Source organism: Lates calcarifer, unplaced genomic scaffold, assembly GCF_001640805.2.
Source record: "Lates calcarifer isolate ASB-BC8 unplaced genomic scaffold, TLL_Latcal_v3 _unitig_5243_quiver_792, whole genome shotgun sequence".
Classification (NCBI taxonomy): domain Eukaryota; kingdom Metazoa; phylum Chordata; class Actinopteri; family Centropomidae; genus Lates; species Lates calcarifer.
Window position 1 is genome coordinate 1 of NW_026117390.1, and position 143,461 is coordinate 143,461.

The 143,461-nt window shown below is 41.5% G+C and overlaps 7 protein-coding genes and 1 long non-coding RNA gene across 70 annotated transcripts in view; 7 read left to right on the forward strand and 1 right to left on the reverse strand.

Moving 5' to 3' along the window:
• Window positions 1-741: 741 nt before the first annotated feature.
• On the reverse strand, window positions 742-1,474 carry LOC108874180 (39S ribosomal protein L21, mitochondrial-like). The gene is given in 2 exon segments (XM_018662638.2): window positions 742-1,049; window positions 1,052-1,474. Coding segments are annotated over 2 exon segments (591 nt in total). The 5' UTR covers window positions 1,437-1,474; the 3' UTR covers window positions 742-843.
• A 749-nt stretch (window positions 1,475-2,223) lies between these two features.
• Window positions 2,224-18,615, forward strand: LOC108874174 (WAS/WASL-interacting protein family member 2). Its single transcript, XM_018662626.2, has 9 exons — window positions 2,224-2,536; window positions 2,639-2,978; window positions 8,642-8,786; window positions 9,826-9,958; window positions 10,750-10,887; window positions 11,478-12,137; window positions 14,736-14,981; window positions 16,267-16,368; window positions 16,490-18,615. Exons 3-9 carry the CDS (start codon window positions 8,724-8,726, stop codon window positions 16,531-16,533), a joined length of 1,386 nt encoding a protein of 461 aa, XP_018518142.1. The 5' UTR covers window positions 2,224-2,536; window positions 2,639-2,978; window positions 8,642-8,723; the 3' UTR covers window positions 16,534-18,615.
• Window positions 18,616-19,353: 738 nt separating this feature from the next.
• On the forward strand, window positions 19,354-25,692 carry LOC108874176 (uncharacterized). Its single transcript, XM_018662627.2, has 7 exons — window positions 19,354-19,457; window positions 22,139-22,327; window positions 23,554-23,910; window positions 24,286-24,633; window positions 24,761-24,817; window positions 24,925-25,032; window positions 25,342-25,692. The coding sequence occupies exons 2-7, from the start codon at window positions 22,270-22,272 to the stop codon at window positions 25,401-25,403; spliced, it is 990 nt and encodes a 329-aa protein (XP_018518143.2). The 5' UTR covers window positions 19,354-19,457; window positions 22,139-22,269; the 3' UTR covers window positions 25,404-25,692.
• Window positions 25,693-26,713: 1,021 nt separating this feature from the next.
• On the forward strand, window positions 26,714-112,926 carry LOC108874171 (uncharacterized). 50 transcript variants are annotated; one of them, XM_051068688.1, is made up of 19 exons: window positions 26,714-26,856; window positions 35,229-35,588; window positions 44,004-44,351; window positions 44,479-44,535; window positions 44,627-44,737; window positions 44,843-44,911; window positions 45,063-45,410; window positions 51,664-51,732; window positions 51,819-51,941; window positions 59,873-60,006; window positions 62,749-62,980; window positions 63,711-63,758; window positions 67,066-67,359; window positions 67,487-67,543; window positions 81,993-82,097; window positions 97,096-97,229; window positions 111,571-111,598; window positions 112,233-112,353; window positions 112,574-112,926. In XM_051068688.1, the coding sequence occupies exons 1-17, from the start codon at window positions 26,796-26,798 to the stop codon at window positions 111,574-111,576; spliced, it is 2,556 nt and encodes an 851-aa protein (XP_050924645.1). In that variant the 5' UTR covers window positions 26,714-26,795; the 3' UTR covers window positions 111,577-111,598; window positions 112,233-112,353; window positions 112,574-112,926. The 50 variants fall into 50 exon arrangements, with proteins under 50 accessions (XP_050924645.1, XP_050924646.1, XP_050924644.1 ...); XM_051068689.1 differs by lacking the exon at window positions 67,487-67,543 and adding an exon at window positions 71,206-71,262; XM_051068687.1 differs by lacking the exon at window positions 67,487-67,543 and adding an exon at window positions 78,013-78,069.
• Window positions 38,924-42,604, forward strand: LOC127140858 (uncharacterized). Its single transcript, XM_051068746.1, has 5 exons — window positions 38,924-39,589; window positions 40,463-40,798; window positions 40,926-40,982; window positions 41,074-41,181; window positions 41,423-42,604. Exons 1-5 carry the CDS (start codon window positions 39,526-39,528, stop codon window positions 41,560-41,562), a joined length of 705 nt encoding a protein of 234 aa, XP_050924703.1. The 5' UTR covers window positions 38,924-39,525; the 3' UTR covers window positions 41,563-42,604.
• LOC127140859 (uncharacterized) lies at window positions 51,969-56,766 on the forward strand. Its single transcript, XR_007811346.1, has 2 exons — window positions 51,969-52,020; window positions 55,589-56,766. It is a non-coding gene; the product is annotated as an uncharacterized LOC127140859 (long non-coding RNA).
• Window positions 112,927-115,688: 2,762 nt separating the features above from the next.
• Window positions 115,689-143,461, forward strand: part of LOC108874178 (V-set and immunoglobulin domain-containing protein 1) — a 41,578-nt gene continuing 13,805 nt past the window's right edge. For 4 of the 14 annotated variants that reach the window (XM_051068732.1, XM_051068741.1, XM_051068743.1 and 1 more), the window contains exons 1-5: window positions 115,694-116,038; window positions 116,484-116,687; window positions 117,870-118,048; window positions 133,038-133,218; window positions 143,138-143,461. The exon at window positions 143,138-143,461 is cut by the window's right edge and continues 24 nt beyond it. In XM_051068732.1, the coding sequence (XP_050924689.1) occupies window positions 116,630-116,687; window positions 117,870-118,048; window positions 133,038-133,218; window positions 143,138-143,461 (742 nt within the window). In that variant the 5' untranslated portion in view covers window positions 115,694-116,038; window positions 116,484-116,629. Of the gene's footprint in view, window positions 116,039-116,483; window positions 116,688-117,869; window positions 118,049-124,250; window positions 124,363-133,037; window positions 133,219-143,137 lie in introns of all 14 variants that reach the window. The other 10 variants (XM_051068742.1, XM_051068738.1, XM_051068739.1 and 7 more) reach the window with 6 other exon arrangements.
• Window positions 135,593-142,436, forward strand: LOC108874179 (uncharacterized). Its single transcript, XM_018662637.2, has 5 exons — window positions 135,593-135,675; window positions 136,995-137,330; window positions 140,814-140,870; window positions 140,962-141,075; window positions 141,673-142,436. The coding sequence occupies exons 1-5, from the start codon at window positions 135,606-135,608 to the stop codon at window positions 141,822-141,824; spliced, it is 729 nt and encodes a 242-aa protein (XP_018518153.1). The 5' UTR covers window positions 135,593-135,605; the 3' UTR covers window positions 141,825-142,436.

Sequence of the window (143,461 nt, forward strand, 5' to 3'; positions counted from 1 at the left end):
CAAGTTTCAACCAGAAACTGTTTCAAACTTTGTGTTTTGTTCCTCTGATACTTGTCTTGATCTCAGCTGTAGAACATGTTGACAGAGATCGCCGCCATCTTTTTTTTACTCTGTTGATTTGCTAGACTGCACAAAAAAGTGTGAGCTAACGAGGACAACAGGTCTGAGTTTAGTTAAAGTATAAGATGCAGCGAAGATGAAATGTAACTAGTTTGTAGTTTTAAAATCTTCATTGTTTTTAGTTTAAATTGATTAAAAATATATTAATTAGCTTTTATTGTTTTATGTGTGTATCAAGAAAAATGTTAATTATTTCATCACTGCAAACAACAATTCTCTTCATTATCAATACACCTGACAGGTGTTTTCTTCACTAATCATTGATTATTCAGTGCAGAACATGACAAAAATAGTGAAATAAGTTCCTTAAAACCGAAGGGAACATATTCTAATGTCTTCACTTTGTCTCACCAACCGTCAAAACACTAACATGTTGAATTTACCATCAGAAGAAAATGGAAAACAGAGAATATTCACGTTTGTGAGGCTGGTCCAGTGAGTTTTAGGTGTTAATGTCAAAAACACCCAATCAATTGATCAGTATTGATTGGTTTCTGGAGGAATACATTAAGGATCAATAGCATCCACAAACTCATCAAATTAAAAGGCAAAGACGTATTGAAAACACAGACACTGGATATTTCATCATGTCTGTGCAGCGTGTTGTTTATTACAGAGTAAATCCGCCGCTCTCAGTCCGGACATGTTTGTTTACATATTGATAATCGATCAGAACAAATAAACCCGCAGTCTGTGTGAGAAATAATCCAGCCTTCATCTTCATCATGTCAGTCTGGGGGCCAGCTCGATGCTGTTGATCCTCAGCACCGTCTGTGGCTGGATGATGATCTTCTTGCGCTCGAACCGGTGTCTCCTCCAGAACCGCATGTGGACCTTGGGGGAGGACTCGGTCTTCTCCAGCACGGTGGCCTCGACCCGGACCAGCTCCTTCCCCAGCAGCGGCCTGCCGATCAAGGTGAAGTCCTCCGCCCGACCAGCAGCACCTTCTCCATGCGGATCCGCTCCCCGCACTCCGCCTCGATGTGGTTCTCGATCAGGATCAGGTCCTCGTCGGTGACCTTCCACTGACGCCCGGCGAAGTGCACCACGGCGAAGAGTCGCCCGAAGTCCTGCCGCTGGATCCGCTGGTTCACGGTGCTCACCACCGCGGCGTGTCGACCCCGCTCCTCCTCCTCCGAGACCGGGACCGGGCTCGTCTGCTGCGCCCACGGCGGCCTGGACAGCGACGTCTGGGGCACCAGGCCCCCGCTCACGGAGCTCTGTAGCCGGACAGCAGCGGCGGACAGGAGAGGGAGTCTGGGTGACAACATGCTGCATGTCCTCCACAGTCCCGTAAGCCCTCTGCTCACCGCCATCTTTACCGGAAGTGTTTGTCCCTGCGCATGCGTGACTTCTGTAACGACATGCGCGCGCACACGCACACATCATCCAGTCACCTGACTGTTTCTGCTTTTAAACACATTTTATTATCATTTATTCATCATATTAAATGTATTTATTCTCATATTATCCACAAAACTAAATTGGGGGATGAATAGAATCAATAAAATACTTTTCTCTTGATACAGAATCAATCAGTGAAGAAAAAGTAAAAGTTACACAACAGTGAAAAAATAAATACAAGTCCTGCAGCAAACTGACATTAAAATCAGCCTTTCTACAGATATCAGTGCACTTTTTGTTTCATTAGCGCCCCACTAAGTCTGTTTTTATTAACTGTCTTTCTAGTTTTGAACACAGTTGTCCTCAGTTTGTGTCTCATCGTTGTTTTGCATCTGTTTGTGTATCTTTTGCATCGCTTACAGTCATTTTGCACCTCTTTATGTTTTTTTGTGGTCATTTTGCATGTTGTTGTTGTTGTTGTTTTGCGTCTGTTTAATGTTTTTTTTCATCTCTTCTAATCATTTTTCACTCACCGTTGGCATTTGGCATGTTTTTGTGGTCATTTTATTATTCTTTGAGGTCGTTTTCTGTCTCTTTGTGCTCGTTCTGTGTCTGTTTGCAGTTGTTCTGCGGCAACATAGTCGCTTTGTGTCTTGTTGCAGACAAATTAAGTCTCTTTTTGGTCATTTTACATCTTGTTGTAGTAATGTTGTGTGTATTTATGCCTCTTTATGGTCATTTTGTGTCTCTTTGTGGTCATTTTGTGTCTCTTTATGGCCAGTTAGCGTCTCATTGTAGTTATTTGCTCCTCTTTGTGGTCATTTAGTGTCTCTTTTTATTCATTTTGCGTCTCAGTGTGTTTAATTGTTCCTCTTTTTGCAGTAAAGTTACTCACTTCACTCCATGCCTGACGCTGGTCATGAATTACGACCTTGTGGTTTGGAGGTACAATTTCCCGAAGCACCTAAACGCGGCGCTGATGTGCCTCCATTTTGTGTCGGTCGGCCGTTTCCGTGTTTCCGAGCAGGGACCGATTAAACGGTGTCAGCGGGGAGTATGGCTCTGCTCGCAGGTCAGGAGTGCGGGTAAACTTTTTCTCCATAGCTACACGAAACTATTAAAAGTGTCTCTTAGACGCATTTAACCGTTTGTTCTATGCGCTTTCGTATCGCAGAGACGTCTTGTAGGGAGAGCCGGACAGCGCTGCCACTGACAGCCGGGAAGTAAACAGCTAACTGCTAACAGGCTAACCGTTAACGACTAACTGCTAACGGCTAACAGCGGCTAGCGCTAGTGACGGCCACTAGCTGGTGAACCGTCGACAGTAGGCTAACGTTAGCCGGCTAACCTGCGAGTATCTTTGGTGGCGTTAAGTTACATCACCGCGACCTGCCAGCACCCTCCCATCCTAATTTTTTGACAAACTCCTCCGACCACGGATTGCCACAACGGCACTTTCCATTCATGTTGTTTTGGAGGACGAGACTATCAGACCTCCGCTTCATCGAGCCAGGGTAAGTTAAATGTCAGAAGCCGCCGAAGCTAACTTTTACTCCGCCTAAGTTGAAGCTAGCACCAGGTGTGTTTGTTGCAGTGGATATTTACCTGGGAGCGGCTGCACAACCTGCCCAGGCCTGATTAATCCTGTTTTACTGAGCTTCATGTCGGACGGTTTGTATGTTTTCTGCTCCCTGACTGCACCTAAAAAGTAATGTTCACTCCATTACGAGTAGAAGTACTGCGTTATAAACTTTATTTAAGTAAAATATGTAAGGAAAAAGAAAAGTACTCGAAGCAGAGAAGTGGTCTCTGTGAGTATACTTTTATATATTCTATCTGCACGTCTTGAACACTCTTAAAAAAGGTTTTATTTAAACGAAAAAAGGCTTTAGACGGTATGAAAAAGTATTTTAAAAAGTCATTTACAGAAGCTTTAAATAGGCTTTCTTGTCTTAGTCAGTAACATTAGTTATAAAAAGAGAGATTTGTGCAAAAATCCACAGTTCAATTGTTCCAGATCTCTTAGTCTTGATTAACTATCCACTTTGTAATTGATTCATCCGTCCATCCATTCATCCCTCCACTCATTTTCTGCTGCTTATCTATGTCCACGTTATGTTAAATGATGAATTAATTATAGTATTGGGGAGAATAATGGCAAAACTGTGAAATAAATGGACTTTTGTTTCTCATTACACTTAGTATATCACTGCAGGCCTTATATATCTTTAATCCTTTGGCAGCATGGCTCTGAAACAGGTATTAAGTTGTGTTATATGTGGTATTAAATAGTCTTAGATTAAACTTGGTGAACCCTGGAGAAGCCCTGTTTTCATTATCGATGAATCTGATGATTATTTCCTATTGAGAAACAGCTGGTATAAATTCCCACTGCACCACGTGACATTTTCAGATGTCTTGTCAAGCGTCCAAACCCCAAAATTATTCAGTTTACTGTAATCCAAAAGAAGGAAAAGCTGCAAAAAGTCACATGTAAGAAGCTGAAACCACGTAGAGCTGCAGCAGTTAAAGTGCTGAACTAATTACCAGGAATTTTTGCTGATCGATCAATTGATTCAGTCACTTTTCAACTAAAAGTGCAGAGCATTTGATGGTTCCAGCCTCTCAGATGTTGAGAATTTGCTGCTTTTCTTTACCTTACATCACAGTAAGTTAAATATTTGTACATTTTCGACTGCACCTCCTGCTGTAGGATGCTCTTTTCATGTGTTGTTTAGACCAAAGCATTGTCAGGATTAATCAGCAATGAAAATAATCATTAGTTGCAGCCCTAAAACCATGACATTTTTAGATGGTTTTTGCATGAAAGCTTTTAATAAGTTGTCTGAACAGTTGCTGGATAGTGTTTTGTGTTTCAAATCTTAACTAGCTGTCAGATCAGAGTATGTTTCCCTCCGAACTGATGTGGAATAGAAATATAAAGTGTCCTGAAAATGGGAATGCTTTTATCTTGGGTTATTTTCTCAGAAAAAGCCTAGAAACACACACACACACAGAGCCACAGGCCTCAGTGTATTTCCTTAACCACAAAAGCATCCAACTTCCTCATATGCTACCTCCCTCCCCCCCTCACCTCCCCCTCTCCCCCTCCCTGGCTGTATTCCTCTGTGCAGCGTCACACTGTTGATGTGGGGAAACTTTTTCCATTATATGGCTGTTTACCAACTGTTTGGGTGAGCAGCTAAATGGAGCCCAAACCTCAGCGATCATGACCTACTTAGGACCTCACTTTACTTTGATCTCGAAGGGAAAGGATTAGTCCGAATATGGGGGTCAAAGGTCAGGACCTGTTGGTTTTATCAGCATGCTGCTGCCAGTTTTTGTGAGAAGAGGTATTTGCTGCAGAGGAGAGGAAATATTCTTTAATCTTATTTTTAAAAGCAATCAGAACCTTGTATTAAAGAGACACTGATATGAGATTTACATACAACATGTATTCAGATTTTAAACATCCAGTATCTCCTATGTCCTCCTGTGTAGGGCTGCAGTATCAGCATCATTAGTCTGAGTATTCCCTCAGTTGATTTTTATGTCTATAAAATGTGAGAAAATGTTATAAAAAGGCCTGTTTAAAAACTCCCAAAGCCCAAGATCACTCATGGTGATATCTTTTTTAATTCGACTGTCAGTTTACTGTCATATATGACAAATAAAAGTGCAAAACTCTACACATTTGAGAAGCTGTAGACTTAAATGTTTGGTATTGTTGCTAGAAAAATGACTCAAATGATTAATCAGTTTAAAAAAAACAGTTGCAGATTCATTTTTTGTTGATTTATTAATCAAATAACTGATGCAGCTCTTCTCCACAATACTTGAATTGTGCTGTTAATAGTAGACCAGTATTACTGTGCCTTACTTTTCTGAGAATAAGACACTTTAACTTGAATAAGTCAGACTTTTAAAGAGTGTTTTTGAAGCTGAGGAACTTTTTCATAGTCCTAAGAACAGTTGGAGAACTGTGGACACAATGAAAAAGAATGGTCACAGTTCTTAGGACGCCATTTTTAGGGGGTTTTTTAGCTCCTATTTCAGATCAGGTACCCCCCAACATGAGAGTGATGTAAGCGTGCAGTGATTGGTCGAACAGCGATGCAGCATCAGCAGCTGCCATTTTTAATGTGTAAATGTTAGCCGCTCTGAACTTTTTAAAAAGTGGAACAACACGCAGACAAATGAACCAACAGTGAAGTCCAGGTTTTATTTAGACTGTAAATGACAAATCGCTGTTTTAACTTTATGCTCTTGACAGTTTTCTATTTTTAAAAGTCACAAACATATTCCAGACGTTATTTTTAAGAGTAATAAGTTTCGATACCGAGCCTTAAATCTGACCTCAATGAGTTTGAAATGAAGTTGGTCACTCTTCATTTTGCAGCTACTAACAGACAGAGAACAGACTTAACTCTGAGTCTTAACAGTCTTTATTTTGTTCTTCTAGATCCATTCAAGGCGCTCAGTAATTCTTACATCTGTTAATGTTTTGCAGAAATACTTGTGTCAGCAGAAGACCAGCTTTTTTTTCTTGGCATCAGCTGCAATTCAGAAAAGAAAACAATAGATATCCCAAAAATAGAAAATAAAGTCAGCTGCAACAAGCCTTTATTCTGAGTATCTACTAATCTCTGTGAGATGATGTGAGTCCAAACTCATGGTTGTTTAAGGTGTAAATCAAACTTTTAATCCAGTTTACATTCATAAGAATCAGAGTAAAGCTTAATAAATGACTAAAAAGATGAATTAATTATGAAAACTGTCTTTAATCTGATTTGAGTTGTTCGATTAGGAAGTCAATTAACAAAAGTTAAAGCTCTAATTTAGAAGCAGAGAGATTTAAAAACCATGATTAACACCTGAACAGGTCAGCTGTACATGTTATTTTTATCCTCTTCCTAAAAGTAATGCAAACTATTTACTGTACATATCATGAGTTTTGAATGACGTCATTGTTTAGGGTGTGTTACCTGTGGTCAGATGATTAGTCTAATTGTTAGTCTGATGATAAATAACAGGCTTAATGGAAACGCAGCCACTGAAACCAGTCTCTGTCAGCCGTCGTGGACTCAGCAGATTGGGAAATATTTCTTTAAACCCCCCCAAACACTCTCAGTCCGAGTCTGTGCTGCTGCCTTTCCATTTGATGAACCACGTCACTCGCTGACTGGTGAGCTTGCTCGGTGAGATTCCTTTGGTTTCCCTCGGTGAAAACCGGCCCCGACGCTCAGCCCCGGCAGCCTGAGGAATGGAGCGAGGGAGAGGGAAGAGGGTGAGGGTGAGGGCGGGGTGAGGAGCCAACGCTGCCTGCATGAGCCAACAATGGGCCCAGACAGCGAACTGGTTTGGGGAGATCCAGTGACCTGAGTCAGTCATTGTGTGCCGAGCTGACACAGTTAGAGCAGTTTCAGGTACAGGTAGGTTTTATATGGACGGGCAGGAAGTACAGGGTGCAGGAATAAGTTAGCATGTTAGCATTCCCTCGTCCTAAAGTCAATAGATTCTGTCTGCGGTTTTAATTTTCAGGTTTTATTCTCCGACATAAAATGGGTCAGTAAATCCCCCACTCCTGATGTTTGAAGCTTTTACGTGTCTTAAAAAAGGCGGTTGCTAACGAGTGTCTAAATGAGACTACAGAGGTTGTCGGGGACGTTAACATGAAAACCCATCTACTCACCAGTCCACCTTTACAGCCTCGTTGTGTTTCTACTCACGCTCTTTCAAACTCTCACTAACTTTCTAAGAAGAAAGGCTTTTGTAGAAGAGCTCAGAGCTATTTGGTTTGCTGTTTGGTTTGTAGCCTGACATTAGCTTTTTACTTCTGCAGCTTGGATTTAGGCTTCAGAAACTGGACTACAGAAATGATCCTGTAAGTTACAGGAGCGACTGCTGCTGCAAAGCACAAACTCTCAACAGGATTGGAACGAAGTGGTGCAGATATTTCACTGTGGATTTACAGACCCTGAGTCTTGCTGTTAGCATGGGTCTAAAGCTGAGATTTAAAGCCTCTCTCCGTCCGCGGATCCTTGTCGAATCTTCTCCAAACTGCTGCTGATGTTTCCCAGGAGCTGCTTCAGCAACAGCCTCCGTCCACCAAGAATGTCTTCTTTAGAGGAAGAGGGGGAACAGCCGTTTGTTTTCTGCTGTAAAGGAGCAGAACGAAGCTCGTCATCTCATTTTCTCTTTAATGTAATACACATATAAGCAGAAAAATGTCTGTTCATCTGCTGAATATTGAGGGAAAATTGCAAAATGATTCATTGAAACTGGGATCTCTTTTTTCAGTTATGTAAGAGACGATTTCTACAGTTATCTCTCTGGTGTTTTACTCTGATCTGAGTCATGGTTTATAGTAGTCCTAACCTCCCATGACTCAATATACTCACTGTTACAGTCATTTTAACAGACCCACAGGGAGACAGGCCCGTGTTGTGAGCTTCTGGCCAAAGGAGACAAAATAAAAGCTCTTTAATATTGTGCTCTTCACAATAAAACACTTTCACTCAGCAGCTGATGATCAATTCTGAATCAAAAATGTGAAACGCCCTCTGGTTCTGCTTTGTCACTGGTGAGGATTTACTGCTCCTTTACTGGATTTTTTATTATTTCTGCAAAATAAACTGTACTGTGTAAGAAAGTTTTAAAGTTTACATTTTAAAAATAAAATAAAAAAAAATATATAAATGCACAGTTCAGATGGCACGGATTCGACCCGATTGTGACAGTGTCGTTGTCGTGACTGATAAATTTCCCGCTGTGGGCTCGAATATGAACGTTGGGAACACGTCCTTGCCACAGTCTGTCTCTTCATGTGATCCCAGACTGACTCCATGATGATGTGGAGATCAGGTCTCTGAGAACCAGACCATCTTCTGCAGGACTCCTTGTTCTTCTTGTCTCTGAAGATGTCTGGCTGTCTGCAGAACGAGTCTGGGACCGATCAGACGCCTCCCTGATGTGATTGCAGATGAAAATTGAAATGTCTCAAGTGCCCTAAACTTTTAGAGTTCATTTTCCAGTGTGTACTCTGCAGATTTTTCCCATCAAAAGGACCAAAAGTAGATCAAGCAAGAAAGCACACATCCTTTGAAATAAAGAAACGTGTTGCAGCGGTGCCACAAAATTTAGACTTGCACTCAGGTCTTCATTGTTTTCTTTGCAGGAGTCAGTGTGTGTGGTCCCAGCTGAGACAGGGAAGTCGCCTGCTTTAACCCCACACAGAGAGGTGCCAACACAGGGACAGGATGCCTATTCCTCCCCCTCCCCCTCCTCCCCCTGGACCCCCGCCCCCACCCACCTTCAATGAGGTGAGTTATCAGATCTTACAGTGTCTCACATGATGGGACATAATTAATGAAGATACACTGACCTCCACTTTATTAGCTGCGCCTGTATACGCTAATGCAAAAGCCCAGCACAGTATCTTGCCTTTATAAGCTTAAAGCTATGTACGCTTTGCTATCGCTACATAGCTAACGTTAGCATTAGCAGCTGTCAGAGTTCAGCATCAATCTTCATTCCTTTACTCGCTAAGAGCTATTTCTATTTCTATCACTTCTTTCCTTCTACTGTTAGCATGCTAATCAGCTAGCTCCGGCCTGTCTCACCACTTTCCGATAGCGAGTCACTGTAGCGTCCAGACTGCCCTGAAGAGGTTATCTTTAACCTCCTGAGACCTGAGCGTTCAGTTTGTTTGGATTTTTAATTTTTCTAATTTTTTTAGATCAGCTGGACCTTTATTAGTTTAAAAACTAAACCGTGTCTTTAAACAGGAAGTAGTTTTTAACATATATGCAGACAGGGTTTATTTTAGTTTATTTTACTGTACAACAAAATAAAGTTATCAGTGTTTCTGCTGCCTTAACATGGCTGTGCAAGGGTATGAACTACTGCCTTTCATGAAAGATGCACATCATTTTTTAACTAATTTCTTGTTCATTTCTAAGAAATTTGGTCAGGCTACATTGGACTTCAGGGTAAATATTAAGACACTGTGAATAGTCGCTTACAGAAACATGTTTTATTCAGAAGATAAAGAGAAATACTGTAGAGATCTGTGTAAGAGAGTAAGAAAATAAAAAGCCTGGGCAGATGATTCTGTGTTCCTATCTGAACATGAACATTAGAGAAGGTTAATTACAGTAAAATATGCAGCTTCAAGGACCAGAAGTCAAAATCTGAGACATGTGACTTTTGTTTACAATCCCTGATTCTGTTTCGTGTGCAGCCTGAACTCAAACAAACAAAGTCCACAGACGTTCCACTATAACTCAGACCAGAGGAGATGTAGGTGTGATCACAGGCTTTTCATTTTTAGAGACTTCGTTTTGTTTCTTCTCCCCGCAGGCGAACACGAGTCCTCCCAAACTGAGCTCATCCGAGGCTAAAGGCAGAGGAGCGCTGCTGTCAGACATCTGCAAAGGCACCAGGCTGAAGAAGGTCACTGCGGTCAATGACCGGAGCGCTCCCATTCTGGAGAGTGAGTCACATTTCACATTCACACTGAGAAATCAAGATATCACTACCAGACTCCACTGACAAAAACAGGAATTTTACTGAGCAGAATAGGGGAATTGTTGGAGTATAGCTGTTAGCTTCTTTGTGTTCTTTTCTGTTACTTTTGCTTATGTAAAGGATCTGAACGCTTCCTCCACTGCTGAAAATCACACAGTAACACAGACACACTAACAGATGGAGGCAGTGGTATTCCAGCAGCTCCTGTGTTCTGCTCGGTAAAATTCCTGTTTTTCTCAATGGAGTCTGGTACTGATATATAGAAATGTTTCTGGTAAAACAGAAATGTGACTTTACATCTACAGACTCATCAGCTGTGGTAGTTGTTTATGTTGCTTTACTTATCTTTATTAAACAGGACAGTGAAGATTGAACATTATAACCTTCATGAAGGAGGATTTATTACAGGTGTGGTTTCTGCACAGGTAACTGAGCTGGGTCTGAGTTGTGGACTTGAATACACTGTGTGTCCCTGCTTCGTTTTTATAGTAATAAGAAAGAGGAAATGGAAATATTTGCATGGAAAGGAGGAACTAATTCAACACCACCTTTCTGTCGGTGTTTCAGCACGACTCTGACTCTGATCAAAATGTTGTTTGCTAAAGGTTTTTAGTTGAAGAAACATCACAGCTCTTCTCTTTCCTGAGCTCACCCCCCTGTGGTGTCAAAAAACTGTACTCCCCACGTATTTGAATATTTAGATGCTTTCCCCTGTTCTGCCTTCATATTTATCTGTATTGACGTTTTGTTCACCAGAATCAGGAGGCGGCGGCGGCGGTGGCGGTGGAGGTGGTGGAGGAGGAGGAGGTGGAGGTGGAGGTTTTGGAGGAGGAGGGCCAATGGGAATGGGGGGGCTTTTCCAAGGCGGTGTGCCAAAACTACGCCCAGTCGGAGGTAAACATTTATATTTGTGTGTTGGATTTATCCTCATCATTTGTGTAAATAAACACACCAGAGAGGAGAGCTGGAGTCAAAGTCCAGACCTGAAGGGACAGAGCGAACACATCACTGCTGTTACAGCAGGCATCGATCATCAGAAGTTTATTCAGGAATATTCTGCACACAGAAGAGAAACTGAGGAAAAAGGCACTTTCTGCATTTCTCCTGAGCTTCTACTTTTATTTCTCACAGAAATGATTCACAAGTTCACACGAAACAGCAGAGGAGATTTGGAATATAAATAATTCCCAGAAATCCACTGATTTCACTGATGGAGCACGTTTAAATTTATCTGTCTGCATCATAATATTACAATTTAGTATTTAAAATAAAGTTAAACTAAATATTATCAGGTGTACAGGTGTTCCTAATAAAGTGACCTCTGAGTGTGTTTTGCTGTTGATTAAACATTTTTCTCTCCTGTTAGTTTTTCTTTCTCTGGTATTTTATTGGCCAAATGATTTATTGATTAATCCAGAAAGATTGATAAAGAGAATAAATGTTACATGTGTTGTTTTTCCTTTTCCTCTCCGTCCTCCACCCAGATGGTTCAGCCGGTGGTTCGGTGGGCAGATCCGCGCTGAGGCCCCCGGGAGCCCGACCCTCGGCCCCTCGCCCCCCGACGGGCCGCTCCACCTCTCCCTCCCCGCCCAACAAGCCCTCTCCACCGGAGCACCAGCGCTCCCACCGCCCCTCGCTCCCCGACATCTCCCGCCCCTCCAGCGGCAGCTCGTCCACAGGCGGCGGGATGAAGCACAGCACCTCCGCCCCACCTCCTCCTCCGCCCTTCAACAGGGGCGGCCGTGGCAACGCCCCTCCCACCCCCAACCAGAAAGCTCCGCACTCCTCCTCCTCCTCCCACAGCAGAGAGAAGCCCCTCCCTCCGACGCCCAACCGAGGCCCCACCCCTCCCAGCTCTGCGAAGCCGTCTTCCAGCAGACCTCCAACAGGCGGCTCCTCCGCTCCTCCACCTCCCCCGCCCTACAGGCCGCACACATCAGTCTCCAACGGGCCGTCCCATGTAGACGGGGGCGGAGCTCCGGAGCTGCCGCAGAGGCACAACTCCCTGCACAAAAAACACCCGTCAGGAGGCGGCAGCCAGGGACGCAGCCACGCTCCTCCGCCCCCTCCTTCACCATCTCCATCCTCTCAGCAGTCCGCCAGACCTCCACCACCTGCCCGAGAGCCGCCAGGACGCAGAGCAGGTACAACCCACAGCACTGAAAACAGAACATGTTAATCAACTGTGTTCCTGCGTTAAACCCCTGACGCTCACTCAGTCAGTGAGTCACGTTCGCAGGTATAGGGTTTGTTTTCTGAATGAACCGCTGTCATCTCCTTCCATCTTCACTAGTCTTTGTTAATCGCTCCAACGTTTATTTTAACACAGACGGTTCTTTTGATCCTCTCACTTGTAAACTCTCTCCAGACTCTTTGACATGGTTCTTGGTAGAAGAGGTACGTGGTCGTTCGATTGGTCTCGTCTGGACCTGGTTCTCTCCATGCTGGTGTTCATGTTTCTGCCTGTGTTGTGTAAGATCGTGAACCGTCATCCAAACAGTGATAAAATATTGCTGCAAATAGTGTTTTACAACACCACGAAATAACGTGAGGTGTGTTCAGAGTTTTTTTTACCCTCCCTGATCTGCTCCTGATCCTGTTGTGTGGGGGAGGAAAGCTGAGCACGCTCTCTGTGGATTGTCACGATAGCCAATCAGGAAGCACAACAAACAAGACACATCATCATCTGCCATGTTGACTTTCTCTCACTGACTGAATTGATCAGTTAATCCGTTATAGATCAGTTTATTGTGGCCTTGGTGATCGAGGATTACGGCACTTATCATGAATCTCAGCCTCTGAGAGTTTGGGTCTGGTGATGAACCTTCACTCTCTGTTCCAAAAGCACTAATTCATCACTCAGTTATTTAACATTTGAACAGTCCCAGAGATGAAGACCACGCCGGTCTCCGTCCTCAGCTGGAGGAATGCTCATACGAGTTTGGACTCGTTATCTCTGAATGTTTAAAAGCAACGCCGTGTTGAAACGTTTCCTCCGTACGATCACACCCCACTGCAGGTCCTGATCTGAAAATAGAGCAGAGGGCAACGACATGATTTTCTTTGGCTCAGCGTAACGTACATCCAGGCCAGGTGTCTGCACAGGCACTTAGCGTACTGTAGCTTGATATTTCCCCTGATATCTACAGCTGCTTTTGTGTTTTGTCTGTTGGTTTGGGTGGACGCTTCATATAAGACGCCTCTGTATCTGCGTCTCTGTGTCGACGTAGAAATAAATACCGGATTTAAATTTAAGATGTCTACAGTCGATAAACTCATAAACTGTCAGCTGACGGCTGGGTCCTCCTCAGAGCGCTGGAAACACATTCATAATTTGAATTTAGAGTGAACACACGAAACAGGAAGGCACTTGTTAGCTGGGAGCTCCGTGTTGTGATTGGACGACGGAGCAATCCGCCACGAGGCCTCCTGGTTTCTCTGCATTCCTGAAGCCCTGTGGAATATTCCAGCATTCCTCTTCACTTTCACTGTCCCTGCCTTCCCTCCGACTTTTACATACACTCATATTTTATCCTCACTGCCTCTCATTACAGCCTGCTGCTCTTTTACTATCTGATATTTTAAAGTACATGCAAGAGAGGGAAGTGTCATTAGTGCTGCACAAAGTTAGAGTTGGAACTGACAACCTGCAGATTATTAGTTTTGATGAATCATTTTGTCTGTAAATTACCAGAAAACATCTTTAGATGTCTTGTTTTGTTTAACCAAGAGTCAAAAATCCACAGATATTCACTTTATTCATTCATTCATTCATGTGTGACAAAGAAAAGCATCAAATCCTCGTATTTTATTATCTATTGTTAAAAACAGACAATATTTGACATTTTTGCTTTAAAATGTGCTAAAACTATCATTTGATTATCCAAACAGTTGCTGAATGAATTGTTACAACTCTACAACAAACAATCAAACACACAGTTTGGCATTTTTATTGTTAGATCATTAGTTTACAGTATTTAAAGGAGCTACTTAAGTTTTTGCTGTCGCTACATAGCGAACATTAGCATTAACTGCTGTTTTATTACCAATCTAGAAGAAACATTGTTCAGCGTCAAACTTTACTCACCAAGAGCTGTCTCCAGCTGTGGAAAGCAACACCAGTGTTTGCTTCTATTTCTCCTGAAGGTTAGCATGCTAACAAGCTAGCTCCAGCTTCTCTCATCACTTTCCGATAGCAGCTCACTGTAACGTCCAGGCTGCCCTGTAGAAGTAGCTGTGCTCAGAGGGTGTAGTATAACCTCTTGTTTCGTAAACTCTTGGCAAGCGACCATCACGATTCATCGATTAATCTCAGTCGATCAGAGGCAATAAATTAATCTACAGATGCTAATCAATCGGTCATTTATAAAGCAAAAAAATCTCTGGTTCCAGCTCCTCGAGTCTGTTTCATGTCATTTTAAACTGAAAATCTTCGAGGTTTGTTCAGTTTGTCCAACAAAATAAGACGTGACGATGACACAGAGGGCAGGAAATTATGATGAACTCTTTATTTTCTTTTGTTTTAATAGAATAAACAATGAATCCATTGATTAATAATTGAAATAATAGTTATTTCCATAAACATGTGTTCTCTGTAGTTACTGATCATTTAACCAAAGTACAGGCAGCACTAAGTGTCATTAATGCAACAACAATCAACTCGAGTCTTTGTTGAAGTTTTGTTGTTCTCGGTTTTGTGTACCACTTCTTTATATGTGTGTGTGTGTGTGTTGTCCACGCAGCTCCCCAGGTGCCCCCCTCCGGGTCTCGTAACGGCGGTCGGGACGCCCCTCCTCCCCCACCCCCGTACCGCGTCAACAGCTCTGCGATCTCAGAGCCCCACGGCCGAGCGGGAAAACCTCCTCCTCCCTCCTCCTCCATCTCATCCTCCTCCATCTCCTCCAACTCCCGCACCCCGGCCGGACCTCCTCCACCTCCCCCGCCCATCAGGAACGGCCACTCCATCTCCTCCTCCAAGTCCATCATAGGTAAGTCAGGACGGGCGGCTGCAGCGTCCTCACCTTCCTCCTCTTCACCGCTCACTGACAGACAGAGGACAGTAGAAACTCCAGCTGCTGCTCTATTTGTCTTCTACTTCCTCTACATCTCAGAATATCTGCCCCTGCTCTGCTGCTAAAAAAAACAGCCAGGCTTCTTTTCCACTCTTCAGCACTTTCGCACGTGCCGCGACTGAAATCTTGGCAGAGCACGGATCTCAAATGTGAAGACACGTAGGGAAAATAAAACGACCCAGAGAGAGCGTTGGTGCTCGCTTCAAATTGAGGGTTAGGACTGGCTGCTGTTTTCTACATGAAATAAGATGCTGTGACTCCTGACGTTGTCATTCCTCGCACACCGCTCAGTTTTCTTTTTAAACGTACCAGTTACTCTACTCGGCTCTGTGTGTGTGTCTTTATGAGAAGGCGATGGTGATGAATGGCTGTAGATAGGCAAATATCCCACCGCAGCCATGCAAACAGATCTACTTTTTGTTTCCCGTTGCACTGGAACAAATCAGGAAGGAGGGAACGGTTCCTAGATTACTCTGTCAGGGGTTCCTGCACCTCATGCTCAGGCAGAAAACACACTGACAAAGAAACAGGACAATAATGAGAATTAAAGATGAAATATTACCGTCCCGGTGTGTGATTTTATACAGCATGGCGGCATCGTTGGATCAGAGGTGTGACGTGTAGCAGCTGCCTCAGCATCAATCAGAACCTGTCCTGTTTTAGAGTCAGACATCCTCCTCCGCTGCCACCTTCATACCTTTGATACAGGAAAGTGAGGTGGAATATCAGTGCAGTATTCCCGCCTTGCCGTTATTGAAAAAGGCGGAGTAACTGCGTTGTATCACGCAACAAAAGAAGAGTTGACTGACAGGACGGCAGAGGAGGACTTGGTGTCAAAGCAAAGAAGCAAAAGCATTTATTTGGCAGTATTTTATGGATTTAAACCCAGAGCCAAAAGGGAATCTGTTAACATTATTGAAACTTTGTCTGGAGGTAAAACACACCATAAAGTCTGTATATAAAGGAGGTCTGAGGTGGGTGTAAACATTGACTGTACTACAAAGGGAGAGAGTGGAGGAAAGAGGATGAAATGCTTTCTTTGATAATTCATTTCTGCCTTTTACACACATAAATCCAAAACAAAGCAAACCAACTGAACATCAGGAGCTTCAGAGACGGGGTTTATTTCAAACTCTTGTGATTGCTCAACTATAGCTATAAAAATCTTCTAACTGAGCTTCTTTCTTTTCTCTTTCCTCAGACGACTTTGAATCCAAGTTCAACTTCCACCCCATCGAGGACCTTCCACCTCCGGAGGAGTACAGGCATTTCAACAAGGTCTACCCCAGCAAAAACAACAAGGGTACGGGTGCAGTTAGACCTGCAGTTAGAATTTACAGCCTGTTTCTCAGAGTTAATCATTTCTGTTTGTGAAGTGTGAGATCTGTGACCTTTAGTAACCCCTGCCTCTGTGTGTTTTCCAGCCATGATGAGAGGAGCTCCTCCAGCGCCGCCGGTGGGCAGGTGAACAGGCCTCAGCTCAGGACTTGAACTCTCAGTCGGGTGGAGGAGCGTCGGGAGGGAGGAAGTGGTGAAGAAGCACCTGAATAACAAACACACTACAACACAAACACACACACACAGATATATACACTAACACTAAACCACCAGCTGGAAGCACAGTGGCCAAAAAAAAGGAAAGAAAAAAAAAGGTAAACACTACTCGGCGGTCACTTTCTGTTTTTGCACGAGAGAAAAAAAACAAAAAAAACCACTCGGAGGCGAGAAACAGACTCGACCTTTGTGACTGTGACCAGCTCGACCTCTGCAGCTTCTTCTGCTGACGGACGACATATCAGGACCAAACTCCGAACACTTCCACATCTTTTTTAATGCATACTCATGATTATTTTATTCTTTTTTTTGGTGTCAGCAGTAATTTGTGAGGAGTGGGAGAAAAATTCAACACTAGGAATTTTTATTTTCAGCACATGAATTCCCACAAAACTGATAATGCCATGAATGTGGGGGATATTGTTTTTGTTTTGTCTTAAATAGCCATTCCAGCAGTGCCAGGTGAGGGTGCGTTTGATTCATCTCTCTGTCTCAGTGTGCCAAAAGCGGGTGGAGTTAAATGAACTGCAGAGCGAGGGGCAGTTTCCACACTCATTCATATATATGAAACTTTAAACTCTCTTTTTGATCATGGGGCAAAAAGCAGGAAACACAGGGAAGCCTTTCCTGGTTGTTTGAGGTTTTTACATTCAGAGGATTGTTTCCTGCTTTCCTTTCCTTTTGGGGGTTTGTTTTTTTTTTTTTTGTTTCCATCTTCAGGCGATGTTGCACGGCAGGTTAAAACCGAAACACTGTGCACGACGCTCGTTTATGCACTTAAACACTACATCAGGATCGCATTCACATCGATGTAACACAAACATTCGTTCCTAACTTGTCCCTGATGTGTCTAACTAACTGTAGTTCACACAGCCAGCATCGCTCTCCAGACACACTGTGGTTTCTTGTGTGTGGCCACATTTATTACTATTATTTGTTTACTGGACCAAGTTCTGATGATCTTTGGCTGCAGAGTTTTTGGAGGAGTTTATAAGGGATCATTTAACTCTTTTCTCTTTTTTTGCAAAAATTCCTCTTCCAGGGAAGTTGGTCTAAACTCTCAACTCTGTTCTGAATCTATAATTTTACTGTTGCTGCTGGTGGCCCTTTAAAGAAGGACTGTACGACCGGAGGACGACGACATGTTGATAAATTGCTATGCAGTTTGTACAGATTGTAGCTGGTAGCAGCTAACCAAAAAGAAAAAGGAACACTTAAGTGCCAGAGAACTGTTGGTTTAAGAGGATGGAGGATCTTTACTTCACTTTTAAAACACTAAGTACATATTCAAACTAAGAAACCATGCAGGAAAATGAACATAAAGAAAAGCTTGTTCAGGTCAGACTCTTCATTCTCAGTGATGCAGCGCCTCCTGCTGGTCTTTGCCTTACATAAACCTGTTGTCACTCTCATCGGTACCAGTTTTTTGTTTGTTGGGGGGGAGATGATGACAACAAAGTAAATAAGAAACAAGTCTATTTGAAAATGCAATAAATATTGTATATTTACATTAAGGAATATGGTAATCATAGTTATTGATCTATTTTTATGTTGTAAAAAGCTTGTAATATAGGAAAGAGAAATGATTAAGAGTTATAACAATGGTCCAGCTGGTGAGCTTTGGTCTTTGATAGAGCGGACTCTGTAGCACTTCTCTGGATGTTTGGCCATAGGGGTGAATGAGCTGAATGGATGTGTGAGGTTTTGCCAACGAGCCAACGTTTCTACAAAATCCAGTCGGCAGGTAAATTAGTGAACATGGTGAGTGGTGGGTGATTAAAAAAAATACACAAAAAACAACAAATAGAGCTTCACTTCCTGTCCTGGATGTACACTCACCTTGACGCACAGGTGACCCCGTCACGTTTGTCTCCTCATGTTCTCACCTTGTCCACTCTAAAGAGCAAAAACCCTGTGGTCATTTCATGTTAATCAACCATGTTTTTATCATTTGAAATAATTTCAAATAAATGTATTCCTGTTGGGGAAAAGGGTACCTGATGGTGCTGTGTTTTTGTTTTAGTCTTTCTGCTTTGTTTCTGTGTTTTAATGAGTCTGTAGTGATCAGATCCTTTACTGAAGTAACAGTACAGATAACAAAATGTAGAAATACTAGAGGAAATTCTGAATTCAGAAATTTACCAAACTCTGAAGCTGTAACTTTGATAGGACCTGAGGATTTAGTGACATCTAGTGGTGAGAAGTCAAATTGCAACCAGCTGAGTATCCCTCCCCTTCCTCACCTTCTCCCTTAGTGTGTGGGGGAGAGTCTACAGTGGCCTTCAGGTCATTTAAAAACGAGGAAGTCCCTCTAGAGCCAGAGTTTGGTTTGTCTTCTCTAGGCTACCGTAGAAACATGGCATAAATATAAATGTTTTGTAAAAACTAGAGTTGCCCACAGGATGAGTCATTATTGTTAATAAATACATTAATAATCACTTAGATCAGTTTACAATTAAAACATAGTGTGTTGTAAACAATTGATTAAATGTTTATATTCAGTTTGTTCTTGGAAAATACGGGTTTTAAAGTCAACTGTTGCTGTTGTTTTCACTATTTGAACTTACTCCATTGTTTGTTTTGCTCAAAAGTTCCTGTAGTTGCTAACTATTTAAGGAAATGTGGCGAGATTGTCACTGTCCCTTTAAGAGCTGACGGAAATGTTTTTCCCGGCAAAAAGAACGCGATTGAAACTCCCGCGGTCGCCGTCAGCCAATGAGAGCTGCCGGGCTCCTGAACCGGCGGGAAAGTTTATGAATACGAGATCATGTGATTCCCTACTACTATAACTGCACGTGGAGGAGCTGATCTCTCTGTTCGTGGGCTGTTTCAGACCAGGTAAAAACTAACATTTATTTCATATAAACAAACTCTAATGAGGATTTTAACTCATGTGCAGCAGGGTTTGACTGGATGCTTGTTTTGGCAGCTTTAATCTTCTGAGAGTCTGGAGAAGCTTTTGCATTGATGGCTCACATTTTACAGTCAGCAGCTGCTTATTGAAGAACCTAAAACTCTCACAAAGTACCTGCCTGAGTTTCGAGTATTGTGCATTACAAATAGGCTTTTAAAAAGACAACATCAGAGGAAAAAGTGGCGCCTGCGCACAAACTACACACATTTTATTAAAAGAGATAGTGTAGTCAGATCCTAGTGAAGTCAAAGTACTGGTCCCGAGACCTAACAACTGAGCTGACTATGAGAAAAATCATTGGAGGCGAGCTTCCCTCCCTCCTATTGGTCTGTTCTATGTGACGTCGTTCGTTGTTATGATTGGTCAGAGAGCAAACGTGACAATATCGCGCCAAATCCGTCATCTTATAACTTTAAATGTTTTTAAAGCGAACAATTCGTAACATTACGACGACGCAGCGAGCCGGTGTCACCGAAATCCGATATAGAGTAGCATTTAGTCACGGTCCAACAATGAAAGTAACACTTTTATATTTGCTGAGTATGTTCTCGTTATCGAAAGGTAGGTTCTATATTTTGACATGCGCCATCACTGCCTCATTCGAGGCTTAACGCTGATTAAAAACTAATAGCGCTTATTATTTTTGATGTTTTATCTCTAATGTGTGTGTTGCTCTCAGTATTTGAACTTTTAAGGACTTTTCAATCATTGAAGTTGAGTTTTGACATGTCTACACTTCGACCAAAAAATAAAATGGCGAAGGCACCGTGATAGACACATAAGTATTGACTTTTTAAAGCTTGTTATATTCGATGTTAATACTTTATCACTATGAATATCAAGTCTCTGAGCATTTTGTAATGTTTGCTCAGGTCTCTGTGTCCTGTTTTACTGCGCTATGAGGGGCCATGATCATGTAGTGTAATAAGTCCAGTACAAAACCACAAACAACAAAAGACGACCAGAGCAGTACATTCATATTACGATGTGTTGCACCTCTGAACTGAACACAGTGACACTAATACTTCAGTATTAATCATGTAATGATGTTACATATAATAATGTGTCAGTCACAGAGACCAAACCACTACTTTAACTTCAGTATTTAAACTACATTTTTTACAACACTTGTGTACTTTTACTTTTTTATACTTTGTTTATTTTTTCATTCAAGACTTTTACCTGTAACAGATTATTTTCATATTGATGTATTGGAATTTCTAAGTGTCCTGTGACCTGTTTAACACTGCTGTTGTTTAACATTTGTTAGTCCTGTTTGAAAATTAGTTCAGTGAGTTAGTTTGTCCATGTTTCTGTCCTCCATTACTTTTCATTTGAATGTGTGCTGTGTTGTTGCACTAACATTTAACCACTGAGCTTATTGGTTGGTTGAAGCCATCACTGATCAATAGTACTATTATCAGTTATCCTCGTTATATTGTTGGATTTTTTTACTGTTAAGTTCTGTCTGCTTTAACCTGCAAGTTTACGACCAAACTAAATAACTGGATTGTGATGAAATGCTGTGTAAAGACTTTACTGCCTTTTTCATTCAGCACCATCATCAAACTTCAAACTGTGCCAGTCGTTCAGTTTGTGGTCAGATACAGTTTCTACCATCAACATCAGCTGTACAACTGTTTCACCAAAATAAGATCCTGGGAAACTTTGTACATGAAACACTGTGAATGGAGCTAATCACTAAGCAGGGCTGTATCATGTTAAAACAGGATTTTGCCTTAGTGACAAAGAATGGAAACTTCCGCTATTAGCACCACTATCAGCCGTCCACCACTGTCTGTGATCAGCCAAGTGTCTGTAGTCTGTAGAAATGATGACTCCAGTTTTCCAGTGATCTGATTGGTCAGTAGCTGTTGACAGGAGCAGGTTAGCCGTTCAGCATCAGTTACCATGGTGATTTACCTGATAACAGGTGAACTTTGGTTGTGACCCTGAAACCCCAGAGTTAAAGCTGAAGTTTCCTCACTAACCTCAAATCCTGCTTCAGAACCCAGACCAGGTCTCAGTCAGTTTGGACCTGATGTGTAGTTACTGCATTCAGCCTGTAGGTGGCAGTGATGAGACACAGAACAACAACAGAGACTGTGGGTTATTCACTGATCACAGGGTTGGTGGTTTGATCCCCAGCTGCTGAAGTGTCCTTGAACCCACAGTTTCCTCACTTGTGAGTCTCTCAGGATAAAATGGTTGAATGTAAATGTGTCTCTGTCAGATTAATGTGTCTCTTTGTTTTCCACTGATCTCAGGTTTTCTAACTTAAAAACAGCTGGAAGCTTTGTTTCCTCTGCTGTGTGGACGGTGGATTTTAAACTGTTTCCTTTTTGATGTATTTTGTCCTTCATGCTGCACTTTAACACTGTCCTTTAATCTCTAATGTTTAAATCATCATATGATGTTAAATGATGAAATGACTTCCAGCTTCAGTGTTTTTCAGTGTGTATCTGACTCAGAGATAAACTCAATGGTTCATTGGTCAGAACAAAGGAACATTTATTCAGTGAGGTGAAGTTAGAGGAATATCTGCCACAGTTCATCCTTGCTGACTGAAGCCTGTGGAAATGTGTGGTACGTTATGATCCTGCAGGCTGATGGTGTAAAGGAGAAGTGAATGCAACACTGAAGGATTACATGGAGAAGCCCGGCTCCTAACAGTGCTGTCGTTGGCGTGTGACGACATCACGTTCTGTTGTCGCTGCCGTCCGGAGAGAGAAGATCATGGAGGAAACTCTGTGTGTTTTCCTGCTTATTTCTCAGCTCTCTGTCGCTGTCAGTGGTGAGTTCACGATCATTTATTGTTCTATTTTGTTCACTCAGAGATTTTCTGACAGTAAGAGTCCCTGCTGGAGGTGTTACAGTTCCTCTGTTGCTGTATGGACACAATGTAACATGAAGCCTGTTTATTTATCATCAGTCAGATTAAAGATGTTCTCATTAGTTCTCATCTGTTAAATGAGCTGCTTTAAGGACCAGACTGGGTAGAAAGTTGGTGGCTGCAGTCAGAGGTGACGAGCGGAGAGAGAGACTCTCCATCCTACTTTCATCACTTCCCTCTCAGTGACCGTGGAGAGTTTGTCATTTGATTGTCGACTCACACAAGTTTTACAGACACAGAGCACAGAGAGAGACTCTGATCTTTCAGCTCCTTTCATTGTTTCAGTGTTAAACTACTGGGTCAGTCTGTTGGTTTTCTGAAGAGTTTGACGCAGTGAGATGTAAGGAGAGCTGCTGAGTTCACCTCACATGGAGAGAGACGGTCGCCATTTTACAGGCGGAACGAAACACAGTCAGTTCACTTTATAAACAGCAGTAAAGTGAAATGATGTTAATGTGGAGGTTAAAGCATAAACAGCGTCTTTATGATCAGCTCTGTGTAGAGTTTAACTCAGAGACTGAATCTGATATTTAGAAACCTCACGCTGCAACATTTTAATCTAAACTTTAAACTGAGATGTTGAACAACAGGAAGGAAGTGAGGCTGAGTTTACCGCCATGTCAGAAACAAGAAGATATATTAGAGTGTGAACAGAGGAAAGTGAACCAGGAGAACTCTTCTGTTTCTGTCTCTGTTAGAAAGTTCTCATATTGATTTAGTTTATTTTATATCATCAACAGCAGTGAGTTCACATCAGGACACACTGAGTCTGAAAGAGGAAGCTGATGCACCATCTTTTTCTCTCTTCCTGTTTGTGTGTAGACATCTTAAACACAGTAAAAAAAAAAAAAAACCACTGACACCATCAAAAACAGTGAGACTCAGACTGGACTAAATCATCAGCAGCTGATCATTGAAAACTCCTCATAAAGATATTATCATAGAGTCAGATTACAGTAGAGTGAGGTTAGAATGTTTGATGTCTGTGTTTTATTCTTCAGTTAGATTCCTGCTCTGCTGGTCTTTATTCTCAGTCACTGAAACCATCTGTTTCTGTCCTGACTCCTTCATCCTGCTCTCTGAGTGGTTTGACCTGCTCCTCCCTCTCCCTCTCTGTCTCTCTGCAGGAACACTTGTAGTGAATGTGGCACAGACCTTCTATCAGGCAGAGGAGAACCACCACATCACACTGGAATGGACCTTCACACCCAAAACTCTCAGCTCCTCCAACATTTATATCCTCTGTCAACAGATAACTGATCAGAGAGCCTCAAGACTGTTTCATCTCCATGAGGGTGTTGAGGTCTCAGAGTCTCAGGATGAACAGTTTTCAGGACGAGTCCAGTTTGACAAAGACGTCCTCAGAGAAGGACGACTCAGACTTGATGTGTCCAGACTCAGGACTGAGGACTCAGGTCTGTACCTGTGTGAGGTCAACACAGAGTCCGGTTCAAGCTCTGACAAGTGTCGACTCAGCGTCACTGGTGAGTTGATTCAGTAGAACTCAGTAGAAAACCCTTGTTATGGAGGGTTGTCAGTGTTGCTGATGTCCACTGTGATGGACGGTCCGACTGAACTTTGACACTCCTGAACATATGCTGCTCTGTTGGGTTCTGGGTTGGGACTGTCAGACACTGTCGGGAACTTTACATTTAAACATGTTTTGAATTTTAATGTCTATACAGCATTTGGAGATTGATGTATTTATTTGTTTTGAGAATAAATGTCGCTGCTGGAGGTGCATTTTGTTGCTCCTCTGAACTGAGAAAAATCAGCTCTGTGTGTTTTAGTGTTTGAATGAAATGATGGTTTGTCTTTTAGAGGAATTTAATCTGTATGTTTCATTTTTGTTTCTCCAGTGATTCATCAGCTCACCTGTCAGACTGAACCGAACCAGGCAGAAGAAGGTGGTGATGTTTCACTGCAGTGTCGTCTGGATCCATCAGTGGACTTGAGGAGAGAAACACTGGAGTTTACCAGAGCTGACCTCAACAGAGAAGATGATGTGGTCCACTTGTATCGACACGAAAAGGACCAAACTGATCCACAGATGGATCAGTACAGAGACAGGACGACTCTGATCCATGAAGATCTGATCAGAGGAATCATCAGTCTGAACATCTCCTCATTGACTCTGACAGACAGTGGACTGTACAGATGTTACGTCCCAGGACTAGCAGACAGTTGTACCATAACTCTTACTGTTGGTGAGTCTGCTGAATTTAATACTGAATTTCCATCAGAAGAATCAGAGACTGTGAAGAAGTTTGTTCCTAAATCAGACGGATGTGATTTGAAAAAGTGTTTAAAGTTTTTGTTTCTTATTTGAAACAGTGAAAAAAGACAAAGACAACAGGACAAACACAACGATCATCGAGTCAGAGAAACCTGGTAAATGTCTCTGATTCATTCTTGACTAAAAACTGTGTCTTTGATTCTTTACATCCTTCGTTCTGTCTGAGAACAAGATAATCTGACACTTTCTCATCTTCATTCAGGACCTAAAGAGGAGAAGGATGTTGATGTCATTGTTGTTGCTGTTCTTGCTGTTCTTCTTTTCATTCTTGGTCTGATTATCGGAGTCCTGGTGAAACATAGAAATCTCTGTAAGTAACAAACTTCTGCCCTGTAACATTTTCTCATCAGTACATTGACTCCAGTGTTGTACTTCAGTACAGTTTGTAGGTAAATGTACTTGAGTATTCAGGTTTTATACTACAGTTGTAGTAGTTGTTGTGTCTCTGAGTTATTACCAGTTTCACCAAAGAGACATTTCCTCTCTAAACTTCTCAGGCAGCTTCATTTAAATCACTTTTAGAGACCCAGAGATGTAAAGTTGTTTCAATGATCAAACATTACACAAAATGAAAACAGATCAGTGAATCAGAATCACAAACTGTTTTTCTGTCTCTCAGCCATTTGTCAGAGGAGGGAGGGAGGAGGAGACCAGGGACGAGAGCTGGCAGACGTGGACTGATGGTCGATGGACGGACGGCTGCTGGAGAGAGAAGACGTTTAGAACCTGAGTGTTTAACAGCTGCTCTGGTTTCAGCAATTCAGGCAGTTTCCAATCTGCCTTGAACTTGTATGTATTTTTGCCATGCAAACTGTAATATAATCATCATATGATACTAAATGAGTAAATGACTTTGACCAGCTTCAGTGTTGCTGTAGAAGTTGTTGGTTAAACGTTTCCTGCTGGACAGGAACCTTTGTTCACTTGTTGTTCACTGACTGAGTTTGTAAATAAAGTTGGTTTGAAAACAGCTGAGTGTGAGTCCAGTCTGATGAACCATCCACTGAACACACAACACACACAGTAAAATACACTCACAGACACCTGTTCACAATGCATTCTGGGTAGCACAAGTAGTTCTCTTCACCCCACTTTGACCTGAGCCCAGTTTGTTCCCTTTAATGAAACCTGAACCTCAGCTACAGTCTGAGACCATCAGAACCACCTCTCAGATATCACAGTGTATGAGCTGAGACACATTTTCAACTTTGTCCTCCATTTTGTGTCTCTCTTCCTTTTAATGGAGGAAAGTTCCTGCTGCACCTTGGAGGAGGGGGGGGGGTTCTTCTTCCAAACTGTTATTTATATTTAATCATCTTTAATAGTCTGTTTAACGGCAGCAGAAGATTCCTGTTGTGAACAAACAGCAGAAGACTAAACAACTACACGATGAACTGACAAAGTGTAAGAAGACAACAGAGAAATAAACTCCCAGACCCTGAAGCTGATCTGTGCACAGTGAATAATAATAATACAATGACTCTGTGCACTTTACTCAACCTGGAGAACTGATGGAAACTGATGGAATCAATGCTCAGTGTTGGATTAAAGTTCACTGACAGGTGAAGTGAATAACATCCATCATCTGGTTACAGCACAATGTTCTGCTGGGAAACATTAAAGACAAGAGTTGGGAAGAGAAAACACACAAACAGTGAAATATTAGTCCTGATTCTAAAAATACTAAATGTCTACGAAGAGGAGAAATTCAAAGTGAAAAGTTCACCATTATAATTTTTTTCCTTTATTTATTTGCTTTTTTACAACTTGTAACTGTGTAAACTGTGGTTACTGTCACGTGATGTCAAAACACGACCAGAGCTTTGACTCCGCCCAATGGAATGCTCATAGAACGCATGGGCGTGATCAATGTACGAGATTTACATTCTATCTACATCTACAAACTCTCATTGGCTGAGAGCTCTCTGAGCGGGGAGCTCTCAGCCAATGAGAATTTCTCTCTGAGGAGGGGTGTGTCTGAGTGTTCGGAGAAGTTTCCCCGCTGCATGAACTGAACAGCTGAGTTTGAAGCGGTATTACCACCAGACCATACGAGTCACAGTAGAGCTGAAGATGGAGGAGAGAGTCTGTATCTTCCTGCTTGTTTTATTCTTCAGTCATCACGTTGTCAGCGGTGAGTTTAAGCTTCTTTATTCATGTCATCCTGACGCTGTGTCAGAGAGCGGCTTCTGTTGTTTGGGGAGAGTTGGACACAGTTCAACAACACATCGAGCTGCAGCCTCCACGATGATCACACTGATGAACCAACGGCTTTTTAACACAGCTTCAACACAACTTTAACAACTGTCAACAAATTTGCGTCGAGACAAGATTCACTGTCACTGTTTTTGAACGTTATTAAAGACCGGCTCCGAGGTCTGTACTGCGCAGGCGCCGGAGACACGCTGACTCCAGGCTGCGTTACTTTGTAGCCTCCCGTGTAGACAGGGATTGGTGTCGGTTGCTGAATCTTCTGTGTCAGTACATGAAGGGAGGTTGTGCAGAACACCGCAGATCTTCACTGTATGGACGGAACCTCTGCGGTTTTACAGATTCCTGGCTGTCAGAGCAGTACACTGTAAAAAAATGAGTGTTGTGGTTTGTGGTTTGACGAGGAGTGCTGCATGAGTGTGAAAATATTCCGCGGGTTTCAGATTAGATACTTTTTTTCAACTATTCAATTAACTGAGATCAGTTTTTTCAGCATAGGAGGAATATCCTCGGGTTGATTTGTAGATAGATTAGGTAGGTAGATTTGTTACACCCCTGATTTGCCCAGGACTCTGTGTGTGGTTAAAGTGTTTAAATGTGTGAAATAGTGTTTGTTTTTAGAGCTAACTGTCTCTGTGGTTTGTTTCTTTCTGTCCACAGGAAATCAGAAAGCAGAAGAAGGTGATGTTGCTGAGCTTCAGTGTCGTCTGGATCCATCAGTGGACTTGAGGAAAGAAACGCTGGATTTTACCAGAGCTGACATCAACAAAGAGGTGGTCCACGCATATCGACATGAAAAGGACCAAACTGATCCACAGATGGATCAGTACAGAGACAGGACGACTCTGATCCATGAAGATCTGATCAGAGGAATCATCAGTCTGAACATCTCCTCATTGAACCTGACAGACAGTGGACTGTACACATGTTACGTCCCAGACCTGGAAGCCAGTTGTACCATGAATGTTACTGTTGGTGAGTCTGCTGAATTTAAAACTGAATTTCCATCAGAAGAATCAGAGACAGTGAAGAAGTTTGTTCCTAAATCAGATGGATGTGATTTGAAAAAGTCTTTAAAGTGTTTGTTTCTTATTTGAAACAGTGAGAAAGAAAGATGAGTTCACAACAACGAGACCTCCAGTGACAGAAAACACTGAGTCAGAGAAACCTGGTAAATGTCTCTGATTCATTCTTGACTAAAAACTGCATCTCCTCTGAGTTTGTTCTTCATCTCAACTCAACACTTTCTCATCTTCATTCAGGAGCTGAGGAGAATAAGAGGGTTGGTGCCATTGTTGTTGGTGTTGGTCTTTTTCTCTTTGCTCTTGTCCTCATTATTCTCAGAGTCCTGGTGAAACGTAGAAATCTCTGTAAGTAACAAACCTCTGCTCTGTAACATTTTCTCATCAGTACATTGACTCCAGTGTTGTACTTCAGTACAGTTTGTAGGTAAATGTACTTGAGTATTCAGGTGTTTTTCTACCTTATACAGCTGCACATATTGTACTTTTTCCTCCACTACATTTGTCTGACAGATACAGATACTAGTTACTTTACAGATGAAGATGGTCTGAACTCAGTGACTCACAAACTGCTTTCATGTTCTCACAGGGATGAAGAAGAAGCAGGAAGCAGAGAAAACACCAAACATCTCTGAGATGGAAAAGCTGGAGACGACATCAACAGAAGGAGATGAAGAGCTGCAGAAAACGCTTCAGGAAACTTCCTGAAAGAGGTGTAGTTGTTGTTGATGAACTGTCTGGACTGAGACATCAAAACTATTGAGGTTTTTTTAACCTTTAAAGCATTATGGTTCTCAGCAGTTTGAGCCACAGTAAGTCCTCAGCTCAGCCTTCACTCCACATGTGCATCTGTCTGTTTACATTCGTAACTTTCTTCTTCTCTGTTACTAAAGTTTAAGTGGATTTCTGTTGGTTATTTATGTAGTTTACCAGAATCAAAATGGATTTTATAAAAACCAGGGCAGCCAGGTGTCAGTCAGTTTGGTTTTAAGACGTTTTTACTTCATTATTATAATCAAGCACAGGTTATTAGTTTAGATGTGTAGTTACTGCATTCAGCCTGTAGGTGGCAGTGATGAGACACAGAACAACAACAGAGACTGTGGGTTATTCACTGATCACAGGGTTGGTGGTTTGATCCCCAGCTGCTGAAGTGTCCTTGAACCCACAGTTTCCTCACTTGTGAGTCTCTCAGGATAAAATGGTTGAATGTAAATGTGTCTCTGTCAGATTAATGTGTCTCTTTGTTTTCCACTGATCTCAGGTTTTCTAACTTAAAAACAGCTGGAAGCTTTGTTTCCTCTGCTCTGGACGGTGGATTTTAAACTGTTTCCTCTTTTCCAATCTACTTTGAACTTGTATGTATTTTGCCCTGCATTATAAAACTGTAATGTAATCATCATATGACACTAAATGATGAAATGACTTTGACCAGCTTCAGTGTTGCTGTAGAAGTTCATGGTTAAATGTTTCCTGCTGGACAGGAACCTTTGTTCACTTGTTGTTCACTGACTGAGTTTGTAAATAAAGTTGGTTTGAAAACAGCTGAGTGTGAGTCCAATCTGATGAACCATCCACTGAACACACAACACACACAGTAAAACACACTCACAGACACCTGTTCACAATGCATTCTGGGTAGCACAGGTAGTTCTCTTCACCCCACTTTGACCTGAGCCCAGTTTGTTCCCTTTAATGAAACCTGAACCTCAGCTACAGTCTGAGACCATCAGAACCACCTCTCAGATATCACAGTGTATTTTCACACACATTTTCAACTTTGTCCTCCATTTTGTGTCTCTCTTCCTTTTAATGGAGGAAAGCTCCTGCTGCCACTCCTTGGAGGGGGGGGGGGGGGGGAGGGGGGGAGTTCAGTGTTGTCTTTTCTTGTTGTAACATGTACAGGTATGAATGAGCTCCTGCCGCTATTAGCACCACTGTCAGTGATCAGCCAAGTGTCTGTAAACAGTTGTATTCAGTGTTTACCAGCTTCAGTGTTGCTCCTGAATGTTCAGGGTTGGATGTTCAAAGTGAGGACTGTGTCCTGTGTGTATCTGACTCCAGAGATAAACCTGATGGTTTGTTGGTCAGAACAAAGGAACGTGGGACTGTGTCTGTTTCCTTTTGGTTAATGAGTTGACGTTACAGAAATATGTTGCAATCCATCCTTGTTGACTGAAGCATGTGTAAATGTGTGGTACGTACTGAGGCTGTTGGGTGTGGTTTAAGGAGGAGAAGTCATTGGCTGACAGCGTGTGATGACATCACGTTCTCACTCGTCATTGTCCTGCCTCTCCAGGTAGGATAACCTTTATCCCACTTTACAGAGAGAGTTGTATCAGTGAGGAGCTACTCCACAGTCAGTCTGAGCTGCTCTGATGAGAAGATCATGGAGGAAACTCTGTGTGTTTTCCTGCTTATTTCTCAGCTCTCTGTCGCTGTCAGTGGTGAGTTCACGATCATTTATTGTTCTATTTTGTTCACTCAGAGATTTTCTGACAGTAAGAGTCCCTGCTGGAGGTGTTACAGTTCCTCTGTTGCTGTATGGACATAATGTAACATGAAGCCTGTTTATTTATCATCAGTCAGATTAAAGATGTTCTCATTAGTTCTCATCTGTTAAATGAGCTGCTTTAAGGACCAGACTGGGTAGAAAGTATAATGTTTCCTCAGTGATTTCACGGCCGTACCTGAGTGTAGTTTCACGTCTGATTGTTCACTGACCAAAGAGACAATGTGCAAATACAGAGTAGATATTATTGTTGTGTTCATCTGTGATTTGTTGTTATGAAAGGAACTGGTGTCGTGTTTAGACAAGATGTTAGAATATGGACTTTGCACTTAGAAAACCGGTCACAGCGGCCATATTGTCACGTGCACGTTGTTGGTGGATGAAGACAGAGACATGAAACAGTGTTTATTTGAACAGAGGAAAGTGAACCAGGAAAACTCTTCTGTTTCTGTCTCTGTTAGAAAGTTCTCATATTGATTTAGTTTATTTTCAAGCATGAAAATGAAAAGAAACTTTGATCAACAACAACAGTGAGTTCACATCAGGAAACACTGAGACCACTCCTATATTAGTGTCTCAGACTTTCACAGTGGGTGTGTCTTCAGGTGTAGACCCACCAGCTCTGCATGGCTCTGCCCTCCAGCTAGAACAGTGACATCAAAGTAGAAACACTCACGTTGTTAAAAAAAAAAGAAGAAAAAAAAAGCTGAATGAAATCATCAGCAGCTGATCATTGAAAACTCCTCATAAAGATATTATCATAGAGTCAGATTACAGTAGAGTGAGGTTAGAATGTTTGATCATTGATTGTTTCAGTGACAATACAACTTTTTACAACACAAATATTTCAGTGTCAATGTTTTATTTCTCAGTTTGGGTTTGAAGATGATCTGCTGGATCCTGCTGCTCATCGTCCTGATCTCCTGTGTCTCTGGTTAGTTTACTCCTTCACTTTATTCTCCACAGTCTAAACACTGATCAATAAGTCCTCAGTTGACCTGCTCCTCACTCTCCCTCTCTGTCTCTCTGCAGGAACACTTGTAGTGAATGTGGCACAGACCTTCTATCAGGCAGAGGAGAACCACCACATCACACTGGAATGGACCTTCACACCCAAAACTCTCAGCTCCTCCAACATTTATATCCTCTGTCAACTGATAACTGATCAGAGAGCCTCAAGACTGTTTCATCTCCATGAGGGTGTTGAGGTCTCAAAGTCTCAGGATGAACAGTTTTCAGGACGAGTCCAGTTTGACAAAGACGTCCTCAGAGAAGGACGACTCAGACTTGATGTGTCCAGACTCAGGACTGAGGACTCAGGTCTGTACCTGTGTGAGGTCAAAACAGAGTCCGGTTCAAGCTCTGACAAGTGTCGACTCAACGTCACTGGTGAGTTGATTGAGTAGAACTCAGTAGAAAACCCTTGTTATGGAGGGTTGTCAGAGACTTTACTGCTGAACTAGACCTGATGGAGTGTGGCTGCTCAGCACTCTATTTACTGAGATGAACATTTAGAAGTCCAACATGTAAACCTGAGCAGAGGAATCATCACACAGGCTGAATTTAATACTGAATTTCCATCAGAAGAATCAGAGACAGTGAAGAAGTTTGTTCCTAAATCAGACGGATGTGATTTGAAAAAGTCTTTAAAGTGTTTGTTTCTTATTTGAAACAGTGAGAAAAGACCAAGACAACAGGACAAACACAACGACCATCGAGCCAGAGAAACCTGGTAAATGTCTCTGATTCATTCTTGACTAAAAACTGCATCTCCTCTGAGTTTGTTCTTCATCTCAACTCAACACTTTCTCATCTTCATTCAGGAGCTGAGAAGATGAATGTTGGTGCCATTGTTGGTGGTGTTCATGGTGCTCTCATTGGTCTTGGTCTCATTCTTATCGGAGTCCTGGTGAAACTTGGAATAATCAGTAAGTAACAAACTTCATTTTATCATCAGTACATTGACTCCAGTGTTGTGAACCACAGCAGTTTTAACACAAACTTCCTCTCTGACAGAGAACAGGTGTGGAACAGACCAGCAGGTGGCAGCAGACAGATCTCAGACAGAGGAGTTGAACCCTGCAGGAAACGGTTTGATAAACGTGGTCTCAGAGGTGTAGAGGTGGTCGATGATGGGCGACCATTTATTACTCATCTTCATTCAGGAGCTGAGGAGAATAAGAGGGTTGGTGCCATTGTTGGTGTTGGTCTTTTTCTCTTTGCTCTTGTCCTCATTATTCTCAGAGTCCTGGTGAAACGTAGAAATCTCTGTAAGTAACAAACTTGTGCTCTGTAACATTTTCTCATCAGTACATTGACTCCAGTGTTGTACTTCAGATGAAGATGGTCTGAACTCAGTGACTCACAAACTGCTTTCATGTTCTCACAGGGATGAAGAAGAAGCAGGAAGCAGAGAAAACACCAAACATCTCTGAGATGGAAAAGCTGGAGACGACATCAACAGAAGGAGATGAAGAGCTGCACAGAGCTGCAGAAAACGCTTCAGGAAACTTCCTGAAAGAGGTGTAGTTGTTGTTGATGAACTGTCTGGACTGAGACATCAAAACTATTCAAGCTTCAAATTTCCATCTGAGGCCTGAGCTACAAAGTGAGTTCAACATATCCAGGACATTTGTATGTTTTTGTTTTCCAGTGATCTGATTGGTCAGTAGCTGTTGACAGGAGCAGGTTAGCCGTTCAGCATCAGTTACCATGGTGATTTACCTGATAACAGGTGAACTTTGGTTGTGACCCTGAAACCCCAGAGTTAAAGCTGAAGTTTCCTCCCTAACCTCAAATCCTGCTTCAGAACACAGACCAGGTCTCAGTCAGTTTGGACCTGATGTGTAGTTACTGCATTCAGCCTGTAGGTGGCAGTGATGAGACACAGAACAACAACAGAGACTGTGGGTTATTCACTGATCACAGGGTTGGTGGTTTGATCCCCAGCTGCTGAAGTGTCCTTGAACCCACAGTTTCCTCACTTGTGAGTCTCTCAGGATAAAATGGTTGAATGTAAATGTGTCTCTGTCAGATTAATGTGTCTCTTTGTTTTCCACTGATCTCAGGTTTTCTAACTTAAAAACAGCTGGAAGCTTTATTTCCTCTGCTGTGTGGACGGTGGATTTTAAACTGTTTCCTCTTTGATGTATTTTGTCCTTCATGCTGCACTTTAACACTGTCCTTTAAACTCTAATGTATAAATCATCATATGATGTTAAATGATGAAATGACTTCCAGCTTCAGTGTTTTTCAGTGTGTATCTGACTCAGAGATAAACTCAATGGTTCATTGGTCAGAACAAAGGAACAAGACAAACACTGTCTCTTTTCATTTATTCAGTGAGGTGAAGTTAGAGGAATATCTGCCACAGTTCATCCTTGCTGACTGAAGCCTGTGGAAATGTGTGGTACGTTATGATCCTGCAGGCTGATGGTGTAAAGGAGAAGTGAAAGCAACACTGAAGGATTACATGGAGAAGCCCGGCTCCTAACAGCGCTGTCGTTGGCGTGTGACGACATCACGTTCTGTTGTCACTGCCGTCCCGTCTGTCCAGGAACAGAAAGAGAAGATCATGGAGGAAACTCTGTGTGTTTTCCTGCTTATTTCTCAGCTCTCTGTCGCTGTCAGTGGTGAGTTCAGGATCATTTATTGTTCTATTTTGTTCACTCAGAGATTTTCTGACAGTAAGAGTCCCTGCTGGAGGTGTTACAGTTCCAGACTGGGTAGAAAGTTGGTGGCTGCAGTCAGAGGTGACGAGCGGAGAGGGAGACTCTCCATCCTACTTTCATCACTTCCCTCTCAGTGACCGTGGAGAGTTTGTCATTTGATTGTCGACTCACACAAGTTTTAGACACAGAGCACAGAGAGAGACTCTGATCTTTCAGCTCCTTTCATTGTTTCAGTGTTAAACTACTGGGTCAGTCTGTTGGTTTTCTGAAGAGTTGGACGCAGTGAGATGTAAGGAGAGCTGCTGAGTTCACCTCACATGGAGAGAGACGGTCGCCATTTTACAGGCGGAACGAAACACAGTCAGTTCACTTTATAAACAGCAGTAAAGTGAAATGATGTTAATGTGGAGGTTAAAGCATAAACAGCGTCTTTATGATCAGCTCTGTGTAGAGTTTAACTCAGAGACTGAATCTGATATTTAGAAACCTCACGCTGGAACATTTTAATCTAAACTTTAAACTGAGATGATGAACAACAGGAAGGAAGTGAGGCTGAGTTTACAGCCATGTCAGAAACAGGAAGATATATTAGAGTTTGAACAGAGGAAAGTGAACCAGGAGAACTCTTGTGTTTCTGTCTCTGTTAGAAAGTTCTCATATTGATTTAGTTTATTTTATATCAACAACAGCAGTGAGTTCACATCAGGACACACTGAGTCTGAAAGAGGAAGCTGATGCACCATCTTTTTCTCTCTTCCTGTCTGTGTGTCGACATCTTAAACACAGTAAAAAAAATAAAAAAAAAATTAAAAAAAAACACTGACACCATCAAAAACAGTGAGACTCAGACTGGATGAAATCATCAGCAGCTGATCATTGAAAACTCCTCATAAAGATATTATCATAGAGTCAGATTACAGTAGAGTGAGGTTAGAATGTTTGATGTCTGTGTTTTATTCTTCAGTTAGATTCCTGCTCTGCTGGTCTTTATTCTCAGCCACTGAAACCATCTGTTTCTGTCCTGACTCCTTCATCCTGCTCTCTGAGTGGTTTGACCTGCTCCTCCCTCTCCCTCTCTGTCTCTCTGCAGGAACACTTGTAGTGAATGTGGCACAGACCTTCTATCAGGCAGAGGAGAACCACCACATCACACTGGAATGGACCTTCACACCCAAAACTCTCAGCTCCTCCAACATTTATATCCTCTGTCAACTGATAACTGATCAGAAAGTCTCAAAAGTCCTGTTTCATCTCCATGAGGGTGTTGAGGTCTCAGAGTCTCAGGATGAACAGTTTTCAGGACGAGTCCAGTTTGACAAAGACGTCCTCAGAGAAGGACGACTCAGACTTCATGTGTCCAGACTCAGGACTGAGGACTCAGGTCTGTACCTGTGTGAGGTCAACACAGAGTCCGGTTCAAGCTCTGACAAGTGTCGACTCAGCGTCACTGGTGAGTTGATTGAGTAGAACTCAGTAGAAAACCCTTGTTATGGAGGGTTGTCAGAGACTTTACTGCTGAACTAGACCTGATGGAGTGTGGCTGCTCAGCACTCTATTTACTGAGATGAACATTTAGAAGTCCAACATGTAAACCTGAGCAGAGGAATCATCACACAGGCTGAATTTAATACTGAATTTCCATCAGAAGAATCAGAGACAGTGAAGAAGTTTGTTCCTAAATCAGACGGATGTGATTTGAAAAAGTGTTTAAAGTGTTTGTTTCTTATTTGAAACAGTGAAAAAAGACCAAGACAACAGGACAAACACAACGATCATCGAGTCAGAGAAACCTGGTAAATGTCTCTGATTCATTCTTGACTAAAAACTGCATCTCCTCTGAGTTTGTTCTTCATCTCAACTCAACACTTTTTCATCTTCATTCAGGAGCTGAGGAGATGAATGTTGGTGCCATTGTTCTTGGTGTTCTCACTATTGTTGCTCTTATTCTTGTCCTCATTATTCTCAGAGTCCTGGTGAAACATAGAAATCTCTGTAAGTAACAAACCTCTGCTCTGTAACATTTTCTCATCAGTACATTGACTCCAGTGTTGTACTTCAGTACAGTTTGTAGGTAAATGTACTTGAGTATTCAGGTGTTTTTCTACCTTATACAGCTGCACATATTGTACTTTTTCCTCCACTACATTTGTCTGACAGATACAGATACTAGTTACTTTACAGATGAAGATGGTCTGAACTCAGTGACTCACAAACTGCTTTCATGTTCTCACAGGGATGAAGAAGAAGCAGGAAGCAGAGAAAACACCAAACATCTCTGAGATGGAAAAGCTGGAGACGACATCAACAGAAGGAGATGAAGAGCTGCACAGAGCTGCAGAAAACGCTTCAGGAAACTTCCTGAAAGAGGTGTAGTTGTTGTTGATGAACTGTCTGGACTGAGACATCAAAACTATTCAAGCTTCAAATTTCCATCTGAGGCCTGAGCTACAAAGTGAGTTCAACATATCCAGGACATCTTTTCTTATCTGGCTTCATGAAACCTAGCAACTTTCGCTGAAGTTATCTCGAGTAAGTTTGAAAAGTTTAACTGAGGTAAAGGAAGCATAAGTAGACCGATTTAATTTTACAGCTCTACGTTTATATTTATTTACCATTTCCCAGGAATATTTGAGTTTAAGAAACTGATCTGCATTCTGGTTCGTTTTTAAAGCACGTGAATCACAGTGAGACCTAAAATATAGCCACATTTTTAATTTACGCTGCGTCTCTAAACTGCTCCGAGCAGGTTATGTTCATGTTTGAAAAAAAAAAAAAAAAAGAAAAAAAAAGTTGTATGTAGTGGATGGTAGAGGTATGTGGATCTCGTCCTGTGCTGGATGTTGAGCGCGGACTAAGAGGGTCGGTGTCCTCCGCCATCTGTCGCCTCCAGGGCAAAAGTTTAACTGAGTGTGGTTCAATTTTAAAGCACTATATGTGCTGTAAATAAGTACAGAAATGATTATTCAGTGTTTTTGCTTTTTTGTCTGATGATGAACAAACAGTTCTGAACATGGGTTGTCAGACAGGTTGAGTTCGACAGGTGATCATGAAGGGATTGCTTCATATTTTCCTGTTTATTATTTTACAGTTCGCTGAAGTTATCTCGAGTAAGTTTGAAAAGTTTAACTGAGGTAAAGGAAGCATAAGTAGACCGATTTAATTTTACAGCTCTACGTTTATATTTATTTACCATTTCCCAGGAATATTTGAGTTTAAGAAACTGATCTGCATTCTGGTTCGTTTTTAAAGCACGTGAATCACAGTGAGACCTAAAATATAGCCACATTTTTAATTTACGCTGCGTCTCTAAACTGCTCCGAGCAGGTTATGTTCATGTTTGAAATAAGTAAGAAGTAAGTTTCAGCTTCTTCTACTTTATTTTCAGTTTTACATTCTGAAACAGTTCCATTGTGTTTCTGTTATTGACTGGACTCAAACACAGCGAGCTGCAGGTGAACCAACGCCAACAAATATTACAGTGCAATAAATGTAGTGGTATTTTTACATTTCAACACTGCCTGAGTTTCATAATTTGGAATTCAGTCACTGATATAATTCAGATTATTGTGGCAGTGATTTCCTCCAAATTTCTAATGACAATCAGCTTTGAACCATGAGTTTGATGATATCATCATGATGGATGCATTAAGAGTGACCCAGCTTACTCCACCTGTGAGTTGCTTTGGATAACAGCCTCTGCCAAGTGACTGAATGTAAATGTTGTGTCTTTTTGTTTTCCACTTATCTCAGGTGGAGGTTTTCTACGTTGTGTGAATGCTGAGTGTTGAGCAGTGTGTGTATTTTGACTGGGTTGTATTTATGTCGATATATCAAAGAATATTTTATGGCCTTGTTGGATTGAATACGTGCCAGAAAAAGATGTATATTTTTACTGCTTTGTCTTTGAGCCCTGACCTGACCCTCAAGCAAATTATATTTAACTCTTTTGTTTTGTACATTATCACTGGAAACTATATAAAAGAAATACCAGTCTGCCTGGTTCCCCTGGTCCTTTAGCAGAGGAGACACTGGAGCGTCCTTCACCAAAGGACATGAGGACATTTCATGTTGTTGTATTATTAGTGTTGGACAGGAAACCTTACTGAACAGTAGCCTACAGCACTGAGTGTGTCACTGTACGTCTTCCATGTGTTATAAATAAAGTTGATTTTAAAAAGCCTAGTGCAGCTGGATTCTCTAAATGTCTCTTTTCTTAATTCTCTGTCAGTTCTCCTTCGTGTCTTTCCTGCTGCAGCTGCTACAGCTCTCAGGATCAGATCACAATGATTTCCACTGACTGAGCCTGTGCTCACAGAAAGGGGGCGCTCTTAGTCAGTGCGTTGTCGTTAGAGTTGGTGTATCCTGCAGGCAACGCTCAGTGTAAGTGGGCAACTTGTTGAGTTCGAGCTGCTGTGATGATGATGATGATGATGAAGCTGACACTTCTTCTTCTTCTCCTGGTTATTTTCGCTGAAGTTATCTCAGGTGAGTTCAGGCTCCTTTATTATCTGATACTTGTTATTTTCAGATTCAGTCAGATTAAAGATGTTAATGATGAGCTGCTTTAAGAACAAGAGCAGGGAGAAACAGAGTGAGATGAGATTTATTCTCTTGAGGATTTATTTTGTAGATTCCCTCATGAATTTTAACTACAATATCTAAACAGTATATTTACATAGAAACATATATACTGTGTGTTGTATTCTGTTCCCTAATTTGGATCAGGGACTATATGCGGAGTGATACGTTGTTAAACGGGGTTGTTGGTAGTACCGCCCATGTATACGCTTTCAGTTCTACAGTCGTCGCTGACGTCAGGAGGTGAAGAAACAGCGCCGAAGCGTTTCTCGTGTGTTTCTTTTATCTTCGTCTCAAACGTAGTTTTATTCAGTAAGAATCAACTTTATTCTTGACGCTAAGACTGACCGCGGTTACACTGGAATACGGCTCGACGTGTATGGACGGACACAGCGAGAACTGTTGGACTGTCAACGGCCGCGATCCCATTGCGGGCACGCGTAGAACTGCTGAATAACACTGTGTACGCGCACAGAGGAGGAGTGAAACGCGGACGGTATGGAGTCCGTGGACGCGCATTCAGCCGCTGTCGTGGTTCATATAGAGAACTTCAGCTGGAATCCCACCGAGAAAGCAGAACTTGAATTTATCGAGATTCCAAAAATGGAAACCATCTCTTCAAACTGGAATCTGAGTCCAGTCTGTGAGAGGCAGGAATCTGCCGGAAATTCAAGAAGAGTGCGGAGACATTGTGATTTACAGTGTAGACCAGTTGGTGGCGGTAATGCTCCAAGTAGTTTACAACAGCACAGAAGAAGAAGAGAAACAGGAAGTGGACAGTTGGAACACAGATCGAGGAGGTGATAATAATGAGGAGGAACATGACTCTTTCTGTTGTCCTGATCCTCATGACAATCACTGAAGGCATCACGGGTAAGTTTAGGCTCATTTATCCGCTTGTTAAGTCTGATGTAACGACTGAAGAAATGATATTTGTGATGTTTACATCGCAGCTAACGTAGCATCGGTTAGCACCTGCTGGTGCAGAGCAGGTGGCCACATTTAGTGATTTTCACTACACTGGGGGAGAACAGGACTGACAACCAGAACACGAAGAGGTGGGCTCATAACAAGAAACGTCCCGTAAAGCCCGGAGTTTGTCTCAGCCGGTGCTAACGTTGGCTAGGTTAGCTAGGCTAGGCTAGCTGGCTAACTGGTGTTAGCTCACGTACAGGGAAATGTAACACAGCTTCATAGTACAGACAGCTGCAGCCTCCAAAGTGATCACACAACACACACAACCTCTGACTGAGAAAAACACAGCCTGATGGGAATTGTAGTTCCACAACATAGAACTGAGGTGGCAGCCGTTTGAAGTGGTCTCTCTGGGTGTAAGGGGCGGATGCACTGATTACTCCTGTTAAATATTTGGTCATTGAATTCTGTGGCGGTGAATTATTGTGCAGAGCTGATTGTGGAGTTGTCATGAATTGAATTTCCTGTTTCTGTCAACAAGAAGAGCGTTAGATGAATGAAATTCACACAAGAGGCCAAAACAGACCAAAACATACTATGGATGACACCATGACCCTAAAGATACAGTGAAATACAAGAGGGGAGGCAAATCTCAGCTCTGCCCAGTGACACACCCTCCTCTTGTGTTTGACTACAGTTTACTGTTTACATTTGATGCAGCCCTGAACTGAGTAAAATCCACTCTGTGTGTTGTAAAGTGTTTAAATGAAATTGTGGTTTGTCTTGCAGGGGTGTTTAGTCTGTCTACATGGTTTGTTTTTGTCTCTACAGGAATTCATTATGTCACCTGCCTGATCAAGTCAGTCCAGGGAGAAGAAGGTGATGATGTTCTGCTTCAGTTTGGTCTGGATCCATCAGTGGACTTGCTAGATCACATCCTGTATGTTATCAGAGCTGACCTCGGGGAGAATGTAGTCCACTCTTATCGTTACGGAAAGGACGATACTGGTCCACAGATGTCTCAGTACAGGAACAGGACAATTTTCATCTATGATCCGAGCAGAAGGATCCTGGTCCGGCTGATCTCTGCAAAGATGTCAGATAGTGGACATTATGGCCTGATCATCCCAGAACTGACACAGAGTTGTACCATCAATGTTACTGTTGGTGAGTCTGCTGAATTTAATACTGAATTTCCATCAGAAGAATCAGAGACAGTGAAGAAGTTTGTTCCTAAATCAGACGCATGTGATTTGAAAAAGTCTTTAAAGTGTTTGTTTCTTATTTGAAACAGTGAGAAAAGACCAAGACAACAGGACAAACACAACGACCATCGAGTCAGAGAAACCTGGTAAATGTCTCTGATTCATTCTTGACTAAAAACTGCATCTCCTCTGAGTTTGTTCTTCATCTCAACTCAACACTTTCTCATCTTCATTCAGGAGCTGAGGAGATGAATGTTGGTGCCATTGTTGGTGGTGTTCTCACTATTGTTGCTCTTATTCTTGTCCTCATTATTCTCAGAGTCCTGGTGAAACGTAGAAATCTCTGTAAGTAACAAACCTCTGCTCTGTAACATTTTCTCATCAGTACATTGACTCCAGTGTTGTACTTCAGTACAGTTTGTAGGTAAATGTACTTGAGTATTCAGGTGTTTTTCTACCTTATACAGCTGCACATATTGTACTTTTTCCTCCACTACATTTGTCTGACAGATACAGATACTAGTTACTTTACAGATGAAGATGGTCTGAACTCAGTGACTCACAAACTGCTTTCATGTTCTCACAGGGATGAAGAAGAAGCAGGAAGCAGAGAAAACACCAAACATCTCTGAGATGGAAAAGCTGGAGACGACATCAACAGAAGGAGATGAAGAGCTGCACAGAGCTGCAGAAAACGCTTCAGGAAACTTCCTGAAAGAGGTGTAGTTGTTGTTGATGAACTGTCTGGACTGAGACATCAAAACTATTCAAGCTTCAAATTTCCCAGTAAATTATAATTCCAGTTTCCATCTCACTGCACCGGTGAACATCCAGGATTTGGACATTGAGATCATGGAGTAAAGATACCTGGGTGTTTACATCAACAGTAAACTGGACTGGTCTCACAACACCAACACCCTGAACAAGAAGGACCAGAGTCGTCTCCACCTGCTGAGAAGACTGAGGTCCTTCAGAGTGTGCAGGTCACTGCTAAGGACTTTCTATGACTCTGTGGTGGCCTCTGCCATCTTGTATGCAGTGGTCTGCTGGAGCAGTGGATCCTCAGAGAGAGACAGGAAGAGACTGAAGAAGCTGGTCAGACGGGCCGGCTCTGTCCTGGACCGCTCTGTCCTGGACTGCTCTCTGGACTCCATTGAGGAGGTGGGTGAGAGGAGGCCAAGCTGACGTCTATCATGGACAACCCCTCCCACCCCCTGTATGAGACTGTGGGAGACCTGAGCAGCTCCTTCAGTAAAACACTGCTGCATCCACGGTGGAAGAAGGAGCTCTACCACAGGTCATTTATCCCAACAGCCATCAGACTGTACAACACCAGACTGACCCACAACAAACCTGAAACTCTGGACTCCACTTTCTGCTCAATGTATCTGCACATACTTCTTCATCTACCCCACTGATTATCACCATTTTCCTACATTACAAACTGCACATTTCTGTTTATTACACAGACTTTTAATGCTGACTTCTGCACTTTCATTTTTTTTTTTTTACCCTTCTGTGCCTTTTTAATATTATGTTTTTATTTTTTAATGTTATTTTTTTTGTCACTCTTGTTTCTTGCTGCTGTAACATGTAAATAAGTGGGATAAGTAAAGTCTGTCTTATCTTTTTAGGGCACGTTGTAAAAACAGCTCCAGTCACCAAGGAGCTCCGTCTTAAACTGTGTTGTTGTTCTTTCTGAATCACACCTGCATCAATGAAGATTTGAAAACGACAACACTGAAAATAAAACAAGTCAAAACAAAAATGTCTTATGATGACTACATGAACTCTGACCTCGTCTGGGTCAAAGGTCAACACTGTGAGCAGGACACGCCTCCCTCTCTTTGCTGAGATAAGAGAGCTAATGTGGGGAGCTGGCTGCGTTTTTACCCGCAAAAAAGAGTGGACAACTGCAACGATGAAGACGTTTTTCATCGAGAAAGAGGAAACGGTGTGAAAGCTGCTGTGGCTGATGAACATCTGAAGACTCTCTGAGCGCTTTGTTAAAATGCCACAGATTTGGTGAGTAGTATCAAATATGGTGGAATTTATTGAAGAATTTGAAAGAGTCAAAGTTCATGATCTGTTAAAAAGTGTTACAGAGGCAGTGGTTTGAACAAATGGGACGTGATTCCTGAAAAGAAGTGACAGAGGTGATCATCTGAAAATGAAACGAATGAATAGAAATCACTTTAAAAAGTAATAATAATATCAGCATTTAATGTAAACCGTGGAACTTGAAGTTATTCCAGAAGATGTGGAGCAGGAGGAGGAGGAGCAGGAGGAGGAGCAGGAGGAGGAGGATGTGGAGGCGAAGAAGAAAAGTGAAAATATTTCACAGCTCGACGCAGCTTTTTAAAATAATGGATGATCGATGCTCCGCAGCTTTTCTTTTTCTTCTCTTCTCTCGTCAAATGTAGGTTGATAAATGTCTGTGATACTGGTGTTTACCGTAATGTCCGCTTTACCATTCGCAGTAGGTAAGTTTACATCTTGACTCTTCACATTGAAACTACGCAGATTTCTCCGAGTGTTTCATTCAACAGAGCAGAGACGAGACGTTACAGGGAAATAAAAAGGGAAAGTGTGTGTGTGTAAAAGCATTGATTGTTAATCAAAGTCTAACAGAAGGTGCAGTAACACATGGTTCACTGCTTTCTGACAAAACGCTCATTTTTACCTGAACTGAAGCGGCGAACTGAAAGTAGAGGACAGAAACTGAAAGTAAAGTATCAATCCCGTCACATCAGTATCGATCTGATTCCAATACCAACGCTGGGATCGATACTATCAATATTTGGATCGATCACCCCTAGTGAACAAGATAGAAAGAGTAGAAATAATTCCCAATGATCAAAATGCAGTGATGAGGGTTTATTGTAAATAAGAACATTTTTACTGCCTTTAGTGTGATGATTTGTTCTGAGTGATTGTGAATATGTGATGCAGATCAACAGTGACAGTAATGTCAAACTGTTTCTGCTGCTGAAGCACAGAGAAGAGACTTCATGTCTGAGCTCCATCGGACTGAAGCAGTAAGACTGAAACCTCAGAGTTAAAGCTGACGTTATCTCACTAACCCCAAATCCTGCTTCGTAGTACAGGCCTGTGGGCAGGATGAGACCTCTGAATATAAACACATATATATGTTTCTGTTTCCCTAGGAAATCATCAGATCACCTGTCAGACTGAACCGAACCAGGCAGAAGAAGGTGGTGATGTTTCACTGCAGTGTCGTCTGGATCCATCAGTGGACTTGAGGAAAGAAACACTGGAGTTTACCAGAGCTGACCTCAACAGAGAAGATGATGTGGTCCACTTGTACCGCCATGAAAAGGACCAAACTGATCCACAGATGGATCAGTACAGAGACAGGACGACTCTGATCCATGAAGATCTGATCAGAGGAATCATCAGTCTGAAGATCTCCTCATTGACCCTGACAGACAGTGGACTGTACAGATGTTACGTCCCAGGACTAGCAGCCAGTGCTACCATAACTCTTACTGTTGGTGAGTCTGCTGAATTTAATACTGAATTTCCATCAGAAGAATCAGAGACAGTGAAGAAGTTTGTTCCTAAATCAGACGGATGTGATTTGAAAAAGTCTTTAAAGTGTTTGTTTCTTATTTGAAACAGTGAGAAAAGACCAAGACAACAGGACAAACACAACGATCATCGAGCCAGAGAAACCTGGTAAATGTCTCTGATTCATTCTTGACTAAAAACTGCATCTCCTCTGAGTTTGTTCTTCATCTCAACTCAACACTTTCTCATCTTCATTCAGGAGCTGAGGAGAATAAGAGGGTTGGTGTCATTGTTGGTGGTGTTCTCACTGTTGTTGCTCTTATTCTTGTCCTCATTCTTATTGGAGTCCTGGTGAAACGTAGAAATCTCAGTAAGTAACAAACTTCTGCTCTGTAACATTTTCTCATCAGTACATTGACTCCAGTGTACACTACATTTACAAGTGTTTAAAGTGTTTGTTTCTTATTTGAAACAGTGAGAAAGAAAGATGAGTTCACAACAACGAGACCTCCAGTGACAGAAAACACTGAGCCAGAGAAACCTGGTAAATGTCTCTGATTCATTCTTGACTAAAAACTGTGTCTTTGATTCTCTACATCCTACGTTTTTTCTGACATTGTTATGTTTAACATTACTGAGTTTATCATTGTCTTTTAGAGGAATTTAATCTGTATGTTTCATTTTTGTTTCTCCAGTGATTCATCAGCTCACCTGTCAGACTGAACCGAACCAGGTAGAAGAAGGTGGTGATGTTTCACTGCAGTGTCGTCTGGATCCATCAGTGGACTTGAGGAAAGAAACACTGGAGTTTACCAGAGCTGACCTCAACAGAGAAGATGATGTGGTCCACTTGTATCGACATGAAAAGGACCAAACTGATCGACAGATGGATCAGTACAGAGACAGGACGACTCTGATCCATGAAGATCTGATCAGAGGAATCATCAGTCTGAACATCTCCTCATTGACCCTGACAGACAGTGGACTGTACACATGTTACGTCCCAGGACTAGCAGACAGTTGTACCATAACTCTTACTGTTGGTGAGTCTGCTGAACTTAATACTGAATTTCCATCAGAAGAATCAGAGACAGTGAAGAAGTTTGTTCCTAAATCAGATGGATGTGATTTGAAAAAGTGTTTAAAGTGTTTGTTTCTTATTTGAAACAGTGAGAAAAGACCAAGACAACAGGACAAACACAACGATCATCGAGTCAGAGAAACGTGGTAAATGTCTCTGATTCATTCTTGACTAAAAACTGTGTCTTTGATTCTTTACATCCTACGTTCTCTCTGAGAACAAGATAATCTGACACTTTCTCATCTTCATTCAGGACCTGAAGAGGTGGAGAATGTTGGTGCCATTGTTGGTGTTCTTGCTGTTCTTCTTTTCATTGTTGGTCTGATTATCGGAGTCCTGGTGAAACGTAGAAATCTCTGTAAGTAACAAACCTCTGCTCTGTAACATTTTCTCATCAGTACATTGACTCCAGTGTTGTACTTCAGTACAGTTTATAGGTAAATGTACTTGAGTATTCAGGTTTTATACTACAGTTGTAGTAGTTGCTGTGTCTCTGAGTTATTACCAGTTTCACCAAAGAGACATTTCCTCTCTAAACTTCTCAGGCAGCTTCATTTAAATCACTTTTAGAGGCCCAGAGATGTAAAGTTGTTTCAATGATCAAACATTACACAAAATGAAAACAGATCAGTGAATCAGAATCACAAACTGTTTTTCTGTCTCTCAGCCATTTGTCAGAGGAGGGAGGGAGGAGGAGACCAGGGACGAGAGCTGGCAGACGTGGACTGATGGTCGATGGACGGACGGCTGCTGGAGAGAGAAGACGTTTAGAACCTGAGTGTTTAACAGCTGCTCTGGTTTCAGCAGCTTTACCAAAGATTGTACTCAACAAAGGGACTTAAACCTCTCTCTACTGCAGGTATCACATATCAAACTGGGAGCAGTCAGTTTACTCATTTTAATTAAACAGGAACAAAACTATTGACCTAAACTAAGCTAAGTACTGAATGAAAGTACAGTTTTGAGTTGAGTATTTTCATCCTCTGCTGCTTCATACGTCCACTCCACTACATTTCAGAGGGAAATATTGAAACATGGAAATATAACAAGCTTTTAAAACACAACACATTTGATGATTGAATGTCTGAAAGTTGTTAAAATCTCCACCAACAGTGATACTGATACTTCAGTATTAATCATGTAATGATGTTACATATAATAATGTGTCAGTCACAGAGACCAAACCACTACTTTAACTTCAGTATTTAAACTACATTTTTTACAACACTTGTGTACTTTTACTTTTTTATACTTTGTTTATTTTTTCATTCAAGACTTTTACCTGTAACAGATTATTTTCATATTGATGTATTGGAATTTCTAAGTGTCCTGTGACCTGTTTAACACTGCTGTTGTTTAACATTTGTTAGTCCTGTTTGAAAATTAGTTCAGTGAGTTAGTTTGTCCATGTTTCTGTCCTCCATTACTTTTCATTTGAATGTGTGCTGTGTTGTTGCACATTTAACATTTAACCAGTGAGCTTATTGGTTGGTTGAAGCCATCACTGATCAATAGTACTATTATCAGTTATCCTCGTTATATTGTTGGATTTTTTTACTGTTAAGTTCTGTCTGCTTTAACCTGCAAGTTTACGACCAAACTAAATAACTGGATTGTGATGAAATGCTGTGTAAAGACTTTACTGCCTTTTTCATTCAGCACCATCATCAAATTTCAAACTGTGCCAGTCGTTCAGTTTGTGGTCAGATACAGTTTCTACCATCAACATCAGCTGTACAACTGTTTCACCAAAATAAGATCCTGGGAAACTTTGTACATGAAACACTGTGAATGCAGCTAATCACTAAGCAGGGCTGTATCATGTTAAAACAGGATTTTGCCTTAGTGACAAAGAATGGAAACTTCCGCTATTAGCACCACTATCAGCCGTCCACCACTGTCTGTGATCAGCCAAGTGTCTGTAGTCTGTAGAAATGATGACTCCAGTTTTCCAGTGATCTGATTGGTCAGTAGCTGCTGACAGGAGCAGGTTAGCCGTTCAGCATCAGGTGATTTACCTGATAACAGGTGAACTTTGGTTGTGACCCTGAAACCCCAGAGTTAAAGCTGAAGTTTCCTCACTAACCTCAAATCCTGCTTCAGAACCCAGACCAGGTCTCAGTCAGTTTGGACCTGATGTGTAGTTACTGCATTCAGCCTGTAGGTGGCAGTGATGAGACACAGAACAACAACAGAGACTGTGGGTTATTCACTGATCACAGGGTTGGTGGTTTGATCCCCAGCTGCTGAAGTGTCCTTGAACCCACAGTTTCCTCACTTGTGAGTCTCTCAGGATAAAATGGTTGAATGTAAATGTGTCTCTGTCAGATTAATGTGTCTCTTTGTTTTCCACTGATCTCAGGTTTTCTAACTTAAAAACAGCTGGAAGCTTTGTTTCCTCTGCTGTGTGGACGGTGGATTTTACAGTGTTTCCTCTTTGATGTATTTTGTCCTTCATGCTGCACTTTAACACTGTCCTTTAAACTCTAATGTATAAATCATCATATGATGTTAAATGATGAAATGACTTGGACCAGCTTCAGTGTTTTTCAGTGTGTATCTGACTCAGAGATAAACTTGGTGGTTCGTTGGTCAGAACAAAGGAACAAGACAAACACTGTGTCTCTTGTGAGGTGACATTTGGAGATCATGTATCTGACAGAGCAATATTTACCACAAACCACACTGTCTGAGTGAATTGTGTATGTGGGTGGTTCTCTGTTGACTCTGTGTAAAAGTTCAGGAAGTGAGAGGAGGAGACAGTAGACTTGTAAGAGTTGTAGTAAGAAGTCAATCTGAGCTGCTCTGATGAGAAGATCATAGAGGAAACTCTCTGTATTTTCCCGCTCTCTGTAGCTGTCAGTGGTGAGTTCACGATCATTTATTGTTCTATTTTGTTCACTCAGAGATTTTCTGACAGTAAAAGTTGCTGCTGGAGGTGTTACAGTTCACACTTTTCTCTGACTGATTTTCAGTTTGCTGCTGCGTTGTGTTTCACATTTGATTGTTCATTGACAGACGAGACAAATAAGTTAATGTACAAATACAGAGTAGATATTATTATTATTATTATTATTATTATTATTATTATTATTATTATTATTATTATTATTATTATCATTATTATTATTATTATTGTTGTTGTTGTTGTTTGTTTTCATGAAGGGAACTGGTTTTGTTCTTAGACAAGATGTTGGACAATGGATTTAGTTTTTACTGAAGTTCCAGAGAGACTGAGAGAAACAGACATGGAGGAGGAAATATATATCCAGTGATACTGTTTCATTGTTTCAGTATCAGACCACTGTGTCAGCCTGTTGGTTTATTCATTGTTTTCAGTGTTTTACTCTGTGAGATCTGGGAAACTGATGCGTTCACACTGTCAGAGCGAACATGATGTCTGTGGATGAGAACAGAGGCATGAAAACTATACAAAGTCAGTTCACTTTATAAACAGCAGTAAAGTGAAATGATGTTAATGTGGAGGTTAAAGCATAAACAGCGTCTTTATGATCAGCTCTGTGTAGAGTTTAACTCAGAGACTGAATCTGATATTTAGAAACCTCACGCTGCAACATTTTAGTTTTTAAAGCTTCATTTGACAACATTCATGTGACACGTGTAATAATAAAAAGGGGAACTAAAGCCAACGGAAAGTGGAACATTTAAATTTACAGCCATGTCAGAAACAGGAAGATATATTAGAGTTTGAACAGAGGAAAGTGAACCAGGAGAACTCTTGTGTTTCTGTCTCTGTTAGAAAGTTCTCATATTGATTTAGTTTATTTTATGTCATCAACAGCAGTGAGTTCACATCAGGACACACTGAGTCTGAAAGAGGAAGCTGCTGCACCATCTTTTTCTCTCTTCCTGTCTGTGTGTCGACATCTTGTTAGTTCAAACACCTGAGGTCTGTACTACGAATGTAGTTTAACCTGCTCTGATTTAACTCAGGTTCTCAGTGAAAGTCGGGGTTGACAAACTCTGACTGCCTCGATCTGCCTCGGTGGTTCAGATGTCGGTAAATTGAGTAGGTGCGTGCATAAAACGCGCGTGCACCGTATTTCTCAGATGATGAACGCATGTTAATTCTGTCGGTTTGTGAGGAATTTAAAGAGACTCTAACGACACAATGTCAAACCAACAAAGCCAGGGAGACTGGTCACATGTTCTCTGGATTCTTCATCTGTAATATGAGCTGGAAGGACAATATGTGGTGATTTCTCAGATACTTGGATTACAGTCAACACGTGGGTCACATGTCTGAGAATGAGCTGTTACTCTCTGTTGATGATGAACACTCTGTATATGTATGAATATAATGCTGTTATGTTCAGTATGAACTTCATGTTAACAGTATTTCAGCATCAGTGGAAACTGAACCTGGATCAAATAGAAACCTTATAGAAGGTGGTTCACCTTCATATTTCCATCATTAACGCTGCATGTGTTGGTCTGTAGTCTACAATTACAACAGCCCCCCCCCCCCATTTAAAGGATTATTGAAATTAGGGATGCACCAATACCACATTTTGTCAACCCGCTTACAAGTACTTACAATTGAGTAATTGCCGATACCGAGTATCGATACGAGTACTTATTAATGCCATTACATTTCGTACATTGACATGACATTTAGCATTCAACAACTGCATCGCATTGCTTTTTTTTAACAAACAGAATATCTTCAAGGCAGGAGTAGGCTAAGGCAGAATGTTTAAAATGTCCAACTCTTTCAGCCACGCTCTTCTGTGCTAAAAGCCCCTCATTAACAGCCAGCTGGAGGGTGTGTGCGACACACGGCAGGCTCGGGAGTCCAGCGTCACTCATGGCTTTGATCATGTTTTTCGTATTATCACGTAGCACAACATGAACAGAACTTTTAGGGACCCTCCATGTCTGAAGCATGTCATCAAACACACCTGGTGTGCGAACCCCTAAATTGTTTTGCAGGACGACTCTTCGCAGAGTAAAATCCTCGTCAAATATCAGTGGTGAAGCTGAGGGCCGAAATCTCTTGCAACAGGCTCCGGATGTGCCTCTTCACAAAGTCATCTCAATGGAAATTTCGCACAACTGGACTTAGTTATAGTCTAGAAGACGTTTCACCTCTCATCCAAGAGGCTTCATCAGTTCGTGTTCGCATCTGATCAGGCTGGGACTGGTCCAACTGATTTTTTTGGTGTGGAGACCCAGGTATTTAACCTCTGTGGGGGCTTTCACAAGACCGAGGATGTCATGGATCCTTTGTGCTCCATGTGCCAACGATCGTCGTTAGAGTGACGGTCGTTGGTAGAAAAATTGGTATCGACTGCGTTAGTGCAACATTGTGTTATAACAACAGTCGTTGGAGTCACATGAGGCCATTTGTGAAACGTTGTTTTTCTTTTTTTTTTCTTTTTCTTAGAGCCCAAATGCTTCAAATTTGGCCTCTAAGAAAAACAACATTATTATTACATTATTACGTTATTATTCTCAGTCACTGAAACCATCTGTTTCTGTCCTGACTCCTTCATCCTGCTCTCTGAGTGGTTTGACCTGCTCCTCCCTCTCCCTCTCTGTCTCTCTGCAGGAACACTTGTAGTGAATGTGGCACAGACCTTCTATCAGGCAGAGGAGAACCACCACATCACACTGGAATGGACCTTCACACCCAAAACTCTCAGCTCCTCCAACATTTATATCCTCTGTCAACTGATAACTGATCAGAGAGCCTCAAGACTGTTTCATCTCCATGAGGGTGTTGAGGTCTCAGAGTCTCAGGATGAACAGTTTTCAGGACGAGTCCAGTTTGACAAAGACGTCCTCAGAGAAGGACGACTCAGACTTCATGTGTCCAGACTCAGGACTGAGGACTCAGGTCTGTACCTGTGTGAGGTCAAAACAGAGTCCGGTTCAAGCTCTGACAAGTGTCGACTCAGCGTCACTGGTGAGTTGATTGAGTAGAACTCAGTAGAAAACCCTTGTTATGGAGGGTTGTCAGAGACTTTACTGCTGAACTAGACCTGATGGAGTGTGGCTGCTCAGCACTCTATTTACTGAGATGAACATTTAGAAGTCCAACATGTAAACCTGAGCAGAGGAATCATCACACAGGCTGAATTTAATACTGAATTTCCATCAGAAGAATCAGAGACAGTGAAGAAGTTTGTTCCTAAATCAGATGGATGTGATTTGAAAAAGTGTTTAAAGTGTTTGTTTCTTATTTGAAACAGTGAGAAAGAAAGATGAGTTCACAACAACGAGACCTCCAGTGACAGAAAACACTGAGCCAGAGAAACCTGGTAAATGTCTCTGATTCATTCTTGACTAAAAACTGCATCTCCTCTGAGTTTGTTCTTCATCTCAACACTTTCTCATCTTCATTCAGGAGCTGAGAAGATGAATGTTGGTGCCATTGTTGGTGGTGTCCTTGGTCTCATTTTTTTTGGTGTTGTTGGTGCTCTTCTTGTCTTCATTATTATCATAGACCTGGTGAAACGTAGAAATCTCTGTAAGTAACAAACTTCTGCTCTGTAACATTTTCTCATCAGTACATTGACTCCAGTGTTGTACTTCAGTACAGTTTGTAGGTAAATGTACTTGAGTATTCAGGTGTTTTTCTACCTTATACAGCTGCACATATTGTACTTTTTCCTCCACTACATTTGTCTGACAGATACAGATACTAGTTACTTTACAGATGAAGATGGTCTGAACTCAGTGACTCACAAACTGCTTTCATGTTCTCACAGGGATGAAGAAGAAGCAGGAAGCAGAGAAAACACCAAACATCTCTGAGATGGAAAAGCTGGAGATCCTGTCAACTGACGGAGATGAAGAGCTGCAGAAAATGATTCTGGAAACTTCCTGAAAGAGGTGTAGTTGGTGAACTGGCTGGGCTGAGGTATCAAATCCATTTTCATAGTTCATAGTTAATAACCACAGTCACACGATGCTGGTCATCAACTCGTTCAGTCAACCTAGGATTTCTTGGGTGCGTTCATGTGAAGAGGCAGGTTGTTAGTTAAATTAAGAACTCACCACAGAGAACAGATCTGAAACTGCAGAGTTCCTGACATGGTTAAGATGCCTACATGGTAAAGCCCCGATGTTAAACGATTTGCTGTTTGAGTAAAACGTCCTCTCCTCCTGGTCCTCACTCAGAAAACAAACCACCTTTTTCTGTCACTCAGAATGACTGGTCCTCACTCAGTACCTGGTGTTAGCTCTGTTGACACTCAGCGTTTAAAGACTCTTGTAGGACTCAGCTCTCTAACTCTGTCTCTGTCTCTCTCTCAGTCAGTTTCCCCAAGACCTTTTCAGAGGCTGCATTTCACAGTTCACTAGTTTATGAAATGTGGTTTCACTGTGACACATGAAAACCACCCAGCCTGTGGTTTGGTCACACTGCTTGAAATTTAGAGGAAAGACTGTGTGTTGTGGGAAGGAAGCAGGTAGCAGGTGTGTGTGTTGTGGACGCGCGTAGAGAGAGTATGGACTCGTACAGGCGGTATGGAGTCCAGTGCTGGGGAGGCGTGGACGCGCACACAGGAGGCTTCGTAGTTCGTCCGCGGAGGAAGTTCAGCTGGATCCTAAGACAGTCTGAACTGGTTTAACAGTCCCGTGTTAGACAGACATACAAAGTTTCATCCAAAATGTAACATCCAGTCAGTGTTTGGAGATTTTAAATTAAAGCCGCTGCTGGAGGATCTCCTCTGTACAGATGTCTGACAGTGGACGGTACGAATGTTACGTCCCAGACCTGACTGCTTATTGTACCAAGCGAATTCCGCACCGAATGAGGACGTAGTGAAACTCTGCTGCTAACAGCGCTGTCATTGGCGTGTGACGACATCACGTTCTGTTGTCGCTGCCGTCCCGTCTGTCCAGGAACAGAAAGAGAAGATCATGGAGGAAACTCTGTGTGTTTTCCTGCTTATTTCTCAGCTCTCTGTCGCTGTCAGTGGTGAGTTCAGGATCATGTATTGTTCTATTTTGTTCACTCAGAGATTTTCTGACAGTAAGAGTCCCTGCTGGAGGTGTTACAGTTCCTCTGTTGCTGTATGGACACAATGTAACATGAAGCCTGTTTATTTATCATCAGTCAGATTAAAGATGTTCTCATTAGTTCTCATCTGTTAAATGAGCTGCTTTAAGGACCAGACTGGGTAGAAAGTTGGTGGCTGCAGTCAGAGGTGACGAGCGGAGAGAGAGACTCTCCATCCTACTTTCATCACTTCCCTCTCAGTGACCGTGGAGAGTTTGTCGTCTGATTGTCGACTCACACAAGTTTTAGACACAGAGCACAGAGAGAGACTCTGATCTTTCAGCTCCTTTCATTGTTTCAGTGTTAAACTACTGGGTCAGTCTGTTGGTTTTCTGAAGAGTTTGACGCAGTGAGATGTAAGGAGAGCTGCTGAGTTCACCTCACATGGAGAGAGACGGTCGCCATTTTACAGGCGGAACGAAACACAGTCAGTTCACTTTATAAACAGCAGTAAAGTGAAATGATGTTAATGTGGAGGTTAAAGCATAAACAGCGTCTTTATGATCAGCTCTGTGTAGAGTTTAACTCAGAGACTGAATCTGATATTTAGAAACCTCACGCTGCAACATTTTAGTTTTTAAAGCTTCATTTGACAACATTCATAATAAAGCCAACGGATGGTGGATGCGCCATATTTTTCTCTCTTCCTGTCTGTGTGTAGACATCTCGTTAGTTCAAAAAATAAAAAATAAATAAAAAAAACACTGACACCATCAAAAAACAGTGAGAGTCAGTGAAAGCTCAGACTGGATGAAATCATCAGCAGCTGATCATTGAAAACTCCTCATAAAGATATTATCATAGAGTCAGATTACAGTAGAGTGAGGTTAGAATGTTTGATGTCTGTGTTTTATTCTTCAGTTAGATTCCTGCTCTGCTGGTCTTTATTCTCAGCCACTGAAACCATCTGTTTCTGTCCTGACTCCTTCATCCTGCTCTCTGAGTGGTTTGACCTGCTCCTCCCTCTCCCTCTCTGTCTCTCTGCAGGAACACTTGTAGTGAATGTGGCACAGACCTTCTATCAGGCAGAGGAGAACCACCACATCACACTGGAATGGACCTTCACACCCAAAACTCTCAGCTCCTCCAACATTTATATCCTCTGTGAATTGTTGACTGATCAGAAAGTCTCAAAAGTCCTGTTTCAGCTCCATGAGGGTGTTGAGGTCTCAGAGTCTCAGGATGAACAGTTTTCAGGACGAGTCCAGTTTGACAAAGACGTCCTCAGAGAAGGACGACTCAGACTTGATGTGTCCAGACTCAGGACTGAGGACTCAGGTCTGTACCTGTGTGAGGTCAACACAGAGTCCGGTTCAAGCTCTGACAAGTGTCGACTCAACGTCACTGGTGAGTTGATTGAGTAGAACTCAGTAGAAAACCCTTGTTATGGAGGGTTGTCAGAGACTTTACTGCTGAACTAGACCTGATGGAGTGTGGCTGCTCAGCACTCTATTTACTGAGATGAACATTTAGAAGTCCAACATGTAAACCTGAGCAGAGGAATCATCACACAGGCTGAATTTAATACTGAATTTCCATCAGAAGAATCAGAGACAGTGAAGAAGTTTGTTCCTAAATCAGACGGATGTGATTTGAAAAAGTCTTTAAAGTGTTTGTTTCTTATTTGAAACAGTGAAAAAAGACCAAGACAACAGGACAAACACAACGATCATCGAGCCAGAGAAACCAGGTAAATGTCTCTGATTCATTCTTGACTAAAAACTGCATCTCCTCTGAGTTTGTTCTTCATCTCAACACTTTCTCATCTTCATTCAGGAGCTGAGAAGATGGATGTTGGTGCCATTGTTGGTGGTGTCCTTGGTGCCCTCATTGGTCTTGGTCTCATTCTTATTGGAGTCCTGGTGAAACTTGGAATAATCAGTAAATAACAAACTTCATTTTCTCATCAGTACATTGACTCCAGTGTTGTACTTCAGTACAGTTTGTAGGTAAATGTACTTGAGTATTCAGGTGTTTTTCTACCTTATACAGCTGCACATATTGTACTTTTTCCTCCACTACATTTGTCTGACAGATACAGATACTAGTTACTTTACAGATGAAGATGGTCTGAACTCAGTGACTCACAAACTGCTTTCATGTTCTCACAGGGATGAAGAAGAAGCAGGAAGCAGAGAAAACACCAAACATCTCTGAGATGGAAAAGCTGGAGACGACATCAACAGAAGGAGATGAAGAGCTGCAGAAAACGCTTCAGGAAACTTCCTGAAAGAGGTGTAGTTGTTGGTTGGTGACCTGCAGTCGAAGTCTTTTATCTTAAGAAGGTTCCAGACTGAGTGAAATGACCTGGAAGTTTCCCAGAGCTTCCTTTACAAGAGGAAAGGAGAGAATGACGTCCCACAATTCCTTGTAGCAGCAACATTTAAAGTGATTCTTTTCACTGAGCTCCAAATCTGTAAATACAGATCTTCTTGTTCAGACTCAGGTAGAAATCATCGTGTAGAACAAATATCTTTTATTCTGGGCCGTTGTGCACTGGTAAGAAGTGAAATACCATCATGAGACTGAAACCAAAGGCAGGTGAATTTTCTGTCTGAATTTGAGAAATTTAAAATAGGTTTTTACCAGAAATAAACTTTTTTAAAGCTAATTAATGAGAATTTAACAAAGAAAAATTCACAGCACATTAATTCAGAAAGATGGCTTTCATAAATAATTTAGTGGAATTTACATTTCAACACTAAGTAAATTTCATAATTTGGAAATCAGAAATTTCTAATGACAATCAGCTTTGAACCATGAGTTTGATGATATCATCATGATGGATGCATTAAGAGTGACCCAGCTTAGTGACTGAATGTAAATGTTGTGTCTTTTTGTTTTCCACTTATCTCAGGTGGAGGTTTTCTACGTTGTGTGAATGCTGAGTGTTGAGCAGTGTGTGTATTTTGACTGGGTTGTATTTATGTCGATATATCAAAGAATATTTTATGGCCTTGTTGGATTAAATACGTGCCAGAAAAAGATGTATGTTTTTACTGCTTTGTCTTTGAGCCCTGACCTGACCCTCAAGCAAATTATATTTAACTCTTTTGTTTTGTACATTATCACTGGAAACTATATAAAAGAAATACCAGTCTGCCTGGTTCCCCTGGTCCTTTAGCAGCGGAGACACTGGAGCGTCCTTCACCAAAGGACATGAGGACATTTCATGTTGTTGTATTATTAGTGTTGGACAGGAAACCTTACTGAACAGTAGCCTACAGCACTGAGTGTGTCACTGTACGTCTTCCATGTGTTATAAATAAAGTTGATTTTAAAAAGCCTAGTGCAGCTGGATTCTCTAAATGTCTCTTTTCTTAATTCTCTGTCAGTTCTCCTTCGTGTCTTTCCTGCTGCAGCTGCTACAGCTCTCAGGATCAGATCACAATGATTTCCACTGACTGAGCCTGTGCTCACAGAAAGGGGGCGCTCTTAGTCAGTTCGTTGTCGTTAGAGTTGGTGTATCCTGCAGGCAACGCTCAGTGTAAGTGGGCAACTTGTTGAGTTCGAGCTGCTGTGATGATGATGATGATGATGATGAAGCTGACACTTCTTCTTCTTCTTCCTGGTCATTTTCGCTGAAGTTATCTCAGGTGAGTTCAGGCTCCTTTATTATCTGATACTTGTTATTTTCAGATTCAGTCAGATTAAAGACGTTAATGATGAGCTGCTTTAAGAACAAGAGCAGGGAGAAACAGAGTGAGATGAGATTTATTCTCTTGAGGATTTATTTTGTAGATTCCCTCATGAATTTTAACTACAATATCTAAACAGTATATTTACATAGAAACATATATACTGTGTGTTGTATTCTGTTCCCTAATTTGGATCAGGGACTATATGCGGAGTGATACGTTGTTAAACGGGGTTGTTGGTAGTACCGCCCATGTATACGCTTTCAGTTCTACAGTCGTCGCTGACGTCAGGAGGTGAAGAAACAGCGCCGAAGCGTTTCTCGTGTTTTTCTTTTATCTTCGTCTCGAACGTAGTTTTATTCAGTAAGAATCAACTTTATTCTTGACGCTAAGACTGACCGCGGTTACACTGGAATACGGCTCGACGTGTATGGACGGACACAGCGAGAACTGTTGGACTGTCAACGGCCGCGATCCCATTGCGGGCACGCGTAGAACTGCTGAATAACACTGTGTACGCGCACAGAGGAGGAGTGAAACGCGGACGGCATGGAGTCCGTGGACGCGCATTCAGCCGCTGTCGTAGTTCATATGGAGAACTTCAGCTGGAATCCCACCGAGAAAGCAGAACTTGAATTTATCGAGATTCCAAAAATGGAAACCATCTCTTCAAACTGGAATCTGAGTCCAGTCTGTGAGAGGCAGGAATCTGCCGGAAATTCAAGAAGAGTGCGGAGACATTGTGATTTACAGTGTAGACCAGTTGGTGGCGGTAATGCTCCAAGTAGTTTACAACAGCACAGAAGAAGAAGAGAAACAGGAAGTGGACAGTTGGAACACAGATCGAGGAGGTGATAATAATGAGGAGGAACATGACTCTTTCTGTTGTCCTGATCCTCATGACAATCACTGAAGGCATCACGGGTAAGTTTAGGCTCATTTATCCGCTTGTTAAGTCTGATGTAACGACTGAAGAAATGATATTTGTGATGTTTACATCGCAGCTAACGTAGCATCGGTTAGCACCTGCTGGTGCAGAGCAGGTGGCCACATTTAGTGATTTTCACTACACTGGGGGAGAACAGGACTGACAACCAGAACACGAAGAGGTGGGCTCATAACAAGAAACGTCCCGTAAAGCCCGGAGTTTGTCTCAGCCGGTGCTAACGTTGGCTAGGTTAGCTAGGCTAGGCTAGCTGGCTAACTGGTGTTAGCTCACGTACAGGGAAATGTAACACAGCTTCATAGTACAGACAGCTGCAGCCTCCAAAGTGATCACACAACACACACAACCTCTGACTGAGAAAAACACAGCCTGATGGGAATTGTAGTTCCACAACATAGAACTGAGGTGGCAGCCGTTTGAAGTGGTCTCTCTGGGTGTAAGGGGCGGATGCACTGATTACTCCTGTTAAATATTTGGTCATTGAATTCTGTGGCGGTGAATTATTGTGCAGAGCTGATTGTGGAGTTGTCATGAATTGAATTTCCTGTTTCTGTCAACAAGAAGAGCGTTAGATGAATGAAATTCACACAAGAGGCCAAAACAGACCAAAACATACTATGGATGACACCATGACCCTAAAGATACAGTGAAATACAAGAGGGGAGGCAAATCTCAGCTCTGCCCAGTGACACACCCTCCTCTTGTGTTTGACTACAGTTTACTGTTTACATTTGATGCAGCCCTGAACTGAGTAAAATCCACTCTGTGTGTTGTAAAGTGTTTAAATGAAATTGTGGTTTGTCTTGCAGGGGTGTTTAGTCTGTCTACATGCTTTGTTTTTGTCTCTACAGGAATTCATTGTGTCACCTGCCTGATCAAGTCAGTCCAGGTAGAAGAAGGTGATGATGTTCTGCTTCAGTTTGGTCTGGATCCATCAGTGGACTTGCTAGATCACATCCTGTATGTTATCAGAGCTGACCTCGGGGAGGATGTAGTCCACTCGTATCGTTACGGAAAGGACGATACTGGTCCACAGATGTCTCAGTACAGGAACAGGACAACTCTCATCTATGATCCGAGCAGAAGGATCCTGGTCCGGCTGATCTCTGCAAAGATGTCAGATAGTGGACATTATGGCCTGATCATCCCAGAACTGACACAGAGTTGTACCATCAATGTTACTGTTGGTGAGTCTGCTGAATTTAATACTGAATTTCCATCAGAAGAATCAGAGACAGTGAAGAAGTTTGTTCCTAAATCAGACGCATGTGATTTGAAAAAGTCTTTAAAGTGTTTGTTTCTTATTTGAAACAGTGGAAAAAGACCAAGACAACAGGACAAACACAACGATCATCGAGTCAGAGAAACCTGGTAAATGTCTCTGATTCATTCTTGACTAAAAACTGCATCTCCTCTGAGTTTGTTCTTCATCTCAACTCAACACTTTCTCATCTTCATTCAGGAGCTGAGGAGAATAAGAGGGTTGGTGCCATTGTTGTTGGTGTTGGTCTTTTTCTCTTTGCTCTTGTCCTCATTATTCTCAGAGTCCTGGTGAAACGTAGAAATCTCTGTAAGTAACAAACCTCTGCTCTGTAACATTTTCTCATCAGTACATTGACTCCAGTGTTGTACTTCAGTACAGTTTGTAGGTAAATGTACTTGAGTATTCAGGTGTTTTTCTACCTTATACAGCTGCACATATTGTACTTTTTCCTCCACTACATTTGTCTGACAGATACAGATACTAGTTACTTTACAGATGAAGATGGTCTGAACTCAGTGACTCACAAACTGCTTTCATGTTCTCACAGGGATGAAGAAGAAGCAGGAAGCAGAGAAAACACCAAACATCTCTGAGATGGAAAAGCTGGAGACGACATCAACAGAAGGAGATGAAGAGCTGCACAGAGCTGCAGAAAACGCTTCAGGAAACTTCCTGAAAGAGGTGTCATGGTGAACTGGACTGAGACATCAAAACCATCAAGGTTTTTTTTTTTTAAAGCATTATGGTTCTCAGCAGTTTGAGCCACAGTAAGTCTTCAGCTCAGCCTTCACTCCACATGTGCATCTGTCTGTTTACATTTGTAACTTTCTTCTTCTCTGTTACTAAAGTTTAAGTGGATTTCTGTTGGTTATTTATGTAGTTTACCAGAATCAAAATGGATTTTATAAAAACCAGGGCAGCCAGGTGTCAGTCAGTTTGGTTTTTAGACGTTTTTACTTCATTATTATAATCAAACACAGGTTATTAGTTTAGATGTGTAGTTACTGCATTCAGCCTGTAGGTGGCAGTGATGAGACACAGAACAACAACAGACTGTGGGTTATTCACTGATCACAGGGTTGGTGGTTTAAAAGTCTGGTGCGGGACTTTTAAACGCTGCCGCGTAAAGCCAGTTCGAACTGAGTGGCACGTGACTCGGGTCGGGGTTTCCCTCCACGCGCCGCCATCGTTTACACTCTTTAAAGACATGTTGAATCTTCGAAGTTTTGACGTGTTTATTTTCAGTTTGACAAAAATAAAATGGTGGATGTACAGTGATCATTGCAATAACATAAATACTGACCTGTTAAAGCTTGTTAATGATATTGTCAGCGTTGTATTTCTTTTTGTCCTCTTTTACTGTACTCAGTGTGACAGGGTTGGTGGTTTGATGCCCAGCTGCTGAAGTGTCCTTGAACCCACAGTTTCCTCACTTGTGAGTCTCTCAGGATAAAATGGTTGAATGTAAATGTGTCTCTTTCAGATTAATGTGTCTCTTTGTTTTCCACTGATCTCAGGTTTTCTAACTTAAAAACAGCTGGAAGCTTTGTTTCCTCTGCTGTGTGGACGGTGGATTTTAAACTGTTTCCTCTTTGATGTATTTTGTCCTTCATGCTGCACTTTAACACTGTCCTTTAAACTCTAATGTATAAATCATCATATGATGTTAAATGATGAAATGACTTCCAGCTTCAGTGTTTTTCAGTGTGTATCTGACTCAGAGATAAACTCAATGGTTCATTGGTCAGAACAAAGGAACAAGACAAACACTGTCTCTTTTCATTTATTCAGTGAGGTGAAGTTAGAGGAATATCTGCCACAGTTCATCCTTGCTGACTGAGGCCTGTGGAAATGTGTGGTACGTTATGATCCTGCAGGCTGATGGTGTAAAGGAGAAGTGAATGCAACACTGAAGGATTACATGGAGAAGCCCGGCTCCTAACAGCGCTGTCATTGGCGTGTGACGACATCACGTTCTGTTGTCGCTGCCGTCCGGAGAGAGAAAATCATGGAGGAAACTCTGTGTGTTTTCCTGCTTATTTCTCAGCTCTCTGTCGCTGTCAGTGGTGAGTTCACGATCATTTATTGTTCTATTTTGTTCACTCAGAGATTTTCTGACAGTAAGAGTCCCTGCTGGAGGTGTTACAGTTCCTCTGTTGCTGTATGGACACAATGTAACATGAAGCCTGTTTATTTATCATCAGTCAGATTAAAGATGTTCTCATTAGTTCTCATCTGTTAAATGAGCTGCTTTAAGGACCAGACTGGGTAGAAAGTTGGTGGCTGCAGTCAGAGGTGACGAGCGGAGAGGGAGACTCTCCATCCTACTTTCATCACTTCCCTCTCAGTGACCGTGGAGAGTTTGTCATTTGATTGTCGACTCACACAAGTTTTACAGACACAGAGCACAGAGAGAGACTCTGATCTTTCAGCTCCTTTCATTGTTTCAGTGTTAAACTACTGGGTCAGTCTGTTGGTTTTCTGAAGAGTTTGACGCAGTGAGATGTAAGGAGAGCTGCTGAGTTCACCTCACATGGAGAGAGACGGTCGCCATTTTACAGGCGGAACGAAACACAGTCAGTTCACTTTATAAACAGCAGTAAAGTGAAATGATGTTAATGTGGAGGTTAAAGCATAAACAGCGTCTTTATGATCAGCTCTGTGTAGAGTTTAACTCAGAGACTGAATCTGATATTTAGAAACCTCACGCTGCAACATTTTAATCTAAACTTTAAACTGAGATGATGAACAACAGGAAGGAAGTGAGGCTGAGTTTACAGCCATGTCAGAAACAAGAAGATATATTAGAGTGTGAACAGAGGAAAGTGAACCAGGAGAACTCTTGTGTTTCTGTCTCTGTTAGAAAGTTCTCATATTGATTTAGTTTATTTTATATCAACAACAGCAGTGAGTTCACATCAGGACACACTGAGTCTGAAAGAGGAAGCTGATGCGCCATCTTTTTCTCTCTTCCTGTCTGTGTGTAGACATCTTAAACACAGTAAAAAAAAAAACTAAAAAAAAACACTGACACCATAAAAAACAGTGAGACTCAGACTGGATGAAATCATCAGCAGCTGATCATTGAAAACTCCTCATAAAGATATTATCATAGAGTCAGATTACAGTAGAGTGAGGTTAGAATGTTTGATGTCTGTGTTTTATTCTTCAGTTAGATTCCTGCTCTGCTGGTCTTTATTCTCAGTCACTGAAACCATCTGTTTCTGTCCTGACTCCTTCATCCTGCTCTCTGAGTGGTTTGACCTGCTCCTCCCTCTCCCTCTCTGTCTCTCTGCAGGAACACTTGTAGTGAATGTGGCACAGACCTTCTATCAGGCAGAGGAGAACCACCACATCACACTGGAATGGACCTTCACACCCAAAACTCTCAGCTCCTCCAACATTTATATCCTCTGTCAACAGATAACTGATCAGAGAGCCTCAAGACTGTTTCATCTCCATGAGGGTGTTGAGGTCTCAGAGTCTCAGGATGAACAGTTTTCAGGACGAGTCCAGTTTGACAAAGACGTCCTCAGAGAAGGACGACTCAGACTTGATGTGTCCAGACTCAGGACTGAGGACTCAGGTCTGTACCTGTGTGAGGTCAACACAGAGTCCGGTTCAAGCTCTGACAAGTGTCGACTCAACGTCACTGGTGAGTTGATTGAGTAGAACTCAGTAGAAAACCCTTGTTATGGAGGGTTGTCAGTGTTGCTGATGTCCACTGTGATGGACGGTCTGACTGAACTTTGACACTCCTGAACATATGCTGCTCTGTTGGGTTCTGGGTTGGGACTGTCATACACTGTCGGGAACTTTACATTTAAACATGTTTTGAATGTGATCCGAAAAATAAGGAATGTTTCTGGAAACTTTATCATCAGTTCCCATGTGAACTGGTCTAATAATGGACTGGACACTGACTTTAACTTTACCGGTTGTCCTGGGTAAGTTCATGAACTCTGGATCTTTAGTTTAAAGTGTTGTAGTATTTATCTCTGTGTTGTGTTTTACTGAAGGTGAACATGATTATCATGTGTATCATAAATTCAGTTTAACACCACAAACAGCTGAAACCTGAACAACTACACAATCAACTGAGAAAATATTCATCAGATTTATGGACGAGAAAAATAACTGTAGTTTCAGCCCTCAGTTAAACCAACACACACTCGACAGTTTCATCAGAATTTTAATGTCTATACAGCATTTGGAGATTTATTTATTTATTTATTTGTTTTGAGAATAAATGTCGCTGCTGGAGGTGCATTTTGTTGCTCCTCTGAACTGAGAAAAATCAGCTCTGTGTGTTTTAGTGTTTGAATGAAATGATGGTTTGTCTTTTAGAGGAATTTAATCTGTATGTTTCATTTTTGTTTCTCCAGTGATTCATCAGATCACCTGTCAGACTGAACCGAACCAGGTAGAAGAAGGTGGTGATGTTTCACTGCAGTGTCGTCTGGATCCATCAGTGGACTTGAGGAAAGAAACACTGGAGTTTACCAGAGCTGACCTCAACAGAGAAGATGATGTGGTCCACTTGTATCGACATGAAAAGGACCAAACTGATCCACAGATGGATCAGTACAGAGACAGGACGACTCTGATCCATGAAGATCTGATCAGAGGAATCATCAGTCTGAACATCTCCTCATTGAACCTGACAGACAGTGGACTGTACACATGTTACGTCCCAGGACTAGCAGACAGTGCTACCATAACTCTTACTGTTGGTGAGTCTGCTGAATTTAATACTGAATTTCCATCAGAAGAATCAGAGACAGTGAAGAAGTTTGTTCCTAAATCAGACGGATGTGATTTGAAAAAGTGTTTAAAGTGTTTGTTTCTTATTTGAAGCAGTGAGAAAAGACCAAGACAACAGGACAAACACAACGATCATCGAGTCAGAGAAACCTGGTAAATGTCTCTGATTCATTCTTGACTAAAAACTGTGTCTTTGATTCTTTACATCCTTCGTTCTGTCTGAGAACAAGATAATCTGACACTTTCTCATCTTCATTCAGGACCTAAAGAGGAGAAGGATGTTGATGTCATTGTTGTTGCTGTTCTTGCTGTTCTTCTTTTCATTGTTGGTCTGATTATTGGAGTCCTGGTGAAACGTAGAAATCTCTGTAAGTAACAAACTTCTGCCCTGTAACATTTTCTCATCAGTACATTGACTCCAGTGTTGTACTTCAGTACAGTTTGTAGGTAAATGTACTTGAGTATTCAGGTTTTATACTACAGTTGTAGTAGTTGTTGTGTCTCTGAGTTATTACCAGTTTCACCAAAGAGACATTTCCTCTCTAAACTTCTCAGGCAGCTTCATTTAAATCACTTTTAGAGACCCAGAGATGTAAAGTTGTTTCAATGATCAAACATTACACAAAATGAAAACAGATCAGTGAATCAGAATCACAAACTGTTTTTCTGTCTCTCAGCCATTTGTCAGAGGAGGGAGGGAGGAGGAGACCAGGGACGAGAGCTGGCAGACGTGGACTGATGGTCGATGGACGGATGGCTGCTGCTGAGAGAAGACGTTTAGAACCTGAGTGTTTAACAGCTGCTCTGGTTTCAGCAATTCAGGCAGTTTCCAATCTGCCTTGAACTTGTATGTATTTTGCCATGCAAACTGTAATATAATCATCATATGATACTAAATGAGTAAATGACTTTGACCAGCTTCAGTGTTGCTGTAGAAGTTGTTGGTTAAACGTTTCCTGCTGGACAGGAACCTTTGTTCACTTGTTGTTCACTGACTGAGTTTGTAAATAAAGTTGGTTTGAAAACAGCTGAGTGTGAGTCCAGTCTGATGAACCATCCACTGAACACACAACACACACAGTAAAACACACTCACAGACACCTGTTCACAATGCATTCTGGGTAGCACAAGTAGTTCTCTTCACCCCACTTTGACCTGAGCCCAGTTTGTTCCCTTTAATGAAACCTGAACCTCAGCTACAGTCTGAGACCATCAGAACCACCTCTCAGATATCACAGTGTATGAGCTGAGACACATTTTCAACTTTGTCCTCCATTTTGTGTCTCTCTTCCTTTTAATGGAGGAAAGCTGCTGCCACACCTTGGAGGGGGGGGGGGGGGCTTCTTCTTCCAAACTGTTATTTATATTTAATCATCTTTAATAGTCTGTATAACAGCAGCAGAAGATTCCTGTTGTGAACAAACAGCAGAAGACTAAACAACTACACGATGAACTGACAAAGTGTAAGAAGACAACAGAGAAATAAACTCCCAGACCCTGAAGCTGATCTGTGCACAGTGAATAATAATAATACAATGACTCTGTGCACTTTACTCAACCTGGAGAACTGATGGAAACTGATGGAATCAATGCTCAGTGTTGGATTAAAGTTCACTGACAGGTGAAGTGAATAACATCCATCATCTGGTTACAGCACAATGTTCTGCTGGGAAACATTAAAGACAAGAGTTGGGAAGAGAAAACACACAAACAGTGAAATATTAGTCCTGATTCTAAAAATACTAAATGTCTACGAAGAGGAGAAATTCAAAGTGAAAAGTTCACCATTATAATTTTTTTTCCTTTATTTATTTGCTTTTTTACAACTTGTAACTGTGTAAACTGTGGTTACTGTCACGTGATGTCAAAACACGACCAGAGCTTTGACTCCGACCAATGGAATGCTCATAGAACGCATGGGCGTGATCAATGTACGAGATTTACATTCTATCTACATCTACAAACTCTCATTGGCTGAGAGCTCTCTGAGCGGGGAGCTCTCAGCCAATGAGAATTTCTCTCTGAGGAGGGGTGTGTCTGAGTGTTCGGAGAAGTTTCCCCGCTGCATGAACTGAACAGCTGAGTTTGAAGCGGTATTACCACCAGACCATACGAGTCACAGTAGAGCTGAAGATGGAGGAGAGAGTCTGTATCTTCCTGCTTGTTTTATTCTTCAGTCATCAAGTTGTCAGCGGTGAGTTTAAGCTTCTTTATTCATGTCATCCTGACGCTGTGTCAGAGAGCGGCTTCTGTTGTTTGGGGAGAGTTGGACACAGTTCAACAACACATCGAGCTGCAGCCTCCACGATGATCACACTGATGAACCAACGGCTTTTTAACACAGCTTCAACACAACTTTAACAACTGTCAACAAATTTGCGTCGAGACAAGATTCACTGTCACTGTTTTTGAACGTTATTAAAGACCGGCTCCGAGGTCTGTACTGCGCAGGCGCCGGAGACACGCTGACTCCAGGCTGCGTTACTTTGTAGCCTCCCGTGTAGACAGGGATTGGTGTCGGTTGCTGAATCTTCTGTGTCAGTACATGAAGGGAGGTTGTGCAGAACACCGCAGATCTTCACTGTATGGACGGAACCTCTGCGGTTTTACAGATTCCTGGCTGTCAGAGCAGTACACTGTAAAAAATGAGTGTTGTGGTTTGTGGTTTGACGAGGAGTGCTGCATGAGTGTGAAAATATTCCGCGGGTTTCAGATTAGATACTTTTTTTCAACTATTCAATTAACTGAGATCAGTTTTTTCAGCATAGGAGGAATATCCTCGGGTTGATTAGTAGATAGATTAGGTAGGTAGATTTGTTACACCCCTGATTTGCCCAGGACTCTGTGTTGTTAAAGTGTTTAAATGTGTGAAATAGTGTTTGTTTTTAGAGCTAACTGTCTCTGTGGTTTGTTTCTTTCTGTCCACAGGAAATCATCATGTCTCCTGTCCAACTCCACCCATCGAGGCAGAAGAAGGTGATGTTGCTGAGCTTCAGTGTCGTCTGGATCCATCAGTGGACTTGAGGAAAGAAACGCTGGATTTTACCAGAGCTGACATCAACAAAGAGGTGGTCCACGCATATCGACATGAAAAGGACCAAACTGATCCACAGATGGATCAGTACAGAGACAGGACGACTCTGATCCATGAAGATCTGATCAGAGGAATCATCAGTCTGAACATCTCCTCATTGACCCTGACAGACAGTGGACTGTACACATGTTACGTCCCAGGACTAGCAGCCAGTGCTACCATAACTCTTACTGTTGGTGAGTCTGCTGAATTTAATACTGAATTTCCATCAGAAGATTCAGAGACAGTGAAGAAGTTTGTTCCTAAATCAGACGGATGTGATTTGAAAAAGTGTTTAAAGTGTTTGTTTCTTATTTGAAACAGTGGAAAAAGACCAAGACAACAGGACAAACACAACGACCATCGAGTCAGAGAAACCTGGTAAATTAAAAAAAGATTCATTCTTGACTAAAAACTGCATCTCCTCTGAGTTTGTTCTTCATCTCAACTCAACACTTTCTCATCTTCATTCAGGAGCTGAGGAGAATAAGAGGGTTGGTGCCATTGTTGGTGTTGGTCTTTTTCTCTTTGCTCTTGTCCTCATTATTCTCAGAGTCCTGGTGAAACGTAGAAATCTCTGTAAGTAACAAACCTCTGCTCTGTAACATTTTCTCATCAGTACATTGACTCCAGTGTTGTACTTCAGATGAAGATGGTCTGAACTCAGTGACTCACAAACTGCTTTCATGTTCTCACAGGGATGAAGAAGAAGCAGGAAGCAGAGAAAACACCAAACATCTCTGAGATGGAAAAGCTGGAGACGACATCAACAGAAGGAGATGAAGAGCTGCACAGAGCTGCAGAAAACGCTTCAGGAAACTTCCTGAAAGAGGTGTCATGGTGAACTGGACTGAGACATCAAAACTATTGAGGTTTTTAATTTCCAAAAAAGAGAGAAAGAAAAACAGAAGTTGTGTCTTCCGTCTGATCTGTGGCAGAGAGCATTGTCCTGCTGACAGAGGACACTGTCACCATGAACATGGTCTGCTGCAGAGTTCAGGTTGGTGGTTCGTGTCCATCTCTTCTCCAGGTAAACAACACACCTGAACACAGTTTTTGTATTTATGATTGAATGCAGGCACCAGTATAAATAACACTGCTTATGATGTAGTGGATCTATAACTGATGTTTGATATTCTATCTATCTATTTATCCTGTCTGACAGTGAAAGATGTAATTTTCTTTGTTGTTGTTTTGTATTTGTTTGGTTTATTTATTGTTGTAAACAGGTGAGTTGTGGTTTTAATAAAGAGATTGAATCATGTGATAAACAGTTAGTGTTTGTGTCCGTTCCTTTATTCTCCACTATGATCAGATGGAGCTGCTGCTGTGTTTATGTAGTTTACCAGACTTGGTTATAACCTGACAGGAGTGCCTGCGCTCCCATTGTCCCTGCATGTCTCATTACCGTATCTTTTGAACTATATGTGCTATCGAAAAAATTCCAACAGCTAAACAGCTGGCTAATCAGGTGAGAATGAGATTGTGCATTAGCCTCACATGCATCCCTCCTAGCACAGGTCCCTGTGGCTGACATGAGCATCAGTCTGCGAGTGCCAGGACATCTGAGTCTCATTAAAATGATGCAAGGAGCCTCGGCTCTAAAGGATTAAGAAGTCAGGGCCTAAGACCTGTGCTGTGAGAGGGTAACTGACGGACTGTGACTGACTGAGGCTGACTCACCCAAATATTCAGGAAACCTCAACTCAAAGACACTTCCTGCTTCTTCCTTCCTTTTCATCAAACACTTCCTTTTTATACAGTAAATTTCCCCATTGTGGGACTAATAAAGGATTATCTTATCTTACAGACGAGAAAGGGGGACTAGATGTGTCCTGTGTTTTGGTGCTGGAAGTTCATTGTTTCCTGAACACAGGAGGTTTATCATTATTATTCCATTCTTTCTATTCTGTCCATCCATCTATCTATCTCAGGCCTGTCTGAAAAGGAACCAGTGAGGGTTTTTTAATCAAACACAGGAAAGGTGATCTGACCAGCCTGCTCTCAGTCGCTGCAGTGTGGTTTTTAGACGATGTTAGTTTTATTTGTTCCATAAAGTCAGACCATGTTGACTTCATTTTGACCTGCTGTGTGTTTATTGTGGTTTTCCTCTATGGGGCAGTGATGAGCCACAAACACAACAATACAGACCGTGAGTTGAGTTGTTCACTGATCCTGGATCAGATTTACATTCCGAAACTTTCAGAGGATCTGTGGATTCTTACTCACAGACTGAATTTAACACAGAAATTAAAACCTATTAATTTATCATCAGTCAGATTAATGATGTTAATGATGAGCTGCTTTAAGAACAAGACCGGGTAGAAACATAGAGCACGATAAAATGTATTTTCTTTCAAATGTATTTTCTAGATTCTCTTATTTTTGAAGTTTATTAAAATCATTGGTTTAATGAATGTTAACTCCAATATATAAACAGTTTATTTATATACACACACATAGATGTTTGATTCTGTTCGTTCATTTGGATTAGGGACTACATGCACCTCACTAAAGTTAGTGATAGTTGAGACTGGCGGAGTGATATGTTGGAAGACAGTGAGTTGATGTACCGCGCATGCGGTCAGTTGTTCCTGTTGACCAAGGAACATCGACGAAGCTTTAACCGTGTGTTTGTTTTATCTGCGGCTCGATAGTATTTGAATTAAACTTGACGCTAACAGGGACCAACGTTAAACTAGAACATGGCTGGACCGTGTGTGGACCTGCGGAGTGAGAACTGCTGGGCTGCTCACTTCACTGACGCTCGGTGGTTTCCGCCTTTAGTGTGGCCTTTACCTGAGCGCGTTCCCACGACTCGCGTTAGAGGTATGGACGCGCTTACAGATGGTTTCTCAGTTCACCAGCAGACTGAGAACTTCATCTGGATCATAGACAGTTTGAACTGGACTGATGAAGATGATGATGAGGGCGTGTTTTGTTGTCCAGGTTGTTTTATCAGTCAGTGAAGGCATCACGGGTAAGTTCAAGCTTCTTTATTGTTATTGTCAGATGAATATTCTGCTGTTGAGTTGGGGTTGCTGGCTGAAGCGTGTATGAGTGTGCCGTACGGACTGAGGCCGCTGGGTGTGCGGTAGAGAGAACAGATTTCCGTACCGAACGAATGCGGACCGAAACTCGGCTGCTAGCAGCCGCTGTCATTGGCTGACAGTGGTGATGTCACGTTCTGTTCTCGCTGCTGTCCCGCCCCTCCGGGTACAGAGACAGAGTTGTATCAGAGTGAGGAGCTGCTCCACAGTCAGTCTGAGCTGCTCTGATGAGGTGATCATGAAGGAAACTCTCTGTGTTTTCCTGCTTATTTCATCGCTCTCTGTAGCTGTCAGCGGTGCGTTCAGGTTCCATTATTGTTACTGCTCTGATGAGCACATGGTTCCTCCATGATCACCTCATCAGAGCAGCTCACACTGACTGTGGAGCAGCTCCTCACTCTGATACAACTCTGTCTCTGTACCCGGAGGGGCGGGACAGCAGAAAAATCAACTCTATGTGTTTAAATGAAATAGTGTTTGTCTTCATTTAATCTGTCTGCATGTTTCCTTTGTTTCCCCAGGAACTCATCTTGTCACCTGTCAGACTGAACCAAACCAGGCAGAAGAAGGTGGTGATGTTTCACTGCAGTGTCATCTGGATCCATCAGTGGACTTGAGGAAAGAAACACTGGAGTTCACCAGAGCTGACCTCAACAGAGAAGATGATGTGGTCCACTCGTACCGCCACGAAAAGGACCAAACTGATCCACAGATGGATCAGTACAGAGACAGGACGACTCTGATCCATGAAGATCTGATCAGAGGAATCATCAGTCTGAACATCTCCTCATTGACCCTGACAGACAGTGGACTGTACACATGTTACGTCCCAGGACTAGCAGACAGTTGTACCATAACTCTTACTGTTGGTGAGTCTGAATTTAATACTGAATTTCCATCAGAAGAATCAGAGACAGTGAAGAAGTTTGTTCCTAAATCAGATGCATGTGATTTGAAAAAGTGTTTAAAGTGTTTGTTTCTTATTTGAAACAGTGAAAAAAGACCAAGATAACAGGACAAACACAACGACCATCGAGTCAGAGAAACCAGGTAAATGTCTCTGATTCATTCTTTACTAAAAACTGCATCTCCTCTGAGTTTGTTCTTCAACTCAACACTTTCTCATCTTCATTCAGGAACTGAGAAGATGAATGTTGGTGCCATTGTTGGTGGTGTTCATGGTGCTCTCATTGGTCTTGGTCTCATTCTTATCGGAGTCCTGGTGAAACTTGGAATAATCAGTAAGTAACAAACTTCATTTTATCATCAGTACATTGACTCCAGTGTTGTGAACCACAGCAGTTTTAACAGAAACTTCCTCTCTGACAGAGAACAGGTGTGGAACAGACCAGCAGGTGGCAGCAGACAGATCTCAGACAGAGGAGTTGAACCCTGCAGGAAACGGTTTGATAAACGTGGTCTCAGAGGTGTAGAGGTGGTAGATGATGGACGACCATTTATTACCTGAGATCAGAAACCACAGGTGTGATTGTGGGGGGGGGCATCCTTCATGGTCAGACATATAAATTGTGAAACAGCTACCTTAAATAAGGACTGTGGTGATGTAAAGATAACTAGAGACTGACACTAATGAACTGTTTGTAGTTCAGTGTCATTCATCCTCAGACATCATTAGACCAACAGCTGCTGCCGTCCATCATGATGTTGACTGCTCAGGGATTTTTTTTTTTTTTTTACCTCTGAATGTAAAATATATATATATATTTAAGGGAAAACAATAATATATAATAATAATATATTTTTTTATATTGTATATATTCATGAAATGAATCCAGTGTCACCAGCTGATTGGACTCTGTCTCTAATGTGGTCACACTGTTTTAGTTTCTGTTTAAGTTGTTGGTTTGTTTTTGTGTTTGTTTGTGTCTCAGTGTTTCTGATGCTGTACTGTTTACAGATACAGGGAGGATTTAAACTGTGAGTCTGTCTTTGATGGAGAGATGATCTCCCACTGTGTTTGTTTTACCGTATGATGAAGTCTTCCTTCTTCATTTTTTATGGTTTTGTCTGCTCTGTTTCGTTTAGTAAATAAAGTTTTAATAATACTGCCATTGTCGTTGTTTATTTGTATTTTGTTGGAGTCGGTTTCTCAAAATCTGGGGTTTTCATCTGGCGTTTTTGTCGCCCCCTGGTGGTCAAACGATGTACTGCACTGTCGGCGGTCTCTGGCCATGTGTTCAATGATGCGGTTTCACTGTGGGAAAAGCAGCAGCTTAAACCACAATAAGAAAAATCAGATCCAAGTCCAGACCTGATAGACTGACAGAGATTTATCAAACAGTATACAGAGTTCACAAGAACTAAATGAAGAATATAGAAATCGCCCTACAATACAGACACGTGAGAAAACACTTTAGTGATAAACAAATCAGTAAAGAACAAAGAAAGATTCAGTTTTCATATCCAGGTTAAGGCTTGGAGGAGGCTCTGATTGGAAAACACCTGGATGAAACTGATGGAATATTTACACAATATTGGATCAAACTGTCAAGAAACATCCAGATTAATGTCAGGACCTGAAGGTTTCCATCAGAAAACTGTGCTGTACCGAGGTGGTGAGTGGTTTTACTGTCCGGGCTGATCGGTGTGTAAATAACTGTCAGAACGCAGCATTAATAAAGATCAGTAGGGGGCAGCATTGCGTCAGTGCAGCGTCTAATCTGCCCAAGCGGAAGAAGAAGAAGAAGAAGAAAAGGAGGAAGCGGCAGAATTTGAGCGATTTAACCTCCACCTACGATAGAAGTGAAACTTTCTCCACTTTCGGTGTCAGACCAGGTAAAACAAACAAATTTACTCGTTCGTTTTACAAAAATAAACGTGGTTTGTTCCTGGACACCACGATTGTCCACCAGTGAAGCAGACAGGCTGAAAACTATGTAGTTTGTGACTCAGATCCTGGCGACCTGTTCCTCTGTTTGCACTAAAGACCACAATCCACCAGACACAGTGAATGATCTTAATGTGTTCAGGTGTTAGATGTGATCTGTAAGGACTCTGTGGATCAGTACAGAGACAAGACGACTCTCAAGATCTGATCAGAGGAATCATCAGTCTGAACATCTCCTCATTGACCCTGACAGACAGTGGACTGTACACATGTTACGTCCCAGGACTAGCAGACAGTTGTACCATAACTCTTACTGTTGGTGAGTCTGCTGAATTTAATACTGAATTTCCATCAGAAGAATCAGAGACAGTGAAGAAGTTTGTTCCTAAATCAGACGGATGTGATTTGAAAAAGTGTTTAAAGTGTTTGTTTCTTATTTGAAACAGTGAGAAAAGACCAAGACAACAGGACAAACACAACGATCATCGAGTCAGAGAAACCTGGTAAATGTCTCTGATTCATTCTTGACTAAAAACTGCATCTCCTCTGAGTTTGTTCTTCATCTCAACTCAACACTTTCTCATCTTCATTCAGGAGCTGAGGAGATGATGAAGGTCGCTGTCATTGTTCTCAGTGTTATTGTTGCTCTCATTGGTCTTGGTCTGATTCTCAGAGTCCTGGTGAAACGTAGAAATCTCTGTAAGTAACAAACCTCTGCTCTGTAACATTTTCTCATCAGTACATTGACTCCAGTGTTGTACTTCAGTACAGTTTGTAGGTAAATGTACTTGAGTATTCAGGTGTTTTTCTACCTTATACAGCTGCACATATTGTACTTTTTCCTCCACTACATTTGTCTGACAGATACAGATACTAGTTACTTTACAGATGAAGATGGTCTGAACTCAGTGACTCACAAACTGCTTTCATGTTCTCACAGGGATGAAGAAGAAGCAGGAAGCAGAGAAAACACCAAACATCTCTGAGATGGAAAAGCTGGAGACGACATCAACAGAAGGAGATGAAGAGCTGCAGAAAACGCTTCAGGAAACTTCCTGAAAGAGGTGTAGTTGTTGAACTGGCTGGACTGAGACATCAAAACCATCAAGGTTTTTTTTTTTAAAGCATTATGGTTCTCAGCAGTTTGAGCCACAGTAAGTCTTCAGCTCAGCCTTCACTCCACATGTGCATCTGTCTGTTTACATTCGTAACTTTCTTCTTCTCTGTTACTAAAGTTTAAGTGGATTTCTGTTGGTTATTTATGTAGTTTACCAGAATCAAAATGGATTTTATAAAAACCAGGGCAGCCAGGTGTCAGTCAGTTTGGGTTTTAGACGTTTTTACTTCATTATTATAATCAAACACAGGTTATTAGTTTAGATGTGTAGTTACTGCATTCAGCCTGTAGGTGGCAGTGATGAGACACAGAACAACAACAGAGACTGTGGGTTATTCACTGATCACAGGGTTGGTGGTTTGATCCCCAGCTGCTGAAGTGTCCTTGAACCCACAGTTTCCTCACTTGTGAGTCTCTCAGGATAAAATGGTTGAATGTAAATGTGTCTCTGTCAGATTAATGTGTCTCTTTGTTTTCCACTGATCTCAGGTTTTCTAACTTAAAAACAGCTGGAAGCTTTATTTCCTCTGCTGTGTGGACGGTGGATTTTACAGTGTTTCCTCTTTGATGTATTTTGTCCTTCATGCTGCACTTTAACACTGTCCTTTAAACTCTAATGTATAAATCATCATATGATGTTAAATGATGAAATGACTTGGACCAGCTTCAGTGTTTTTCAGTGTGTATCTGACTCAGAGATAAACTTGGTGGTTCGTTGGTCAGAACAAAGGAACAAGACAAACACTGTGTCTCTTGTGAGGTGACATTTGGAGATCATGTATCTGACAGAGCAATATTTACCACAAACCACACTGTCTGAGTGAATTGTGTATGTGGGTGGTTCTCTGTTGACTCTGCGTAAAAGTTCAGGAAGTGAGAGGAGGAGACAGTAGACTTGTAAGAGTTGTAGTAAGAAGTCAATCTGAGCTGCTCTGATGAGAAGATCATAGAGGAAACTCTCTGTATTTTCCCGCTCTCTGTCGCTGTCAGTGGTGAGTTCACGATCATTTATTGTTCTATTTTGTTCACTCAGAGATTTTCTGACAGTAAAAGTTGCTGCTGGAGGTGTTACAGTTCACACTTTTCTCTGACTGATTTTCAGTTTGCTGCTGCGTTGTGTTTCACATTTGATTGTTCATTGACAGACGAGACAAATAAGTTAATGTACAAATACAGAGTAGATATTATTATTATTATTATTATTATTATTATTATTGTTGTTGTTGTTGTTGTTGTTGTTGTTGTTGTTGTTGTTTTTCATGAAGGGAACTGGTTTTGTTCTTAGACAAGATGTTGGACAATGGATTTAGTTTTTACTGAAGTTCCAGAGAGACTGAGAGAAACAGACATGGAGGAGGAAATATATATCCAGTGATACTGTTTCATTGTTTCAGTATCAGACCACTGTGTCAGCCTGTTGGTTTATTCATTGTTTTCAGTGTTTTACTTTGTGAGATCTGGGAAACTGATGCGTTCACACTGTCAGAGCGAACATGATGTCTGTGGATGAGAACAGAGGCATGAAAACTATACAAAGTCTGAACACGGTCAGTTCACTTTATAAACAGCAGTAAAGTGAAATGATGTTAATGTGGAGGTTAAAGCATAAACAGCGTCTTTATGATCAGCTCTGTGTAGAGTTTAACTCAGAGACTGAATCTGATATTTAGAAACCTCACGCTGCAACATTTTAATCTAAACTTTAAACTGAGATGATGAACAACAGGAAGGAAGTGAGGCTGAGTTTACCGCCATGTCAGAAACAGGAAGATATATTAGAGTGTGAACAGAGGAAAGTGAACCAGGAGAACTCTTGTGTTTCTGTCTCTGTTAGAAAGTTCTCATATTGATTTAGTTTATTTTATATCAACAACAGCAGTGAGTTCACATCAGGACACACTGAGTCTGAAAGAGGAAGCTGATGCGCCATCTTTTTCTCTCTTCCTGTTTGTGTGTAGACATCTTAAACACAGTAAAAAAAAAAAACTAAAAAAAAACACTGACACCATAAAAAACAGTGAGAGTCAGTAAAAGCTCAGACTGGACTAAATCATCAGCAGCTGATCATTGAGAACTCCTCATAAAGATATTATCATAGAGTCAGATTACAGTAGAGTGAGGTTAGAATGTTTGATGTCTGTGTTTTATTCTTCAGTTAGATTCCTGCTCTGCTGGTCTTTATTCTCAGCCACTGAAACCATCTGTTTCTGTCCTGACTCCTTCATCCTGCTCTCTGAGTGGTTTGACCTGCTCCTCCCTCTCCCTCTCTGTCTCTCTGCAGGAACACTTGTAGTGAATGTGGCACAGACCTTCTATCAGGCAGAGGAGAACCACCACATCACACTGGAATGGACCTTCACACCCAAAACTCTCAGCTCCTCCAACATTTATATCCTCTGTCAACTGATAACTGATCAGAGAGCCTCAAGACTGTTTCATCTCCATGAGGGTGTTGAGGTCTCAAAGTCTCAGGATGAACAGTTTTCAGGACGAGTCCAGTTTGACAAAGACGTCCTCAGAGAAGGACGACTCAGACTTGATGTGTCCAGACTCAGGACTGAGGACTCAGGTCTGTACCTGTGTGAGGTCAACACAGAGTCCGGTTCAAGCTCTGACAAGTGTCGACTCAGCGTCACTGGTGAGTTGATTGAATAGAACTCAGTAGAAAACCCTTGTTATGGAGGGTTGTCAGTGTTGCTGATGTCCACTGTGATGGACTGAACTTTGACACTCCTGAACATATGCTGCTCTGTTGGGTTCTGGGTTGGGACTGTCATACACTGTCGGGAACTTTACATTTAAACATGTTTTGAATGTGATCCGAAAAATAAGGAATGTTTCTGGAAACTTTATCATCAGTTCCCATGTGAACTGGTTTAATAATGGACTGGACACTGACTTTAACTTTACCGGTTGTCCTGGGTAAGTTCATGAACTCTTGATCTTTAGTTTAAAGTGTTGTAGTATTTATCTCTGTGTTGTGTTTTACTGAAGGTGAACATGATTATCATGTGTATCATAAATTCAGTTTAACACCACAAACAGCTGAAACCTGAACAACTACACAATCAACTGAGAAAATATTCATCAGATCTATGGACGAGAAAAATAACTGTAGTTTCAGCCCTCAGTTAAACCAACACACACTCGACAGTTTCATCAGAATTTTAATGTCTATACAGTATTTGGAGATTTATTTATTTATTTATTTGTTTTGAGAATAAATGTCGCTGCTGGAGGTGCATTTTGTTGCTCCTCTGAACTGAGAAAAATCAGCTCTGTGTGTTTTAGTGTTTGAATGAAATGATGGTTTGTCTTTTAGAGGAATTTAATCTGTATGTTTCATTTTTGTTTCTCCAGCAATTCATCAGCTCACCTGTCAGACTGAACTGATCCAGGCAGAAGAAGGTGGTGATGTTTCACTGCAGTGTCGTCTGGATCCATCAGTGGACTTGAGGAAAGAAACACTGGATTTTACCAGAGCTGACCTCAACAGAGAAGATGATGTGGTCCACTCGTACCGCCACGAAAAGGACCAAACTGATCCACAGATGGATCAGTACAGAGGCAGGACGACTCTGATCCATGAAGATCTGATCAGAGGAATCATCAGTCTGAACATCTCCTCATTGACCCTGACAGACAGTGGACTGTACACATGTTACGTCCCAGGACTAGCAGACAGTGCTACCATAACTCTTACTGTTGGTGAGTCTGCTGAATTTAATACTGAATTTCCATCAGAAGAATCAGAGACAGTGAAGAAGTTTGTTCCTAAATCAGACGGATGTGATTTGAAAAAGTGTTTAAAGTTTTTGTTTCTTATTTGAAACAGTGAAAAAAGACAAAGACAACAGGACAAACACAACGATCATCGAGTCAGAGAAACCTGGTAAATGTCTCTGATTCATTCTTGACTAAAAACTGTGTCTTTGATTCTTTACATCCTTCGTTCTGTCTGAGAACAAGATAATCTGACACTTTCTCATCTTCATTCAGGACCTGAAGAGGTGAAGGATGTTGGTGCCATTGTTGTTGCTGTTCTTGCTGTTCTTCTTTTCATTGTTGGTCTGATTATTGGAGTTCTGGTGAAATGTAGAAATCTCTGTAAGTATAAACTTCTGCTCTGTAACATTTTCTCATCAGTACATTGACTCCAGTGTTGTACTTCAGTACAGTTTGTAGGTAAATGTACTTGAGTATTCAGGTTTTATACTACAGTTGTAGTAGTTGTTGTGTCTCTGAGTTATTACCAGTTTCACCAAAGAGACATTTCCTCTCTAAACTTCTCAGGCAGCTTCATTTAAATCACTTTTAGAGACCCAGAGATGTAAAGTTGTTTCAATGATCAAACATTACACAAAATGAAAACAGATCAGTGAATCAGAATCACAAACTGTTTTTCTGTCTCTCAGCCATTTGTCAGAGGAGGGAGGGAGGAGGAGACCAGGGACGAGAGCTGGCAGACGTGGACTGATGGTCGATGGACGGACGGCTGCTGGAGAGAGAAGACGTTTAGAACCTGAGTGTTTAACAGCTGCTCTGGTTTCAGCAATTCAGGCAGTTTCCAATCTGCCTTGAACTTGTATGTATTTTGCCATGCAAACTGTAATATAATCATCATATGATACTAAATGAGTAAATGACTTTGACCAGCTTCAGTGTTGCTGTAGAAGTTGATGGTTAAATGTTTCCTGCTGGACAGGAACCTTTGTTCACTTGTTGTTCACTGACTGAGTTTGTAAATAAAGTTGGTTTGAAAACAGCTGAGTGTGAGTCCAGTCTGATGAACCATCCACTGAACACACAACACACACAGTAAAACACACTCACAGACACCTGTTCACAATGCATTCTGGGTAGCACAGGTAGTTCTCTTCACCCCACTTTGACCTGAGCCCAGTTTGTTCCCTTTAATGAAACCTGAACCTCAGCTACAGTCTGAGACCATCAGAACCACCTCTCAGATATCACAGTGTATGAGCTGAGACACATTTTCAACTTTGTCCTCCATGTTGTGTCTCTCTTCCTCTTCCTTTCCAACTACACGATGAACTGACAAAGTGTAAGAAGACAACAGAGAAATAAACTCCCAGACCCTGAAGCTGATCTGTGCACAGTGAATAATAATAATACAATGACTCTGTGCACTTTACTCAACCTGGAGAACTGATGGAAACTGATGGAATCAATGCTCAGTGTTGGATTAAAGTTCACTGACAGGTGAAGTGAATAACATCCATCATCTGGTTACAGCACAATGTTCTGCTGGGAAACATTAAAGACAAGAGTTGGGAAGAGAAAACACACAAACAGTGAAATATTAGTCCTGATTCTAAAAATACTAAATGTCTACGAAGAGGAGAAATTCAAAGTGAAAAGTTCACCATTATAATTTTTTTCCTTTATTTATTTGCTTTTTTACAACTTGTAACTGTGTAAACTGTGGTTACTGTCACGTGATGTCAAAACACGACCAGAGCTTTGACTCCGCCCAATGGAATGCTCATAGAACGCATGGGCGTGATCAATGTACGAGATTTACATTCTATCTACATCTACAAACTCTCATTGGCTGAGAGCTCTCTGAGCGGGGAGCTCTCAGCCAATGAGAATTTCTCTCTGAGGAGGGGTGTGTCTGAGTGTTCGGAGAAGTTTCCCCGCTGCATGAACTGAACAGCTGAGTTTGAAGCGGTATTACCACCAGACCATACGAGTCACAGTAGAGCTGAAGATGGAGGAGAGAGTCTGTATCTTCCTGCTTGTTTTATTCTTCAATCATGAAGTTGTCAGCGGTGAGTTTAAGCTTCTTTATTCATGTCATCCTGACGCTGTGTCAGAGAGCGGCTTCTGTTGTTTACCGACACAGAGGGTGGTTATAATGTCTGTGTTTCACTTTTGATTGTTCACCGACAGACGAGACACAAGTTAATGTACAAATACAGAGTAGATATTATTATTATTATTATTATTATTATTATTGTTGTTGTTGTTGTTGTTGTTTGTTTTCATGAAGGGAACTGGTTTTGTTCTTAGACAAGATGTTGGACAATGGATTTAGTTTTTACTGAAGTTCCAGAGAGACTGAGAGAAACAGACATGGAGGAGGAAATATATATCCAGTGATACTGTTTCATTGTTTCAGTGTTAGACCACTGTGTCAGCCTGTTGGTTTATTCATTGTTTTCAGTGTTTTACTTTGTGAGATCTGGGAAACTGATGCGTTCACACTGTCAGAGCGAACATGATGTCTGTGGATGAGAACAGAGGCATGAAAACTATACAAAGTCTGAACACAGTCAGTTCACTTTATAAACAGCAGTAAAGTGAAATGATGTTAATGTGGAGGTTAAAGCATAAACAGCGTCTTTATGATCAGCTCTGTGTAGAGTTTAACTCAGAGACTGAATCTGATATTTAGAAACCTCACGCTGGAACATTTTAATCTAAACTTTAAACTGAGATGATGAACAACAGGAAGGAAGTGAGGCTGAGTTTACCGCCATGTCAGAAACAAGAAGATATATTAGAGTTTGAACAGAGGAAAGTGAACCAGGAGAACTCTTGTGTTTCTGTCTCTGTTAGAAAGTTCTCATATTGATTTAGTTTATTTTATATCATCAACAGCAGTGAGTTCACATCAGGACACACTGAGTCTGAAAGAGGAAGCTGATGCACCATCTTTTTCTCTCTTCCTGTTTGTGTGTCGACATCTTAAACACAGTAAAAAAAAAAATAAATAAATAAAAAAAAAAACACTGACACCATCAAAAACAGTGAGACTCAGACTGGATGAAATCATCAGCAGCTGATCATTGAAAACTCCTCATAAAGATATTATCATAGAGTCAGATTACAGTAGAGTGAGGTTAGAATGTTTGATGTCTGTGTTTTATTCTTCAGTTAGATTCCTGCTCTGCTGGTCTTTATTCTCAGCCACTGAAACCATCTGTTTCTGTCCTGACTCCTTCATCCTGCTCTCTTAGTGGTTTGACCTGCTCCTCCCTCTCCCTCTCTGTCTCTCTGCAGGAACACTTGTAGTGAATGTGGCACAGACCTTCTATCAGGCAGAGGAGAACCACCACATCACACTGGAATGGACCTTCACACCCAAAACTCTCAGCTCCTCCAACATTTATATCCTCTGTCAACTGATAACTGATCAGAAAGTCTCAGTCCTGTTTCATCTCCATGAGGGTGTTGAGGTCTCAGAGTCTCAGGATGAACAGTTTTCAGGACGAGTCCAGTTTGACAAAGACGTCCTCAGAGAAGGACGACTCAGACTTGATGTGTCCAGACTCAGGACTGAGGACTCAGGTCTGTACCTGTGTGAGGTCAAAACAGAGTCCGGTTCACGCTCTGACAAGTGTCGACTCAACGTCACTGGTGAGTTGATTGAGTAGAACTCAGTAGAAAACCCTTGTTATGGAGGGTTGTCAGAGACTTTACTGCTGAACTAGACCTGATGGAGTGTGGCTGCTCAGCACTCTATTTACTGAGATGAACATTTAGAAGTCCAACATGTAAACCTGAGCAGAGGAATCATCACACAGGCTGAATTTAATACTGAATTTCCATCAGAAGAATCAGAGACCGTGAAGAAGTTTGTTCCTAAATCAGATGGATGTGATTTGAAAAAGTCTTTAAAGTGTTTGTTTCTTATTTGAAACAGTGAAAAAAGACCAAGACAACAGGACAAACACAACGACCATCGAGCCAGAGAAACCTGGTAAATGTCTCTGATTCATTCTTGACTAAAAACTGCATCTCCTCTGAGTTTGTTCTTCATCTCAACACTTTCTCATCTTCATTCAGGAGCTGAGAAGATGGATGTTGGTGCCATTGTTGGTGGTGTCCTTGGTGCCCTCATTGGTCTTGGTCTCATTCTTATTGGAGTCCTGGTGAAACTTGGAATAATCAGTAAATAACAAACTTCATTTTATCATCAGTACATTGACTCCAGTGTTGTACTTCAGTACAGTTTGTAGGTAAATGTACTTGAGTATTCAGGTGTTTTTCTACCTTATACAGCTGCACATATTGTACTTTTTCCTCCACTACATTTGTCTGACAGATACAGATACTAGTTACTTTACAGATGAAGATGGTCTGAACTCAGTGACTCACAAACTGCTTTCATGTTCTCACAGGGATGAAGAAGAAGCAGGAAGCAGAGAAAACACCAAACATCTCTGAGATGGAAAAGCTGGAGACGACATCAACAGAAGGAGATGAAGAGCTGCAGAAAACGCTTCAGGAAACTTCCTGAAAGAGGTGTAGTTGTTGGTTGGTGACCTGCAGTCGAAGTCTTTTATCTTAAGAAGGTTCCAGACTGAGTGAAATGACCTGGAAGTTTCCCAGAGCTTCCTTTACAAGAGGAAAGGAGAGAATGACGTCCCACAATTCCTTGTAGCAGCAACATTTAAAGTGATTCTTTTCACTGAGCTCCAAATCTGTAAATACAGATCTTCTTGTTCAGACTCAGGTAGAAATCATCGTGTAGAACAAATATCTTTTATTCTGGGCCGTTGTGCACTGATAAGAAGTGAAATACCATCATGAGACTGAAACCAAAGGCAGGTGAATTTTCTGTCTGAATTTGAGAAATTTAAAATAGGTTTTTACCAGAAATAAACTTTTTTAAAGCTAATTAATGAGAATTTAACAAAGAAAAATTCACAGCACATTAATTCAGAAAGATGGCTTTCATAAATAATTTAGTGGAATTTACATTTCAACACTAAGTAAATTTCATAATTTGGAAATCAGAAATTTCTAATGACAATCAGCTTTGAACCATGAGTTTGATGATATCATCATGATGGATGCATTAAGAGTGACCCAGCTTAGTGACTGAATGTAAATGTTGTGTCTTTTTGTTTTCCACTTATCTCAGGTGGAGGTTTTCTACGTTGTGTGAATGCTGAGTGTTGAGCAGTGTGTGTATTTTGACTGGGTTGTATATATGTCGATATATCAAAGAATATTTTATGGCCTTGTTGGATTAAATACGTGCCAGAAAAAGATGTATATTTTTACTGCTTTGTCTTTGAGCCCTGACCTGACCCTCAAGCAAATTATATTTAACTCTTTTGTTTTGTACATTATCACTGGAAACTATATAAAAGAAATACCAGTCTGCCTGGTTCCCCTGGTCCTTTAGCAGAGGAGACACTGGAGCGTCCTTCACCAAAGGACATGAGGACATTTCATGTTGTTGTATTATTAGTGTTGGACAGGAAACCTTACTGAACAGTAGCCTACAGCACTGAGTGTGTCACTGTACGTCTTCCATGTGTTATAAATAAAGTTGATTTTAAAAAGCCTAGTGCAGCTGGATTCTCTAAATGTCTCTTTTCTTAATTCTCTGTCAGTTCTCCTTCGTGTCTTTCCTGCTGCAGCTGCTACAGCTCTCAGGATCAGATCACAATGATTTCCACTGACTGAGCCTGTGCTCACAGAAAGGGGGCGCTCTTAGTCAGTTCGTTGTCGTTAGAGTTGGTGTATCCTGCAGGCAACGCTCAGTGTAAGTGGGCAACTTGTTGAGTTCGAGCTGCTGTGATGATGATGATGATGATGATGAAGCTGACACTTCTTCTTCTTCTTCCTGGTCATTTTCGCTGAAGTTATCTCAGGTGAGTTCAGGCTCCTTTATTATCTGATACTTGTTATTTTCAGATTCAGTCAGATTAAAGACGTTAATGATGAGCTGCTTTAAGAACAAGAGCAGGGAGAAACAGAGTGAGATGAGATTTATTCTCTTGAGGATTTATTTTGTAGATTCCCTCATGAATTTTAACTACAATATCTAAACAGTATATTTACATAGAAACATATATACTGTGTGTTGTATTCTGTTCCCTAATTTGGATCAGGGACTATATGCGGAGTGATACGTTGTTAAACGGGGTTGTTGGTAGTACCGCCCATGTATACGCTTTCAGTTCTACAGTCGTCGCTGACGTCAGGAGGTGAAGAAACAGCGCCGAAGCGTTTCTCGTGTTTTTCTTTTATCTTCGTCTCGAACGTAGTTTTATTCAGTAAGAATCAACTTTATTCTTGACGCTAAGACTGACCGCGGTTACACTGGAATACGGCTCGACGTGTATGGACGGACACAGCGAGAACTGTTGGACTGTCAACGGCCGCGATCCCATTGCGGGCACGCGTAGAACTGCTGAATAACACTGTGTACGCGCACAGAGGAGGAGTGAAACGCGGACGGCATGGAGTCCGTGGACGCGCATTCAGCCGCTGTCGTAGTTCATATGGAGAACTTCAGCTGGAATCCCACCGAGAAAGCAGAACTTGAATTTATCGAGATTCCAAAAATGGAAACCATCTCTTCAAACTGGAATCTGAGTCCAGTCTGTGAGAGGCAGGAATCTGCCGGAAATTCAACAAGAGTGCGGAGACATTGTGATTTACAGTGTAGACCAGTTGGTGGCGGTAATGCTCCAAGTAGTTTACAACAGCACAGAAGAAGAAGAGAAACAGGAAGTGGACAGTTGGAACACAGATCGAGGAGGTGATAATAATGAGGAGGAACATGACTCTTTCTGTTGTCCTGATCCTCATGACATTCACTGAAGGCATCACGGGTAAGTTTAGGCTCATTTATCCGCTTGTTAAGTCTGATGTAACGACTGAAGAAATGATATTTGTGATGTTTACATCGCAGCTAACGTAGCATCGGTTAGCACCTGCTGGTGCAGAGCAGGTGGCCACATTTAGTGATTTTCACTACACTGGGGGAGAACAGGACTGACAACCAGAACACGAAGAGGTGGGCTCATAACAAGAAACGTCCCGTAAAGCCCGGAGTTTGTCTCAGCCGGTGCTAACGTTGGCTAGGTTAGCTAGGCTAGGCTAGCTGGCTAACTGGTGTTAGCTCACGTACAGGGAAATGTAACACAGCTTCATAGTACAGACAGCTGCAGCCTCCAAAGTGATCACACAACACACACAACCTCTGACTGAGAAAAACACAGCCTGATGGGAAGTGTAGTTCCACAACATAGAACTGAGGTGGCAGCCGTTTGAAGTGGTCTCTCTGGGTGTAAGGGGCGGATGCACTGGTTACTCCTGTTAAATATTTGGTCATTGAATTCTGTGGCGGTGAATTATTGTGCAGAGCTGATTGTGGAGTTGTCATGAATTGAATTTCCTGTTTCTGTCAACAAGAAGAGCGTTAGATGAATGAAATTCACACAAGAGGCCAAAACAGACCAAAACATAATATGGATGACACCATGACCCTAAAGATACAGTGAAATACAAGAGGGGAGGCAAATCTCAGCTCTGCCCAGTGACACACCCTCCTCTTGTGTTTGACTACAGTTTACTGTTTACATTTGATGCAGCCCTGAACTGAGTAAAATCCACTCTGTGTGTTGTAAAGTGTTTAAATGAAATTGTGGTTTGTCTTGCAGGGGTGTTTAGTCTGTCTACATGCTTTGTTTTTGTCTCTACAGGAATTCATTATGTCACCTCCCTGATCAAGTCAGTCCAGGGAGAAGAAGGTGATGATGTTCTGCTTCAGTTTGGTCTGGATCCATCAGTGGACTTGCTAGATCACATCCTGTATGTTATCAGAGCTGACCTCGGGGAGGATGTAGTCCACTCGTATCGTTACGGAAAGGACGATACTGGTCCACAGATGTCTCAGTACAGGAACAGGACAACTCTCATCTATGATCCGAGCAGAAGGATCCTGGTCCGGCTGATCTCTGCAAAGATGTCAGATAGTGGACATTATGGCCTGATCATCCCAGAACTGACACAGAGTTGTACCATCAATGTTACTGTTGGTGAGTCTGCTGAATTTAATACTGAATTTCCATCAGAAGAATCAGAGACAGTGAAGAAGTTTGTTCCTAAATCAGACGGATGTGATTTGAAAAAGTCTTTAAAGTGTTTGTTTCTTATTTGAAACAGTGGAAAAAGACCAAGACAACAGGACAAACACAACGACCATCGAGTCAGAGAAACCTGGTAAATGTCTCTGATTCATTCTTGACTAAAAACTGCATCTCCTCTGAGTTTGTTCTTCATCTCAACTCAACACTTTCTCATCTTCATTCAGGAGCTGAGGAGAATAGGGGAAGGGAGGGTTGGAGCCATTGTTGGTGGTGTTCATGGTGCCCTCATTGGTCTTGCTCTTGTCCTCATTCTTATCGGAGTCCTGGTGAAACGTGGAAAGCTCCGTAAGTAACAAACTTGTGCTCTGTAACATTTTCTCATCCAGTGTTGTGTTTAATTACAGTGTGAAGTTGATGACCAAACATTGAATGAAGTTTCAGAGATTTTCTCTCTGTGAATTTTATAAAACTCCCTACAGATGTAGCTGAAGATTCTCACTAGACAAACAAAATAGAGAAATATCATCCTAGCCAGTACCACTAGTATCAGTACATCAGTATTAATGATATAATAATGTCAGATATAAAAACCTGTGTCAGTCATCAACCTGTCTCTGTCGGCTGATGGAGGATAAACTGTAGCTCTGTTGTTCTTTGTGTCTTTGAAGGAAACAGTTCTGTGGTTTCAGTTTCTCAGTGTAATATTTTAAGACACCGAGTGGAATCCTATCATGATATGTTTTTATCATGTAATTATACTCTTAATATCACCACAATGATTTCAACAATATAATCACACTCCAGCTCCTCTACCTTCTTTCTTTAATGTAGTGAGTCACAAACTGGTTTTCATGTTCTCACAGAGATTTGCAAGAGGAGGGACAGAGGACAGCGGGGACAGGAAGCAGAGACAACACTAAACAACTTTGAGATGGAAAACCTGAGGAGCCCGTCAACAGAAGATGACCACCTGACCTTCCCTTGAATGTGCTACCCTTGGTTGTTTGCACAGAGCCATAGCTCAATGCTGCCCCGGTGTGGTTTCATACAGATGTCAATCGGCAGCCCTCCCCGAGTCCAGTTCTGCTCAAGGTTTCTGCCTCTTAAAGGGTCTCTCTCTGTGAATATAATAATATAGACCTGCTCTATAGGGATGCACCGATACCAGTACCAGCATCAGGTGTCTGTCTGATACCTTCCTGTACTCGTACTCGTATTCGTAAAAGTGTCCAGATACCACTTTACGGCAGCGTGACGTTCAGTTGGGCAGTCAGGTGCTAATTGTGAGCAAGGAGGAGCAATGTCGGTGGTGTGGAGGTATTTCAAAGTGGATGATGGTGACAAAAGTAAAGTGGACTGCAAATTCTGCAGTTGTCAAGAGGACGGACAAAAGCGAGTACTTTGAACACAAGCAATCTGATCAAACGTCTAAAAAACCAACAGGACGCAGAGCTCAAAGAGGGTTAGGGTCCGTCACAGCAATTTCTTACAGCCAGAGAATGAAACAATATCTGATGAAAATAAAACACGTTTCCAAGTAAATATACAAAGTGTAACAGCATTAATAAGTACTCGTATCAGTACTCTGTATCAGCAAGTACTCAAATGTAAGTACTTGTAATTGGATTGAAAAAATGTGGTATCGGTGCATCCCGACTGCTCTATATGAAAAGTGCCTTGAGATAACTTCTGTTGTGAGTTGGTGCTATATAAATAAAACTGAATTATCTAGAGAAGGGTGAGGCAGAATAATGTCACAATATTCCCACCTTGTAAAGCCTGTATCAAAAGGGTTTATGACCTCTAACACTAATTTACAACTTATACAATATCCACTGAACCCTCATCAAAGTAAAATGTTTAAAATGTGTTTGGCCACAGACAGTTATCTTCACAGCAGTTGGACCTGCTGGCTAGTTCACTCCCTTTAGAAGACATGGAGAAACCTTCCACTACCTTGAGCTGCAGAATTCCATTATCCCCCATCACTCAGTGCTATCTGGATTGATTTAATCACAGAACAGGTTTTATAAGAGAACACAACAGCTCACAGTAAATCAGTCTGGAATATCAAAAATCCCTTGTGGCCCAAAGAGCATTTTCCCCCAAAAAATAAAGTGCCTGTACTGTAAATTTTAAGCCATGGAGGAGGGCCATCTCCATTTTTATTTATCCAGCTCATTTATTGTCTTATATTTTTGTGTTTGTTTATGTCTCTAATGGGGATGATGCAGTCTTCCTCTTCCTGTAAATAAATTGTTTGTATTTGTTTTACCCGTACTGCCATTGTTGTTTTTTATTTGTATTTTACTTGGAGTTAGTTTCCCCAAATCAGGGGTTTTCAGAATTACATTTCCAAGACCAGACAGACTGTGGAGTTCACCACACCCATAAATCACAATAACAGGTAAGAAAAAAATCGGCCACAGGGGTGAATGAGCTGAATGGATGTGTGAGGTTTTGCCAAATTCCAGTCGCAGGTAAAATAGTGAACATGGTGAGTGGTGGGTGATTAAAAAACACAAAAACAACAAATAGAGCTTCACTTCCTGTCCTGGATGTACACTCACCTTGACGCACAGGTGACCCCGTCACGTTTGTCTCCTCATGTTCTCACCTGAGCACTTTTACCTTTGCTGAGTATGTTCTCGTTATCGAAAGGTAGGTTCTATATTTTGACATGCGCCATCACTGCCTCATTCGAGGCTTAACGCTGATTAAAAACTAATAGCGCGGATTATTTTTGGTGTTTTATCTCTAATGTGTGTGTTGCTCTCAGTATTTGAACTTTTAAGGATTTTTTAAATCATTGAGTTGAGTTGAGGAGCAGTACATTCATATTACGATGTGTTGCACCTCTGAACTGAACAACTCTGTATGTCAAAGTGTCAAAATGCTTGACTGAGTGTTTGTCTGTTAGAGGTAATTAAACTGTCTTATGGTTTGCTTTTTGTTTCCACAGGAAATCACCATGTCTCTTGCCCAACTCAGCAAATCAAGGAACAAGAAGGTGGCGTTGCCAAGATTCAGTGTCATGTGGATCCTTCAGTCAACTTAGAGGATTATATTCTGTACTGTACGAGAGCCGACCTCAATGATGAGGCAGTCGCGTCTCTGCGATATGGAAAGTTCGATGCTGATCCACCGATGGATCAGTACAGAAACACAACAACTCTCACATATGATCCCATCAGTAGAAATCTGACCCTGCTGATCTTCCCTTTAACCCTGTTTCACAGTGGACAGTACAGATGTTTGGCCCCAAAACTGACAGCCAGTGCTACCATAACTCTTACTGTTGGTGAGTCTGCTGAATTTAATACTGAATTTCCATCAGAAGAATCAGAGACAGTGAAGAAGTTTGTTCCTAAATCAGATGGATGTGATTTGAAAAAGTCTTTAAAGTGTTTGTTTCTTATTTGAAACAGTGGAAAAAGACCAAGACAACAGGACAAACACAACGATCATCGAGCCAGAGAAACCAGGTAAATGTCTCTGATTCATTCTTGACTAAAAACTGCATCTCCTCTGAGTTTGTTCTTCAACTCAACACTTTCTCATCTTCATTCAGGAGCTGAGAAGATGGAGGTTGGTGCCATTGTTGGTGGTGTTCTTGGTGCTCTCATTGGTCTTGCTCTTGTCCTCATTCTTATCGGAGTCCTGGTGAAACGTAGAAAGCTCCGTAAGTAACAAACTTGTGCTCTGTAACATTTTCTCATCCAGTGTTGTGTTTAATTACAGTGTGAAGTTGATGACCAAACATTGAATAAAGTTGCAGAGATTTCTCCCTGTGAATTTCATAAAACTCACTACAGATGTAGCTGAAGATTCTCACTAGACAAACAACCCACAATGCAACACTCCAGAGAGAAATATCATCCTATATTTGTTTTTGTTTTTTTGTGGTCTGTTGTTGTTGCTCAGGTCTCACTCTGGTTGTTTTAGGGCGACCTCCAGGTCCTGCTCAGGTCTGGGGCTGTAAAGTCTTTACATTGTGCTCTTAGCTTCAGCACATGTGCTGCTGCTCCTTCACTGCTGTGGGTCAACCTAACATGATGAAACTGTAGCTCTGGATGGAATGAGTTCTGTCGACAGTGTATTGACCACTTCTTATATTTCTATGAGTTATTTTGTGATAATTATCATTTTATTGATGGCAGTCGTATCATGGCATGAAGTTATCATGTTTCTATCCAGTCAAGTCATAACGTAATAATGACTGTGTTTGTTGAACAAACACTAACGTCTGTAATGCATCATGTTCTTTGTGTTCTTACAGAGATTAGGAAGAAGACGCCAAACACCTTTGAACTGGAGAAGCTGAGGACTCGAGCAACAGAAGGAGACGATCACCTGAACAGAGCTTCAGGAAACGGTTCAGGAAACCTCCTGCATGAGGTGCTGGTTGGTGACCTGAGGCCTGTACCATGAAGCGAGGTTACTGTCCTATCAGAGGAACTTAGTGACTCAGGTGTAACTTTCCAGTTAACCTGTACTACTACCACTGGTTAACTCAGTGTTACTGGTGTTCCTTCTACCTGAGTACAGCCATACAGGTTGAAGAACCAATCAGCTGAGAGGCTGACTCTGTAGGATGGGGGTTGGTGACCAGGTCAATTCAGGAAGATTGTTTTCAGTAATTAAAAATGAAAGTGTCTGAACTCACTGTAAATAACTCTGACTGACATTAGAGCTGAATCTGAATCTGAAAATGTATAAATCATGTGAAGCAATGGAAGAGATTTTTAAAGCAGTGGACTGAGTTTAGATTTCCTGTTTTATATCAGATGAAATGTGTCAAAAAATCCTGAAGTAACTCATGTTGTCGTCAGGTTTAACCTTACAAACAGCAGAGTCCATGTTAAAGTCAGCTGGAAGCTTTATTTCCTCTGCTGTGTGGACGGTGGATTTTACAGTGTTTTTATTTAAGTTTCCTCTTTTCTCATCCACCTGGAACTTTAATGTATTTTATTGTGTGTGCTGCACTTTAAACCTGAATCATCATATTCTTAAATGATTTAGAGACCGCAGTGGGTTTTTTTTTTTTGCGTGTCTGTCTCTGGAAACCTGTATCACGTCTTCGAGTGACTCCGCCTCTTTTTCCCCCGCTCCACTGACTCCGCCGGCTACACTCAAACTTGTTGGCTGCACGTTTGAGTGCCGCATCTTTGACGGTCAGTGCCGGATCATTTTAGAAATGATAATAAAGACAATGAAGAGGACACTTTTTATTTTCCTGTTTGTTTCATCGTTCGCTGAAGGTGTCTCTGGTAAGTTTCAGCTCCTTTCTTCTTTGGTACTTTGTTATTTTCAGTGTTCAGAACCAACACCCTGGTGTCAACACAACTTTAACAAACCGCTACAAACTTGCTTCGGCACCGATCTGATAAACGACGGGGAGGGAGGGGGGCTCCGCATGGATCAGCTCTGGAGGTTCTAATGTCTGTAGGGGACAGGGATGTGTGTCGGTGTCTTAGAGTTCAGGTCTTGTTCATGTATCGGGCTCGTGCATGGGATGGGGGGTCACGCCTCTTTCCTCACTCATTACAGACGAGTGAAGGCGAGAGCTGCGTTGCCAAATTCATTCTTGTCCCGCTGCTCCTCCACCGACTTTAAGGACACAACATCAGGACGTTGTGTAGAGTAACACGAATCGTTGCTGTTCACAAAAGCCGAAGTGACTTGTGTGCAGCCTGAATGAAACATGCGCACCAGAAACTGTTCCATCGTTGGGGTGGATTTTTAACAGGAGCTTCCTCCGAGACTTTACGGTATATTCGCGAGAAAGTTGACTGTACTGTTACCGTGAACCGTTCACTTCCTCACTCATGTTCACATTAAATGAACGTTAACGTTTATTATCTGTTTTTACTAACTTGAGTTTTAATGTGTTTATTTTCAGTTGTGATAAAACCTTTAATAACAAAACTATCAGAACAATAATCTGACTCACACACACACACACACTCACAGAGCCAAGGACACTATCCATCCACCTCGCACCTTAAAGTGTCCTAGACTTTCTTGCACAATCGTGTGCTGTTGTGTGTATGTACATTTTATTTAAAAGTAAACATTAGTGTGTCTTTTAGAGGAGTTTAATCTGTCTCTGTGGTTTATTTCTGTTTCTCCAGCAATTCATCAGCTCACCTGTCAGACTGAACCGAACCAGGCAGAAGAAGGTGGTGATGTTTCACTGCAGTGTCGTCTGGATCCATCAGTGGACTTGAGGAGAGAAACACTGGATTTTACCAGAGCTGACCTCAACAGAGAAGATGATGTGGTCCACTTGTATCGACATGAAAAGGACCAAACTGATCCACAGATGGATCAGTACAGAGGCAGGACGACTCTGATCCATGAAGATCTGATCAGAGGAATCATCAGTCTGAACATCTCCTCATTGACCCTGACAGACAGTGGACTGTACACATGTTACGTCCCAGGACTAGCAGACAGTTGTACCATAACTCTTACTGTTGGTGAGTCTGAATTTAATACTGAATTTCCATCAGAAGAATCAGAGACAGTGAAGAAGTTTGTTCCTAAATCAGACGGATGTGATTTGAAAAAGTGTTTAAAGTGTTTGTTTCTTATTTGAAACAGTGAGAAAAGACCAAGACAACAGGACAAACATGACGACCATCGAGCCAGAGAAACCTGGTAAATGTCTCTGATTCATTCTTGACTAAAAACTGCATCTCCTCTGAGTTTGTTCTTCATCTCAACTCAACACTTTCTCATCTTCATTCAGGAGCTGAGGAGAATAAGAGGGTTGGTGCCATTGTTGGTGTTGGTCTTTTTCTCTTTGCTCTTGTCCTCATTATTCTCAGAGTCCTGGTGAAACGTAGAAATCTCAGTAAGTAACAAACTTGTGCTCTGTAACATTTTCTCATCAGTACATTGACTCCAGTGTTGTACTTCAGTACAGTTTGTAGGTAAATGTACTTGAGTATTCAGGTGTTTTTCTACCTTATACAGCTGCACATATTGTACTTTTTCCTCCACTACATTTGTCTGACAGATACAGATACTAGTTACTTTACAGATGAAGATGGTCTGAACTCAGTGACTCACAAACTGCTTTCATGTTCTCACAGGGATGAAGAAGAAGCAGGAAGCAGAGAAAACACCAAACATCTCTGAGATGGAAAAGCTGGAGACGACATCAACAGAAGGAGATGAAGAGCTGCAGAAAACGCTTCAGGAAACTTCCTGAAAGAGGTGTCATGGTGAACTGGACTGAGACATCAAAACCATCAAGGTTTCTTTTTTTTTAAAGCATTATGGTTCTCAGCAGTTTGAGCCACAGTAAGTCTTCAGCTCAGCTTTCACTCCACATGTGCATCTGTCTGTTTACATTTGTAACTTTCTTCTTCTCTGTTACTAAAGTTTAAGTGGATTTCTGTTGGTTATTTATGTAGTTTACCAGAATCAAAATGGATTTTATAAAAACCAGGGCAGCCAGGTGTCAGTCAGTTTGGTTTTTAGACGTTTTTACTTCATTATTATAATCAAACACAGGTTATTAGTTTAGATGTGTAGTTACTACATTCAGCCTGTAGGTGGCAGTGATGAGACACAGAACAACAACAGACTGTGGGTTATTCACTGATCACAGGGTTGGTGGTTTAAAAGTCTGGTGCGGGACTTTTAAACGCTGCCGCGTAAAGCCAGTTCGAACTGAGTGGCACGTGACTCGGGTCGGGGTTTCCCTCCACGCGCCGCCATCGTTTACACTCTTTAAAGACATGTTGAATCTTCGAAGTTTTGACGTGTTTATTTTCAGTTTGACAAAAATAAAATGGCGGATGTACAGTGATCATTGCAATAACATAAATACTGACCTGTTAAAGCTTGTTAATGATATTGTCAGCGTTGTATTTCTTTTTGTCCTCTTTTACTGTACTCAGTGTGACAGGGTTGGTGGTTTGATGCCCAGCTGCTGAAGTGTCCTTGAACCCACAGTTTCCTCACTTGTGAGTCTCTCAGGATAAAATGGTTGAATGTAAATGTGTCTCTGTCAGATTAATGTGTCTCTTTGTTTTCCACTGATCTCAGGTTTTCTAACTTAAAAACAGCTGGAAGCTTTATTTCCTCTGCTGTGTGGATGTTTGTGTCTTTTGAATGAATGTACAGTTTGTATTTTAAAGTTGTTTTTATTTAAGTTTTCTTTAAAACTGTCGTTTATATCACAATGTATTAATCATCACATGCTATCAAATGATTCAGTGACTTGTACCAGCTTCAGTGTTGCTGTTTTTGTAGAAGGAGAGAATCTGATCATCCTGATGTTTTTGGTTCGATGAGTAATAAAGAAATCAAAGCAGGTGAATGGGATCTTATTATAAACGCTGACTGATCTGTGGTTTATAATGTTCCCGTCTCTCCACCTAAATACTGAAACTTTCCCTGATTGGTGCAGAAAACAAGGATTGTCTCTCTCAGCCAATCAGAGAAAGAGGGGGCGGGACTTATGCGTTTGCCGGCAGAGGGAATGTCCTTGTGCGCCTGCGCGGCAAATCAGAGACAGGTTGAGTTCGACAGGTGATCATGAAGGGACCGCTTCTTGTTTTGCTGTTTATTATTTCACAGTTCGCTGAAGTTATCTCGAGTAAGTTTCAGCTGTTTCATTCTTTTACTCGTTGTTATTTTCAGATTAACCGTCTGAAACTGGGATTCGCGCGGAGCCGCTTCCTCTCAGGTTCGGGAGGTGAGTTTAAAAGCCCGGCTCGAGACTTGAACGCACCGGCACGTTCGCAGCAAACTTTTAAACTCGCCTCGATGAAGCGGGTCCCGGTAACGGGACTAAGAGGGTCAGTGTAGTGGACCGGTTTAATTTTACAGCTGTACGTTTATATTTATTTACCATTTCCCAGGAATATTTGAGTTTGAGAAAGTGATCTGCATTCTGGTTCATTTTTAAAGCACGTGAATCACAGTGAGACCTAAAATATAGACCTAAATAAATGAAAATATTCTGGGGAAAAGTTAATCTAAAATAATAACTTTCTAACACAGGTAAGTAAATAAAATCAGTAACTACAATCTGATCATTTTCGTCACAAAGGCCTTTTTAAAAGAGCACATTTATTTTTGACAGATCAGTCGGTAGTAGCAAGCCTAGCTAACTACATAGCTAACATGAGATTGCATTAGCTAACGGTAGCTAATTAGCCAGCTAGCTAGCTATCTTAACATTTATCTTATTTAGTGAGGGGGAGGCCACCTCCACGCACCTGTCTCTCCCTCACCGGGACGGGTTGTCAGGTGTAGGTGACAGGGAGGTGTGTCGGTCGCTGAATTTGCTGATTGAACGCAACAGGAAGTTGTGTCGAGCAACACGAGCCTTTGAAATATGCCGACAGACCGAACTTTCTCGAATGAATGGAACTTCGAGCGCGTCCGCGTGACCGGAAACACACGACGCAACTCGAGCGGAGTTTAAAAAGATGCTCATCAACTCCGCTGCACGTGTTTTTACAACTTTACCGCCTCTTTTGTCACAGTTTAATAATGAACGCGAGCCTGTTCATCGTTTTTACCTTTAGCTGTTTACTTCCTGATTCCTGTTCATATTAAATCTACGTCGACATTGATGTTTTTATCTCCAACCTGGTCCAACGAGTTAAATTTCTTTAAAACTTTGAAGTTGATTTTTGACTTGTGGAAAAACGTTCAATAACAAATGTACAGTGATAATAATCTGACTTTGTAAGATTATGTTCAACATTGTTGAGTTTGTCAGTGATCATTAAAATTAAATCTGACACTAGAAGTGTTGCAGCTTTTTGTTCTATTGTGGACATGATTGTCATGTATGGACAGTGTAACAGTATAACACCACAAACAACTATGTTCAACAATGTGGAAACCAGTTTGTGACTCGTTGACTCACTTCAGATCAAAATGGAGGAGACATTACTGTTTACTATTGTCCTGGTTAAGTTAACTAACTTTTTAGCTTTAGATTAAAGTGTAGTGGTGTTTACTGTTGTACTGATAGTGAATATGTATGTGTGTTTAAATGTATGAAGCAGTGGTTTGTCGTTTAAACTGTTAAAATCTTTTCGTTTCCTCAGAAAATCCTTATGTCACCTGCCCGACTGAACCAGTCCAGGTAGAAGAAGGTGATGATGTTCTGCTTCAGTTTGGTCTGGATCCATCAGTGGACTTGCTAGATCACATCCTGTATGTTATCAGAGCTGACCTCGGGGAGGATGTAGTCCACTCTTATCGTTACGGAAAGGACGATACTGGTCCACAGATGTCTCAGTACAGGAACAGGACAATTTTCATCTATGATCCGAGCAGAAGGATCCTGGTCCGGCTGATCTCTGCAAAGATGTCAGATAGTGGACATTATGGCCTGATCATCCCAGAACTGACACAGAGTTGTACCATCAATGTTACTGTTGGTGAGTCTGCTGAATTTAATACTGAATTTCCATCAGAAGAATCAGAGACAGTGAAGAAGTTTGTTCCTAAATCAGACGGATGTGATTTGAAAAAGTGTTTAAAGTGTTTGTTTCTTATTTGAAACAGTGAAAAAAGACCAAGACAACAGGACAAACACAACGATCATCGAGTCAGAGAAACCTGGTAAATGTCTCTGATTCATTCTTGACTAAAAACTGCATCTCCTCTGAGTTTGTTCTTCATCTCAACTCAACACTTTCTCATCTTCATTCAGGAACTGAGAAGATGAATGTTGGTGCCATTGTTGGTGGTGTCCTTGGTCTCATTTTTTATGGTGTTGTTGCTCTTATTCTTATCATCATTATTATCGAACACCTGTGGAAACGTAGAAATCTCAGTGAGTAACAAACTTGTGCTCTGTAACATTTTCTCATCAGTACATTGACTCCAGTGTTGTACTTCAGTACAGTTTGTAGGTAAATGTACTTGAGTATTCAGGTGTTTTTCTACCTTATACAGCTGCACATATTGTACTTTTTCCTCCACTACATTTGTCTGACAGATACAGATACTAGTTACTTTACAGATGAAGATGGTCTGAACTCAGTGACTCACAAACTGCTTTCATGTTCTCACAGGGATGAAGAAGAAGCAGGAAGCAGAGAAAACACCAAACATCTCTGAGATGGAAAAGCTGGAGACGACATCAACAGAAGGAGATGAAGAGCTGCACAGAGCTGCAGAAAACGCTTCAGGAAACTTCCTGAAAGAGGTGTAGTTGTTGATGAACTGTCTGGACTGAGACATCAAAACTATTCAAGCTTCAAATTTCCCAGTAAATTATAATTCCAGTTTCCATCTCACTGCACCGGTGAACATCCAGGGTTTGGACATTGAGATCATGGAGTACAGATACCTGGGTGTTTACATCAACAATAAACTGGACTGGTCTCACAACACCAACGCCCTGAACAAGAAAGACCAGAGTCGTCTCCACCTGCTGAGAAGACTGAGGTCCTTCAGAGTGTGCAGGTCACTGCTAAGGACTTTCTATGACTCTGTGGTGGCCTCTGCCATCTTGTATGCAGTGGTCTGCTGGAGCAGTGGATCCTCAGAGAGAGACCGGAAGAGACTGAAGAAGCTGGTCAGACGGGCCGGCTCTGTCCTGGACTGCTCTCTGGACTCCATTGAGGAGGTGGGTGAGAGGAGGCCAAGCTGACGTCTATCATGGACAACCCCTCCCACCCCCTGCATGAGACTGTGGGAGACCTGAGCAGCTCCTTCAGTAAAACACTGCTGCATCCACGGTGGAAGAAGGAGCTCTACCACAGGTCATTTATCCCAACAGCCATCAGACTGTACAACACCAGACTGACCCACAACAAACCTGAAACTCTGGACTCCACTTTCTGCTCACTGTATCTGCACATACTTCTTCATCTACCCCACTGATTATCACCATTTTCCTACATTACAAACTGCACATTTCTGTTTATTACACAGACTTTTAATGCTGACTGCTGCACTTTCATTTTTTTTTTACCCTTCTGTGCCTTTTTAATATTATGTTTTTATTTTTTAATGTTATATTTTTTGTCACTCTTGTTTCTTGCTGCTGTAACATGTAAATAAGTGGGATAAGTAAAGTCTGTCTTATCTTTTTAGGGCACGTTGTAAAAACAGCTCCAGTCACCAAGGAGCTCCGTCTTTAACTGTGTTGTTGTTCTTTCTGAATCACACCTGCATCGATGAAGATTTGAAAACGACAACACTGAAAATAAAAAAAGTCAAAACAAAAATGTCTTATGATGACTACATGAATTCTGACCTTGTCTGGGTCAAAGGTCAACACTGTGAGCAGGACACGCCTCCCTCTCTTTGCTGAGATAAGAGAGCTAATGTGGGGAGCTGGCTGCGTTTTTACCCGCAAAAAAGAGTGGACAACTGCAACGATGAAGACGTTTTTCATCGAGAAACAGGAAACGGTGTGAAAGCTGCTGTGGCTGATGAACACCTGAAGACTCTCTGAGCGCTTTGTTAAAATGCCACAGATTTGGTGAGTAGTATCAAATATGGTGGAATTAATTGAAGAATGTGAAAGAGTCAAAGTTGATGATCTGTTAAAAAGTGTTACAGAGGCAGTGGTTTGAAGAAATGGGACGTGATTCCTGAAAAGAAGTGACAGAGGTGATCATCTGAAAATGAAACGAATGAATAGAAATCACTTTAAAAAGTAATAATAATATCAGCATTTAATGTAAACCGTGGAACTTGAAGTTATTCCAGAAGATGTGGAGCAGGAGGAGGAGGAGCAGGAGGAGGAGCAGGAGGAGGAGGAGGAGGATGTGGAGGCGAAGAAGAAAAGTGAAAATATTTCACAGCTCGACGCAGCTTTTTAAAATAATGGATGATCGATGCTCCGCAGCTTTTCTTTTTCTTCTCTTCTCTCGTCAAATGTAGGTTGATAAATGTCTGTGATACTGGTGTTTACCGTAATGTCCGCTTTACCATTCGCAGTAGGTAAGTTTACATCTTGACTCTTCACATTGAAACTACGCAGATTTCTCCGAGTGTTTCATTCAACAGAGCAGAGACGAGACGTTACAGGGAAATAAAAAGGGAAAGTGTGTGTGTGTAAAAGCATTGATTGTTAATCAAAGTCTAACAGAAGGTGCAGTAACACATGGTTCACTGCTTTCTGACAAAACGCTCATTTTTACCTGAACTGAAGCGGCGAACTGAAAGTAGAGGACAGAAACTGAAAGTAAAGTATCAATTCCGTCACATCAGTATCGATCTGATTCCAATACCAACGCTGGGATCGATACTATCAATATTTGGATCGATCCGCCAACATCTAGTGAACAAGATAGAAAGAGTAGAAATAATTCCCAATGATCAAAATGCAGTGATGAGGGTTTGTTGTAAATAAGAACATTTTTACTGCCTTTAGTGTGATGATTTGTTCTGAGTGATTGTGAATATGTGATGCAGATCAACAGTGACAGTAATGTCAGACTGTTTCTGCTGCTGAAGCACAGAGAAGAGACTTCATGTCTGAGCTCCATCGGACTGAAGCAGTAAGACTGAAACCTCAGAGTTAAAGCTGACGTTATCTCACTGACCCCAAATCCTGCTTCGTAGTACAGGCCTGTGGGCAGGATGAGACCTCTGAATATAAACACATATATATGTTTCTGTTTCTCCAGGAAATCATCAGCTCACCTGTCAGACTGAACCAAACCAGGTAGAAGAAGGTGGTGATGTTTCACTGCAGTGTCGTCTGGATCCATCAGTGGACTTGAGGAAAGAAACACTGGAGTTTACCAGAGCTGACCTCAACAGAGAAGATGATGTGGTCCACTTGTATCGACATGAAAAGGACCAAACTGATCCACAGATGGATCAGTACAGAGACAGGACGACTCTGATCCATGAAGATCTGATCAGAGGAATCATCAGTCTGAACATCTCCTCATTGACCCTGACAGACAGTGGACTGTACAGATGTTACGTCCCAGGACTAGCAGCCAGTGCTACCATAACTCTTACTGTTGGTGAGTCTGCTGAATTTAATACTGAATTTCCATCAGAAGAATCAGAGACAGTGAAGAAGTTTGTTCCTAAATCAGACGGATGTGATTTGAAAAAGTGTTTAAAGTGTTTGTTTCTTATTTGAAACAGTGAGAAAAGACCAAGACACAGGACAAACACAACGATCATCGAGTCAGAGAAACCAGGTAAATGTCTCTGATTCATTCTTGACTAGAAAACTGTGTCTTTGATTCTCTACCTCCTACGTTCTCTCTGAGAACAAGATAATCTGACACTTTCTCATCTTCATTCAGGAGCTAAAGAGGAGAAGGATGTTGATGTCATTGTTGTTGCTGTTCTTGCTGTTCTTCTTTTCATTGTTGGTCTGATTATCGGAGTCCTGGTGAAACGTAGAAATCTCAGTAAGTAAGAAAACCTCTGCTCTGTAACATTTTCTCATCAGTACATTGACTCCAGTGTTGTACTTCAGTACAGTTTGTAGGTAAATGTACTTGAGTATTCAGGTTTTATACTACAGTTGTAGTAGTTGCTGTGTCTCTGAGTTATTACCAGTTTCACCAAAGAGACATTTCCTCTCTAAACTTCTCAGGCAGCTTCATTTAAATCACTTTTAGAGACCCAGAGATGTAAAGTTGTTTCAATGATCAAACATTACACAAAATGAAAACAGATCAGTGAATCAGAATCACAAACTGTTTTTCTGTCTCTCAGCCATTTGTCAGAGGAGGGAGGGAGGAGGAGACCAGGGACGAGAGCTGGCAGACGTGGACTGATGGTCGATGGACGGACGGCTGCTGGAGAGAGAAGACGTTTAGAACCTGAGTGTTTAACAGCTGCTCTGGTTTCAGCAGCTTTACCAAAGATTGTACTCAACAAAGGGACTTAAACCTCTCTCTACTGCAGGTATCACATATCAAACTGGGAGCAGTCAGTTTACTCATTTTAATTAAACAGGAACAAAACTATTGACCTAAACTAAGCTAAGTACTGAATGAAAGTACAGTTTTGAGTTGAGTATTTTCATCCTCTGCTGCTTCATACGTCCACTCCACTACATTTCAGAGGGAAATATTGAAACATGGAAATATAACAAGCTTTTAAAACACAACACATTTGATGATTGAATGTCTGAAAGTTGTTAAAATCTCCACCAACAGTGATACTGATACTTCAGTATTAATCATGTAATGATGTTACATATAATAATGTGTCAGTCACAGAGACCAAACCACTACTTTAACTTCAGTATTTAAACTACATTTTTTACAACACTTGTGTACTTTTACTTTTTTATACTTTGTTTATTTTTTCATTCAAGACTTTTACCTGTAACAGATTATTTTCATATTGATGTATTGGAATTTCTAAGTGTCCTGTGACCTGTTTAACACTGCTGTTGTTTAACATTTGTTAGTCCTGTTTGAAAATTAGTTCAGTGAGTTAGTTTGTCCATGTTTCTGTCCTCCATTACTTTTCATTTGAATGTGTGCTGTGTTGTTGCACATTTAACATTTAACCAGTGAGCTTATTGGTTGGTTGAAGCCATCACTGATCAATAGTACTATTATCAGTTATCCTCGTTATATTGTTGGATTTTTTTACTGTTAAGTTCTGTCTGCTTTAACCTGCAAGTTTACGACCAAACTAAATAACTGGATTGTGATGAAATGCTGTGTAAAGACTTTACTGCCTTTTTCATTCAGCACCATCATCAAACTTCAAACTGTGCCAGTCGTTCAGTTTGTGGTCAGATACAGTTTCTACCATCAACATCAGCTGTACAACTGTTTCACCAAAATAAGATCCTGGGAAACTTTGTACATGAAACACTGTGAATGGAGCTAATCACTAAGCAGGACTGTATCATGTTGCCTTAGTGACAAAGAATGGAAACTTCCGCTATTAGCACCACTATCAGCCGTCCACCACTGTCTGTGATCAGCCAAGTGTCTGTAGTCTGTAGAAATGATGACTCCAGTTTTCCAGTGATCTGATTGGTCAGTAGCTGTTGACAGGAGCAGGTTAGCCGTTCAGCATCAGGTGATTTACCTGATAACAGGTGAACTTTGGTTGTGACCCTGAAACCCCAGAGTTAAAGCTGAAGTTTCCTCACTAACCTCAAATCCTGCTTCAGAACACAGACCAGGTCTCAGTCAGTTTGGACCTGATGTGTAGTTACTGCATTCAGCCTGTAGGTGGCAGTGATGAGACACAGAACAACAACAGAGACTGTGGGTTATTCACTGATCACAGGGTTGGTGGTTTGATCCCCAGCTGCTGAAGTGTCCTTGAACCCACAGTTTCCTCACTTGTGAGTCTCTCAGGATAAAATGGTTGAATGTAAATGTGTCTCTGTCAGATTAATGTGTCTCTTTGTTTTCCACTGATCTCAGGTTTTCTAACTTAAAAACAGCTGGAAGCTTTGTTTCCTCTGCTGTGTGGACGGTGGATTTTAAACTGTTTCCTCTTTTCCAATCTACTTTGAACTTGTATGTATTTTGCCCTGCATTATAAAACTGTAATGTAGAACATGTCATATGATACTAAATGAGTAAATGACTTTGACCAGCTTCAGTGTTGCTGTAGAAGTTGATGGTTAAATGTTTCCTGCTGGACAGGAACCTTTGTTCACTTGTTGTTCACTGACTGAGTTTGTAAATAAAGTTGGTTTGAAAACAGCTGAGTGTGAGTCCAGTCTGATGAACCATCCACTGAACCCACAACACACACAGTAAAACACACTCACAGACACCTGTTCACAATGCATTCTGGGTAGCACAAGTAGTTCTCTTCACCCCACTTTGACCTGAGCCCAGTTTGTTCCCTTTAATGAAACCTGAACCTCAGCTACAGTCTGAGACCATCAGAACCACCTCTCAGATATCACAGTGTATGAGCTGAGACACATTTTCAACTTTGTCTTCTATTTTGTGTCTCTTTTAATAATGGAAAGTTCCTGCCACACCTTGGAGGAGGGAGGAGGGAGGAGGGAGGAGGGGGAGGGGGGGGGAGCAGCAGCTCAGTGTTGCCTTTTGTTGTTGTAGCATGTACAGGTATGAATGAGCTCCTGCCGCTATTAGCACCACTATCAGTGATTCAGCCAAGTGTCTGTAAACAGTTGTATTCAGTGGCAGAGAAACAACTTAAATATCTGCTCTGTAGGAATTTCTCTGACACAGATCCTGTACCAGATAATGATGCTGTGTGTCAGGGTCATGCTGGATGGAGGGGAGTTTCTTTTCCTCACACCAGGACGGCAGAGTCAACAGATGATCACAGCATGGAGGGCTCATGTCATAGGATGATTTAACAGATTCACTTCACTGACGAATCACCTCCTTCTTCATCTTATTTCTTAGAATATCAGTTCACACTTCCTGATTTCCTGATCTTTTCATTTCAAGTTTTGACAGTTCTTCTTATTACTTCTTCATTTCAGAGAAGACAACATTGACAGTGTAGTGGGAAATCCTGGGTGGTTTATAAATGGACGCACACACGGCAGAACTTCAGCTGGACCACAGAACTGATGATGATGATGATGAAGAGGAGGCTTCTTATTCTCCTGGTTATTTTCTCATTCTCTGAAGTTATCACAGGTAAGTTCAGGCTCATTATTGTTTGATGCGTCATTATTTTCAGATTTACATCCTGAAACTGTGTCAGTGGTGTTTCTGTTATTTATATTTAATCATCTTTAATAGTCTGTATAACAGCAGCAGAAGATTCCTGTTGTGAACAAACAGCAGAAGACTAAACAACTACACGATGAACTGACAAAGTGTAAGAAGACAACAGAGAAATAAACTCCCAGACCCTGAAGCTGATCTGTGCACAGTGAATAATAATAATACAATGACTCTGTGCACTTTACTCAACCTGGAGAACTGATGGAAACTGATGGAATCAATGCTCAGTGTTGGATTAAAGTTCACTGACAGGTGAAGTGAATAACATCCATCATCTGGTTACAGCACAATGTTCTGCTGGGAAACATTAAAGACAAGAGTTGGGAAGAGAAAACACACAAACAGTGAAATATTAGTCCTGATTCTAAAAATACTAAATGTCTACGAACAGGAGAAATTCAAAGTGAAAAGTTCACCATTATAATTTTTTTCCTTTATTTATTTGCTTTTTTACAACTTGTAACTGTGTAAACTGTGGTTACTGTCACGTGATGTCAAAACACGACCAGAGCTTTGACTCCGCCCAAAGACAAATGGAATGCTCATAGAACGCATGGGCGTGATCAATGTACGAGATTTACATTCTATCTACATGTGTTCGGAGAAGTTTCCCCGCTGCATGAACTGAACAGCTGAGTTAGAAGCGGTATTACCACCAGACCATACGAGTAACAGTAGAGCTGAAGATGGAGGAGAGAGTCTGTATCTTCCTGCTTGTTTTATTCTTCAGTCATCAAGTTGTCAGCGGTGAGTTTAAACTTCTTTATTCATTTCATCCTGACGCTGTGTCAGAGAGCGGCTTCTGTTGTTTACCGACACAGACGGTGGTTATAATGTCTGTGTTTCACTTTTGATTGTTCACCGACAGACGAGACACAAGTTAACGTAAAAATACAGAGTAGATATTATTATTATTATTGTTGTTGTTGTTGTTGTTGTTTTTTTTTTTTTTTTTTTTCATGAAGGGAACTGGTTTTGTTCTTAGACAAGATGTTGGACAATGGATTTAGTTTTTACTGAAGTTCCAGAGAGACTGAGAGAAACAGACATGGAGGAGGAAATATATATCCAGTGATACTGTTTCATTGTTTCAGTATCAGACCACTGTGTCAGCCTGTTGGTTTATTCATTGTTTTCAGTGTTTTACTCTGTGAGATCTGGGAAACTGATGCGTTCACACTGTCAGAGCGAACATGATGTCTGTGGATGAGAACAGAGGCATGAAAACTATACAAAGTCTGAACACGGTCAGTTCACTTTATAAACAGCAGTAAAGTGAAATGATGTTAATGTGGAGGTTAAAGCATAAACAGCGTCTTTATGATCAGCTCTGTGTAGAGTTTAACTCAGAGACTGAATCTGATATTTAGAAACCTCACGCTGCAACATTTTAGTTTTTAAAGCTTCATTTGACAACATTCATGTTACATATGTGTAATAATAAAAAGGGAAGTAAAGCCAACAGATGGTGGAACATTTAAATCTCAACTTTAAACTGAGATGATGAACAACAGGAAGGAAGTGAGGCTGAGTTTACCGCCATGTCAGAAACAAGAAGATATATTAGAGTGTGAACAGAGGAAGTGAACCAGGAGAACTCTTCTGTTTCTGTCTCTGTTAGAAAGTTCTCATATTGATTTAGTTTATTTTATATCATCAACAGCAGTGAGTTCACATCAGGAAACACTGAGTCTGAAAGAGGAAGCTGATGCACCATCTTTTTCTCTCTTCCTGTCTGTGTGTCGACATCTTGTTAGTTCACCCACCAGCCCCCCCTCTTCCAGCCCCATCTCTAAAACAATAGAAAAATAAAAAAAATTTTTAAAAAACACTGACACCATCAAAAACAGTGAGAGTCAGTGAAAGCTCAGACTGGATGAAATCATCAGCAGCTGATCATTGAAAACTCCTCATAAAGATATTATGATAGAGTCAGATTACAGTAGAGTGAGGTTAGAATGTTTGATGTCTGTGTTTTATTCTTCAGTTAGATTCCTGCTCTGCTGGTCTTTATTCTCAGTCACTGAAACCATCTGTTTCTGTCCTGACTCCTTCATCCTGCTCTCTGAGTGGTTTGACCTGCTCCTCCCTCTCCCTCTCTGTCTCTCTGCAGGAACACTTGTAGTGAATGTGGCACAGACCTTCTATCAGGCAGAGGAGAACCACCACATCACACTGGAATGGACCTTCACACCCAAAACTCTCAGCTCCTCCAACATTTATATCTTCTGTCAACTGATAACTGATCAGAAAGTCTCAGTCCTGTTTCATCTCCATGAGGGTGTTGAGGTCTCAGAGTCTCAGGATGAACAGTTTTCAGGACGAGTCCAGTTTGACAAAGACGTCCTCAGAGAAGGACGACTCAGACTTGATGTGTCCAGACTCAGGACTGAGGACTCAGGTCTGTACCTGTGTGAGGTCAAAACAGAGTCCGGTTCACGCTCTGACAAGTGTCGACTCAACGTCACTGGTGAGTTGATTGAGTAGAACTCAGTAGAAAACCCTTGTTATGGAGGGTTGTCAGAGACTTTACTGCTGAACTAGACCTGATGGAGTGTGGCTGCTCAGCACTCTATTTACTGAGATGAACATTTAGAAGTCCAACATGTAAACCTGAGCAGAGGAATCATCACACAGGCTGAATTTAATACTGAATTTCCATCAGAAGAATCAGAGACAGTGAAGAAGTTTGTTCCTAAATCAGACGCATGTGATTTGAAAAAGTGTTTAAAGTGTTTGTTTCTTATTTGAAACAGTGAGAAAAGACCAAGACAACAGGACAAACACAACGATCATCGAGCCAGAGAAACCTGGTAAATGTCTCTGATTCATTCTTGACTAAAAACTGCATCTCCTCTGAGTTTGTTCTTCATCTCAACTCAACACTTTCTCATCTTCATTCAGGAGCTGAGAAGATGGAGGTTGCTGCCATTGTTCTTGGTGTTCTTGGTCTCATTTTTTTTGGTGTTGTTGGTGCTCTTCTTGTCTTCATTATTATCATAGACCTGGTGAAACGTAGAAATCTCTGTAAGTAACAAACCTCTGCTCTGTAACATTTTCTCATCAGTACATTGACTCCAGTGTTGTACTTCAGTACAGTTTGTAGGTAAATGTACTTGAGTATTCAGGTGTTTTTCTACCATATACAGCTGCACATATTGTACTTTTTCCTCCACTACATTTGTCTGACAGATACAGATACTAGTTACTTTACAGATGAAGATGGTCTGAACTCAGTGACTCACAAACTGCTTTCATGTTCTCACAGGGATGAAGAAGAAGCAGGAGGAAGCTGGTAGGACAACATGTGTCCTGCAACATGTGTAGTTGTTGTTGATGAACTGTCTGGACTGAGACATCAAAACTATTCAAGCTTCAAATTTCCATCTGAGGCCTAAACTACAAAGTGAGTTCAACATATCCAGGACATCTTTTCTTATCTGGCTTCATGAAACCTAACAACTTTCGCTGAAGTTATCTCGAGTAAGTTTGAAAAGTTTAACTGAGGTAAAGGAAGCATAAGTAGACCGATTTAATTTTACAGCTCTACGTTTATATTTATTTACCATTTCCCAGGAATATTTGAGTTTAAGAAACTGATCTGCAATGTGGTTCATTTTTAAAGCACGTGAATCACAGTGAGTTCTAAAATATAGCCACATTTTTAATTTACGCTGCGTCTCTAAACTGCTCCGAGCAGGTTATGTTCATGTTTGAAAAAAAAAAAAGAAAAAAAAAGTTGTATGTAGTGGATGGTAGAGGTATGTGGACCTCGTCCTGTGCCGGATGTTGAGCGCGGACTAAGAGGGTCGGTGTCCTCCGCCATCTGTCGCCTCCAGGGCAAAAGCTTAACTGAGTGTGGTTCAATTTTAAAGCACTATATGTGCTGTAAATAAGTACAGAAATGATTATTCAGTGTTTTTGCTTTTTTGTCTGATGATGAACAAACAGTTCTGAACATGGGTTGTCAGACAGGTTGAGTTCGACAGGTGATCATGAAGGGATTGCTTCATATTTTCCTGTTTATTATTTTACAGTTCGCTGAAGTTATCTCGAGTAAGTTTGGAAAGTTTAACTGAGGTCCAGAAGCTTGAGTTTAAGAAACTGATCTGCATTCTGGTTCGTTTTTAAAGCACGTGAATCACAGTGAGGTCTAAAATATAGCCACATTTTTAATTTACGCTGCGTCTCTAAACTGCTCCAAGCAGGTTATGTTCGTGTTTGAAAAAAAAAAGAAAAAAAAAAGTAGTGGATGGTAGAGGTATGTGGACCAATACATGGTGTTTTATAGAATAGAATGCCCTTTATTGTCATCATACTAAAAGTACAACGAGATTGGAGAGCTTCTCCTTTACAGTGCAAACATAAAAAACAGTGTAACTCTATATACAATGAGGTATAGGTGTGAGTGTGAATGTATTGCACAGAACGGCTGTACAGCTGAAAGTTAAAGTGCACAGAGTGAGGCATGTTTACCGACACAGAGGGTGGTTATAATGTCTGTGTTTCACTTTTGATTGTTCACCGACAGACGAGACACAAGTTAATGTAAAAATACAGAGTAGATATTGTTGTTGTGTTCATCTCGGATTTGTTTTCATGAAGGGAACTGGTTTTGTTCTTAGACAAGATGTTGGACAATGGATTTAGTTTTTACTGAAGTTCCAGAGAGACTGAGAGAAACAGACATGGAGGAGGAAATATATATCCAGTGATACTGTTTCATTGTTTCAGTGTTAGACCACTGTGTCAGCCTGTTGGTTTATTCATTGTTTTCAGTGTTTTACTCTGTGAGATCTGGGAAACTGATGCGTTCACACTGTCAGAGCGAACATGATGTCTGTGGATGAGAACAGAGGCATGAAAACTATACAAAGTCTGAACACGGTCAGTTCACTTTATAAACAGCAGTAAAGTGAAATGATGTTAATGTGGAGGTTAAAGCATAAACAGCGTCTTTATGATCAGCTCTGTGTAGAGTTTAACTCAGAGACTGAATCTGATATTTAGAAACCTCACGCTGCAACATTTTAATCTAAACTTTAAACTGAGATGATGAACAACAGGAAGGAAGTGAGGCTGAGTTTACCGCCATGTCAGAAACAAGAAGATATATTAGAGTGTGAACAGAGGAAAGTGAACCAGGAGAACTCTTGTGTTTCTGTCTCTGTTAGAAAGTTCTCATATTGATTTAGTTTATTTTATATCATCAACAGCAGTGAGTTCACATCAGGAAACACTGAGTCTGAAAGACGAAGCTGCTGCGCCATCTTTTTCTCTCTTCCTGTCTGTGTGTCGACATCTTGTTAGTTCAAACACCTGAGGTCTGTACTACGAATGTAATGTGTTTAACCTGCTCTGATTTAACTCAGGTTCTCAGTGAAAGTCGGGGTTGACAAACCCTGACTGCCTCGATCTGCCTCGGTGGTTCAGATGTCGGTAAATTGAGTAGGTGCGTGCATAAAACGCGCGTGCACCGTATCTCTCAGATGAAGAACGCATGTTAATTCTGTGGGTTTGTGAGGAATTTAAAGAGACTCTAACGACACAATGTCAAACCAACAAAGCCAGGGAGACTGGTCACATGTTCTCTGGATTCTTCATCTGTAATATGAGATGGAAGGACACAGAACATATGTGATCATTTCTCAGATACTTGGATTACAGTCAACACGTGGGTCACATGTCTGAGAATGAGCTGTTACTCTCTGTTAATGATGAACACTCTGTATATGTATGAATATAATGCTGTTATGTTCAGTATGAACTTCATGTTAACAGTATTTCAGCCTCAGTGGAAACTGAACCTGGATCAAATAGAAACCTTATAGAAAGTGGTTCACCTTCATATTTCCATCATTAACGCTGCATGTGTTGGTCTGTAGTCTACAATTACAACAGCCCCCCCCCCCCCCCCCCCCCCCCATTTAAAGGATTATTGAAATTAGGGATGCACCAATACCACATTTTGTCAACCCGCTTACAAGTACTTACAATTGAGTAATTGCCGATACCGAGTATCGATACGAGTGCTTATTAATGCCATTACATTTCGTACATTGACATGACATTTAGCATTCAACAACTGCATCGCATTGCTTTTTTTTAACAAACAGAATATCTTCAAGGCAGGAGTAGGCTAAGGCAGAATGTTTAAAATGTCCAACTCTTTCAGCCACGCTCTTCTGTGCTAAAAGCCCCTCATTAACAGCCAGCTGGAGGGTGTGTGCGACACACGGCAGGCTCGGGAGTCCAGCGTCACTCATGGCTTTGATCATGTTTTTCGTATTATCACGTAGCACAACATGAACAGAACTTTTAGGGACCCTTCATGTCTGAAGCATGTCATCATACACACCTGGTGTGCGAACCCCTAAATTGTTTTGCAGGACGACTCTTCGCAGAGTAAAATCCTCGTCAAATATCAGTGGTGAAGCTGAGGGCCGAAATCTCTTGCAACAGGCTCCGGATGTGCCTCTTCACAAAGTCATCTCAATGGAAATTTCGCACAACTGGACTTAGTTATAGTCTAGAAGACGTTTCACCTCTCATCCAAGAGGCTTCATCAGTTCGTGTTCGCATCTGATCAGGCTGGGACTGGTCCAACTGATTTTTTTGGTGTGGAGACCCAGGTATTTAACCTCTGTGGGGGCTTTCACAAGACCGAGGATGTCATGGATCCTTTGTGCTCCATGTGCCAACGATCGTCGTTAGAGTGACGGTCGTTGGTAGAAAAATTGGTATCGACTACGTTAGTGCAACATTGTGTTATAACAACAGTCGTTGGAGTCACATGAGGCCATTTGTGAAACGTTGTTTTTCTTTTTCTTTTTTTTCTTTTTCTTAGAGCCCAAATGCTTCAAATTTGGCCTCTAAGAAAAACAACATTATTATTAGATTATTACGTTATTATTCTCAGTCACTGAAACCATCTGTTTCTGTCCTGACTCCTTCATCCTGCTCTCTGAGTGGTTTGACCTGCTCCTCCCTCTCCCTCTCTGTCTCTCTGCAGGAACACTTGTAGTGAATGTGGCACAGACCTTCTATCAGGCAGAGGAGAACCACCACATCACACTGGAATGGACCTTCACACCCAAAACTCTCAGCTCCTCCAACATTTAAACCTGAGCAGAGGAATCATCACACAGGCTGAATTTAATACCGAATTTCCATCAGAAGAATCAGAGACCGTGAAGAAGTTTGTTCCTAAATCAGACGGATGTGATTTGAAAAAGTCTTTAAAGTGTTTGTTTCTTATTTGAAACAGTGAGAAAAGACCAAGACAACAGGACAAACATGACGATCATCGAGCCAGAGAAACCTGGTAAATGTCTCTGATTCATTCTTGACTAAAAACTGCATCTCCTCTGAGTTTGTTCTTCAACTCAACACTTTCTCATCTTCATTCAGGAGCTGAGAAGATGAATGTTGGTGCCATTGTTGGTGGTGTTCATGGTGCCCTCATTGGTCTTGGTCTCATTCTTATTGGAGTCCTGGTGAAACTTGGAATAATCAGTAAATAACAAACTTCATTTTCTCATCAGTACATTGACTCCAGTGTTGTACTTCAGTACAGTTTGTAGGTAAATGTACTTGAGTATTCAGGTGTTTTTCTACCTTATACAGCTGCACATATTGTACTTTTTCCTCCACTACATTTGTCTGACAGATACAGATACTAGTTACTTTACAGATGAAGATGGTCTGAACTCAGTGACTCACAAACTGCTTTCATGTTCTCACAGGGATGAAGAAGAAGCAGGAAGCAGAGAAAACACCAAACATCTCTGAGATGGAAAAGCTGGAGATCCTGTCAACTGACGGAGATGAAGAGCTGCAGAAAATGATTCTGGAAACTTCCTGAAAGAGGTGTAGTTGGTGAACTGGCTGGGCTGAGGTATCAAATCCATTTTCATAGTTCATAGTTAATAACCACAATCACACGATGCTGGTCATCAACTCGTTCAGTCAACCCAGGATTTCTTGGGTGCGTTCATGTGAAGAGGCAGGTTGTTAGTTAAATTAAGAACTCACTACAGAGAACAGATCTGAAACTGCAGAGTTCCTGACATGGTTAAGATGCCTACATGGTAAAGCCCCGATGTTAAACGATTTGCTGTTTGAGTAAAACGTCCTCTCCTCCTGGTCCTCACTCAGAAAACAAACCACCTTTTTCTGTCACTCAGAATGACTGGTCCTCACTCAGTACCTGGTGTTAGCTCTGTTGACACTCAGCGTTTAAAGACTCTTGTAGGACTCAGCTCTCTAACTCTGTCTCTGTCTCTCTCTCAGTCAGTTTCCCCAAGACCTTTTCAGAGGCTGCATTTCACAGTTCACTAGTTTATGAAATGTGGTTTCACTGTGACACATGAAAACCACCCAGCCTGTGGTTTGGTCACACTGCTTGAAATTTAGAGGAAAGACTGTGTGTTGTGGGAAGGAAGCAGGTAGCAGGTGTGTGTGTTGTGGATCATTAACTGCAACTCAAGTTACCAACATCTTAACCACTGTTGTTGTACCGTGTAACACAGATCGAAGCCGTCAGCCCCGACTACGACAAGATGATCGAAGGTTAAACTCCCTTGGTTTTCAGAGGGAGGGGTTGCAGTGATGATGATGATGATGAAGAGACATTGACTGAGGTTATCACAGGTGAATTCAGGATCCTTTATTATTTGATATTCGTTATTTTACATTTACTTTGATGATATTTATTTTGATGAAGGTTTATGTTGATGACTCTCTTATTTTAATAATAGGTCTGATTTAATGAATGGTAGCTACATATATGGTGAATGCACACATTCAGTACCAGTCAAAGTTTGGACACACCTTCTCATTCAATGTTTTTCTTTGCTTTTTTGCTGGGGAGGCGTGGACGCGCACACAGGAGGCTTCGTAGTTCGTCCGCGGAGGAAGTTCAGCTGGATCCTAAGACAGTCTGAACTGGTTTAACAGTCCCGTGTTAGACAGACATACAAAGTTTCATCCAAAATGTAACATCCAGTCAGTGTTTGGAGATTTTAAATTAAAGCCGCTGCTGGAGGATCTCCTCTGTACAGATGTCTGACAGTGGACGGTACGAATGTTACGTCCCAGACCTGACTGCTTATTGTACCAAGTGAATTCCGCACCGAATGAGGACGTAGTGAAACTCTGCTGCTAACAGCGCTGTCATTGGCGTGTGACGACATCACGTTCTGTTGTCGCTGCCGTCCGGAGAGAGAAGATCATGGAGGAAACTCTGTGTATTTTCCTGCTTATTTCTCAGCTCTCTGTCGCTGTCAGTGGTGAGTTCAGGATCATTTATTGTTCTATTTTGTTCACTCAGAGATTTTCTGACAGTAAGAGTCCCTGCTGGAGGTGTTACAGTTCCTCTGTTGCTGTATGGACACAATGTAACATGAAGCCTGTTTATTTATCATCAGTCAGATTAAAGATGTTCTCATTAGTTCTCATCTGTTAAATGAGCTGCTTTAAGGACCAGACTGGGTAGAAAGTTGGTGGCTGCAGTCAGAGGTGACGAGCGGAGAGGGAGACTCTCCATCCTACTTTCAACACTTCCCTCTCAGTGACCGTGGAGAGTTTGTCGTCTGATTGTCGACTCACACAAGTTTTAGACACAGAGCACAGAGAGAGACTCTGATCTTTCAGCTCCTTTCATTGTTTCAGTGTTAAACTACTGGGTCAGTCTGTTGGTTTTCTGAAGAGTTTGACGCAGTGAGATGTAAGGAGAGCTGCTGAGTTCACCTCACATGGAGAGAGACGGTCGCCATTTTACAGGCGGAACGAAACACAGTCAGTTCACTTTATAAACAGCGGTAAAGTGAAATGATGTTAATGTGGAGGTTAAAGCATAAACAGCGTCTTTATGATCAGCTCTGTGTAGAGTTTAACTCAGAGACTGAATCTGATATTTAGAAACCTCACGCTGGAACATTTTAGTTTTTTAAAGCTTCATTTGACAACATTCATAATAAAGCCAACGGATGGTGGATGCGCCATCTTTTTCTCTCTTCCTGTCTGTGTGTAGACATCTTGTTAGTTCACCCCCCCCATCTCTGAAACAGTAAAAAAAAAAAAAAAAAACACTGACACCATCAAAAAACAGTGAGAGTCAGTGAAAGCTCAGACTGGATGATATCATCAGCAGCTGATCATTGAAAACTCCTCATAAAGATATTATCATAGAGTCAGATTACAGTAGAGTGAGGTTAGAATGTTTGATGTCTGTGTTTTATTCTTCAGTTAGATTCCTGCTCTGCTGGTCTTTATTCTCAGCCACTGAAACCATCTGTTTCTGTCCTGACTCCTTCATCCTGCTCTCTGAGTGGTTTGACCTGCTCCTCCCTCTCCCTCTCTGTCTCTCTGCAGGAACACTTGTAGTGAATGTGGCACAGACCTTCTATCAGGCAGAGGAGAACCACCACATCACACTGGAATGGACCTTCACACCCAAAACTCTCAGCTCCTCCAACATTTATATCCTCTGTGAACTGTTGACTGATCAGAAAGTCTCAAAAGTCCTGTTTCAGCTCCATGAGGGTGTTGAGGTCTCAGAGTCTCAGGATGAACAGTTTTCAGGACGAGTCCAGTTTGACAAAGACGTCCTCAGAGAAGGACGACTCAGACTTGATGTGTCCAGACTCAGGACTGAGGACTCAGGTCTGTACCTGTGTGAGGTCAACACAGAGTCTGGTTCAAGCTCTGACAAGTGTCGACTCAACGTCACTGGTGAGTTGATTGAGTAGAACTCAGTAGAAAACCCTTGTTATGGAGGGTTGTCAGAGACTTTACTGCTGAACTAGACCTGATGGAGTGTGGCTGCTCAGCACTCTATTTACTGAGATGAACATTTAGAAGTCCAACATGTAAACCTGAGCAGAGGAATCATCACACAGGCTGAATTTAATACTGAATTTCCATCAGAAGAATCAGAGACAGTGAAGAAGTTTGTTCCTAAATCAGATGGATGTGATTTGAAAAAGTCTTTAAAGTGTTTGTTTCTTATTTGAAACAGTGAGAAAAGACCAAGACAACAGGACAAACATGACGATCATCGAGCCAGAGAAACCAGGTAAATGTCTCTGATTCATTCTTGACTAAAAACTGCATCTCCTCTGAGTTTGTTCTTCATCTCAACTCAACACTTTCTCATCTTCATTCAGGAGCTGAGAAGATGGAGGATGTTGGTGCCAGTGTTGGGGGTGTTCTTGGTGTTCTCATTGGTCTTGGTCTCACTCTTATCGGAGTCCTGGTGAAACTTGGAATAATCAGTAAATAACAAACTTCATTTTATCATCAGTACATTGACTCCAGTGTTGTGAACCACAGCAGTTTTAACACAAACTTCCTCTCTGACAGAGAACAGGTGTGGAACAGACCAGCAGGTGGCAGCAGACAGATCTCAGACAGAGAAGTTGAACCCTGCAGGAAACGGTTTGATAAACGTGGTCTCAGAGGTGTAGAGGTGGTCGATGATGGGCGACCATTTATTACTCATCTTCATTCAGGAGCTGAGGAGAATAAGAGGGTTGGTGCCATTGTTGTTGGTGTTGGTCTTTTTCTCTTTGCTCTTGTCCTCATTATTCTCAGAGTCCTGGTGAAACGTAGAAATCTCTGTAAGTAACAAACTTGTGCTCTGTAACATTTTCTCATCAGTACATTGACTCCAGTGTTGTACTTCAGATGAAGATGGTCTGAACTCAGTGACTCACAAACTGCTTTCATGTTCTCACAGGGATGAAGAAGAAGCAGGAAGCAGAGAAAACACCAAACATCTCTGAGATGGAAAAGCTGGAGACGACATCAACAGAAGGGGATGAAGAGCTGCACAGAGCTGCAGAAAACGCTTCAGGAAACTTCCTGAAAGAGGTGTAGTTGTTGTTGATGAACTGTCTGGACTGAGACATCAAAACTATTCAAGCTTCAAATTTCCATCTGAGGCCTGAGCTACAAAGTGAGTTCAACATATCCAGGACATTTGTATGTTTTTGTTTTCCAGTGATCTGATTGGTCAGTAGCTGTTGACAGGAGAAGGTTAGCTGTTCAGCATCAGTTACCATGGTGATTTACCTGATAACAGGTGAACTTTGGTTGTGACCCTGAAACCCCAGAGTTAAAGCTGAAGTTTCCTCACTAACCTCAAATCCTGCTTCAGAACACAGACCAGGTCTCAGTCAGTTTGGACCTGATGTGTAGTTACTGCATTCAGCCTGTAGGTGGCAGTGATGAGACACAGAACAACAACAGAGACTGTGGGTTATTCACTGATCACAGGGTTGGTGGTTTGATCCCCAGCTGCTGAAGTGTCCTTGAACCCACAGTTTCCTCACTTGTGAGTCTCTCAGGATAAAATGGTTGAATGTAAATGTGTCTCTGTCAGATTAATGTGTCTCTTTGTTTTCCACTGATCTCAGGTTTTCTAACTTAAAAACAGCTGGAAGCTTTGTTTCCTCTGCTGTGTGGACGGTGGATTTTAAACTGTTTCCTTTTTGATGTATTTTGTCCTTCATGCTGCACTTTAACACTGTCCTTTAATCTCTAATGTTTAAATCATCATATGATGTTAAATGATGAAATGACTTGGACCAGCTTCAGTGTTTTTCAGTGTGTATCTGACTCAGAGATAAACTCAATGGTTCATTGGTCAGAACAAAGGAACAAGACAAACACTGTCTGTTTTCTTTTATTCAGTGAGGTGAAGTTAGAGGAATATCTGCCACAGTTCATCTTTGCTGACTGAGGCCTGTAGAAATGTGTGGTACGTTATGATCCTGCAGGCTGATGGTGTAAAGGAGAAGTGAATGCAACACTGAAGGATTACATGGAGAAGCCCGGCTCCTAACAGCGCTGTCGTTGGCGTGTGACGACATCACGTTCTGTTGTCACTGCCGTCCCGTCTGTCCAGGAACAGAAAGAGAAGATCATGGAGGAAACTCTGTGTATTTTCCTGCTTATTTCTCAGCTCTCTGTCGCTGTCAGTGGTGAGTTCACGATCATTTATTGTTCTATTTTGTTCACTCAGAGATTTTCTGACAGTAAGAGTCCCTGCTGGAGGTGTTACAGTTCCTCTGTTGCTGTATGGACACAATGTAACATGAAGCCTGTTTATTTATCATCAGTCAGATTAAAGATGTTCTCATTAGTTCTCATCTGTTAAATGAGCTGCTTTAAGGACCAGACTGGGTAGAAAGTTGGTGGCTGCAGTCAGAGGTGACGAGCGGAGAGAGAGACTTTGTCGTCTGATTGTCGACTCACACAAGTTTTACAGACACAGAGCACAGAGAGAGACTCTGATCTTTCAGCTCCTTTCATTGTTTCAGTGTTAAACTACTGGGTCAGTCTGTTGGTTTTCTGAAGAGTTTGATGCAGTGAGATGTAAGGAGAGCTGCTGAGTTCACCTCACATGGAGAGAGACGGTCGCCATTTTACAGGCGGAACGAAACACAGTCAGTTCACTTTATAAACAGCGGTAAAGTGAAATGATGTTAATGTGGAGGTTAAAGCATAAACAGCGTCTTTATGATCAGCTCTGTGTAGAGTTTAACTCAGAGACTGAATCTGATATTTAGAAACCTCACGCTGGAACATTTTAATCTAAACTTTAAACTGAGATGATGAACAACAGGAAGGAAGTGAGGCTGAGTTTACAGCCATGTCAGAAACAAGAAGATATATTAGAGTGTGAACAGAGGAAAGTGAACCAGGAGAACTCTTGTGTTTCTGTCTCTGTTAGAAAGTTCTCATATTGATTTAGTTTATTTTATATCAACAACAGCAGTGAGTTCACATCAGGACACACTGAGTCTGAAAGAGGAAGCTGATGCGCCATCTTTTTCTTTCTTCATGTCTGTGTGTCGACATCTTAAACACAGTAAAAAAAAAAAAAAAAACACTGACACCATCAAAAACAGTGAGACTCAGACTGGATGAAATCATCAGCAGCTGATCATTGAGAACTCCTCATAAAGATATTATCATAGAGTCAGATTACAGTAGAGTGAGGTTAGAATGTTTGATGTCTGTGTTTTATTCTTCAGTTAGATTCCTGCTCTGCTGGTCTTTATTCTCAGTCACTGAAACCATCTGTTTCTGTCCTGACTCCTTCATCCTGCTCTCTGAGTGGTTTGACCTGCTCCTCCCTCTCCCTCTCTGTCTCTCTGCAGGAACACTTGTAGTGAATGTGGCACAGACCTTCTATCAGGCAGAGGAGAACCACCACATCACACTGGAATGGACCTTCACACCCAAAACTCTCAGCTCCTCCAACATTTATATCCTCTGTGAACTGTTGACTGATCAGAAAGTCTCAAAAGTCCTGTTTCAGCTCCATGAGGGTGTTGAGGTCTCAGAGTCTCAGGATGAACAGTTTTCAGGACGAGTCCAGTTTGACAAAGACGTCCTCAGAGAAGGACGACTCAGACTTGATGTGTCCAGACTCAAGACTGAGGACTCAGGTCTGTACCTGTGTGAGGTCAAAACAGAGTCCGGTTCAAGCTCTGACAAGTGTCGACTCAACGTCACTGGTGAGTTGATTGAGTAGAACTCAGTAGAAAACCCTTGTTATGGAGGGTTGTCAGTGTTGCTGATGTCCACTGTGATAGACGGTCTGACTGAACTTTGACACTCTTGAACATATGCTGCTCTGTTGGGTTCTGGGTTGGGACTGTCAGACACTGTCGGGAACTTTACATTTAAACATGTTTTGAATGTGATCCGAAAAATAAGGAATGTTTCTGGAAAATGTTGAAGTAAAAAGTAGTCCTTCGGTGGAGGCGTTCGTTCATGTGGATTAGGGACTACATGCACCTCACTAAAGTTAGTGATAGTTGAGACTGGTGGAGTGATATGTTGGAAGACAGTGAGTTGATGTACTGCGCATGTGTTGAGTTGTTCTACGGTTGAGGTTGTTCCTGTTGACCAAGGAACATCGATGAAGCTTTAACCGTGTGTTTGTTTTATCTGCAGCTCGATAGTATTTGAATTAAACTTGACGCTAACAGGGACCAACGTTAAACTAGAACATGGCTGGACCAAGAAAATATTCATCAGATTTATGGACGAGAAAAATAACTGTAGTTTCAGCCCTCAGTTAAACCAACACACACCTGACAGTTTCATCAAAATTTGAATGTCTACGCAGTATTTGGAGATTTATTTATTTATTTTGAGAATAAATGTCGCTGCTGGAGGTGCATTTTGTTGCTCCCCTGAACTGAGAAAAATCAGCTCTGTGTGTTTTAGTGTTTGAATGAAATGATGGTTTGTCTTTTAGAGGAATTTAATCTGTATGTTTCATTTTTGTTTCTCCAGCGACTCATCAGCTCACCTGTCAGACTGAACCGAACCAGGTAGAAGAAGGTGGTGATGTTTCACTGCAGTGTCGTCTGGATCCATCAGTGGACTTGAGGAAAGAAACACTGGAGTTTACCAGAGCTGACCTCAACGATGGCGTCGTCCATTCATATCGCCATGAAAAGGACCAAACTGATCCACAGATGGATCAGTACAGAGACAGGACGACTCTGATCCATGAAGATCTGATCAGAGGAATCATCAGTCTGAACATCTCCTCATTGACCCTGACAGACAGTGGACTGTACACATGTTACGTCCCAGGACTAGCAGCCAGTGCTACCATAACTCTTACTGTTGGTGAGTCTGCTGAATTTAATACTGAATTTCCATCAGAAGAATCAGAGACAGTGAAGAAGTTTGTTCCTAAATCAGATGGATGTGATTTGAAAAAGTGTTTAAAGTGTTTGTTTCTTATTTGAAACAGTGAGAAAAGACAGGAGAGACACAACGATCATCACATGTCACTGATTCATTCTTGACTAGAAAACTGTGTCGTTGATTGTCTACATCCTACGTACCTTTTTTTCTGTCTTTAAATCAGGAGCAGTTCTCTACAGATAAATTAGCAGAATGAATAAATTCACTATTTTGGAGAAAAAAACTGCATCTCTTGCATCTTTGTTCTTCATCTCAACTCAACACTTTCTCATCTTCATTCAGGAGCTGAGAAGATGAATGTTGGTGCCATTGTTGGTGGTGTTCTCACTGTTGTTGCTCTTATTCTTGTCCTCATTATTCTCAGAGTCCTGGTGAAACGTAGAAATCTCTGTAAGTAACAAACTTCTGCTCTGTAACATTTTCTCATCAGTACATTGACTCCAGTGTTGTACTTCAGTACAGTTTGTAGGTAAATGTACTTGAGTATTCAGGTGTTTTTCTACCTTATACAGCTGCACATATTGTACTTTTTCCTCCACTACATTTGTCTGACAGATACAGATACTAGTTACTTTACAGATGAAGATGGTCTGAACTCAGTGACTCACAAACTGCTTTCATGTTCTCACAGGGATGAAGAAGAAGCAGGAAGCAGAGAAAACACCAAACATCTCTGAGATGGAAAAGCTGGAGACGACATCAACAGAAGGAGATGAAGAGCTGCACAGAGCTGCAGAAAACGCTTCAGGAAACTTCCTGAAAGAGGTGCAGTTGTTGATCCTGTAGGAATGACGACTCTAGTTTTCCAGTGATCTGATTGGTCAGTAGCTGTTGACAGGAGCAGGTTAGCCGTTCAGCATCAGTTACCATGGTGATTTACCTGATAACAGGTGAACTTTGGTTGTGACCCTGAAACCCCAGAGTTAAAGCTGAAGTTTCCTCACTAACCTCAAATCCTGCTTCAGAACACAGACCAGGTCTCAGTCAGTTTGGACCTGATGTGTAGTTACTGCATTCAGCCTGTAGGTGGCAGTGATGAGACACAGAACAACAACAGAGACTGTGGGTTATTCACTGATCACAGGGTTGGTGGTTTGATCCCCAGCTGCTGAAGTGTCTTTGAACCCACAGTTTCCTCACTTGTGAGTCTCTCAGGATAAAATGGTTGAATGTTTAAACTGTCTCCTCTTTTCCAATCTACCTTAAACTTGTATGTATTTTTGCCATGCAAACTGTAATGTAATCATCATATGACACTAAATGAGTAAATGACTTTGACCAGCTTCAGTGTTGCTGTAGAATCTGATGGTTAAATGTTTCCTGCTGGACAGGAACCTTTGTTCACTTGTTGTTCACTGACTGAGTTTGTAAATAAAGTTGGTTTGAAAACAGTAGTAAATGTAGTGGATGGTAGAGATATGTGGACCAATAAATGGTGTTTTTATGCTCCACATTTTCCATTTTCACTTTCAGTTATTTTATTTTGTTTTGTTTTTTTTTCTCACAGTCGAGCAGCAGAATTTAGCGTCATCAGTGTTGCATATTATCGATTTCAATAATCCTTTAAATTGGGGGGGGGGGGGGTGTTATTGTCCTGAAAGATAATATAATGCGACAGGCTGTTGTAATTGTAGACTACTACGCCCCCGTCCTATGGAGTCAGCCTCTCCCAGTCATTGTGTCAATATCGATTGGTTGCTCCACCTGTGGGGCGGAGCTTAGGTAGCAGTAACACTGGTAACACCGAGTTAATCACGAACATAAACTGCTCGGAGCAGTTTAGAGACGCAGCGTAAATTACCATGGCAGCAGACTCCGGGTAAAACCTATCCACCTTTCGTAGTACAGGTTAACCGGGAAGTTACACCTGATGTTACCCTGATAAGACAGTAACCTCACTTCGTAGTACAGGCCTCAGGACCGTTAAACTTGAAACAACAGTACGAGCAGACCATACGAGTCACAGTAGAGCTGAAGATGGAGGAGAGAGTCTGTATCTTCCTGCTTGTTTTATTCTTCAGTCATCAAGTTGTCACCGGTGAGTTTAAGCTTCTTTATTCATGTCATCCTGACGCTGTGTCAGGGAGCGGCTTCTTTACCGACACAGAGGGTGGTTATAATGTCTGTGTTTCACTTTTGATTGTTCACCGACAGACGAGACACAAGTTAATGTAAAAATACAGAGTAGATATTGTTGTTGTGTTCATCTCGGATTTGTTTTCATGAAGGGAACTGGTTTTGTTCTTAGACAAGATGTTGGACAATGGATTTAGTTTTTACTGAAGTTCCAGAGAGACTGAGAGAAACAGACATGGAGGAGGAAATATATATCCAGTGATACTGTTTCATTGTTTCAGTGTTAGACCACTGTGTCAGCCTGTTGGTTTATTCATTGTTTTCAGTGTTTTACTCTGTGAGATCTGGGAAACTGATGCGTTCACACTGTCAGAGCGAACATGATGTCTGTGGATGAGAACAGAGGCATGAAAACTATACAAAGTCAGTTCACTTTATAAACAGCAGTAAAGTGAAATGATGTTAATGTGGAGGTTAAAGCATAAACAGCGTCTTTATGATCAGCTCTGTGTAGAGTTTAACTCAGAGACTGAATCTGATATTTAGAAACCTCACGCTGCAACATTTTAATCTAAACTTTAAACTGAGATGATGAACAACAGGAAGGAAGTGAGGCTGAGTTTACAGCCATGTCAGAAACAAGAAGATATATTAGAGTGTGAACAGAGGAAAGTGAACCAGGAGAACTCTTGTGTTTCTGTTTCTGTTAGAAAGTTCTCATATTGATTTAGTTTATTTTATATCATCAACAGCAGTGAGTTCACATCAGGACACACTGAGTCTGAAAGAGGAAGCTGCTGCACCATCTTTTTCTCTCTTCCTGTCTGTGTGTCGACATCTTGTTAGTTCAAACACCTGAGGTCTGTACTACGAATGTAGTTTAACCTGCTCTGATTTAACTCAGGTTCTCAGTGAAAGTCGGGGTTGACAAACCCTGACTGCCTCGATCTGCCTCGGTGGTTCAGATGTCGGTAAATTGAGTAGGTGCGTGCATAAAACGCGCGTGCACCGTATTTCTCAGATGATGAACGCATGTTAATTCTGTCGGTTTGTGAGGAATTTAAAGAGACTCTAACGACACAATGTCAAACCAACAAAGCCAGAGAGACTGGTCACATGTTCTCTGGATTCTTCATCTGTAATATGAGCTGGAAGGACACGGAAAATATGTGGTGATTTCTCAGATACTTGGATTACAGTCAACACGTGGGTCACATGTCTGAGAATGAGCTGTTACTCTCTGTTGATGATGAACACTCTGTATATGTATGAATGTAATGCTGTTATGTTCAGTATGAACTTCATGTTAACAGTATTTCAGCCTCAGTGGAAACTGAACCTGGATCAAATAGAAACCTTATAGAAAGTGGTTCACCTTCATATTTCCATCATTAACGCTGCATGTGTTGGTCTGTAGTCTACAATTACAACAGCCTGTCGCATTATATTGTCTTTCAGGACAATAACACCCCCCCCCCATTTAAAGGATTATTGAAATTAGGGATGCACCAATACCACATTTTGTCAACCCGCTTACAAGTACTTACAATTGAGTAATTGCCGATACCGAGTATCGATACGAGTACTTATTAATGCCATTACATTTCGTACATTGACATGACATTTAGCATTCAACAACTGCATCGCATTGCTTTTTTTAACAAACAGAATATCTTCAAGGCAGGAGTAGGCTAAGGCAGAATGTTTAAAATGTCCAACTATTTCAGCCACGCTCTTCTGTGCTAAAAGCCTCTCATTAACAGCCAGCTGGAGGGTGTGTGCGACACACGGCAGGCTCGGGAGTCCAGCGTCACTCATGGCTTTGATCATGTTTTTCGTATTATCACGTAGCACAACATGAACAGAACTTTTAGGGACCCTCCATGTCTGAAGCATGTCATCATACACACCTGGTGTGCGAACCCCTAAATTGTTTTGCAGGACGACTCTTCGCAGAGTAAAATCCTCGTCAAATATCAGTGGTGAAGCTGAGGGCCGAAATCTCTTGCAACAGGCTCCGGATGTGCCTCTTCACAAAGTCATCTCAATGGAAATTTCGCACAACTGGACTTAGTTATAGTCTAGAAGACGTTTCACCTCTCATCCAAGAGGCTTCATCAGTTCGTGTTCGCATCTGATCAGGCTGGGACTGGTCCAACTGATTTTTTTGGTGTGGAGACCCAGGTATTTAACCTCTGTGGGGGCTTTCACAAGACCGAGGATGTCATGGATCCTTTGTGCTCCATGTGCCAACGATCGTCGTTAGAGTGACGGTCGTTGGTAGAAAAATTGGTATCGACTGCGTTAGTGCAACATTGTGTTATAACAACAGTCGTTGGAGTCACATGAGGCCATTTGTGAAACGTTGTTTTTCTTTTTTTTTCTTTTTCTTAGAGCCTAAATGCTTCAAATTTGGCCTCTAAGAAAAACAACATTATTATTACATTATTACGTTATTATTCTCAGTCACTGAAACCATCTGTTTCTGTCCTGACTCCTTCATCCTGCTCTCTGAGTGGTTTGACCTGCTCCTCCCTCTCCCTCTCTGTCTCTCTGCAGGAACACTTGTAGTGAATGTGGCACAGACCTTCTATCAGGCAGAGGAGAACCACCACATCACACTGGAATGGACCTTCACACCCAAAACTCTCAGCTCCTCCAACATTTATATCCTCTGTCAACTGATAACTGATCAGAAAGTCTCAAGACTGTTTCATCTCCATGAGGGTGTTGAGGTCTCAGAGTCTCAGGATGAACAGTTTTCAGGACGAGTCCAGTTTGACAAAGACGTCCTCAGAGAAGGACGACTCAGACTTCATGCGTCCAGACTCAGGACTGAGGACTCAGGTCTGTACCTGTGTGAGGTCAACACAGAGTCCGGTTCAAGCTCTGACAAGTGTCGACTCAGCGTCACTGGTAAGTTGATTGAGTAGAACTCAGTAGAAAACCCTTGTTATGGAGGGTTGTCAGAGACTTTACTGCTGAACTAGACCTGATGGAGTGTGGCTGCTCAGCACTCTATTTACTGAGATGAACATTTAGAAGTCCAACATGTAAACCTGAGCAGAGGAATCATCACACAGGCTGAATTTAATACTGAATTTCCATCAGAAGAATCAGAGACAGTGAAGAAGTTTGTTCCTAAATCAGATGGATGTGATTTGAAAAAGTCTTTAAAGTGTTTGTTTCTTATTTGAAACAGTGAGAAAGAAAGATGAGTTCACAACAACGAGACCTCCAGTGACAGAAAACACTGAGCCAGAGAAACCTGGTAAATGTCTCTGATTCATTCTTGACTAAAAACTGCATCTCCTCTGAGTTTGTTCTTCATCTCAACACTTTCTCATCTTCATTCAGGAGCTGAGAAGATGAATGTTGGTGCCATTGTTGGTGGTGTCCTTGGTCTCATTTTTTTTGGTGTTGTTGGTGCTCTTCTTGTCTTCATTATTATCATAGACCTGGTGAAACGTAGAAATCTCTGTAAGTAACAAACTTCTGCTCTGTAACATTTTCTCATCAGTACATTGACTCCAGTGTTGTACTTCAGTACAGTTTGTAGGTAAATGTACTTGAGTATTCAGGTGTTTTTCTACCTTATACAGCTGCACATATTGTACTTTTTCCTCCACTACATTTGTCTGACAGATACAGATACTAGTTACTTTACAGATGAAGATGGTCTGAACTCAGTGACTCACAAACTGCTTTCATGTTCTCACAGGGATGAAGAAGAAGCAGGAAGCAGAGAAAACACCAAACATCTCTGAGATGGAAAAGCTGGAGACGACATCAACAGAAGGAGATGAAGAGCTGCACAGAGCTGCAGAAAACGCTTCAGGAAACTTCCTGAAAGAGGTGTAGTTGGTGAACTGGCATCAAAACTATCAAGGTTTTTTTTTTTAAAGCATTATGGTTCTCAGCAGTTTGAGCCACAGTAAGTCTTCAGCTCAGCCTTCACTCCACATGTGCATCTGTCTGTTTACATTTGTAACTTTCTTCTTCTCTGTTACTAAAGTTTAAGTGGATTTCTGTTGGTTATTTATGTAGTTTACCAGAATCAAAATGGATTTTATAAAAACCAGGGCAGCCAGGTGTCAGTCAGTTTGGTTTTTAGACGTTTTTACTTCATTATTATAATCAAGCACAGGTTATTAGTTTAGATGTGTAGTTACTGCATTCAGCCTGTAGGTGGCAGTGATGAGACACAGAACAACAACAGAGACTGTGGGTTATTCACTGATCACAGGGTTGGTGGTTTGATCCCCAGCTGCTGAAGTGTCCTTGAACCCACAGTTTCCTCACTTGTGAGTCTCTCAGGATAAAATGGTTGAATGTAAATGTGTCTCTGTCAGATTAATGTGTCTCTTTGTTTTCCACTGATCTCAGGTTTTCTAACTTAAAAACAGCTGGAAGCTTTATTTCCTCTGCTGTGTGGACGGTGGATTTTACAGTGTTTCCTCTTTGATGTATTTTGTCCTTCATGCTGCACTTTAACACTGTCCTTTAAACTCTAATGTATAAATCATCATATGATGTTAAATGATGAAATGACTTCCAGCTTCAGTGTTTTTCAGTGTGTATCTGACTCAGAGATAAACTTGGTGGTTCGTTGGTCAGAACAAAGGAACAAGACAAACACTGTGTCTCTTGTGAGGTGACATTTGGAGATCATGTATCTGACAGAGCAATATTTACCACAAACCACACTGTCTGAGTGAATTGTGTATGTGGGTGGTTCTCTGTTGACTCTGTGTAAAAGTTCAGGAAGTGAGAGGAGGAGACAGTAGACTTGTAAGAGTTGTAGTAAGAAGTCAATCTGAGCTGCTCTGATGAGATGATCATAGAGGAAACTCTGTATTTTCCTGCTTATTTCTCAGCTCTCTGTAGCTGTCAGTGGTGAGTTCACGATCATTTATTGTTCTATTTTGTTCACTCAGAGATTTTCTGACAGTAAAAGTTGCTGCTGGAGGTGTTACAGTTCACACTTTTCTCTGACTGATTTTCAGTTTGCTGCTGCGTTGTGTTTCACATTTGATTGTTCATTGACAGACGAGACAAATAAGTTAATGTACAAATACAGAGTAGATATTATTATTATTATTGTTGTTGTTGTTGTTGTTGTTGTTGTTGTTTGTTTTCATGAAGGGAACTGGTTTTGTTCTTAGACAAGATGTTGGACAATGGATTTAGTTTTTACTGAAGTTCCAGAGAGACTGAGAGAAACAGACATGGAGGAGGAAATATATATCCAGTGATACTGTTTCATTGTTTCAGTATCAGACCACTGTGTCAGCCTGTTGGTTTATTCATTGTTTTCAGTGTTTTACTCTGTGAGATCTGGGAAACTGATGCGTTCACACTGTCAGAGCGAACATGATGTCTGTGGATGAGAACAGAGGCATGAAAACTATACAAAGTCAGTTCACTTTATAAACAGCAGTAAAGTGAAATGATGTTAATGTGGAGGTTAAAGCATAAACAGCGTCTTTATGATCAGCTCTGTGTAGAGTTTAACTCAGAGACTGAATCTGATATTTAGAAACCTCACGCTGCAACATTTTAGTTTTTAAAGCTTCATTTGACAACATTCATAATAAAGCCAACGGATGGTGGATGCGCCATATTTTTCTCTCTTCCTGTCTGTGTGTAGACATCTTGTTAGTTCACCCCCCCCCCCCCCCATCTCTGAAACAGTAAAAAAAATAAATAAATAAAAAATAAAAAAAAAAAACACTGACACCATCAAAAAACAGTGAGAGTCAGTGAAAGCTCAGACTGGATGAAATCATCAGCAGCTGATCATTGAAAACTCCTCATAAAGATATTATCATAGAGTCAGATTACAGTAGAGTGAGGTTAGAATGTTTGATGTCTGTGTTTTATTCTTCAGTTAGATTCCTGCTCTGCTGGTCTTTATTCTCAGCCACTGAAACCATCTGTTTCTGTCCTGACTCCTTCATCCTGCTCTCTGAGTGGTTTGACCTGCTCCTCCCTCTCCCTCTCTGTCTCTCTGCAGGAACACTTGTAGTGAATGTGGCACAGACCTTCTATCAGGCAGAGGAGAACCACCACATCACACTGGAATGGACCTTCACACCCAAAACTCTCAGCTCCTCCAACATTTATATCCTCTGTGAACTGTTGACTGATCAGAAAGTCTCAAAAGTCCTGTTTCAGCTCCATGAGGGTGTTGAGGTCTCAGAGTCTCAGGATGAACAGTTTTCAGGACGAGTCCAGTTTGACAAAGACGTCCTCAGAGAAGGACGACTCAGACTTGATGTGTCCAGACTCAGGACTGAGGACTCAGGTCTGTACCTGTGTGACGTCAAAACAGAGTCCGGTTCAAGCTCTGACAAGTGTCGACTCAACGTCACTGGTGAGTTGATTGAGTAGAACTCAGTAGAAAACCCTTGTTATGGAGGGTTGTCAGAGACTTTACTGCTGAACTAGACCTGATGGAGTGTGGCTGCTCAGCACTCTATTTACTGAGATGAACATTTAGAAGTCCAACATGTAAACCTGAGCAGAGGAATCATCACACAGGCTGAATTTAATACTGAATTTCCATCAGAAGAATCAGAGACAGTGAAGAAGTTTGTTCCTAAATCAGATGGATGTGATTTGAAAAAGTGTTTAAAGTGTTTGTTTCTTATTTGAAACAGTGAGAAAGAAAGATGAGTTCACAACAACGAGACCTCCAGTGACAGAAAACACTGAGCCAGAGAAACCAGGTAAATGTCTCTGATTCATTCTTGACTAAAAACTGCATCTCCTCTGAGTTTGTTCTTCATCTCAACACTTTCTCATCTTCATTCAGGAGCTGAGAAGATGAAGGTCACTGTCATTGTTGGTGGTGTTCTCACTGTTGTTGCTCTTATTCTTGTCCTCATTATTCTCAGAGTCCTGGTGAAACGTAGAAATCTCTGTAAGTAACAAACTTTCAATTAAATTCAATTTTATTTATATAGCACCAAATCAAGGCACTTTTCAAATAGAGCAGGTCTAGACCGTACTATTTAAAATAGTTATTAACAGAGAGAGACCCAACAAATCCCACCATGAGCAGCACTAGGCGACTGTGGAGAGAAAAACTTCCTTTAAGAGACAGAAACCTCAGGCAGAACCGGACTCAGGTTGGGCAGTCATCTGCCTTGACCTGTTGGGTTAAGGACAGGGGGGGGGCAGCTCAGTGCATCATGGGAGATCTCCCGGCAGTCTAGGCCTATAGCAGCATAACTAAGGGATGATTCAAGCCTGAGCCAACCCTAACTATAAGCTTTATCAAAGAGGTAAGTTTTAAGCCGACTCTTAAAGGTACAGAGGGTGTTTCTGCCTCCCAGACCCAAACTGGGAGCAGGTTCCACAGTAGAGGAGCCTGATAGCTGAAGGCTCTGCCTCCCATTCTACTCTTAGAAACTCTGGGAACCACCAGTAAACCAGCATTCTGGGAGAACAGGGTTCTAGTGGGATTGTAAGGGACTATGAGATCTTTAAGGTAAGATGGAGTCTGACCATTAAGGCCTTTGTAAGTGAGGAGGATTTTGAATTGATAATAATGAATTACAGTAGTCCAGCCTGAATGTAACAAATGCATGGACTAGTTTTTCTGCATCTTTTTGAGACAGAAAATGTCTAATTTTGGAGATGTTACGCAGATGAAAAAAGGCAGTCCTAGAAGTTTGTTTTATGTGTGAGTTAAAGGACATATCCTGATCAAAGATGACTCCCAGATTCTTTACAGTGGAGCTGGGAGCCAGGACAATGCCGTCTAGTGGAGCTACATCATTAGAAAATTTGTTTCTGACATGTTCAGGACCAATTATAATGATTTCAGTTGAAGTTGCTTGTCATCCAGATTTTAATGTCCCTAAGACAAACCTGGAGTTTGGCTAGATGATTGGTTTCATCAGGCTCCATTGACAGATAAAGCTGTGTATCATCTGCATAACAATGGAAATTTATGGAGTGTTTCCTGATAATATTGCCCAAGGGAAGCATATATAGTTGTTAACATGTACAAACTGAAGCCTATCAGATAGATAGGACTTAAACCAGTTTAGTGCCGTTCCTTTAATGCCAATAAAGTGCTCCAGTCTCTGTAAAAGGATGTGATGGTCAATCGTATCAAAAGCAGCATCAACTTGTGCTCTGTAACATTTTCTCATCAGTACATTGACTCCAGTGTTGTACTTCAGTACAGTTTGTAGGTAAATGTACTTGAGTATTCAGGTGTTTTTCTACCTTATACAGCTGCACATATTGTACTTTTTCCTCCACTACATTTGTCTGACAGATACAGATACTAGTTACTTTACAGATGAAGATGGTCTGAACTCAGTGACTCACAAACTGCTTTCATGTTCTCACAGGGATGAAGAAGAAGCAGGAAGCAGAGAAAACACCAAACATCTCTGAGATGGAAAAGCTGGAGATCCTGTCAACTGACGGAGATGAAGAGCTGCAGAAAATGATTCTGGAAACTTCCTGAAAGAGGTGTAGTTGGTGAACTGGCTGGGCTGAGGTATCAAATCCATTTTCATAGTTCATAGTTAATAACCACAGTCACACGATGCTGGTCATCAACTCGTTCAGTCAACCTAGGATTTCTTGGGTGCGTTCATGTGAAGAGGCAGGTTGTTAGTTAAATTAAGAACTCACTACAGAGAACAGATCTGAAACTGCAGAGTTCCTGACATGGTTAAGATGCCTACATGGTAAAGCCCCGATGTTAAACGATTTGCTGTTTGAGTAAAACGTCCTCTCCTCCTGGTCCTCACTCAGAAAACAAACCACCTTTTTCTGTCACTCAGAATGACTGGTCCTCACTCAGTACCTGGTGTTAGCTCTGTTGACACTCAGCGTTTAAAGACTCTTGTAGGACTCAGCTCTCTAACTCTGTCTCTGTCTCTCTCTCAGTCAGTTTCCCCAAGACCTTTTCAGAGGCTGCATTTCACAGTTCACTAGTTTATGAAATGTGGTTTCACTGTGACACATGAAAACCACCCAGCCTGTGGTTTGGTCACACTGCTTGAAATTTAGAGGAAAGACTGTGTGTTGTGGGAAGGAAGCAGGTAGCAGGTGTGTGTGTTGTGGATCATTAACTGCAACTCAAGTTACCAACATCTTAACCACTGTTGTTGTACCGTGTAACACAGATCGAAGCCGTCAGCCCCGACTACGACAAGATGATCGAAGGTTAAACTCCCTTGGTTTTCAGAGGGAGGGGTTGCAGTGATGATGATGATGATGAAGAGACATTGACTGAGGTTATCACAGGTGAATTCAGGATCCTTTATTATTTGATATTTGTTATTTTACATTTACTTTGATGATATTTATTTTGATGAAGGTTTATGTTGATGACTCTCTTATTTTAATAATAGGTCTGATTTAATGAATGGTAGCTACATATATAGTGAATGCACACATTCAGTACCAGTCAAAGTTTGGACACACCTTCTCATTCAGTGTTTTTCTTTGCTTTTATTATTTTCTAGGTTGTAGATTCATATTGAAGATATTAAAACTATGAAGGAACATGTGGAATTATGTAGTAAACAAAAAAGTGTAAAACAACGTTACACAGTCTGTGGCTGGACCGTGTTTGGGACCGACGGCCGTGACAGTCGATGCCAACTCGCCTGTAGTTTCCGCGTTAGCTGCGCGCGTTCTCGTTCTCGACAGCAGCGGAGACCGGAGCTGCTGGAGGACCCCGAAAACACCGAGGACTCAAACAGCAGTTATGGAGTCACCTGCAGCAGGTGTGGGGTCTGTGGACGCGCGTAGAGAGAGTATGGACTCGTACAGGCGGTATGGAGTCCAGTGCTGGGGAGGCGTGGACGCGCACACAGGAGGCTTCGTAGTTCGTCCGCGGAGGATGTTCATCTGGATCCTAAGTCTGAACTGGTTTAACAGTCCCGTGTTAGACAGACATACAAAGTTTCATCCAAAATGTAACATCCAGTCAGTGTTTGGAGATTTTAAATTAAAGCCGCTGCTGGAGGATCTCCTCTGTACAGATGTCTGACAGTGGACGGTACGAATGTTACGTCCCAGACCTGACTGCTTATTGTACCAAGCGAATTCCGCACCGAATGAGGACGTAGTGAAACTCTGCTGCTAACAGCGCTGTCATTGGCGTGTGACGACATCACGTTCTGTTGTCGCTGCCGTCCAGTCTGTCCAGGAACAGAAAGAGAAGATCATGGAGGAAACTCTGTATTTTCCTGCTTATTTCTCAGCTCTCTGTCGCTGTCAGTGGTGAGTTCAGGATCATTTATTGTTCTATTTTGTTCACTCAGAGATTTTCTGACAGTAAGAGTCCCTGCTGGAGGTGTTACAGTTCCTCTGTTGCTGTATGGACACAATGTAACATGAAGCCTGTTTATTTATCATCAGTCAGATTAAAGATGTTCTCATTAGTTCTCATCTGTTAAATGAGCTGCTTTAAGGACCAGACTGGGTAGAAAGTTGGTGGCTGCAGTCAGAGGTGACGAGCGGAGAGAGAGACTCTCCATCCTACTTTCATCACTTCCCTCTCAGTGACCGTGGAGAGTTTGTCATTTGATTGTTGACTCACACAAGTTTTACAGACAGAGCACAGAGAGAGACTCTGATCTTTCAGCTCGTTTCATTGTTTCAGTGTTAAACTACTGGGTCAGTCTGTTGGTTTTCTGAAGAGTTTGACGCAGTGAGATGTAAGGAGAGCTGCTGAGTTCACCTCACATGGAGAGAGACGGTCGTCATTTTACAGGCGGAACGAAACACAGTCAGTTCACTTTATAAACAGCAGTAAAGTGAAATGATGTTAATGTGGAGGTTAAAGCATAAACAGCGTCTTTATGATCAGCTCTGTGTAGAGTTTAACTCAGAGACTGAATCTGATATTTAGAAACCTCACGCTGCAACATTTTAGTTTTTAAAGCTTCATTTGACAACATTCATAATAAAGCCAACGGATGGTGGATGCGCCATATTTTTCTCTCTTCCTGTCTGTGTGTAGACATCTTGTTAGTTCACCCCCCCCCCATCTCTGAAACAGTAAAAAAAAAAAAAAAAAAAACACTGACACCATCAAAAACAGTGAGAGTCAGTGAAAGCTCAGACTGGATGATATCATCAGCAGCTGATCATTGAAAACTCCTCATAAAGATATTATCATAGAGTCAGATTACAGTAGAGTGAGGTTAGAATGTTTGATGTCTGTGTTTTATTCTTCAGTTAGATTCCTGCTCTGCTGGTCTTTATTCTCAGTCACTGAAACCATCTGTTTCTGTCCTGACTCCTTCATCCTGCTCTCTGAGTGGTTTGACCTGCTCCTCACTCTCCCTCTCTGTCTCTCTGCAGGAACACTTGTAGTGAATGTGGCACAGACCTTCTATCAGGCAGAGGAGAACCACCACATCACACTGGAATGGACCTTCACACCCAAAACTCTCAGCTCCTCCAACATTTATATCCTCTGTCAACTGATAACTGATCAGAGAGCCTCAAGACTGTTTCAGCTCCATGAGGGTGTTGAGGTCTCAGAGTCTCAGGATGAACAGTTTTCAGGACGAGTCCAGTTTGACAAAGACGTCCTCAGAGAAGGACGACTCAGACTTGATGTGTCCAGACTCAGGACTGAGGACTCAGGTCTGTACCTGTGTGAGGTCAACACAGAGTCCGGTTCAAGCTCTGACAAGTGTCGACTCAACGTCACTGGTGAGTTGATTGAGTAGAACTCAGTAGAAAACCCTTGTTATGGAGGGTTGTCAGAGACTTTACTGCTGAACTAGACCTGATGGAGTGTGGCTGCTCAGCACTCTATTTACTGAGATGAACATTTAGAAGTCCAACATGTAAACCTGAGCAGAGGAATCATCACACAGGCTGAATTTAATACTGAATTTCCATCAGAAGAATCAGAGACAGTGAAGAAGTTTGTTCCTAAATCAGACGGATGTGATTTGAAAAAGTGTTTAAAGTGTTTGTTTCTTATTTGAAACAGTGAAAAAAGACCAAGACAACAGGACAAACACAACGATCATCGAGTCAGAGAAACCTGGTAAATGTCTCTGATTCATTCTTGACTAAAAACTGCATCTCCTCTGAGTTTGTTCTTCATCTCAACTCAACACTTTCTCATCTTCATTCAGGAGCTGAGAAGATGAATGTTGGTGCCATTGTTGGTGGTGTTCTCACTATTGTTGCTCTTATTCTTGTCCTCATTATTCTCAGAGTCCTGGTGAAACGTAGAAATCTCTGTAAGTAACAAACCTCTGCTCTGTAACATTTTCTCATCAGTACATTGACTCCAGTGTTGTACTTCAGTACAGTTTGTAGGTAAATGTACTTGAGTATTCAGGTGTTTTTCTACCTTATACAGCTGCACATATTGTACTTTTTCCTCCACTACATTTGTCTGACAGATACAGATACTAGTTACTTTACAGATGAAGATGGTCTGAACTCAGTGACTCACAAACTGCTTTCATGTTCTCACAGGGATGAAGAAGAAGCAGGAAGCAGAGAAAACACCAAACATCTCTGAGATGGAAAAGCTGGAGACGACATCAACAGAAGGAGATGAAGAGCTGCACAGAGCTGCAGAAAACGCTTCAGGAAACTTCCTGAAAGAGGTGTAGTTGTTGTTGTTGAACTGTCTGGACTGAGACATCAAAACTATTCAAGCTTCAAATTTCCATCTGAGGCCTGAGCTACAAAGTGAGTTCAACATATCCAGGACATCTTTTCTTATCTGGCTTCATGAAACCTAGCAACTTTCGCTGAAGTTATCTCGAGTAAGTTTGAAAAGTTTAACTGAGGTAAAGGAAGCATAAGTAGACAGATTTAATTTTACAGCTCTACGTTTATATTTATTTACCATTTCCCAGGAATATTTGAGTTTAAGAAACTGATCTGCATTCTGGTTCGTTTTTAAAGCACGTGAATCACAGTGAGTTCTAAAATATAGCCACATTTTTAATTTACGCTGCGTCTCTAAACTGCTCCGAGCAGGTTATGCTCATGTTTGAAATAAGTAAGAAGTAAGTTTCAGCTTCTTCTACTTTATTTTCAGTTTTACATTCTGAAACAGTTCCATTGTGTTTCTGTTATTGACTGGACTCAAACACAGCGAGCTGCAGGTGAACCAACGCCAACAAATATTACAGTGCAATAAATGTAGTGGTATTTTTACATTTCAACACTGCCTGAGTTTCATAATTTGGAATTCAGTCACTGATATAATTCAGATTATTGTGGCAGTGATTTCCTCCAAATTTCTAATGACAATCAGCTTTGAACCATGAGTTTGATGATATCATCATGATGGATGCATTAAGAGTGACCCAGCTTACTCCACCTGTGAGTTGCTTTGGATAACAGCCTCTGCCAAGTGACTGAATGTAAATGTTGTGTCTTTTTGTTTTCCACTTATCTCAGGTGGAGGTTTTCTACGTTGTGTGAATGCTGAGTGTTGAGCAGTGTGTGTATTTTGACTGGGTTGTATTTATGTCGATATATCAAAGAATATTTTATGGCCTTGTTGGATTAAATACGTGCCAGAAAAAGATGTATATTTTTACTGCTTTGTCTTTGAGCCCTGACCTGACCCTCAAGCAAATTATATTTAACTCTTTTGTTTTGTACATTATCACTGGAAACTATATAAAAGAAATACCAGTCTGCCTGGTTCCCCTGGTCCTTTAGCAGAGGAGACACTGGAGCGTCCTTCACCAAAGGACATGAGGACATTTCATGTTGTTGTATTATTAGTGTTGGACAGGAAACCTTACTGAACAGTAGCCTACAGCACTGAGTGTGTCACTGTACGTCTTCCATGTGTTATAAATAAAGTTGATTTTAAAAAGCCTAGTGCAGCTGGATTCTCTAAATGTCTCTTTTCTTAATTCTCTGTCAGTTCTCCTTCGTGTCTTTCCTGCTGCAGCTGCTACAGCTCTCAGGATCAGATCACAATGATTTCCACTGACTGAGCCTGTGCTCACAGAAAGGGGGCGCTCTTAGTCAGTGCGTTGTCGTTAGAGTTGGTGTATCCTGCAGGCAACGCTCAGTGTAAGTGGGCAACTTGTTGAGTTCGAGCTGCTGTGATGATGATGATGATGATGAAGCTGACACTTCTTCTTCTTCTCCTGGTCATTTTCGCTGAAGTTATCTCAGGTGAGTTCAGGCTCCTTTATTATCTGATACTTGTTATTTTCAGATTCAGTCAGATTAAAGATGTTAATGATGAGCTGCTTTAAGAACAAGAGCAGGGAGAAACAGAGTGAGATGAGATTTATTCTCTTGAGGATTTATTTTGTAGATTCCCTCATGAATTTTAACTACAATATCTAAACAGTATATTTACATAGAAACATATATACTGTGTGTTGTATTCTGTTCCCTAATTTGGATCAGGGACTATATGCGGAGTGATACGTTGTTAAACGGGGTTGTTGGTAGTACCGCCCATGTATACGCTTTCAGTTCTACAGTCGTCGCTGACGTCAGGAGGTGAAGAAACAGCGCCGAAGCGTTTCTCGTGTTTTTCTTTTATCTTCGTCTCGAACGTAGTTTTATTCAGTAAGAATCAACTTTATTCTTGACGCTAAGACTGACCGCGGTTACACTGGAATACGGCTCGACGTGTATGGACGGACACAGCGAGAACTGTTGGACTGTCAACGGCCGCGATCCCATTGCGGGCACGCGTAGAACTGCTGAATAACACTGTGTACGCGCACAGAGGAGGAGTGAAACGCGGACGGCATGGAGTCCGTGGACGCGCATTCAGCCGCTGTCGTAGTTCATATGGAGAACTTCAGCTGGAATCCCACCGAGAAAGCAGAACTTGAATTTATCGAGATTCCAAAAATGGAAACCATCTCTTCAAACTGGAATCTGAGTCCAGTCTGTGAGAGGCAGGAATCTGCCGGAAATTCAACAAGAGTGCGGAGACATTGTGATTTACAGTGTAGACCAGTTGGTGGCGGTAATGCTCCAAGTAGTTTACAACAGCACAGAAGAAGAAGAGAACAACATAGAACTGAGGTGGCAGCCGTTTGAAGTGGTCTCTCTGGGTGTAAGGGGCGGATGCACTGATTACTCCTGTTAAATATTTGGTCATTGAATTCTGTGGCGGTGAATTATTGTGCAGAGCTGATTGTGGAGTTGTCATGAATTGAATTTCCTGTTTCTGTCAACAAGAAGAGCGTTAGATGAATGAAATTCACACAAGAGGCCAAAACAGACCAAAACATACTATGGATGACACCATGACCCTAAAGATACAGTGAAATACAAGAGGGGAGGCAAATCTCAGCTCTGCCCAGTGACACACCCTCCTCTTGTGTTTGACTACAGTTTACTGTTTACATTTGATGCAGCCCTGAACTGAGTAAAATCCACTCTGTGTGTTGTAAAGTGTTTAAATGAAATTGTGGTTTGTCTTGCAGGGGTGTTTAGTCTGTCTACATGCTTTGTTTTTGTCTCTACAGGAATTCATTATGTCACCTGCCTGATCAAGTCAGTCCAGGGAGAAGAAGGTGATGATGTTCTGCTTCAGTTTGGTCTGGATCCATCAGTGGACTTGCTAGATCACATCCTGTATGTTATCAGAGCTGACCTCGGGGAGGACGTAGTCCACTCTTATCGTTACGGAAAGGACGATACTGGTCCACAGATGTCTCAGTACAGGAACAGGACAATTTTCATCTATGATCCGAGCAGAAGGATCCTGGTCCGGCTGATCTCTGCAAAGATGTCAGATAGTGGACATTATGGCCTGATCATCCCAGAACTGACACAGAGTTGTACCATCAATGTTACTGTTGGTGAGTCTGCTGAATTTAATACTGAATTTCCATCAGAAGAATCAGAGACAGTGAAGAAGTTTGTTCCTAAATCAGACGGATGTGATTTGAAAAAGTGTTTAAAGTGTTTGTTTCTTATTTGAAACAGTGGAAAAAGACCAAGACAACAGGACAAACACAACGATCATCGAGTCAGAGAAACCTGGTAAATGTCTCTGATTCATTCTTGACTAAAAACTGCATCTCCTCTGAGTTTGTTCTTCATCTCAACTCAACACTTTCTCATCTTCATTCAGGAGCTGAGAAGATGGATGTTGGTGCCATTGTTGGTGGTGTTCTTGGTGCTCTCATTGGTCTTGGTCTCATTCTTATCGGAGTCCTGGTGAAACGTGGAAAGCTCCGTAAGTAACAAACTTGTGCTCTGTAACATTTTCTCATCCAGTGTTGTGTTTAATTACAGTGTGAAGTTGATGACCAAACATTGAATGAAGTTTCAGAGATTTTCTCTCTGTGAATTTTATAAAACTCCCTACAGATGTAGCTGAAGATTCTCACTAGACAAACAAAATAGAGAAATATCATCCTAGCCAGTACCACTAGTATCAGTACATCAGTATTAATGATATAATAATGTCAGATATAAAAACCTGTGTCAGTCATCAACCTGTCTCTGTCGGCTGATGGAGGATAAACTGTAGCTCTGTTGTTCTTTGTGTCTTTGAAGGAAACAGTTCTGTGGTTTCAGTTCCTCAGTGTAATATTTTAAGACACCGAGTGGAATCCTATCATGATATGTTTTTATCATGTAATTATACTCTTAATATCACCACAATGATTTCAACAATATAATCACACTCCAGCTCCTCTACCTTCTTTCTTTAATGTAGTGAGTCACAAACTGGTTTTCATGTTCTCACAGAGATTTGCAAGAGGAGGGACAGAGGACAGCGGGGACAGGAAGCAGAGACAACACTAAACAACTTTGAGATGGAAAACCTGAGGAGCCCGTCAACAGAAGATGACCACCTGACCTTCCCTTGAATGTGCTACCCTTGGTTGTTTGCACAGAGCCATAGCTCAATGCTGCCCCGGTGTGGTTTCATACAGATGTCAATCGGCAGCCCTCCCCGAGTCCAGTTCTGCTCAAGGTTTCTGCCTCTTAAAGGGTCTCTCTCTGTGAATATAATAATATAGACCTGCTCTATAGGGATGCACCGATACCAGTACCAGCATCAGGTGTCTGTCTGATACCTTCCTGTACTCGTACTCGTATTCGTAAAAGTGTCCAGATACCACTTTACGGCAGCGTGACGTTCAGTTGGGCAGTCAGGTGCTAATTGTGAGCAAGGAGGAGCAATGTCGGTGGTGTGGAGGTATTTCAAAGTGGATGATGGTGACAAAAGTAAAGTGGACTGCAAATTCTGCAGTTGTCAAGAGGACGGACAAAAGCGAGTACTTTGAACACAAGCAATCTGATCAAACGTCTAAAAAACCAACAGGACGCAGAGCTCAAAGAGGGTTAGGGTCCGTCACAGCAATTTCTTACAGCCAGAGAATGAAACAATATCTGATGAAAATAAAACACGTTTCCAAGTAAATATACAAAGTGTAACAGCATTAATAAGTACTCGTATCAGTACTCTGTATCAGCAAGTACTCAAATGTAAGTACTTGTAATTGGATTGAAAAAATGTGGTATCGGTGCATCCCGACTGCTCTATATGAAAAGTGCCTTGAGATAACTTCTGTTGTGAGTTGGTGCTATATAAATAAAACTGAATTATCTAGAGAAGGGTGAGGCAGAATAATGTCACAATATTCCCACCTTGTAAAGCCTGTATCAAAAGGGTTTATGACCTCTAACACTAATTTACAACTTATACAATATCCACTGAACCCTCATCAAAGTAAAATGTTTAAAATGTGTTTGGCCACAGACAGTTATCTTCACAGCAGTTGGACCTGCTGGCTAGTTCACTCCCTTTAGAAGACATGGAGAAACCTTCCACTACCTTGAGCTGCAGAATTCCATTATCCCCCATCACTCAGTGCTATCTGGATTGATTTAATCACAGAACAGGTTTTATAAGAGAACACAACAGCTCACAGTAAATCAGTCTGGAATATCAAAAATCCCTTGTGGCCCAAAGAGCATTTTCCCCCAAAAAATAAAGTGCCTGTACTGTAAATTTTAAGCCATGGAGGAGGGCCATCTCCGTTTTTATTTATCCAGCTCATTTATTGTCTTATATTTCTGTGTTTGTTTATGTCTCTAATGGGGATGATGCAGTCTTCCTCTTCCTGTAAATAAATTGTTTGTATTTGTTTTACCCGTACTGCCATTGTTGTTTTTTATTTGTATTTTACTTGGAGTTAGTTTCCCCAAATCAGGGGTTTTCAGAATTACATTTCCAAGACCAGACAGACTGTGGAGTTCACCACACCCATAAATCACAATAACAGGTAAGAAAAAAATCGGCCACAGGGGTGAATGAGCTGAATGGATGTGTGAGGTTTTGCCAACGAGCCAACGTTTCTACAAAATCCAGTCGGCAGGTAAATTAGTGAACGTGGTGAGTGGTGGGTGATTAAAAAACACAAAAACAACAAATAGAGCTTCACTTCCTGTCCTGGATGTACACTCACCTTGACGCACAGGTGACCCCGTCACGTTTGTCTCCTCATGTTCTCACCTGAGCACTTTTACCTTTGCTGAGTATGTTCTCGTTATCGAAAGGTAGGTTCTATATTTTGACATGCGCCATCACTGCCTCATTCGAGGCTTAACGCTGATTAAAAACTAATAGCGCGGATTATTTTTGATGTTTTATCTCTAATGTGTGTGTTGCTCTCAGTATTTGAACTTTTAAGGATTTTTTAAATCATTGAGTTGAGTTGAGGAGCAGTACATTCATATTACGATGTGTTGCACCTCTGAACTGAACAACTCTGTATGTCAAAGTGTCAAAATGCTTGACTGAGTGTTTGTCTGTTAGAGGTAATTAAACTGTCTTATGGTTTGCTTTTTGTTTCCACAGGAAATCACCATGTCTCTTGCCCAACTCAGCAAATCAAGGAACAAGAAGGTGGCGTTGCCAAGATTCAGTGTCATGTGGATCCTTCAGTCAACTTAGAGGATTATATTCTGTACTGTACGAGAGCCGACCTCAATGATGAGGCAGTCGCGTCTCTGCGATATGGAAAGTTCGATGCTGATCCACCGATGGATCAGTACAGAAACACAACAACTCTCACATATGATCCCATCAGTAGAAATCTGACCCTGCTGATCTTCCCTTTAACCCTGTTTCACAGTGGACAGTACAGATGTTTGGCCCCAAAACTGACAGACAGTGCTACCATAACTCTTACTGTTGGTGAGTCTGCTGAATTTAATACTGAATTTCCATCAGAAGAATCAGAGACAGTGAAGAAGTTTGTTCCTAAATCAGATGGATGTGATTTGAAAAAGTCTTTAAAGTGTTTGTTTCTTATTTGAAACAGTGGAAAAAGACCAAGACAACAGGACAAACACAACGATCATCGAGCCAGAGAAACGTGGTAAATGTCTCTGATTCATTCTTGACTAAAAACTGCATCTCCTCTGAGTTTGTTCTTCATCTCAACTCAACACTTTCTCATCTTCATTCAGGAGCTGAGGAGAATAAGAGGGTTGGTGCCATTGTTGGTGGTGTTCTTGGTGCTCTCATTGGTCTTGCTCTTGTCCTCATTCTTATCGGAGTCCTGGTGAAACGTAGAAAGCTCCGTAAGTAACAAACTTGTGCTCTGTAACATTTTCTCATCCAGTGTTGTGTTTAATTACAGTGTGAAGTTGATGACCAAACATTGAATAAAGTTGCAGAGATTTCTCCCTGTGAATTTCATAAAACTCACTACAGATGTAGCTGAAGATTCTCACTAGACAAACAACCCACAATGCAACACTCCAGAGAGAAATATCATCCTATATTTGTTTTTGTTTTTTTGTGGTCTGTTGTTGTTGCTCAGGTCTCACTCTGGTTGTTTTAGGGCGACCTCCAGGTCCTGCTCAGGTCTGGGGCTGTAAAGTCTTTACATTGTGCTCTTAGCTTCAGCACATGTGCTGCTGCTCCTTCACTGCTGTGGGTCAACCTAACATGATGAAACTGTAGCTCTGGATGGAATGAGTTCTGTCGACAGTGTATTGACCACTTCTTATATTTCTATGAGTTATTTTGTGATATTTATCATTTTATTGATGGCAGTCGTATCATGGCATGAAGTTATCATGTTTCTATCCAGTCAAGTCATAACGTAATAATGACTGTGTTTGTTGAACAAACACTAACGTCTGTAATGCATCATGTTCTTTGTGTTCTTACAGAGATTAGGAAGAAGACGCCAAACACCTTTGAACTGGAGAAGCTGAGGACTCGAGCAACAGAAGGAGACGATCACCTGAACAGAGCTTCAGGAAACGGTTCAGGAAACCTCCTGCATGAGGTGCTGGTTGGTGGCCTGAGGCCTGTACCATGAAGCGAGGTTACTGTCCTATCAGAGGAACTTAGTGACTCAGGTGTAACTTTCCAGTTAACCTGTACTACTACCACTGGTTAACTCAGTGTTACTGGTGTTCCTTCTACCTGAGTACAGCCATACAGGTTGAAGAACCAATCAGCTGAGAGGCTGACTCTGTAGGATGGGGGTTGGTGACCAGGTCAATTCAGGAAGATTGTTTTCAGTAATTAAAAATGAAAGTGTCTGAACTCACTGTAAATAACTCTGACTGACATTAGAGCTGAATCTGAATCTGAAAATGTATAAATCATGTGAAGCAATGGAAGAGATTTTTAAAGCAGTGGACTGAGTTTAGATTTCCTGTTTTATATCAGATGAAATGTGTCAAAAAATCCTGAAGTAACTCATGTTGTCGTCAGGTTTAACCTTACAAACAGCAGAGTCCATGTTAAAGTCAGCTGGAAGCTTTATTTCCTCTGCTGTGTGGACGGTGGATTTTACAGTGTTTTTATTTAAGTTTCCTCTTTTCTCATCCACCTGGAACTTTAATGTATTTTATTGTGTGTGCTGCACTTTAAACCTGAATCATCATATTCTTAAATGATTTAGAGACCGCAGTGGTTTTTTTTTTTTTTTTGCGTGTCTGTCTCTGGAAACCTGTATCACGTATCAGAGTTCAGGTCTTGTTCATGTATCGGGCTCGTGCATGGGATGGGGGGTCACGCCTCTTTCCTCACTCATTACAGACGAGTGAAGGCGAGAGCTGCGTTGCCAAATTCATTCTTGTCCCGCTGCTCCTCCACCGACTTTAAGGACACAACATCAGGACGTTGTGTAGAGTAACACGAATCGTTGCTGTTCACAAAAGCCGAAGTGACTTGTGTGCAGCCTGAATGAAACATGCGCACCAGAAACTGTTCCATCGTTGGGGTGGATTTTTAACAGGAGCTTCCTCCGAGACTTTACGGTATATTCGCGAGAAAGTTGACTGTACTGTTACCGTGAACCGTTCACTTCCTCACTCATGTTCACATTAAATGAACGTTAACGTTTATTATCTGTTTTTACTAACTTGAGTTTTAATGTGTTTATTTTCAGTTGTGATAAAACCTTTAATAACAAAACTATCAGAACAATAATCTGACTCACACACACACACACACTCACAGAGCCAAGGACACTATCCATCCACCTCGCACCTTAAAGTGTCCTAGACTTTCTTGCACAATCGTGTGCTGTTGTATGTATGTACATTTTATTTAAAAGTAAACATTAGTGTGTCTTTTAGAGGAGTTTAATCTGTCTCTGTGGTTTGTTTTTTGTTTCTCCAGCGACTCATCAGCTCACCTGTCAGACTGAACCGATCCAGGCAGAAGAAGGTGGTGATGTTTCACTGCAGTGTCGTCTGGATCCATCAGTGGACTTGAGGAAAGAAACACTGGATTTTACCAGAGCTGACCTCAACAGAGAAGATGATGTGGTCCACTCGTACCGCCACGAAAAGGACCAAACTGATCCACAGATGGATCAGTACAGAGGCAGGACGACTCTGATCCATGAAGATCTGATCAGAGGAATCATCAGTCTGAACATCTCCTCATTGACCCTGACAGACAGTGGACTGTACACATGTTACGTCCCAGACCTGGAAGCCT

Coding starts and splice junctions, on each gene's coding strand:
- LOC108874176 (XM_018662627.2), top strand. CDS start 22,270: ATGGAGGAAACTCTGTGTGTTTTCCTGCTTATTTCTCAGCTCTCTGTC. Junction 23,911..24,285: donor GTGTCGACTCAGCGTCACTG/GTGAGTTGATTC, acceptor TTGTTTCTCCAG/TGATTCATCAGCTCACCTGT. Junction 24,818..24,924: donor CATCGAGTCAGAGAAACCTG/GTAAATGTCTCT, acceptor ATCTTCATTCAG/GACCTAAAGAGGAGAAGGAT.
- LOC127140858 (XM_051068746.1), top strand. CDS start 39,526: ATGAGGAGGAACATGACTCTTTCTGTTGTCCTGATCCTCATGACAATC. Junction 39,590..40,462: donor AATCACTGAAGGCATCACGG/GTAAGTTTAGGC, acceptor TTGTCTCTACAG/GAATTCATTATGTCACCTGC. Junction 40,983..41,073: donor CATCGAGTCAGAGAAACCTG/GTAAATGTCTCT, acceptor ATCTTCATTCAG/GAGCTGAGGAGATGAATGTT.
- LOC108874174 (XM_018662626.2), top strand. CDS start 8,724: ATGCCTATTCCTCCCCCTCCCCCTCCTCCCCCTGGACCCCCGCCCCCA. Junction 8,787..9,825: donor CCCCACCCACCTTCAATGAG/GTGAGTTATCAG, acceptor TTCTCCCCGCAG/GCGAACACGAGTCCTCCCAA. Junction 10,888..11,477: donor AAAACTACGCCCAGTCGGAG/GTAAACATTTAT, acceptor TCCTCCACCCAG/ATGGTTCAGCCGGTGGTTCG.
- LOC108874171 (XM_051068676.1), top strand. CDS start 26,796: ATGGAGGAGAGAGTCTGTATCTTCCTGCTTGTTTTATTCTTCAGTCAT. Junction 35,589..44,003: donor GTGTCGACTCAGCGTCACTG/GTGAGTTGATTG, acceptor CTGTTTCCCTAG/GAAATCATCAGATCACCTGT. Junction 78,070..89,609: donor CATCGAGTCAGAGAAACCTG/GTAAATGTCTCT, acceptor ATCTTCATTCAG/GAGCTGAGAAGATGGAGGTT.
- LOC108874179 (XM_018662637.2), top strand. CDS start 135,606: ATGATGATGATGATGATGAAGCTGACACTTCTTCTTCTTCTCCTGGTC. Junction 137,331..140,813: donor TACCATCAATGTTACTGTTG/GTGAGTCTGCTG, acceptor TATTTGAAACAG/TGGAAAAAGACCAAGACAAC. Junction 141,076..141,672: donor GGTGAAACGTAGAAAGCTCC/GTAAGTAACAAA, acceptor GTGTTCTTACAG/AGATTAGGAAGAAGACGCCA.